The sequence below is a fragment of the Salvia hispanica genome, chromosome 2 (genome assembly GCF_023119035.1).
Source record: "Salvia hispanica cultivar TCC Black 2014 chromosome 2, UniMelb_Shisp_WGS_1.0, whole genome shotgun sequence".
In the NCBI taxonomy this organism is placed as follows: domain Eukaryota; kingdom Viridiplantae; phylum Streptophyta; class Magnoliopsida; order Lamiales; family Lamiaceae; genus Salvia; species Salvia hispanica.
This window is the reverse complement of record NC_062966.1, coordinates 34,118,534-34,258,925: the sequence shown is the minus strand read 5'-3', so window position 1 is coordinate 34,258,925 and position 140,392 is coordinate 34,118,534. Positions and strand designations below refer to the sequence as shown.

The following is a 140,392-nucleotide window of genomic DNA, read 5'->3' as shown; positions in this document are numbered from 1 at the left end:
AGAAAATTTTCATAAATACTTGTCACCCTAATTCTTGAAATTTTCGAACCCTAGCCCCTTTTTGTGGAGGATTTCTATTTTTCCGGATTTAATTTAATCGTTGGGATATTTATTTAAATTAAGTTCTAAGAGCCAATTATTTCCTTGTTTAGAACACAAAAATCGAGCCCCCTTATTTTATAGTGATTTTCGAAAATCACTCTTGTTGGGAAGGAAGGAATTTATTTTATTTTATTTGATCCCTTACTTGATTTCCTTCCATACCTAAAATATATTTATTCTACCAAATCTTTCCATACTTCAAGAGATCTTACCATACCTTGTTTTGATTCATATTCAAAAATCCATGCCTTATTTAAATAGGCTAGAAATCGCCTATTACCTTGTTCCATGGGGGATTTTCCTTATTTTTACTTTGCTCCATAATATCTTATTCTATATGGAAAAATACCAAAACAAAATCTTGGCTTTATGGAAAGCCTAATTTTCGAAAATAGGGAGATATTGTCATCTCCTATTTTTGTTAATTCTTCTTCACTACTTCACAATATTATTTTATTTTATTTTATTTATGAAGAATGAGATCTTACCAAATATTCTATTCTAATTACCTAAAGATCTCATTGGACTCTATAAATAAGAACCAACCCCAAACCCTAGCCCCCATAGTTTTCGAAAATCCCACCCTCATATGCTCTCTCAATTTTCTTCCACTTTACTCCATAAATCCTTCATCTTTTGAGAAGAAATCGAAGTTTAATCCGTGGATATTGAAGAACCAAGCCTATACTTTGATTCTACCGATTGATTTTCTCTAAAAAGGTATTTTCGTTTGAGAGTCATGTTGTTCTTCTTCTACCTCTTCTTTTCTTTTTCTTCCAACCGATTTAATCGGTGTTCTTGAACCTTCATGCATATCATTTGAGAGAAAAGGGATAAGAAGTGTGTGTGTGTGTGTGTGTGTGTGTGTGTGCCGTGTGTGTGTGTTATGCATGTGGTGTGTGTGTTGAAGTGTGTGTTGTATAGTATGTGCTTGATGACTAAATACTTTTGTATGACATATGATGATAGATCTAGGGTTGAGACGCTAAGGAATGCATGTATGATGAGCACGACTTGAAGTTGGTAATTCGTGATGAGTGTGACTCGAAATCTCTAAGTTATGAAGATTTAGGTGAATCGTTGGGAAAGAGGGAAGTATCGAGACATGCATAAGTCGGGAACTATAATTGAACCTAATTTTGTGATATGTGCCTATGTGTTCTAGAAGGTGAAATTGTGATTGCGAAGCCGGATAACGGAAAAGCGAAACTACTTGAAAACTAAGCAATCGAGGTGGGCTTTACTCTAAAAACTCTCTTTTTGTTTTATAAAATATTGTACGGTGTTATAAGGGTGGTTTAACTGTTATGCCATGCCTATGTTTGTTTAATTGCGATTGTTGGATATGTTATACGAATTCGGGTCTGAGTACGGGCCGCAAACCCTACCAGGCTGTGTACACGAGGGGATCGGGAGCCGTCCTTGCTAGTCGGCCGGTCTCGTGGGCGAAAAGTGTGGCCACACTTTCGTCGCACATGGATATGATTGTGATTGTGGAAATTGTGATGAGAAAATGGGAGATATTTGACTGGCCAGTCTATGAAAACATATTTTGTGATACTCGTGATATTTCTTTTATAACTGCTTAAAACTCGAGTTCACTCGGTAAGGGTGGCATAACTTTTTGAATAAAATGTTTTGGCAATGAGCCCACTGAGTATTTCAAAATACTCAGCCCTGCATGTGTTTTCCTTATGTGCAGGTTGAATGATGACGAGCGGTGGCGGGTGTTGAGCGGCTTACATAATAAATATGGATATGTTGAACTCTAAGTGTAGTTGTGTCGTCATACATAGCTATGCTTCTCTCTCTTGGTCGTTTTCCGCTAAGTTTTGATACTCTGATATTGTTTCGGTTGAATGGCACTCTTTTCTTTCGTTTTGAGGCCCTAGTATTTATTTTGTGATTTCATCTTGGATATTATGTCGTACATTTAAGACCTTTTGAACCATTTATGATATCTTCTTATTCTCTCTTTAAAATCCCTAGGTCAAGTCTTTACTATTATTTACTCTGATGTTTCTCTCTAAATGCAACCCTAGCCTATACTTATGTCTTTGGAGTCGGTTGGGTAGCAGTTCGCCGCATTTGTTGTACCCTAGGAGGGCGGGCTGTTACATGAAGGGTTGGTGAGATAGTGATAGTGCCCGCCCCCTGTACTTGTGCTAAATCCCCACTGGCGGTTTGGACGAATTGTTTTGTGGAACGGGAAATTTCGAGGAAATCCGATGCATCAAATGACATGGTATCGTTTGCCCCACAATCAAAAATCCAGTGGTGGTCTTTAGGTCCTATGGCTAAGGAAGATGAGTATACGAGGGCTTGAAAAGTGTTTGCACAGGTAATAGAGGGCTGGAATTCAAAATTTGGGGTTTATTTTCAAAAAATTTTAGACTTGAGGGTGTTATTTCGGTATTTTGGACAGATGAGGGTTTGTAGTGCAATTTTTCGGTCAACTGGGGTGGGTTTGCCAATTTTGGAATATTCTGGGGTGACTTTGGCAGTTTCGGAATTGGTTGAGGGGAATTTTGTGAGAAATGGTTGGGTTGGTGTCGGATTTGAGAGGGTGTAAAAGTTGGGGGAGTTTTCTGCAAAGTTGGGGAAGTTTATTCTAAAAAACCCACAATTGATTCCCCAATCCTAGTCGTTCCCCCAAATCCAAATTTGTATTCCGCCGTCGCCTCCTCTTCAAATTTGCGACTGTCGGAAGGCGGCGGTGGGTCAAAGCTTTCCATCGCCCCGCTGGTACCGTTGCCAGCGGTGGTTGTTTGGTCATCACCGCCTTCCCAAATCCCTCTTCTCCCCCGCTGCACAGCCTCCGCTGCCATTGCCGCTGCTGCTTCAGCCCGTAACGGTTGCTGCTGCCAAATGGTGTTGCTTCTTCCGCCACCGACGCCGACGCTCCTGTCTGACGCTGCTGCCGATGCTGCTTCCGACGCGGGCTGGTGCTGCTGCCGACTGGAGTTGCTAAATGCCGACCCAGACGCTGCAGATTACAGCAGCCATTCGCCCCTCCTTGTTTTCTCCGACATTGGTGATTGGTGCTGCTCCCACCATTGGTGTTAAACCACTGCAATTCCTTCTCCGCCATCAACGAGAGCACTGGCGTACGTCTTCTTCGGTTCAAGATGTCTCTTCTTGTTCTCCGGCAGCGATGCGTGGCTATTCTCCAGCCAGTTCTTTTCGTTGCATAAATTTGGTGATTGGGCAGATTCAATATGGTATGGTGTGGTCATTGGGCTGTTCGCCTGTGTCGTTGCTGCAGTGCGCTTGGACCCTACGCCGAGGTTCTTCGGCTTGTAGGAATTTTGGATTTGGTTTGTGTTGGCTTTGTACAAATCAATTAGATTTGAGATTGTGTCGAACAATAGTTCAAGAGTGTGTATTTGGCTGACCTCCATTGGAGGTTTTTTGTTGGTTTCCTGCTCTGATACCATCTTAAAGATGGTAATCGAGAGAGATATAAAAAGATTGGATAGGCATATCGAGATAGAATGTAGAGAAACTTGTATTTCTTGTTGTGAATGTTTCTTATTTTGATCTTGCTAATTTCCCTAGTATTTATAGGGAAATTAGTGTCTTGTAAATTACACCAATAAATGATAATTGGAAACATACAACACTAGGGACTCTACACTTATTCAATGATCTAGGAACTCTCCATGATTAATTTGGGCAGCCATATTCCTCTTTCCAACACTTTTGCTGTCAAATTTGGTGTAAAATTAGATAACTTGTAATGTTGTAAATTTCATTGTGAGATAACTAGGATGAACACTTGTTGTCGTGCAGCATTCAAAGTTGTTGACAATGTTGTTGTAGTAATTGACTATGCAGAAACTAAAAGCTGAGTGAGTAACATCGAAATGGAGAATAAAACAATCCTTATAACAGAGGTAAGCAGAAGATCAAATGCTCACCTAACAAAATCAGAAATTGAGACCTAACCGAACTTACTTAGGGTTTCAAAATTGCAGAGGTTCGAAGCTTCTCCGGCGAAGTTGACGATGAACGGCCTTGGCAATCGTCATCGGTTGACGACGAGAGCTTCAGATTCTCAGGTGATGCAGAGGTGGACGGATTAGGGGTGGAGGACACAAATTGGGTAAGATTTTCGATTAGGGCTCGCAGATTGGGAAAGGGGAAGAAATATACTCCCGCCATAATTCATTGTAATTTTACTTCCCGCAGTCTTTAAAATCTTTCCTTAAATATCACCTTTATTTTTCTTGATCTTGGTGATCTTATAATTAATTTGAAATAAAAGTTTAAACTTGAGTTTTGTGAATTTTTCTGGTTAAGTGTTTGAACATGCCTACCTTGAGCTATGATTATGTAATTCAATGCAGATAATCCTACATTTGATTGCATGATTGTAATGATAATAATTCTGCAAATGGATAGACGTAAAGGGGTAATAGATGGTTGGTTGATTCCATATCATCCCTGTTCAATGATCATGATTCTGATTGTATACATATGTGTAAACCCTTTTCTTGAAGTTCTCTTCAATCTCGAACAACAAATTTTAAGCATACAACACAAATGCAGTGTGTAAACGCACCACAAATTCCATTCATATAAAGATACTGTGTTACCTGAACTGCAGTTTTATCGGTTTCTTCTTTTTTTCTTCTGTAAATGAAGTTCTGTATGACAGTTCCATCTTTCCAGCATTTCAATGAACTCCATCGTTGCACTGCTGACGCCTGACTGTGTCCACCACCAGTAGGTACATCTTCTTCAAGGGACTGCTAGTTTTTGTAGCTCTACTCATCGCCTTCCAGTCTTGAGAACACAAGGCATCTCGGGTCTGCAGTTTGCTTCCCGTTGTGTGCACAGCTGGCCAAGGTGAATGCATCTTAGTACTTCATATAACATAGCTGGGAAGGAACGTCATTGCCTCCCCATAAGCTATATTCCAGACTCTACTGCCGCTTACAATCTCTAGGACTATGATTCCAAAGCTATAGACATCCGATTTTAGAGAAAATTTCCCCTGCTCGAGATATTCTAGAGGCATATTGCTTCTGCAAAGATAGATAGCATAAATTTGGTAGTAGATAAATTTGGAAAGATAGCAGATGACATAGGAGGGATAGGCAAAAAGAGAGAAGGATCGTTCCTGCTGTTTGTGGTTTCTAGCTCTTGTTGATTTTATTGCACAAATACTAAGATCATCTCCAAGGGTAACTAAAATCTAAATTGAAATAAGTAATTCCAAAACCAATCTCATTTTTAGTTTTAGGAAAAAAATACTACTAGTATTTATCTTTAAGTTTACATTGAACTCAAATCCAAAGTTTTTTTAAATTTTGTGAGTAAAAAATGCCTAATATAGAGAATATTATTTTAAGTTTAAAGTTAGTGTAAATGATTGGAATAAAATTATATTTAATGTGACATTTGCACTAAATTGTTGGGAGATGCTCTAGTGGGAAATAGAAGCACAATGCCTAACTTGAATGATTGAGCGCATGTGGGCTTCATTGTGAAGGAGTAAGCAGTTTTTATCTCACTTCAGGTTTTTGTACTGAATTTTGGATTTTTGCGGTTTATACTTAATTTACTTGGTTTTGTAACTTTTATGTGTTGGAATCTATGCTCGGTCAATGGACTTTGACCAATTATAATTTCAACGAGATATTTAATTTCGTGAAATTAAATAATATAGCGTCGATCTACGTTCGGAGTAGATGACCGTGGTATATTCATTTTCTCAAATTCGATTCCCGGTGAGTGAGAAATAATGGATTAAAGTTGTGCAAAATTGCAAAATTAATGAGCTATGAGAGAAGCTTAGAGAATAATTAAGAGAGTTAATTATCTCACATTGGAAGTTATAACCTTATAGTGGAATAATTATAGTGGAATAATTAAGAGAGTTAATTAAGAAGGATTATTACGTGGAATAATTATAGTGGATTAAGATGGGCTGTATAGCCCACACGCGCGCGCCGCCGCCGCCGTGAGCCTCGAACACGGGCTTGGCCCGAGCCCGTGCTCGTGTCCTTGTCCTTGGATCTTGACAATTGGTCTTTGGGTGGTTTTTGGGCCTGGTCGTGGGCCTAGTTGCGGGGCTTGGCCCAAGTCTAGTGGGTCTAGTTCTTTTTAGACCACCACCGTTTCCACGTCAGCGAACCAAGCGAGATACCACCTTGTCAGTATGACGCGGTAAGCCAACGTGGCTGACTCGTGATAGTCCACGTCGTGAACGAATCTAGAAGCTTCTAGACTCAGACTCTCAACTATGTAACGTTTTGTAACGCTTCGTAACCGACGGCCGTTACGGTCTAGCATTGATGATAGCCATTATGGCCGTTGACCCCCTGCAATGGACCGAGCCTATAAATAGGCTAGCCATTCCATTCATTCTACACACATCAAACACTAGAAAGCATTCTGCATCATAAGCTCTCTCTCTGCATTGTTCTTACTGTCGAAGCTCTGCCCTCTCCTCCATCCAGTTCGCCGGAGCTCTGTTGATTGCGGTACTACTTCATCAGAGACGCTAGCCGTTTTATCTTTGGGGACGAAACGCCAATCCGAAGAGCACTACCGGAGGCGTATCTCGTCTTGCGGAAAGAGGCCTCCTCGACTCGGCTATTTCCTGTTCTACAGTTTGTAGTTTCGATTTCCATTTATATTTTTCGTTTCAGTTCTTTTCTGTATTCCTTCTTGGGTTGTATTACGCCCGATTATCTCTTGTAACTCCACAAAACCAACATTATGTTGGCACCCAAATTAGAGTATTAATAAAATAAAAAACAAAGTAACATAAAACAAATAGTTTTGTCCTAACATACGAGAGCTCGTGTTAATTGATAAACTTAGCGTTTTAGGTCTCTATTTTAGTTGAAGTGATTAATTTCTTTTTATTATTGTTTTGGATGAATAATGATAAATAGTTAAAGTATAAATAAATTGAAGTAAGAAAGAGAGTAATGTATAAGAGGACTGCATCTATATTATTTTCAATCTTACTTTATTTTCTCTTTAATTTAATTATTTATTATCATTTTCTAAAACACGTGCTGAAAATCAATCAATTACTTGCGCTATGACGGAGGGGTGTATTACTCACAAAATTAAATTATTAAACTTGTAATAAAAATTTCTTATTGTCTTTAGGTTAAAAGCGGATTGTAAATTTATTATATACAAGTAATTATATTCGTGCAACATGTTCAAAATATACTTTTCAATATATCAACCATAACAATATCCCACTTATACTCAAATCATACTTTTGAGTATATCCATTGCCAAAACTCTCCGACTTATACTCTAAGCATGTTTTAGAGTTTGGACCATGTGACATCCCTAACCCAGAATTCTATCATTTGCATATTTATTTATTTCATAAAGTAAATATATGGGTTGAATTTTCATGAAACTAACCGGATTACATTATCGAATTCGAACTATAATGAGAAAGACCTTAAGTTGATGTGAAAATTACGTGGAAATTCTATGAACAAACAAACATTTCCAACAAAAAAAATTGAATTTTCCAAGTGGACAAGAGAATTATCATATTGTGTGAGATTCTCCAAGTGAGATTTAGAGATTTCAGGTATTTTACATCAACTTTGGACCTACCGCAAGCCTGGAACTGGAAGTGCAACTTAATCCATTATTACGATTTCATTGGAATTGAGGATATTTTTTTCTTCATATTTTTCAAAGTTGGATCATATTTAAAATTGTGGTTATTTATTATTTTATAATTTTAAAGTGTGTGCCTTTTCTGTACCAAAGACCCTTGGATAATTCTTTTCTATTAGAGAAGGACTCAATAAGGATGTAAATGAAAAGGTAAAGTGATAGAGCAATCGAATTTATTTATTTTTTATGAGAAATAATTCTTTTTTTAAGGGGAGATATTTGAGAAAGTATTATACATTCTTGCATTTTGAAGAAATATCTTTACCTCTCTATTAATGGAGAGTTAAAATTTTATAACTACCATATTTGTCTTCTTTTCTTGAAAAACCATTTTTCAATAGAGAAAGTATTATACACTTTATTTTTTTTTGTATTTTGTATTATTATTTTATTTTTTCAAAAATGATTCACGTTTTTATATATTTTTGTTTTGGAATTTGTTATTATTCGTTAGAAGGCTATATCTCATTTTTTAAGAAAATAAATAAATAATGTACTCTATTATTTATTTTTCTTGATAGAGATGTTTTTAGGGTCAACAAAATCTATTGATATTTGAAGAAGTGGGTCTCGGATTGGGCTTAGGCCTTAGGAAGAATGCTGTCTACGAAAAGCCCATGTACGTTGTGTCGAAGCAGTTAGTGCTGTGTTGGTTTTTTCATCTACAAATCGGCGATTTAAGTAAAGTCTCTAAATAAATGCACGGGTAGAAAGTTTAAACGAATCGTATTATGGTTTTTAAGTTTTATGTTTCTGTACTCGTTGTGTGATTACATCAATGGTGTTGTGTTGTAATATTAGATCAAAAAAACGGTGGGATATTTTTGGATAAATCTCCCAAAAAATGGGACAAAATCCACGGTTTACCTAATTTATTTATTTCATAAAAAAACGATAAAAAGTTAAAAACTACTGTACTCCGTAATAATATAATGGGCTAATCAAAGTCAATAGAATAGAAGCCCATCATATTAGAGGAATTTGGATGGACTATATATTCACGCAATCTTTCTCGTAAACATATCCGCTGCCGCCCCTCATCTTCATCTTCCCGCCGTCGGACCCTTCTAAATCCGGCAAAAATTATCGGCTTAAAAAGCATGTCGACTTCGATTAAGTCTCTAAAAAAATGCACCGGCCGCCGCTTCATCGTAAGTTTAAACGAATCGCTTCTGTCTGTGTGTTTATGTTTTTTTTTTCTTACATCCTGATACCATTCTACAGTTCAAGACGTTTTCACAAAGGGTTGAGGAAATTGACATAGATGTGTACCGAAGTCTAGACCCATTGAAAGCTGAACCCTCGGAAGGCTCCTCTTTTTTCCGGGATTGTCTTATTGAATACAGAGTACTCAGCTTTATCTCTTCATTTGTTTTTTACTTTTAGTTTAGTGATGACCCTTTCGATTGAAAACTAGCTTTTGAAACCTGAAATTTGGCATGGATCAAATTTACTTGTCCTATTTAAGGCTAATTTCTGCCCAACCTCTTACAACATTTGCAAATCTATCCTAACCTTATAAAAATTTCAACTTTATGTCTAATCTTTCAAACTTTTTATATTTCCTGTGTATGTAGTCTTTCAAAATTGTAAAAGGCTGCTATAGAAACTGGACTATAATTAACCCTGCTTGTTTTTTTAATGGATGTGAATCTGATTGCACTGTCTAGTGTCTGCCATTAGCAAAATGTGATCGTTAAGCTACAACTAATTCTTCCTTCATTTAGTGTCCAGACTGCATTCTTTTTCCTTCCACATCCTTCAAATTGTTTGCTACCATATAACCACTTTGTTGTTCGCATGAAATATATCATCTCCACTTCTATGCATGATCTCTTTCTTGCCTGTTTTTGTTTTCCATTTAGTGCTAAACTCTAAACCCTAAACCGTATTAGATATAAGCACTTCTCTCTTCTTTTAGAGTCCAGACTGCAGTCCTTCTGGAAATTTTTTTCCTGCCACATCCTTCAAATTCAAATTGTACCAGTTGATATTAGTTTTTTCTTTATAAGCATGCAGTATGGACTTAGTGTTTGATGTCCTTATTCAGTAACCTTTTTTATGACACACAGGAGCTTAACACTGCTAGGGATTTTATATCATTTTATGAGGAGTTTTTTCCTCTGGTACAGACACTTCCCCAAATTATCTTGCACAAAAAACGGATTATGAAAAGCCTTCTGTCTCGATTAAATATGAAAGGGAGACTTTCACTTGAGCCAATACTAAGGTACACTTATTTATCGGAGCTATTGCATGAACTAAACATAGTACTCGAGGAGGGGAAATAAGGTTTCATTCTTTCTTATAGTCAACTGAGCATGATTTGCCTCTCAGTCCATACTGCTATTTTTTAATGCTTATGTTAATTGTAGTAATTAGTCCGAGTTCTTGTGCTTGAACCTTGAAGTATGTAACTTGATCATATTCACGCCTTCATAGTATGGTGTAGCTTTACTTTTGATGGTTTCGGTCCTCCTTACATTTTAGTTATTTACAACAACCTTACATTTTTTTGGTGGCACTTGTTTTGTGTGTGCTAGGCTGATTTCTGCTTTATCTAGAGATCTCTTGGACGATTTTACAGAGTAAGTTCTCTTTCACTTTTATTTTCTGCTTCTCAATCTTTTAAAATCAATTCATCTCATTGTAATGTGCTCTAGATGAGATTACTTTTAAATAGTTTAGTCATGCTTAAACATGCTTTTGTACTGTCAACAAAACATGCTTTGCACCATGATTAGTACCCCAAGATATAAGTTTTTGATGAGGAAAATCATATGTTGAATAATATTTATTGGAAACTCTAGAGAGCATGAGTTGGGGTGTGTGTGGTGGCTGGGAAACAACTCATGTTCCTGGTCTGCCTATGTCTACCCCAACTGCATGTTCAGTTTTTTACTTTGTTTGCCTCCATTTACACTGTTTTTCAATATGTTCACATTAATTATATCTTATCTTCTCTGCAGATTTCTTTCAAAAATTATTGATTCTTTGAAAGTGCTTCTTAAAAGTGGTGCTGATAAGGATCCAGAACTAATTGAGCAGGTCCAAGAGTGCTTTCATGTATCTTTGGTTCTTCATTTATTTTCCTTATTCTGGAAATATTGTATGAAATTGCTGTTGTTGATGCAGATATTCACATCATGGTCATACATAATAATGTACCTGGAGAAGTATCTTATAAAAGATGTTGGTGATATTCTAAGGTAGCATTGTTTGTATTGGTGGTTTTAAAAGTTGATAGTATTATTTAATTGCTCATTCAACTCTGAAGTCTTTGTCTAAAACATGACATAATGATGGTGTTAAATTTGATTTTATTTAATTAATCATTCAGCTCTGAATTGACTTAAGATATACTAATTTAATATATGAGAACCAAATAGGAGTCTGTTGTATCCATGGATGTCTATGTTTATGGGTTGCCTATGGATGTCATAAGGATGATATTATTTTTTGGGACTATTTTCATCAAATAGGAGTCTGTTGTATCCATAAATGGTTATTGTTGGTTTTCATATATGCTTAACATTTTCATTTCTTGTCTTATTTTTTCATCTTCCTATTGTTCTCTTCTGCAGTGTCATGATAAATTTAAGATACTACCCTAAGGATTATGTTCGTGAATTTATGGCTGAGTCAGTGTCATATTTGCTTAGGAAAGCGTCAATTGAGCAACTAAAGAGAGGTATGATTTTTTTTTTCAAAGGGTATTTTGTTATTTTAACATATCTGTGAAGAATACCTCCAACTATTGATTAGCTCCTATGTGATATCCATGCTAGTGCATTCATTTATGTCTTGATGATTATCATTCCCTTTAAAATATAAGGTTGGCCAACTTTGTGTGCTTTTTAGTAATTCTATGTATTGGCTCTTCTCATATTCTTTTGGATTTTTTTTATAAATGTTGGGCAGGTGTTCAGAAACTTATGGCTGAAGTTGTTGAGGAACCATCGGTAGTGAGGAAATCTGGTGTTAGTGCTCTACTATCTCATGCTATGAGAATCATCTCGTCGAGATTGCACTCGAGGGCCGAGATATTGTTACCACTTCTGGTTGATGAATCTATCTTCGCTATCGATGGCCAAGACTTTAAAGGTTGTTTTTACTTGTATTGTATGCTCTTGTGCTTCTTGGTTTCAACTATTTGGTTGAGTGAGCTGTCATTTTGAATGAGTTCCTTGAAGTTGTTTAGCATTTAAAATTACAGAACATTATTATTAAATACTCATTAGAGACATAAAAATTTGGTCATGCGCCATCCGTTATAAATACAGTGGCATTTATCACGATGTTATGCTGTAAGACTTGGCATTGCACAGATATAAATGAAAACAAGTACACTGTATAACTCCATAATTCTGATTGTCAAACAATATAGATACACAGTTTAAGCTTTGAAGCTATGAGGTGTAGTTTGATCTCCCATGGTCTTGCCATTACATTATCTTATAACATCCTATAAACTTACCATTCCTTTTCCCCTTACTTTTTAATCCCTTCATTTATTCCTGAATATATTGCGGATATGCAGATTCAAGACCGGTTCTTGAAGTTCTTATTCTAACCTTCGAGAGACTTTGTGCGGAGCTAGATCCAGGCGAATTTTCTTTCATATGGAAATACTTGTCAGAAAAGATAATAGAATCTTTGACAAACGAGAACTCTATGCACCTGACTCGTCTTTTGGCCCTGCTTACTTCTATTTTGCAAAAGGGTCATCTTGGGAAAATCACAGGTGGGCCTCAAGTGGCTTATGTTATTTCTTATGTCCATTTACTGATTCTATTATAATTGAAGTTTTGTTCTGTGCAGATTTTGAACCCTTGGTCAAACTTGTCGACCAGCTTGTGGAAACTTTTGTTGTTTGTCCTCCTACAATGAAGAAAATGGACCTACACTCTGAAGTTATTGAAAAAGTCCTGAAACTAATGCTTTGTGTCATTGGTTGTCTCTCTGATTCTAAGAATATGCCTGCTTTGCTGCTGGTTTCTGTACAGTGGGAATCAGTGTTCAATATAAGAAGTCGAAGGTATTGCTTTCAAACTTATCTTTAAAATTCAACAATTTTATTCTTCGTTCTCTTCTCTTTGTGAGACTCACACGGATGTTTCCCTACAGTTTACTGACTTTCCTTGGGGATCTTCTCATGAAGGATCCCAGTATTTATCATGTCTTTGGAACTAATATAATGTGGTAATTTACCAGCTACCTGTTTTTCATTACTTTGATAGATGTATTAATCTTCATTCCTTTTGCATTGTTTATATGATTTTTATTTTATTGCAGTGCGTTCACTAATTTAATAGAAATATATGACGAAGAGGTCATGTATATACTGATGAAGTTCTGTGAGAAAGTGGAAGTGAACAACTGCTGCTTTTGGGATGGGAAATCCAAGGAGAAGTTCTCAAGAATTTTTGTGTTTTTTGAAGAGACTCTTCATTACTGGATCGGAGAAATCAGTAATTCTGTGGAAGGAAAATTATTTCCTGCCCAACGGAATAAGTTGGCTGTCTTATGGGCTGTTATTGGCTGCTATTCTCATTTTGCAGATGTCCAAGAAAATTCATCTGTACTAATGGAGTTGATAAGTGCAATTGACAAACTTCTAATGGTGGAATCTAGTAAGTCATTATCTGATGCTTAATAATGTTATTCATGTTGGCATTTTATAGTCCTTAAAATGCAGGAATTTATGTTCAAAGAGTTTTGTATTGTTTTGTGGAGTGATCTCTTTAGGTCTAAAATTATTACTCTTTTTTTGTACAAGAGTTTTGTATTCTACATCACAATCCTGTAGGGGTGTCCAACTGGATATCAGGTATTACCTGACCCAATCCAAAAATCATCGGGGGTATTTGAAACCTGATACCCGCAATTTCGGGCATCGGGTATTAACTTCTTTGGATTTTGGGTTACCCGATTACCCGATTGATACCCCAAACCCAATTAAATTAACAATACTTAATTCAATTTAGTGCATTTGACAATCCCTTACAGTGTACACTCAGTAGTCCTAACCTTTTCACACATCTTCTGTCCCTTTACTGTTTTCATGATTATTTGCTTGGATGACTTTGCCTCCGCGTCAGAACTAGGATTTTGATTTCAAGACCTGCCATTGTTTTGGAATACGAGAGAGAGAGAGAGAGAGAGAGAGAGAGAGAGAGAGAAAAGAGGAAATAAGGGAGAGAATAGGAAGCTCCAAGCAACTGCATTCTCGGCTTGCCAATTTGGATGTTCAGTTTAAAAAATGAAAATAGCTATACTATCAATTATCAATATAAAGAAGAAAATATCAGTCATGTTTTTAGCTATAAAATAGCCGCCCTCTTTCAAGGAGTTTATAATTTTTTTCGTAATTTAATTGTGCTTTGAATTCAAATCATCATTTATATGAAAATTTTTGTTCCTTAAAGTTGTAGTGGTAGTTGTAAAATTTTATGGGTAATTTGGATACCCGAATTAAGTTTCGGATCGGATGTCGGGTATAAAATTTAGGGAAATTTCGGGATTGGATACCCGATTTTTTGGATCTGGTACCCTCGGATACCCAATTCGATGACCCTACCCTTGAGTACACCGTAGGCTGTTTGTCAATTCGTTTCTAGAAAGTTCTTCTATTGATCAGTTTTTTTGTATATGATTTTTTGTATTCATACATACAAATGTGATATTTTTGTAGAGGCAGGCTTTCAGCAAGATACTTGGTATTGCTTACTCGGGGCTGCCTTGCGTTCTTATAACAAGTTGGTGTCTAGGAGGGGTATTGATCCTGAAGAGTCTGCAATGTTAAAGTTCCTGGATCTTGCAAAAAGATATAAGCTGTCACCTCACGTCTTATCTGCTGTGGCAGATATATTGGATTCAGTCTTCTGGTAAGCTATTATTTACCTCATATTTTTTTTGTCTATGTTTTCCTAAATATATAACACCTTTGCCCTAGTCCTTGACAATGGCACTGTATTTTGGTCTTTCAGTGCATCACCTAGGAAATGTCAATTTCGTCTTTCGGAGTCTATAGCTGGAGAGTCCTTGGATGCTCTACGCATATTCTCTGAAAATCTGAGCCATGAGTGCAGAGAGATCCGCCTTTCAACCCTGCGCATACTGTGCCATTATGAATCCGTGCATGATAAAGATTCAGCTAAGAATCATACTGTTGAAAATAATTCAGAAATTGATGATGTTGAGACGAATCTAGAGTATTGCTGCCATAACAATGTAATATTTTTTTTACATAGTTTTATGCCTTACCTGCAGTATCATGTGTCAGATGTGATATTAATAGTTTTTTTGAAACCTAGGTTCTCAACCTACTCAGATCTGTTGAAGAGACCGCTCTTTCAGTCGCAACAAGCCGTAGAGTTATTCTCCTAATTTCTCAATTACAGACGAATCTGAGTGATCATAGAGTTGCCGATGAATATATCTTGGCCGCTTTAAATGGAATATTGGGCATACTTCATAACCGATTTAGCTGTTTCTGGGATCCAGCTTTAGAGTGCCTCACTGTCCTTGTTGGCCAATATTTTGGAATTGTGTGGGACAGATTTATTAATTATCTTGAACAGTGTCACTGTGATTTTCTAGCATCTCATTGTCAACATGACAGAGATTATAATGACTCTGTGGAGGAATCTGGTAAATGTTTTCTGGAAACATATTTTGTCCTCAATACCTGCTTTTACCTCTGTGCTTGCGTCACTATAAATCTGGACTTTGTGTTGACAATGTAGGTTTGGTTGGATGCTTCAACTCCGATATCGTTGTTGTATTTGACAGTACTCCCCGTGCAACAATCTTGTCCCTCTTAATTCAATCTTTACAGAAAGTTCCTGTAATAGCTGAATCTCACTCTCAACAAATAGTACCTTTGTTTCTTAAATATCTGGGTTACAATGGTGAAGAAGCCACCAGGTGCTTTTATGCTTAATATATTTCTGTTTCTTCTTGTTTGTGTGAAATTATCATAGTTGACCATGTGTACTTTGATGTTTTGAAAATTTGCAGTGTTGAATCATATACACTGGATCGTAAAGGGAAAGAATGGAAGGGAGTTCTTAAAGAGTGGTTAATTTTGTTCAGATTGATGCATAATCCTAGGTCTCTCTATCAAGGCCGATTTCTGAGAGATGTACTTATGCATAGGTTGGTTTGACAAGCTGCTGCAGTTGCTAAATTAGTACTATTATTTTGTTTTTCCTCACATTTCTTTTTATCTTCTGTGTTTGGCTTAAGCTTTATATTGGTACTGCAGGCTTCTTGACCAAAATGATGCTGATATACAGACAAAAGTTCTTGACTGCTTACTGAACTGGAAGGATGACTTTTTACTTGCATACAGTGAGAATCTGAAAAATCTTATCAATTTAAAAAATATGCGGGATGTGCTTGCTAGGTGGAGCTTATCCAGGATTTCGGTGGATTCTGTTGATGAGCGACATAGAGCTTATCTTGTGCCTATAGTCGTACGGATACTCATACCAAAAGTTAGAAATTTGAAGATGCTTACTACCCAGAAGGTATTGTATCTAGAACTTGGATGATGGATACTCATTTCTTGGCATACTCTCTTACTTTGTCAGATTTTAATTTTAAATTGTCTCTTATCTGATCTTATTCTAAATGAGGTGCCTTACCTTTTCAGAATGCAAAGGCATATCGAAAGGCAGTTTTGGGCTTTTTAGCTGAGCTTGATCTTGACGAGCTTCCTCTTTTCTTCTGGCTATTAGTTAAGCCCCTGCTGCCTGATGAAATGAGCAAAACTTGTTGGGCATCATTCAAAAGTCATCAATTTGAGGTTGATGAACCTGATATCCTGAATCTTTTAACATCAACTGCCATAGAAACCCTATCGTGGAAGAAGAAATTTGGTTTCCTGCATGTTGTTGAAGATATTTTGGCAGTTTTTGATGAATCTCGCATTAAGCCCTTCCTTAATATACTGATTAACTGTGTTGTCCTCATATCATTGAGCTGCTCATCAGTTCTTGGCTGTAAAACACGTGATAAATCTCCTGTAGAGGACTCGTCTAGCTTAGATTTGGGGGTGCATGACAATGACGCAGTGGAGGATAAGAACAAGGTAATACTCTGCCGTGGAAGTGGATAGATGAGCTTTTCTTGTTCATATTTCTCTTTTCTCAGATGGTAAAGATATGGACTGATCTGCCTGATGTCAGCATTTCTTTCCTATTTTCTTGTCGGCATATGCATTTTACATTAGGAATTACTTTATGTTGGTGAAAAATATAAAAGCTGTAGATAAAGTTTATCCATATTTTCTGCACAATGTATTAATGTGCCTGTATTTCTCGTATAAATTGGAAGCAACCCGGTCAACATGGTATTATAGTCATGATACACTAGATTCATTTACGACATAACAGGAATAATTTTATGCCACATTGCTGTGTGTAACTGGTAATGATGCTCGGATTCCTGTATCGTGTGTGTAGGTTAGACCTGTATGATTTCTGAAGTAACTTGGATGAAAAATTTCATTTTTTCATGGTTACGGGTTACCCCTTATTAAATACTTATAATTTTTTCTTGTGAATATCCAGTTATTTTCTGGACTATCCTTGAATCCAGCAAATAACTTTCATTGATGTCGTATACGAATATTTTATCCACCTGTTAGCTCAGTTGCTGTCAGTTGGAAACGAATTAATCTATATATTTTGCTCATTTGCAGGAGAGAATGCAAATCATGGTGTTGATGTCCTTGAGCCTTAAGGTCATATATACTGTTCTTAGTAAATATGATGATCATAATTTTGGAAGTGTGTTTTGGGACGTGTTCTTCTCATCAGTAAAACCTTTGGTTGCTAATTTTAAGAAGGAATGTCATGATAAGAAAAAGCCAAGTTCAATGTTCTATTGTTTTCTTGCAATGAGTAAAAGTTACAGACTTGTTCCACTACTATCTAAGGTGGAGAATCTGGTACCCAACATTTTCTCTATGCTTAGTGTTCCACTAGCTTCAGAACCCGTCTTGTCTTGTATCTTGAAGTTCACTAAGAACTTGTTGAAGCTTGATAAAGCCCTGGATGGTCCAGATGTCACAGTCAAAACAGTAATACTTCCTCATCTCGATAAGCTCATCAGTGGCTTGCATTGTATTTTCATCAAAGAAAATGCGACTGAGAGGTAATCCTTTCCCCATTTCTAAAACTCCATCAGTGGATAGTGGAAGCCCCTCACCCCCCCCCCCCCCCCACACACACACCGCAACAAAAATATGTGTTGGTGTTCATTGAGATTGACTTGAGATTGGCCTCTCCCCTTGATGCTATGACATGCAAATTTTTTTTATCTCATGTGCTCCATATTTTATCTCATTGTGGAATTTGTTTCTGAATACAATTGGATTCTCACAACAGAGATCTGAGAGTGTCCAAATATATAGGGGAAATTTCTATGTATGTATGAATTTTCTGTTAATATTCTATATTCCCTTTTACCTCTTTTGTTTGTAGGCGGTTGCTCAAATTCCTGGAAAAAAGAGATATCACCATCTTTCGCTTGTTGTCAGTGTATGTGAAGGAACCATCAGATGCTAAATTATTTATTGATATATTGCTCCAATTTCTTACAAAGGAACGCCTCAATTCTGGTTAGCCTCTTCACCATTTTATTCTTCAAAGGAATGATTATTTTTGAATTATTTACCAACCAAATATTTTTGCACTTGCAGATACTTGTGTCCATGTGTTGGAAATCATTGGCAGAGTGGTGACGGTCCTGGACAGTGCAATAAGTAAAAAGATTTGGACTTCACTTTCCTCGCTTCTTATTTCAGCTGATATGGATGTTCGTATGCATACATGCAATGTCCTTAATGCTGTTGCTTCCAATGATGCTTCTTTGGTACCGTTGGTAATACAAGCCTCTTCATAACTCCTGTAAATAATATCTAGTCCTTATCAGGGAAGAAAAATAAAAATAAGCCTCTCCTATGTTGTGTGCAGGCAAAAATTCTTTGTAAGCTATGCAAAGCCGCTGCAGAAGTGATGAATGGTCTTGACCATGATGGCACTGTCCTCTCTCCTTATGAGGAGGTTAATGTGGAGTTCTTTTATACCATTGAGGAAAAGCATGCATTGTCAATCCTGGCTCTTGCAGTAAATGATATGTCATCCGAAGAAACGGTATTACGGCAAAGTGCATACCAGTTATTGCTTTCCTTCGTTGAATTTTCTGGCAAGATCCTAAATGGATCTCTAGAATCTAACCAAATGTGGTCTAGAGCTAGTATCCGGAAAATGATAAACAATTTTTTGTTGAAACACATGGGAAATGCAATGAACAAGGAAGGCACTCGTAAAAAGGTACTGATGTTTATTTTATTGACGTTTCTTTTACTAATATATTCCAGCCCTCAAGTGGTTCCACCGTTCCACTTTAGGATACTCTCCTGCCAATTGCATGTCTGAGATGTCCGTGTGGCTTAATTGTGTTATCTGGATTAGTATTTTCCACCCTCTTGAATAGATATCTTGTTTCATCAGCTCATCGCACCAGTCAGGTTGTTTGCATATAATTATTGGAAACGACTTTTTTTTTATATTTAAAATGTATTTGTTGGTTTTAGATATGGATTGAATTTCTTTCTGAGATGGTGCGGAAGCTTCCCAGGGAAGCAAAACTTTATTCGTATAGGGCCTTATGTTGTGATGATGTTGAACAAGATTTCTTCTATAACATAGTACACTTGCAGGTAACACATTTTCGTAATTCGTTGAAAAAAATATTTGTATTCAACTTAGAGCAATACTTATCATGTCCTTGCCTTCTGTCATTGCCCTTAATGTAGAAACACAGGAGAGCAAGAGCACTAGCTCGTTTTAGCAACTTTGTCAGTTCAGTCTATCTTTCTAAGGTAAGCTTCTCGAGCATCTTGACGATATGCTTAGTTGTGTAATTGTTTATTGTTATATCGCTAATCTTTTGAAGTTTACAAAATTCTAGGCCATCACCTACAAAGTGTTTGTCCCACTGCTCTTTAGCATGCTTTTTAATGCCCAAGATGGGAAGGATGAGAGTATAAGAAGTGCTTGTGTTAATGCCCTGGCATCAATATCTGGTTGCATGAATTGGGACCAGTACAACGCCTTGCTAGTCAGATGTTTCCGTTATATGGCACTGAAACCAGATAGGCAAAAAGTTTTGTTGCGACTTGTATGTGCTATCCTTGATCGCTTCCATTTTCAGGAGACAACTCTGATGAGAATCACTGTTCATGACGAACTACTACCTAGCATACAGGAGACTTTGCAACAAAATATTTTTCCCGAAGTTCAGGAGTTGTTGGCCTCTGCTTCTGACAGTATTAATGTTAACATCTGCCTGGTTGTACTAAAACTTCTAAAATTGCTCCCCACTGATATCATGTACTCTCAACTTCCAACTGTTGTTCACCGTATTTCAAACTTCCTAAAAAATCGACTCGAAAGTGTACGTGATGAGGCTAGGTCTGCGCTGTCAGCTTGCTTGAAGGAACTAGGATTGGAGTATTTGCAGTTTATTGTCAACGTCTTGAAGGGCATACTGAAGAGAGGCTATGAATTACACGTGCTAGGATACACACTCAATTTCTTGCTGTCTAAGTTCCTCGTGAGTCCCATCTGCGGAAAGTTGGATTACTGCTTGGATGATCTCCTTATTGTTGTGCAGAACGATATACTTGGGGGTGTTTCTGACGAGAAAGAGGTTGAAAAGATTGCTTCCAAAATGAAAGAGACTAGAAAGCAGAAATCTTATGAAACTCTGAAATTGATTGCCCAGAATGTCACTTTCAAAACCCATGCTTTGAAACTTCTTTCCCCTGTTACAGTTAATCTGCATAAGCAGTATGACCAAAAGCTCAAGATAAAATTGGAGACCATGTTAAGACACATATCTGCTGGTATTGAAAGTAATCCATCAGTGGAGCAGAAGGAACTGTTCATATTTGTGAATTGCCTCATTAAAGATGGCCTCGGAGATGAAGGTAATGTACAGGGATATGGTTCCATTTCCTGGGCGGTTTGTAGAGATGCTGAGAGTATACAACCAATTGAAAGTAACAGATTAGTGAATGTCGATCAGCAATTTTCTCATTTGATAACTGTATTTGCTCTTGATGTTCTGCATAACTACTTGAAGAAACTGAAGCCAAGCGCAGAGGATGGACAACTTTTATCAATGCTTGATCCTTTTGTAAGTTTATTGTGTCAATGTTTGAGCTCAAAGTATGAACACATTATAACAGCAGCAGTTAGGTGCTTTACTCTGATAGTGCGGTTGCCTTTATCATCCCTTCAGTGTCAAGCTGACAAGATAAAGAATTCTTTGTTGGTTATAGCTCAAGGATCTGTTAAAGTTAACAGTCAGTTGATAGAGTCCTGTATGAAGTTGTTGACAACCCTTCTGCGAAGTGAGAGAGTCACGTTTTCTACTGATCAGTTGCATATGCTGATCCAATTTCCATTGTTTGTTGATTTTGCGAAAAGGCCCTCATTTGTCGCCCTTTCACTGTTGAAGGCTATCATACACCGAAAGCTGGTAGTTAGCGAGATATATGTTCTTGTCCAGATTGTTGCAGAGATAATGGTAAAAACACAAGATAAGACCATTCGTAAAAAGTGTAGTAAAATCTTGATTCAGTTTTTACTCGGTTACCAACTTTCTCAGAAGCGCGTGCAAGAACATCTTGATTTCTTACTTGTAAATTTGAGGTGAAACTACTCAACTCCCAATACTTTAGTCTTTTTTCCCCCTAATATTTCTATTTAATCATAATTTCAATATTTCCTACAGTTATGAACATTCGAGTGGAAGGGAAGCTGTCCTTGAGATGCTCTATACCATTATTATAAAATTTCCGCAGAATGTTGTGGATGCCCAATCACAAACACTGTTTGTATATTTGGTCAAATCGTTGGCAAATGACGACGACAGAAATGTTAGAAAGATGTCTGCTGCTGCAATAAAGTGTCTCATTGGGCATGTTAGCTCGCATTCTCTTCACTCAGTACTCGAGTATAGCCTGTTTTTGTACCTTGGAGGAAAACAGAACCTATTGGGTGCTGCAGCACAGGTAAAATCAATGTAATAAGTTTTTTAGTTCTACTTTTTGTACCATTATTTATGATGTGGACCCCACATTTCACTATCACTCCTTCCACTACCTTTTTCCTCCCTCTCTCTTACGTTTTCTTATATCTCTTACTTTACCAATTGCATATTAAAACTCATGCCATTTACAAGCTTGTCTATTTTTTAGGGATGGAGGGAGTATTTTTACTACTGCATAATATTTGCTGGATAATCAATAGTTTTCCATTTTTCATTATCTTGTTATTAGTCTGGTTTTTGTGGGTGGGGAGCTTGGGATCAAGTGCCTAAACCTACCTACCTAGCAATCTTTGTTTGCGTTGGACAACAAGTTAGGTTTACTGGAGCAAGGTTTAGGTTTAAGTTAGATTGGAGTATTTTTTTCTTAGGTGGTAGTTGAGATGAACTCTTCTCAGTTCTTAATATTGTGTTGTGAATTGTGATGTTAAAAGCTGATGCACTTATGTTTTCATAGCCAGTTCTATCATATAGCTGACTTGTTATGTATAGTTTAGCTATTCTTGAACATGTGAATTGGTGCTTATGATATTTATACTGGATTAAAACTCTGTCAAACTTAATCATGAGGTTCATGAATATGATTTTAGAGATCTTTAACAGCGTAAAACATGCCATGTGAATTTGTACCAAATCTGATTTTAGTGTGATCTTTATCTTTCAAATGTTCATGGTTCTACTCTAACAGTGAAGTTTAATTGGACTCTAGACCTTGGCCATGTTTGCTACACTTGATTATCTCTAAATATAATTGGATTTTGCTTGACAGGTTTTGGGTTTATTAGTGGAAGTTATTGGAAAGAATTTTCAAGTACACCTCAATAAAGTACTTCCAACAATGAGAAATATTCTTCAGTCTGCACACGTTGCTTTAGCATCAACTCAACAAGACTTATCAGATGTTTTAGTAATTCCGTTCTGGAAGGAGGCATATTATTCGTTGGTTATGTTGCAGAAGATCCTAACTCAATTTCATAACTTGTTCCTTGATAAGGAGCTTGAGGTACAACTCACTATCCTATCTGTCATCGTACTTCAAATACTGTTCCTGTTTTATGAAAATGCTGAGAATCAGAGTAACTATTTACTTTTTCTGGGGAATGTTTTTACGGATATATTATGTTCTTCAATTGGGCTGAATTTCTATTCACTTTCCATACAGGTCTTACACAGCTAACTCTTGTACATCTAACTTAGCTGTTTGGTCTAATCCATCCGTACCTTATCGTCTCGTCTCTCTGTCTCATCTGTTTGTAGCTTTCAATGAATTTTAACTAAGAGTTGACATCGTTCTTATAGATCTTTAGTCTTTCTTATATGCTAAGTTCAATCACACAGATCTTTTAGCTTCTGATATTTGTCTTTTACAGGATTTCTGGGAAATCGTCTGTGAATTCCTCTTGCATCCTCATTTGTGGTTGCGAAACATAGCATGCCAGATTCTGTCTTCTTATTTCACTGCAGTGGCCAATAGAGAGAAGAGCAAAGTCAGAGCAGAAGCATTCTATATCATGAAACCGAGCACACTCTTCCATATAGCTGTTTCTTTCTGCTGTCAGCTGAGGGTGCCATCAAATGATAATGAAAATGGCAATGTTATCAAGCAAAACCTCGAGTTCTCAATTTCTGCACTTCATGATTTCTTGAAGAATAATGTTTCTAATTTCTGGTCGAGTCTTGATAGTGCCGAGCAAGAATGCTTCCTTAAAGCTTTTGATATTCTCGATCCAAGAAAAGGGAAGAGGATGCTTCAATCTTTTATTTCTGAGGGTGGTGTTCAACATGATGAAAACGAGCATCCATTTATTTCCTATTTTCTCCAGAGATTGGGGAAGCTTACCTTTCAGATGGAGGCCAATCAGGTTTGTTCATATGTACAGAATTTTTGAATGAGCGCTCTTGATGGCATAATTTATTTATTTATTTATTCCTGCAGATGAAAATTGTGTTCGAGTTTTACAAAGCAATATCACCAAAGCTACTCCATTTTTGGGAGAATTCTTCACCTGCAAGCTTTGATGATGGCCGTAGTTTTGCGTATCAACTGTTATTGCCGTTGTACAGAGTCTGCGAAGGTTTCACTGGACAAGTTATTTCTGGTAACTACTCTTTAGCTCTGTCCCACCCACATACAATATAGATTACAGTCTGAACCTAAAATAAGATGATCTGCAAGTGATACAAAGTGGGAACATAACTAACAAATAAACTCTTCATCAGATTTTGGGTTAAGTAGAATCAATTACTACTATTACTGTTGCTTACCTGTTTCGAGACCACCTTTTGTGCATCAAATTCTGATTTTCTCACTCTTGTCAGATGATCTGACACAACAAGCGCAAGAGGTCCGGGATGGCATTAGAGGCATCATCGGAGAGCATAAATTTGTTCAAGTTTACAGACAAATACGCAATAATATCAAGGAGAAGCGCGACAAAAGGAAACAAGCAGAGAAGGTGATGGCTGTTGTGAATCCGATGCGCAATGCCAAGAGGAAGCGCAAGATAGCTGACAAGCATCAAGCTCACAAGAAAAGGAAAATGATAACCATGAAAATGGGTAGATGGATGCATTGAGATGGCCACTTTCGGTTATTAGCTTAATTTAGTTTTTATTTTCTTACTTCGTGTTATGCTGTTTGCCAATACTTGTGTCATCAAGAATATGAGCTTTGTCATTTGTTTTGCTCGTCTCCACTTCTCTACTTGTTAGTTGATCATTACAAGGATTTTGTTTGCGATGCCAATTAATTAAACTAAGTTGACTATACTGGTTATCTCCATAATTAAGTGAAGCCAAAGGCCATTACTAATTATAATTCATTGACCTATTCATTAGTCTTTCAAGGTCTTCAACAATTCGAAACATGCACGACTAAATATTGGCTTCATGAAAAAACTTGCATCTGTATTGGTACGTATAGCCCGTGCCTAAATGTTGATTAACATTACTAGAATTTTGGTTGAATTCTATCTACTGGTTTTATTCAAGATGACTATATTCTTAAATGACACATGATTTTAAACAAGTTATTGAGTATATTATGAAAACAGAAAATATAATTAAATATTTTAATAAAGAGAGTATAATAAAGATGTTTTATTTTAAAGAGTAAAAAGAATATGTTTATTGATATTATCAAGTATGGACAAACTTGTACTCGTAATTATGTGAACATTCCACTCAGTTTAAAGTATTTTCTAAAATAAAAACATTATTCTTTCTAACTTTTACATTCCATGAGCGCAAAATTAACATTCACATTATCACAATTAAAACTTAATCAATCATGTTCATATACTCTATATAGATAAAATATGTAATTAGTGGTGCGGTGGTGCACTAGCCCGCAGGAGTCTTCGGTGTGATTCCAATTAGTTCAGCTGAATTCGGCTTCTCCATATACTCTGGAACTGACACCGCAGCGTATGAACTTTATACATATTAAAACACTGATACAGTGATACTAATGACACTTGTATTTGTTAGAAATAAAAAAACAATCACCCTTCTAACAGTATTTGGTCATCTTCAGCATTTCTAGCAAATCTGGTGATGCAAAACTCTTCCAGTAATATGTTGCTTGGCTTCATTCATATTTTTTACAGTATTTGTTATTTGTTCTTTGGTAGACAACACTTGATGAAATTATGGTATAAAATAGACATAAATATGGAGTAACATTTTAAAAGAAATTAAATTTCGAATAACTATCATCTTATATGATAATATAGAAAAAAGGATATGCATGTTGCATTCGTAGTGTGAAAGAGTAGCTTAATTCTTCTAACTGGAAGCTACTGAGACCTCTGACAATTGCTTGGAGTAGAGGAGACATGGTATGACCAGCTTGTCACGAAATTGGAAAGGCGTTGTGCCTGTTCCATCTTCTCTTGTAGCCATAAGTCTTCTCCAAGCAACATTCTCAGCGCAGAAGCCATTGTTGGGCGCTGCTGCAGGTCATATTGGGTGCACTACAGACATACTTGTATACATCTCAGTGCTTCTTCTGCTGAAAAATATCCTCCAAGGTATGTGTCTACCATCGCTAATACATTTCTATTTCTTTCCCAAAGCTCCCAGGCATGTATATTCATCATATCATCATGCATTCACGGTCATATACACGTGCAATTTGTCTATTTGCACACTTGAGTTCTGCTCTTTTATTTCATGTATGTATAGTATGATGATATGTGAATTAAAGGCAGCAAGTAGGATTAAATTTTAAAAAGTTATTCATGTTTCATCAGTGGTTCGACTTGCTGTTCCCATTCATCTATTTGTATAACCTCAATCCTTACTGTCCATGATGAACTTGCATTGCACCCACATTATATATACATAGAATATCACGAAAGTTAGTTATGCTTACACTGCCAATGAGGTTCTCCCTTTCTCTATTACTATATCTCTTGCCACTCAATATCTCCAAGACCAATACACCAAAACTGTAGACATCTAACATTTCTGAAACTTGATCTCTGATATAAAATACTGGTGAGAAATAACCTCTGCACACACAAATCAAAGAAACAAAATATCGTTATTCGGGGCTCAGAAAGGATACATATATCATGATAGTACGTGGTCTCAATAATACGGGTGGACACTTGTGTGTGGTCATCTTCAATAATTTTGGCTAAGCCAAAGCCAAAGCCTGAAATTTTAGGATTCATCTCATTATCCAGTAATTTAATGGTTGGGTTAAGATTCCTGTAAATCATTTTCTGACTTGCCTCTTGACGAAGATAGATAACTCCTTTAGCAATTCCAATAATGACTTTGAAGCGATCTGACCATATGAAACCTACGACGTCGTTCTTCTTCTATGTGCAAATGTTCCATTACATTCAAGAAACAGAAAAAAAAATGTTAGATTCTATATTTACCCATCCATTTGAAATTGAAAAAAAATGTTAGATTCTATATTCTAAAACACCAACCAAATATATATCTATCTAAACTTCCATTCTCCATAAACTCATACAAAAGCATACATGTTTTGCCATGAATGCAATATCCTAGCAGTATAAGAGAGAATCTCATTTTTGAACCATGTCTTAACTGCGACTGTCCTTCCTCTGGGTAATACAGCCTATACGAAGACTCAAATTAGAATTAGTTTGGAGAAGAATAAACTCATTTCCCAGTGTCATATACTCCATAAAGGAATAAAAAAGGGAAATCATCAGCCTTGACTGAGTCACCTTATAGACTCGAGCTGATCCACCTGTTCCAATCTCATGGGAATAGGAAAGGAGATTGGTAGCAGCCGCAAGCTTTGCTAAACTCATACTGGGCACTCTTATGTCTGCCTCACCAAATTCTGCAAAATCATTGCACACTTCTATCTTACGCTTGGAGTATACAGATTGGTGTTTTAATTATGGGTTTGAAGAATTATAATATGATAGAAAGTGTTTGGAACAAGTTAATACCTGATTCTAAGATAATTTCTTTTCTACTGGATGATTTTAACCTGTTCCACAGTGTATCCAAGGTCCAAAAACGTCCCTTATACGATTTTGGTTCTCTCCAATCTTCTCTCCATCTAGAAAGTGATATCGATTAGTTTGTTCAATAGGAGGAGAAGTATCAACATGTACGTCTGTAGAGGCTTCTGCTGATAGCGCAGTGTTTGCAAAGAACATCATATGTTCATTTGTTGGAGTTGGACAGACATCATTATCAACAAGTGCTACGTGATTTGGTTCAGCAGTTTTTCCACTCTCCTGAAGCTCAAGCGTAGACTCAAGTTGAACCACAATTTGAGCCATTGTTGGCCTCTGCTTTGGTTCCTTGTGCAAACATCTTTCAGCAACCTCAACAAATGCCTTAAGGCTATCTGGTAGGATTTCTTCCAACAGGGTCGAAGCTACAATCTTATTAACCTCTCCCTCCTTAATCTTGTTTCGAGCCCATATGGTGAGATAGAAATCTTCATCTCCATAACCTTATTCAGTCATTTGCCATCGCAATATTGAAAGGAATAAAAAAGGGAAATCATCAGCCTTGTCAGAGTCACCTTGTAGACTTGAGCAGATCCACCTTCTCCAATCTTATTGGAATCGGAGAATAGATTGGTTGCAGCCGCAAGCTTGCTAAATTCATAATTTGGCACTCTTATGTCTGCCTCACACAATTCTGCACAATCTTTGCACACTTCTATCTTACTTTTGGTAGAAATAGCATATCAAAGAAAGTAGTTGGAATGAGTTAATACCTGATGCTAATCTGATTTCTTTTCTCTTAGATGGTTTTAACCTGTTCCATAGTGCATCTTATGCCCAAAAACGTGCCTTATACGATTTCAGTTCTCTCCAATCTTCTTCTCCATCTGGAAAATAATCTTCTTCTGCTGATAGTGCAGTGTTTGCAGAAGACACCATATGTTCATTAGCAACATGAGCTACGTCGAATACTCATGTTCCCATTGTAAACTTTACCAAATCCCCCCCTTCCGATGAGTAACCTTTCACTGAAGTTTTTGGTTGCTGGTTGAATCACAGCCAGTGAAAAACGTAGACAGAATCGTGCAGGCTTTGCTGGTGGTATGTTTTCCTCATCTTCACAGATTCCCCTCAACTTATAGACAATTACATTCATCATAGCAAGTATGGCTGTTAGCATTTCATTGAGACAGAATAGGCAGTAAGATGTTGATAATCCGAAGGGGAGAATCATTTTTCAGAGGGAAGACATTCGGACTGGAAAGACTGTTATCAGGATTGCTCAGTTTGAATATCTCAAATCCCTTGATTAGTTGATGTGCATCAATAAACATGTTAGTTTTTCTCACGGCAGCGGACTCAAAATGCATAGGACAATTGAGAAGTAGAGATTCTAGCCGTATGTGGGCGATTTGAGGAGCAGCAACAGAGCTATGCTTGATAGTTGAGCCGGTTGATGAACCATTTATCCGTAAAGGAGATGATTCTATCTCTCCAGTACACCCTCTGCCATTGAGTGCGGCAGACATAGAACCATTTATCTAGTTTGATCTTTAAGTTTCTGCGGAATCTGACCAACTGGTAGGAATGAATTATTGAATGAATCAGAAAGAAGAATTTAGAAGTAAATGATCAAAAGTTTTCAATTTATTTTTACTCATCTCCGCTTATATACTAGTTTAATCAACAAGAAAAATCAATTTGTGAGACCAATTAATCAAAAAAAGATACAATTAAACCCTTGATAATCCAGATTTAGTCATTCATAAGAGATTGTATTCTAGTTGACAAGACCAGACAAAATACAGGCACAATGCCAGATGAAATTATAGACCAGGTTCCTTGGTTCTTTCCTGCAACTACTAACTTTATACAAAATTAAAGCCCCATAGTTTGGTTTTCTTCCAGACTTCGAGTACAAAATGTTGTTCCTTCCTCAAAATGTTGTTCCTTCCTCAATAGGCTTCAAGCAACTGCAAATTACACAAAAACAAAATTACCAAGAAAGGAGATGGATATAAGTAGGATACCTTAAAGCACAATAAATGTGATCTAACCTCTTCAAGTAGTATGAATCACTAATTCCCAAACCATGTCTGCTGCAACTACATCCTTTTCATACCAAACTAGAGAAAGAAACATATTAGAAAAAGAAGCATTAGCACAGAATACTTACCCATTAGTAACTTTCATTATATACACTCAACTTACATGTCCTACAAGAAGACGTAGCCCATCTTTTTCCCAATTATTACCACCAACTAGAGATATGATGGTCTTAAAACAAGGGGTATATGGAAGACATATAAGACCCTTGGGTTCCTGTTTGTTCCAATCAAACTCCGTTTGAAGTTGCTCATTCATATAATGAAAGGTTTTTGATGAGCTATCGTAGAAGATGACAACCCCAGATCTGAATCGTAACAGCAAGGCATCCCCGTTGGTGAAAACTTGAATGGGCCAGAATTTACTAAGCGGAAAACCAGGTTGTGCATCAATTTGAAACTGTGGGACCCAAGTACTATCATCACCATGCACGTTCATTCTCCAAACAGTGATACAATTACCATAATCAACACCGGGGCTTTCAGAGAAGTACAAATAACCAAGAGAAGTAAACAAATGTGCTAAACATTTGTTATCAAATGGAGGAAACTTGAAAGTCCGAACCGTAAGAGAACTAAGTTCAAGACTAAGTATTTCCGAAGTGTCCATTTTCATCCAGTGCAAACAACCAGCAAATGGCACAACCACTGGACTTTTCTTAATACAGTCAACTTTTCCAAGATCTACACCAGCCCATGTCCGAGTTGATAGGGAATAAATCATGGTTTCACGATTAACAAGTAAAACTACGTGGCCTTCCCCTGTGGAACTCACTCCAAACCCAACCATAGACCAATTAATTCTAGACAAAGGACGAGGATTGGGAATTTCTAAAGCCTCTCTAGTCACAGGATTGCAAAGCACTATCTCATTCAGATTCTGACCAGACAAGAGAAGAACACCTCTGTCACATCCACGGACACGAGTCTTATAGCTAAAGGCAAAGTTAACGCGGCTGATTACTCCAAATCGTTCATCGCTCATCAAATCGAGAAAATAATAATTAAGAGCCCTTTCACGAGAATAATTCTCACACTCACACATCATAAGACCAGGGCATGGGGCAGTCTTTCTTACTTGAGAACCAAGAACTAATTTCTCAAAATGAGACCTTAGAAATGTGAAACTGCACATGAGCTTATTCCAATCCTTGTTTAGTGACCTACAGCGTGCTACGGATTGAACATCAAACCTGGAAACCAACTCCAACAGGTGATCAGGAGGCAGCACAGAAAAACCAGTGCCAAGCTCAGTGAAACCAGAACCAAGCTCCATGTAAGAGAGAAAACTTAGACGCCGACGCTTTCTTTCTTCAGCCACTTCAAGACCGGTGAGTTTCCGTTTTCCTTTACCCATAGCTTCAACAATTAAAATTTTCTATGAGAAAATTAACAAATAAAGTTGGCGATCAGCAAATCCAACAAAAACCAAAAAGTAAAATAGCTCAAAATAAAAAACAGATTCAAAACAAGAAAATGACAGACAAATGCAAAACGAAAATTAAATAGGCGATCAGCAAATACAGCAAAACCAACAAGTAATGGCTCAAAATCAAAAACAGATTAAAAACAAGAAAATGGCTGACAAATGTACTACGAAAATCAAGTAGGTGATCAGCAAATCCAGCAAAAAACGACATGTAAATGCTCAAAATCAAAAACAGTTTCAAAAACAAGAAAATGACGGACAAATGAACAACAAAAATAAAAAAGGCGATCGTCAAATCCAACAAAAACCGACAAGTAAAAGCTTAAAATCAAAACAGGTTCAAAACAAGAACATGACGGACAAATGCACAACAAAAATCAAAAAGGCGATCATCAAATCCAACAAAAAACCGACAAGTAAAAGCTCAAAATCAAAAACATATTCAAATCAGATAATGGCACACAAATGCACAAGGATTCAAGACTACAAAACAATAAACACGATACCTCAAGACTGGAGTCTGGAGTTAGATCAAATCAAAAGCTCAATTCAGACTTTCTTTGGACAAAATGGGAACTAGGGAAACGGCAGATTGAAAAACTGAATGGGGACAAATTAAAATGGAAAATAGGGTTTCCTTAGGACGAAATGGGGAATAAAGAAATTGTTAGTGAACAGCAATGTAATTTTAGGTTGCACCAGCATTGAAGTGAAAATAAAATTAAAAAACAGAAAATGTAGGTTCATTTTACAATTGCTTGATGAAAAAATGTAATGTAAAAAATCGTGTAGTAATTTAAGCATAAAAGCATCGACATTGCTATGTTATGAAAAATATGTTGTGTTTTCTGTAATTGTGCAACGACGGAAAAAACAAAAAATACTCCCTCATTTGATAATACAACACTAATTATGTCAAAAGGAAAATAATTATGGGGGTTTTACTAGTAATCAAAATTTGGGTTTTACAAAAACGTGATAAAACATAAAGGGAGGGCTGATTAACCCAACGAATGGCATAATCACTAGAAACTAGTAGTGCACAAAAACACTTACAAAATGAAATAAAGTTTATACAAACAATGAAATTGATCAAAGGGTATTAGACTTAATGAAACACGCCAAACTATGTTATTGGAATGCGTATTATCCTTACGAATGGAAGAAAGCTATTGAACATACTAAAGCACACAAATCCATTTTTAGCACATCACTATTAATTAGTGGTATATCAATAATTGATTAAGCCAAGAACAAAAAAACGACCACGAACTATTTCAAAAAAAATTGACTAGGCTATAACAAAAGAAACGGAAAATTAATACTGCTATGTGATAGAATGTGTTTTCGTTGTTCAAAAAGGGATTGATTAACCCTTCCAGAAAAGAGAAAAACACACCCAGAAGAATCTATGAATTGCATAAAATTTGAAAGAATAAACACAATAGTAAAACAGAAGAATCTAATGAATTGTATCAACACAATGAACTGGTAATTGATTCACCACCGTGTAGATATCAATCATCACGCCCGCCATCGACTCAAACAACCAAATCAAGGCAGATCTGAATGAACCCATTGAATTCAAACAAACAATCAAATCAAGGCAGATCTGAGTGAAGCGAAAATCCTTGTTATAACAAGGAGAGAAAGAAAAAAATAAAAGGTACAGTTTGGCAGAGGCGTTAGATTGTAAGTTGACTTTGCCCTAAATGTACATCTAATTTATACGCAAGAGGAGGCGCTGAAGAGGCGTACTTTAACCTAAAAATAGCAACGGTTTATTGGGCTATCCGCTCTATATTGGGCCTTCGTTGATTTTACATTATTACTTTAAGCCCATTAATTTCTATTTATTTTAATACATACATTAACGTGTGTGCAATAATAGTACTAGTGAAATTAAATATTTCATTCATTTTTGGAATAATTGTTAAGTGAAAATGTTTTTTTATATAGAGTAAGGGTCACTCCGGGGCTAAAAGTGGTCCTACACATATAACGATTTTATGATTTTGATCCAAAATATTACGTTTTTAATTATTCCGCCCAACACATTTAAAAACCGGGGGGCTAGAATCAGTCCATTTTGGACGACGCCGTGTAAAACTAACGGCCAATGGTCGTTTAGCCGATTTTGACTGAACTAGGCATTTAGAATATAATGTATCGGTAAAAAGTTCATTAAGTTTAATTAAATTTAGATTATTATCCATGATAAATGTATAAAAGTCCCTAAAATAAAATATTGTACAAGGACCTAATGAAAGTTATGATAAAAGTATAAGGACCTACCAAAATGAAAAATTGTACGATGACCTGATAAAAATATTGTGAAAATTACAAGGACCTATTAAAATAAAAAAAATTTGTACAAGGACCTAATGAACATTTTGACTAAAGTATAAGGACCTAAGTATGTATTTTGCCATTATATTACTAATAATCACATAAGTTAGTTGTAACTGGGCTGGTTCCGGACTAGGCTTCTGGTGGGTCCGGGCCGGTCCTGAGTTTATAAAACGGCCCAAGAGAGCCCGAATAAACTACTAGGATTAGCCTAGCCCAAGCCCGCTTCAATTCACTAGCTGGCCCGGCCCGGCTCGTTTGACATCTCTAGTCATGAGTCGCTTAAAATCAGCCGCAAACAAATCTCTAATTTTGTAGTATTAAAAGATAATATAAATTACTCCAGTTATTAAAGGAGTATCTATTTAGGGGTATTAATGGTTCAAAATTAAGGGCTGTATAGGTATTTCAACACATGGTAGTGTCACTCAAAACTCTTCTCTTCTTCACAATAATTAATTCTCCCCAAAGAATCCTAATTATAGAATTCTCGTAGGTTTTGTTTGCAGTTATTCTTCTCTTTAAATCTCATCTGTTTTTCCCAAATCTTGCCTATCTTAACGCCGCTACCGTGTTCAAAGTTATGGTCGGGTCCGATGAAACGCAGGCATCATTGGATATCAACGATTACACTGTAATCAAAGAAGGAGAGGCTGAGATTCTGATGCACGTTAAAAATGAAGTCTTTTATAACAAGGCCCAGGTTTATTGAGATGTCTGCTCGTCAATTCGCGTTAATTGTTCATGTTTAGTTAAGGTTTCTGAATTCATGATGATACAATTGGAGTTCTCTACATTGAATTTGATAGATTGCAAGATTTATGAACCTATCTTAAATGCAATCTCATTGAGATACGTTAAACTAAATGTCTGTGGAGTAATTAGCAATATGTTTGGAATGTGATGTCAGGTCAATAACAGAGACATGTCTCTTGCCGTTTTGCGGACATTTATATCGGAACGCCAGCAAGAACACGAAGCTAGGCTGCTTTCCAAGAAAATGAAAATTAGAGCCAAGGAGGCTGTTAAACCGGAAGCTATGGAGCACGATGAGAAATCTAATGGGGAATGTGATGTCTCTAAAGATATATCTCAAGATGAACCCTGCAGCATCTCGGAGAATTCAGCAGCCAGCCAAGGGGGAAAGGTCCCAGGAGAATTGAAGCCACCACGAGTTTTGGAGGTTGTTATTGCGCTATGTGTTGCTTGTGTTGTTTCCTCTTGGGAATAACTATACTACTGGTTTCATATTTTATTGTATCATCTGATGACATGCTTTACTTATTTGACAGGCATTGTCAGCCTCTGGTCTTAGGGCTTTGAGATATGCTCGTGAAGTAGAGGGAATTGGGAAAGTTGTGGCCCTGGATAATGATAAAGGTAGTTCCACATTTCTCATTGATTATGCAACACAAACCAGGGGGAGCGGTTTTTCTCCCTTTTGTTTCTTTTATAATGCACGAAATTGGTTTTGTGGCTATGAGTCCAATGAAAGAATCTTCTTGTCTTTCTTTTCTCGTGCTCTACTGTTAATTGACAGTGTCCAAGATAAAATGCTGATATTACTCTTCTTCTGCAGCATCTGTTGAATCTTGCCGGAGAAATATTAAACTTAATGGTTTAGTTGCAATTTCAAAGGTGGAGTCCCATCTTGTTGATGCTAGAGTCTACATGCTTACACACCCAAAAGAATTCGATGTGGTATGTATCTGAAGGTCAATGCATTGTATTTTGCAACCCAGCATTGTGTAACTTGCATTCTGATAATATATGAGATTATAAGCTAACCTTGTAGTATTATGTAACATGAAAAGGATTTCAAAGAAGTTTCTTGCTTCCACATTATCATTCTATAATGTAGAAGTTTAAATTTGGCTTTCACAGTTCTCAATTTCTCATATTCGGATGCCATATTAGGACTGAGGTAGTTACGCGATCCCACATTATTGCGCTCTCTTTACCTTGTGTTATAGCCTGTGCGATTTGACACATTTTACTTTTTGCACTACAACAACTTAATACTCCTTTCATTCAATCCCTTGATTTGTATTGCAGGTTGATCTTGACCCTTATGGTTCACCATCTATTTTCCTTGACTCTGCTGTTCAATCAGTTGCTGATGGAGGCATATTGATGTGTACAGCAACAGATATGGCAGTGCTTTGTGGGTCCAGTGGAGAGGTTTGCTATTCCAAGTAAGATTGGCTTTTGAAGATATCTTTGTTTGTGCTATGTTTGCTAGTTCAAAGAAGTAGTATTGACTAGATGCTTGTTGAACCAGATATGGAGCCTACCCAGTGAAAGGAAAATATATGCATGAGATGGCTTTGCGGATCCTTCTTGCATGTATTGAGGTGAGTTGATTTTACTGAGGTATTCTGTTAAATAATTGAAATTCTTGGTTCCTAATTAATTGTGCGTGTACTCAAACACAACTTCCCTTGGAGATACCTTTTTCCTCTTCTTTACTCATTGATTTTTGCTTTTGTTCTGTATCAACTGTCAGACTCCAGGAGTATTGTATGTTACTTATTTAATTCATGGTGAATAGATACACTCATTGTTATCTTCACTCTTCACAGTATATTCCAAATGAAGCAAATTCTTAATGGGAGGGTCAGGGGAAGAGGTGGGTTGGTCTAATAATAATGAGACTGATATTTATAATTTTGAATAAAGATTGATACCATTAGGTTGTATCTACTCATCGTGCATGACAGTAAGATATGTGCATTTTTTTCTTCCAAGTAATGGTATATCAAGTTATGCTTTTTTTAATCTTATTGCATTTTCACCTTATCAAGTAATGTAACCATTATGCAGAGCCATGCAAACCGCTACAAGCGTTACATTGTCCCTGTGCTATCTGTTAAAATTGATTTCTATGTGCGAGTCTTTGTCCGTGTATTCACGTGAGTATCTCTCTCCAAATTTCTCATTTATTGAGATAGTTACTTAGATTAATATAATCAACCCGATTTGGGTCATGGGTGCTAGTTTATTGATTTGTTAACCCGATTTGTAATTGATTGCAGCTCTGCAAGTGCAATGAAGAACACTCCTTTGAAGTTGTCCTATGTTTATCAATGCTCTGGTTGTGATTCTTTTCATCTTCAACCAGTTGGGAGGAATGTGTCCAAGGTAAATATAAAATATTTTGAGATGCTTAATTATGTGATACATAAACACAGTGGCATTGATAGTGACTTAAACAGTCACATCACTTAAATTCTTTAGCACAATATTGCATATCCTAAGGTCACTTCTCAGCATGTATGCAAATGCCTGAAATCGTGCTATCGTTCTTGCATAAACACCTTGGATAAGTCAATTATAATATATTTTGGACCATTTAGCTCTTAGTTATCCTCTCATGGGTGGTCGGTGTCATTCACCTTTGAAGGACGCGTGAGGCTTGATTAATATTAGGACTTAAATACATCTGCTTTTATGAGTGTACAGGCTGACAGATTTTGTCCAAAAATTATTCTTCATTCCACAACCAGAACTTGAACAGCTATGTTTTTTTGTAGTTACCTTAGTAGCTGTATGTCTTAATTTTTTTTTTTTTTTGTGATCTCTACTAAAGTACTAATGCATATGTATCTGACTGGAATTTTTCGTTGTTTTTAATACTGAATCTAGAATACCAGTGTGAGATATCTTCCTGGATTCGGCCCTGCTGTTGCCCAAGAATGCAGTGATTGTGGGAAGAAATACAACATGGGTGGGCCCATATGGTCTGCTCCAATCCATGATATGGAATGGGTTAATTCAATTCTTGCAGATGTGAAGTCTATGAAGGAACGGTATCCTGCTTTTAATAAGATCTGTGCTGTATTAACTACAGTTTCTGAGGTATGTGCCCTTGTCATTTTCAGTCAATGCTTAATATTTAAGGATTAAGAATCGCTGCTGTAAAAATATAGGTCATCACGTACTTCCTTTAATACCTGATCAAGCTATATCTAGAATCTAGATGGTCTGGCTGAGAATAGCAAGAATTTCATAAAAGTATGATGTTTTCATACCTGTGATTATTAGTGGAACTGCTTCTATGTTGTTGTGGTTTTACCATGAATCCATGATTATGTGATAGAAATGTATCATGTGCTCTCCTTATTAATTCATATAGAAAATAAGAAATGTATCAATGTCTTAAGTCTTGTCTCTACCAATATTACATATTTAATTGATTTTTTTTCTTTAGATGTAATTTGAGCTTGACAGGAATTGTCAATTCAGATGTCGTTGAAGGAGTTTAGAAATTTCTGCAATAGACAATCAATTTATCTGTGTGGCTGTCATTTCAGAAGTCAATGTTTCCTCTTTTAGCTGCAATAATCTTTCATTTCCCCAAAAACATGAAACAGCTGAAAAATTTGTATCTTGTCAGTGTTTTTCTTAATACATGTGACTCTTATTGCAGGAGTTACCAGATGTTCCCCTATATCTGAGTCTGCACAGTCTCTCTGCAACTTTGAAATGCACCTCGCCCTCTGCAGTTATGTTTCGTTCTGCTGTAATTAATGCAGGATATCGCATATCAGGAACTCATGCATGTGAGCTAGGTTTGAAAACCAATGCCCCTATGGATGTTATATGGGATATCATGCGCTGCTGGGTAAGCACAATGTTTCTTTTTCACCTGTGGTCTAAAATTATACACTCTAGTAAGCCGCTGCATCTGCTTTTTTTTAATTAATCTGGAAGAACCTCCCATCATTTCTTAAATTTCTCTGGTAAAACAATGCTTCAATATTAGAATGAACTCCTAGGGAATTGACCATTGCCTAGTGCAAAACAATTGATGATCTTTTTCTTATTACCAGGTGAAAACTCATCCTGTGAAAGCTCAGTCACCTGGTATGGCTGGAAGTGTAATCCTAGCCAAGGAACCTGTTCTGCAGGTGAAAACTTTATCTTGGTTTTCATTTCTTCGTGATTTTGTGGAACATGTGGGATCACACTAGCGCTTCGTTATTCAATATGCAATACCATTATCTACTGGAAATTGATTTAGTTGGAGATCTCTCTCACACAAAGGTTGGTTTACTTTGTCGATTGGCAGGTTAATTTTGCACGAGCTGCCGCTTCCCTTAGCAAAGCACAGGCGAAAAAGGTCGCGAGATTTCCCCGCAATCCGGAGAGGCATTGGGGGCCTAAGCTCAGGGCAGGACGTCAGATTACAATCAAACACACCTCACTTCTGGGTGCAGATGTAGTGAATGAACTGCAGAAGCTCAAGGAAGGCGAGGACGAGGCAGCAAGTAAACATAAGAAGACAGAAGAACCCACCCCGAATGAAGTTGAGGACGAGCCAGCAAGTAAACGTAAGAAGACAGAAGAATCCACCCCTAATTTATGATAATACAACTCTGGCTTGGCCCTAGCTGCTGGGAGTCCGTTTGCTGCATATCTCCTCTACGGAGAGAAATATGCAATATCCGCACAAGATTCTCAGCCCATGAAATTCAGCATTCAAACCAGCATCAGTTTTCTCCAGTTTTTATCGTTTTTATTATTCTACGCCTCCAACTGTACTTGTGTTTTAGATTTTCGTTATTTATTAACGAGTTGAAGCGCTAAAGAAGTTTTGGTTGTATTATTTGACTAGCAATTTTGCTTTGATTAATACTATATTTTCAAAAACCCTAATTTCTTCGTGTAGTTGCCATCTTGAACTTATTTTTGAAAATGTGACATGGAATATGTGGTGTTCATCAAGAAAGAAGACTATATTGATGGTGAGGATATGTGATATAGTATCTCATTTATTGTTTGATGATGATAACAAAAGTGATGATTTTGCAGACTTGAACATGTGTTGGTGATCACTTAGTAAGCTTAGCGGTTGGAACCAGCTTGGCAGGGGGGTTGAGGTCATCCCAGGCCTGAATCCACGTCTCCATTGCGTCTGACAGCTTGACGAAATAGGGGTCGATTTTGCCGAGCTTGTCCTTGACCTGTTTGGCAAGCTCAATGTAGCACTTCTGCACAGTTGTGGAGTCCTTTGAAAGTATGGCTGATTGGAAGAAAGGGATAATCTCTTCTTGCCAGAATATCCCATTGTACTCTTTTCTCAGGTTCACAAAAGGGTTGCTTGCTTTGCTGTGCCAAATGTAGGGCAGCCCCGTCTTCACTCCCAACCCCAAATGATCGCAGATGACCTTGACGCACCAGCCGGCCCACATGTCGTCGTAGCGCCCAATGGGCTGGCCGTCTCCCATGAGGCCAAAGTACATGGCTGGGCCGATGAGGTCTCGGTCGAAACCCAGGTTCATCCCGCACATTGGGAAGAGGGTGCCCTTTGGTATCGTCATCACTGCATCTACATATCTAGTAGTAATATATGCAGAGTGAGTTGGGGTGAATGGGATGATGTTGTTATGGTGGTTGTTGTTGTTGTTTACCTGGTGTTTCGCTCTCGTGGCTTGACGAGCTGCGTGGGAGCGTCGTAGTCGGGGATGTTTAGCCAGAGGCCATGGGAGACGGCTGTGGGGGCGCCCTCTCTGAGGCTGAAGGGGTAGCCCCTGACGAAGTCGGCTCCCTCTCTGTACGGGTCGTACAAAGTGTTGAAGAAGAGCGGGGTTGATGGACACAATAGATTCTTGATGTGTTGGTCTAGGGCATTGATCGGCTTGCCAGAAGGGTCGCTTGCAACCTGCACGGGGTAACTCATCTCAAAAGACTAGTCTGTCTATCATCCAAATAAGAGAATTTATTCCAAAAGACTAGTCTGTCATATCAAGAAGATGAGGGAGGGGGTTGTTACGAAGCAGTCGTCGTCGATGGTGAAGATGTACTTCTTCTTGGAGACCATGTAGCCAAAGCAGCGGCAGGCGGAGTCCTTGAAGGAGATGCAGGAGGCGCGGGGGCCGAGGATGCGGTTGATGTCGTTGCGGTTGTAGAGCTCGTAGTCGTAGCCATCAGGGACTCTGATGGTCTTGGAAGGGTCGCCGTCTTGGACTATGATGAGGTGGTAAGGTTGGAGGAAGGGCCTCCACATCTCCAGGAAATCGAGGTTTCGTATCGTCGGTATCACGATATCGAGCTCGTCTTTCAGCAGCGGCGCGGCGGTGGCCATGGTGAGAGAGTTAGAGGAGGAAGTGGTGATGAGAGATTTGTGTGTTTATTGTAAGAAAAGGGGAGAGGAGGGGCGGATGTGGCGGGAGATTTCTGGATGGACACGGTTCTCGTGTAACGGATCCCTATTTTTAGTTTTTGCATGTTTTTCTATTTTCAACTTCATGCTAATAAATTTTAGGTTTTTTGTTAATTTAAATTTAATTTAGAAGAATCCATATTCATGTAAATAAAATAGGGGTTGATCAATCCCCATGTTCATTGATTGAGAATGTACACATGGAATTGACATTTCATTCTCATTTTACTTGTACAAACATGTGGGTAACGAATTAATGTAAAAATAAAATGTAATCAAAATGAATCAAAAATAAAAAATACTGTATAACATTTCATTCTCAAATGAAGGGGCTAATTGATATAAAAGACACATTTCGGTGCAAACTAAATTTACTTATAAAATTAATGAAATTAGTAGGGACAAATTTTATTCATTCGATTTAAAATAACATTAACCATAGATTTCAAAGGGGTATTTACAATTATGGTCAATAAATGAATTTGAATATTGTCAATGTATTTATTCGAGAGTCAGAGCATTTAATCGTTTGGAGGAGCTTGCATCACAAAAACACATCCCATATGCATACCTATCAAATCAAATCCAAACAATTTTGTTTAATAAATAATCAATCATCAACAAGTATGTAATAGCTGGGCTTGATTTGGATTTGATTTGAGTAAAGGAAAAAAAAAAGACTATAGAAAGGGGACAAAAGAATGTAATATAGTCGCATATTCTCTGAAACAACTAAAAGCCACTGAATAATATATTTAAATAATAAAATTATGAAGTCCATTATTTAACAATAATAACAATATGACTTATTTGATGACAGCCTCATCAAATTCTAATTGGTGTTCTCAACATCGATCATATTAGATTCTCGTGGTTTGGTGGGAAGTTCCCCCTACACATTTTGTCTTCTAATTACTAATTATGACTACTTTCCCACACCACATCACATTCAAATTTGCATATGCATAACACAGACTTGCTCGTTACAAAACAAAATCACAATGATCAAATTAATGACCCATGGATAGGGTAGAGTTAATACTATTAAAATTCATTCCTATATGAAAACCATAACAGTTATATAATGTCCTAAATACAGCGTATGAAAGGTCCTATGTGCAGTGTATGTAATGTCAAATATGAATTTTGTACAAATAAATAATTATTCGTGGTACAATACAAAATAAAAAATAATTGTAATTGTCAACCTTCAATTTTTTTTTGTTAAGCCTTAATTTGGTTTACCCATTAATATGATGTTACATGCAAATCTATTTCAAAGTGCTTATCATATCGCTCCTTTATTTCCACATTGATTGTTTATCAAATAATTATTGTCAATTAAAATTAAACATATTAAGATTACTATTTAAGTGTAAGAGAAGGAATAAAATAAATTAAGAGAAGAATAAAAAGGGTGGTCCCGCCAAAAGATTAATCCCGCCTAAAATTTCAACCTAACAAAAAGCTGCAGAGAAACGTTAATGGCGGAATACAGATTTTTCTATCAGATGAGACGAATCCGGAGACGAACTATGGCGATTCACCGAGCTGATATACCTTCTGAACATGCATTTGGTATCTCAGCAGGATTTTCCGCGAGTAATCGGTAAATCAACCCCACCACTCATACCCTAATGTTCATTTCATTTTTGTTTGTTTGATGTTCAACATAATTTTCAGTTAGTTAAATGATGTGGATTTTCAATTACATTTCACCTGTTTACGTATGTGTTGAATTTGGTTTCTCTCCTCTAATGACTCCATAATAAAAAGTGGAAAGTTCCGTGCCCATGGATCTCTGATTGTGAAGTTTCAATGAGGCAAAAAATAATTGATGATTCCTTTTTACAGTGCAAATTATTGAACCCTAGTAAGCTGGGGAATCGATTCTCTAGTGGATGGTGTTAGCTCAATTTTTTTATACATTCACAAAAGCTAGCTATAATCATCTGCTACGCTAAAAGTTAGTTGTTCCTCTTTGTACAAATGCTCTTTAGGGAGTAGAAACCCTAATCTTGAGCCCGTTGGGTGCTTCGACTCTAGGAAATTTCATTAGCTTGTTTCCCTCTACTTCTTCCCATCTGTATCTTGTCACAAAATAATGAAGGAATGTGGAAATTTCCGCCAGACCGAGTTCCTTTCCAGGGCACTGTCTCGTTCCTCCTCCGAAAATCAAGAAATGGTGCTGATTTTCTAGGCCTTTTCCCTGAATTTAAGTAAAGTATTAAGGTTGTTAGCCATTGCTTTTTGAGAAGCAATTATAAGGGTCGTTTGTGTGCTAATTTGGGTGATATACTAACCAGCCATCTCCATGGATTGAAGGTATATGGATCGGGATAAAGGCACGGGTCGTAGTTGACCTCCCTCGTGTACACATATATCCTCCATCCTTTGGGAATTAGATAACCTGAATAAGTATATAAGCAGAACACCAGATGAGTGACTGTACAAGTAGTATGGAATTGTGTGTATTGGCAGCAGATAATATTAATCTAATTTGAACAAGAACTGATATCATTTGTTTAATTATCTCTCTTAACAACCTTGTACATACATCACCAGGCTAGCTAATCGTGGGATTAATGATTACATGAAAAAATAGATTGCATTAATTGTTTTTAGCACTTGATATTGACAGGTATAATTGTTAAGTTTCTTATTGGAAGGACAAAGCAGTGATAGTATTGAGCTCTCTCCTCTTATCCAAAACACGGACAAAATAATTCCTTAGGACAAGATGGGGTATCAATGGAATGTCTTGGGTTGTAATGGTAGGTTTTCCATGTGGATCATGATAGGGTAGGGTCCATACATAAAGGTGATCGCTTAGTCTATGATTGCTTGTATATGCAACTGTTGCTTTTTTTGTAATGCTTTAATTATTGATGAGAGAAAATGTCAAAATTGCTTAATAATTACAGACTAGTCTTTGAAGTAGTAAATTCAGAACTTTATTTTTGTTTTCTGTGGCTGCTGAATAATAAAGGAAACAGAGAGGAATATAAGGAAAATTTAAAGAGATTGCGTTGCTCACCATTAATTTCCATATCTGTAGTTGTCTTTCTCAATACTCCATTTACTATTGTTGCCAGTCTGGATGTCTCGTATATGACCTGCAGTAGTTATATCACATGGCATTTATATTTAGCTCGAAATTCTATTAAGTTTAACCGAAGTAACTATTTTTAGTTGAAAGTTGGCAACACTCACCGCACGTGTGAAGCGCATCGATCTGTAGTCTTCATAATCAATAGGATCCTCAGGATTTTTTCTTTCCCTTATTGCCATATGTTCTTTCTGGAAATTTAAAGTTGAAACACAAGTTAAGAAATTTCCACTTCAACATGTGTGCTTCGTGACTGAAATTTTCACTCACCCTTAATTCTTCTAGCACTTTTGGATGATCATGAAGATACTTGACAGCCATCATAGAAGTAGTTGACACGGTCTCGTATCCAGAATACAAGATGGTAATGATCAAGTCGATCATTTCCTCATCACTTAGCTTGTATTTATTCTCTTCCCCTACTAGAAGACCAAGCATATCCTTTTGTTTTTCACCAGAAGCTCTTCTTTCTTCAACAAGTGTCCTTAACCAGCATGTAATGTTCTGTCTTGCCTGTTGTGAATCAAAACTGTTAGCATTCCTAGATTTAGACGAGTCTGCTGCGGCAGTAAAGAAGTGTTAACTTTTTTTTACCTGAAATCCACGATGGTAATTTGTGCCGCGAAGGTTGATGGGGAGTGAAAGGGTTCCCAGGACCAGTTTGAAGAATTCAGGCATGAATGCTTCTGATATTGAGCTTGCTTCAGTGCTAGCAATTTGTCTAAATGATGATAGAAACGCCATCTGAAACAATATTGAGGATTTTCATTGGATCAGAACAGAGTGTCAAGGGTAAATTCTACTGCATGAACCAGTGATTAGATCTAAAGTGCTAATACACACCTCTTTTGTTTTCTCTTGGATATCAACAATCTTGTTATCCCAATCACTTAAGTGGGATCTCATGAAATCGTCTATTTTGGGCAAGAGTTGATCTTTAATCATCGTGGGGCTGATAAGAGAAAGCAAGGCCCCTCTCATGTACTTGTGAGCAGAGCCGTGGACAGCTGCAATGTTGCATTTCCCAAGTATGTCCAACATCGACTGAGGATAGCCGGGGACAAGGCCCTTTGCTTCATTAACTAGGATGTACCTGTTTAACTCCGGATCCATTGATACTATGGTAGGACAACCTAGTATGTGTGATTTGAAAATACTCCCAAATCTGCAAGAACAGTGAAAGAAATCATGGTTAGTAGAGCACACCATTTTGATTTTTGGTATAAGAAAAGTAGTATCGTTTATCAGTCATCATGCAATAATCATGAAATTGCAAGTTCCTATATCGATGATGTACTCTTTTTCGACTAGATTAGAAAATATGACATTCTTAACTATGCTAGAAATAATGAGAGTGACCTTGATCTTTGGTTTTTCATGAAGGCTGGGCCTTGTTTTAGAAACTCAGTGGTCTCTCCGAACAGTGGCCACCCCATTGTACCTGGTGGCAATCCTTTCTTCCTGTACCTTACCTCATTCCATTTCAGGAGAGCAACACTCAAGATGCAGAGACCCCAGAACCCCCCGAGAATCACAACAAAGCTGGCCATTGATCCTCCCTAAAAGCTCACAACTATTGGAGAGGGGGAGAGGGAGAGGGAAAGGTCGAAAGGGAGAGCTGTAAAAGGTGTGATTTGCTCTAGTTGTACTGGTTGGTTATGACTCATGAGTTCGTGCGGGTGATTATATAGACCTGATGAAATCAATATGTGTGTGTGTGTGAGAGAGAGAGAGAGAGAGGGCTGGGGTATAGCCGTATAGGGGAGGCCTAATACGCCAAAATCATGCACGCTAGAAAGGTAGGACCTATTATTAAAACCTGAAGGCACAGTAAATAAATAAGTTTTGGTTGAAGTAAAAATTTGTAGATAAAAAACTGCTTTAGCATTTTCTTGATACCTCAGATCAGAGCTTTCATTTTACTGTCCTGTCAAACTGTATGTGGTGTGCACTGTTCAACTGGAAAATTTAATTGTATGTGGAAGAAATAAATTACTCCACTTTACAATTTTCTAATACCCTCTTTTAGTTGTCATTCTTAATCATTTGGTTATCTATTAATCATTTTTTTGCTATATATGTTGCATAAAGAAAACTGCCTTGGGCTGATGCTTATATGCTATTGATGAAAGCACATGGACGCCACCCCATTAGAAGGAAAGCCATGGGACTAAGTTGTTCACATGTCTGTCAAATAGATCTATGCACCAAATTACAAAAGTCACTTGGGACATGTTCTTGGTTAGAGAGAGTGAGTGATCCATTAAATAACAAAAACACCGACGCATGTTCTTGATTATTGAACCGAATAGTGTTTTTTCTCTTGAGTTTGAACATAAAAGTCCTTGTGATTAGATTGAAACTGGGATATATAGGTTATATAGTTCCTAGTAACTTTTCACGTGAAGTTTGACTTTTGGACTGTTTCCCACTTTTTAACTTTTCCTAACCTTGTTATCCAATAATTCCCCATGTTCTAATCTTTCATCACATCTCAAATTTCAGTAACTTTTTGGAGCCTTGTGCACAGGAAGAAGACTATAAAAAATGGCAGACCAGAGACCCCTTTTTCCTGCCTAGCTAATGGCCATCATTAGCCATCCACTAAGCATGATTAAGTAAGGATTTTTTTTTGTCATAACACGGTAATAAACATAATTTTTTTGCTTATCTTACCAAACCCAATTTGAAATGACTATAGATTTGCATTTCAGCATTCACACATGTATGCTAAAGGACATTCTGGTTCCACTTCTACCCCATGTTAGGGAACTGACTGCTACTCTCCTGAAATTCTTGATAATTAGTATAAATGTCAGAATTTATTATGCTTGGAGTAGTTAATAATAATAGTTATGTTGACTGTTTTGAACAACGTTTCATTTGAACGTGGTTTTATTATTTGAATATGAATAGGTCGGCATAGAGGTAGGTGTACACATTTAATTGGAAAACCCATTTTTTAGATATGGAACAATTGAGCTACTAATTTTTGCTGTACAGAGCTCTTACTCACTCATTTGATATAATGATAATTTAATAGGAACACTTTTACATTGACACGCAATTGTTGGTGTCGGACATAGATATGGAAATGTGATGGTTGTTAAAACTTAATACTACAATAGATTGGATTGTAACTACATACAAAATGATGCCGTACAGGAGGGCGTACATGGTCGACTAGTCTCATCAGTAGGTGTGAGATTATTTGAGAGAGGGTATTTGCATATATATTCTCCTAAAACAGGGTTTGTCTTGTAATTTTCACACTTATATCATCATCTCTCATTTTGCTTATTGACTTTGGGTATGATGCTGATGCCTTGTCGTAATGTGGCGCAAAAGGTAGGTCGGAAAATGACTTGAAGAGGAGTGTGGATCCTTGAGGAGATCCTTGGAAAGGGATTTGACACGACTGACACAGTGCCACTTTTGCATTTCTCACCAAATTGCTAATCATCGCCCACTTTTATCTCAAGGTAATCTTAAACTAAGGATCTATCTCTCTTTTCCTGTATTTGATCAATTATGTTGTGTATTAAATTTATTACTAACTATGTATTCACATAGTACATATTTAGGTGACTATCCATCAAAAATGAAATAGCTAACATCATTTCAATTCATTAGATCATTTGGTTTGATAGATGATATATGGTAGATTAAATAAATAACACAATTTTAAGGTGATAAATATTCATATGATTGCAAGATTAGAGTGCGAGACGCATTGTTGAAATAATAAGTGCACACGATTGAATTGATCCTAGATTAAGAACCCGAAGCTCAAGTTTGGCAAAATTAACCATTTTGAGCTACATTCTGTGGGGATCAGGACAAGCTCAAGTTTTATTGGAATATTTCAATCCTATTTTGGATAATGTAAAGTACTAGTATTATGACTAAGTTATGTATGCAAAATAATTCTTTGTATTAAGAGCGCAATTTTAATACACCTTAGCCTTACCATCAAAGTGTACTAGAGCCATGTGTGTTTAGCAATGTTAGTAACATATGAACTACACAAAATAAATTTACCTATTATAAATCATGCAAACTAACTAATTATTATGATTGACTTATGTATGAAAATATTAAGATAACCAACTCTTAAACACCTAAGCCTTGACTAAACCTCTATGATGAGATAGCTAAACTATTTTGATGTCAATTTATTTATTGCCGTCTTAAGCTGAGATAGTTAAACTAGTTACGTTGGTAAGCATACTAGCTAGCTCTGGCGCACTTTGATGGTGAGTTTTGTGGTGTAGTTGTTAACATAGATGAATGGAATTGCGTCATAGAGAATTATTTGATGTAAAGATAGAGGCAAAAATACTGCCGACAAGACTAAAACTACTATATATGAGAGAAACCGTGTTAAATAGTAATCACAAAAAAATTAGCAAATATAGTGGGACAGAAGAAAAAGATGGGGTTGCATGAAAGAAAGAGATGTGGATGTAAGAACTGTAGAGCACAGGTGGATCAAAAAAGATGTGCACGGAACTGCAGAAAGGAAGCATACGATAGGCTGCAAAAGGTTGCATATATACTATACATACATTAATAATGTTAGAGAGAGAAGGTTTGTGTGTGTGATAGAGAGAGGAATGCCTACCCACACGCACACATGCAAAGCTGAACTGGAGACGTTTTTGCTTCATTAAATGAGTGATATACAATCAAAACTCCAGAGGTGCACGAGGGCCTCCATTTTGTTCTTTTCTGCTTTTTGCTACCCCCCTTCCACCCCACCCCTACCATTATTTTTCCTTCTAATTATTTTCTCCATTTGCATTTGCTTCCCTCAATTATATGTAGAATAATGTTTTTCTTCTATACTTCATAAAATCTGCCCTTCTAGATTTATCCTAAATTATTCCACTCTACTACTTTTATGGAGTACTCTCTCACACTTTATTTTTACATATTAAGGAATTTAGTTAGGATATATAGTACGTATCTGTACAAATATTTTTTCCTAATTTTTGTTAGTCTTATGGTTTAAGTGTATAATTTGTACTCTACATTTAATATGCATATGCATCTCTATGGTTTTGGCACTTAACTTGTGAAATTTGGTTATCTTATCAGAAATTTTGGTGCTATTTACTTGTATTTGTACCCATTTTGCCTTCTGAACCGATTTGAAATGAGTTTTTTTTTTCTTTAAAACGTTTTTTTTTTCATAAAAAGAGGTTTTTGAAAGGAGAAGAGGAAAGAGGATAGAGATAAACATGTCTTTTTGAAATATGGGATAATGCTCTTCTATTAGTTTTCTATTTGTAGGTTTTGTATGCTTCTTCACTTTTATATTTCCAAAATTGCGGACTACTAGACAATATTCATATAGTGCTTAAATTATTGATAATTCCCATAAAAGATATTGATCGTATACAATTTAGGCAAGTGCAAGGGGCAAAATGATTTATAGTTAATTAAAGTTGAGAGGACAATATAACTACCCATTGCACTATCAAGAGCAACAGATATCTTTGGAGTCAAGTGGTGTGAAGATGAACGATTTAAATTAATATAGTGGTAGTATTTTTTACTCCTATTTCAGAATGGATAGGGATTTGGTTCGATACTGGTAAACTTGATGTTACTGTGCACGGAAAATCGTAAAAACAGTTTTTTAATAGATTTTAAGTCGTCACTTTGGATTTTTGTTTCGTTATTTGAGGAAGTAATAAGGACAGGATAATTTGATATTGAAGAAATTCGATATTACATCAATATATGCATACATGGGATCAATATTATCCTTTTTTTTTAATGAATAAGGGATCAATATTATCCTTATTTGTTAATTGGTGGGTCAAGTATTAAATGAGGATGAATCATTTTGTTTGATTTGAATTTATAATCTGAAGCTTCCTTACCTAATTGGTTATAGATATTGCATATCACAATCTTGAGATGATTGCCAATCAATGTATACTATTCTCATACTGTTGTTGCAATTGAAACTTTATCTTTCACTGAAATATAAACTAGGTATGGGTGTGAATCATTCATTCAATGTTATTGTTGTTCGGTGCATCTATTTCACATACATACTTTGAATTCACAATTATATTCCCATTTTCCACACAAAAAACAAGATTTGTATGGATTGAATGCTTTGGAATCTTTGCGTGCATAGTTAGAAATACTTTTATTTCATACTTGTCACTCTTTCAATAAAAATATGAATATACAATTTAATAAGAAAAAATTTAAGAGGAGTTTTAATTGTCTTTACCTTGAAGTGAAAATGGGATATTGATTATAATGTTTATTTTATTTATAGTCAATTTGTTTTACTTGGGGAAGGGAATGGTTGTGTTTGAACTTAAATTTTATTGTTAAACAGAATGCCTTCGCCACTTGACCAAAAAATATTGTAAAAATAATGAAATAAAATTGTAGTAATATGTACGTACAGTGTTTGATTTGTCTGAGAATTTTGAGAGTGTTGACTAAAATAGAAAAAAAGAAATGATTTGTGTGGACAATGTTTGTGGTGTATGTTACTATGTGTAATTTCTGTCTTTGGATGTTACTGTGCTTGTTACAACGTGTGCACAATCTGCATAGTGCATGTCTGCATTTCTTATCATGTTGTGTAGTGTTGTGTTCTAAATGTGTGTGCATTCTCACGTTGGCAATCCGTGTATTGTATAGTGCGTTTGTCACAGGCAGTTATGTGGGTAAGGGTAATTTGTGTTAAAATAGAAAGAATAAATTGTGGTTTTAAATTTATTGTGTTTTTGGAAAATTTGAAACTAAAAAATCAACTCGTAATAATCTAGCATTTTCATTATTAGTAATTTAGTATCATATCCATTCTTACAATTAATATGCCTTTAATATATCTTGAGTTATTTTATATCCAAGGTTAGTTCAATAATTTCATAATTACTTTACTTGAGGGTGTTCTTAGATGTACATGAATAGATGTTCTTCTAGATGCCTATCAGTTGCTATTGAGTCATGCCGACATGCATTTACATATGTGAATTTAAGAATAATTTTTTCATTAATTCGGTGTACCACATAATCCGAAAAATTAATACTCACGTATACTACATAATTGGAGAAAATAAAATTAGACTAATTTGGTGGAGTTGCAGCGATAGCATCCAAGAAGTTGGAAAAGTGCAAAGTGGGTAGCTTAATTATTGTGCTTTATTAAGGTTTGGTATTCACATACACACAAATTTGGCAAGTGATTGTAACTCTTGATGTATTAATTAGAAATTATAATATTTTATTAACTAAAACCACGATTTTAAAGTATAGAATGATTCTTACAAATAGGTTGGAGAAACCCACGTAAAAATAATTTATCCCAGATGCCATGTCCATAAATAAAAACTCTTTAATTGTAGTGATCCATAAACAAAAAATGATGAATGAAAGAAGTTGGGAAAGAAGACTATTTTATTACCCAGAACTGTAGAGTGAAATTAATGCGTACGTGTGGAAGTGACAGAGACAGCAGCAAAAACATGGGCCTCTGATGATTGAGTGCACGTGTGGGAGATGCATCCACGTGCACTCGTTTTTATTCACTCAAAAAATTGATTGCATTTTGTCTCTTTGCTCAACCACTATTAATTTTTGCTGTGCCTTCTGATATTTGTTCCCATCCATGGTTTTCCTCTCTCCCACTTTTCTTAATCACATTTAATGTCATTGGGTTTCACAAATTATATAAAATTGAATTTTGTAAATACTAATTTAGATCATTACAGCATCCACAACCACTCAGACTATAAATACATAGACTAATTTTAGTAGACAACCTAAATAAAAAATACGACTACTCTTTGTGGAAAGATGTAGTATTATTATTATCAAGTACTTGAATTGTTCTTATTGATAGATAAGGTCATATAAAATCAGTCTTTATTCATGAATTTTCTTTTCATATGATGACACTAATCTTGGATGGTCTTGGATCAACTCAATTTTGAATAATCTTTGGACCACCAAACATAATGTATTGTTATTCATTGCATTTTCGCTCTATTCAAACTATACCAACTCATTTAAACCCATTCCCATTCCCATTTTAAACTACTTTTGAGTATGAATTTAGCGTTAGATTCGTTGCATGGGAATCCAACAAATTGGTTGGGTTGCGAGTACTTAATAATTTGGTTTGTTTTTATTAAAATAAAACCTTGTCAACTCGTTATAGGGATGATAATGAAATTAAAATTGTCTCGGGGCATTTTTCTATAGGTCATATTAAGTCAATATCTAAGTGTTTCGCCTTTTTGAATATGATAAGACTTGGATTTAAATTGACCTGCAAATCCAACTCATTGGTAGTTCTTAATTTTACACTAGTGAGTAGTGCCTAATAATTCCAAATTTGACATAATTGAAAATTTAAAATGGACAAAGTTGATTTGAAATACAGAGGCGTCCCAGTGCATTTAGTATTCTGTTTGGTTTATCTGATCACATCATTAAATAAAATTAAATGAAAGGATTGCTTAAAATTGGCTAAGTGTCACATTCTTGAATGGTCCCTTTCGGCTGCAGGGTTAAATTCAAATTTTACTGTGTTGGTGGATGGATAATATTAATGCAAGTATATAAATGGTAGCCCCTCCTTTTTCTTTATTTTGTACTTATTCATTTAATCATTTTTCTTCTATTTGGCTTATAAGCACATATATGTAACCTACCATTTATTTTATTTTGGAATTAGTATCACTTTTGTCATGCACGAAAAAAGTGATGATAATGAGATTCCATCTAATTGATTATGAGCTGGTGTACCTTTGTTAGTTAGGTTTAGATTGGTGAGTTGGAATGTGTTTTTGGCTTTTCTAATTCTTGCATTGATGTTTTAATACCTACTATAGTATTTTTTTTTTTAACTTTGGGGTGGGAGAATAGTGGTAGGAAAACAGAATGATATTAGAGTGTAAAATAATACTACTCCAACTCTAACAAAAAGAAAAATCTCACATAACCTAAGGTGGAGATAGTGTAATATTAGAGTGTAAAATAAGTCAATGGAGTAACTCTAATAACTACTGTCTACTTCTATAGGAAGGACTAGTTTAATGTAATTGATAATTTATTACCCTGTCACTTAAGAAAGCAAAAAAACAAAATAATAGGAGTAGCAGTAACAAAATAAATGGTAGGTGGACCAATCCGATTGTAGCATTAAGCATAAGATTTTGGTCATGGATATGCATCATGTCGTATGCAATATGAATTTGAATTACAAGGCATTTCTTCCTGTCGTTTGACTCTGAATATTTAGCTGTGAAGTGACGTTTGATTATGTACAAGTATAAAACCATTTCGTGTGACACGTGTTTCAATAGTACTCCTATTAAATTTAAGTTATTACGAGCAAGAATGATCATGTTATTATACTCTTTAATTTTATTCAAATTTCATCCAATCTCTACTGGTATTCCCATAATGTATGTATGTACTACTATATCGATTGGTGATAATTATGATCTCCATAATTTAATTATGTTTTATAATTCATTAGATGCAGTAACCAAATGTTACAAATCTAGAGAATAGTATGTATTAATTTGTCCACTTCCATATTAATTTTGCTCCAATGCACGCCAAAAATAATTAAATAAAAATGGTAAAAGGTATAGTACTATTTTTACTAAATATAATTATAAATTATTTGAAAATTACATAAAAGCATCATCAAATAACTGATATTAGAGTTTGGATGGATTCAATAAATTTAAGGAGAAGTGTCTTGTGATTGTTAGTTTCAGATTAGTTTGTGGTGGCGCGAAATCGTTTGTGTATAGACCGATGGCTTAGACGTGGCGACCAAGATTTTTGCTATCTCTTTTTTCTCTGTATTTGTTGCTCTTTCCTTGTTTTGATGGTGGATATTGTTTTGACTTTAGTTGGCTCGTGTCTTTCGTTCGTGTGTTAACTCTAGTTGTTTTGTTTTGGGGGTGTTGTGTTTTTGCTGTGTTTTAGAGGTTGTTATCCATGGATCTCCATGTTAATTTTTTTGTCTTTGAGACGGATCTTTGCTTGTCATGCCGTTGGCTTAGGCAATTTTATTTCATTGAAAAAAATGGTTTACCAAATATTAAAATTTTCTTCGAGGGAATTATGGATAATTTTATTCATTGCAATGGATAATTTTATTCATGTTCTTATATGTGGACGTAGGTAAATTGGAGACCTAAATCCCATCATCTACGCTAAGACATTGACTTGACGAACAAAAAAAAAATTGATACAAACTTGACGAAAATATTTAATCTAATGTCCCTTTACCTGTACCACAAGGCATAGAAAATAACCAGTACTAAAAAAAATTCGTGTGTATTAAAATTGACTAAACAGCAATTTTTGAAAACTATTGCTCAAACACTAAATGGAATTCAGGGCTGGCAAGAAAAATGAAATAAATAGATTAATGAAGGCAGAAAGTAAACATGTTGGACTTATTGCTGGAAAATGTTGTCACGAAAGGGGAATATTGCTAGTGGCCAATAATCGAATTTTTGCATTAATAGATGTACTCTTATCTTAGGCTGCAACTTTAGCAATAGCTTTGTGTGTGTTATAATTATTTATAGTATCTTGTCAAAGAAACAGATATATTTTTAAATCAAAGTTCATGTAATTGGATGATCGTTATCTGGAGAGAATATGTATGTCGTTTATAGTGTTTTAAATTTGAGGCATTGGATATTTTAGTTATTAGTATATGTTGCACATTTAGATCAAGAATCTTTAGATAATCTAGAGCTCAAGAATGACTTATAAATTGTAACATAATAAATTGAAATGATTTTAGTAAATGTACATATATTAATATAGCTATATGTTAAGGGCTAAACCCCTTAACGGCTGCCGGCAGCGTTGCTTGGCGGCAGAGAATGGTTCCGGCGCCCTGCGAGGGTCGACGGCTAATGAAGGTTGGCTGTGCGCGGAATAACTTTCCGTCGGGCAGCAAGATCAGAATCTGTAACGTGAGTTTCAAGCCAATTTGGGCAAAATTATATAATTCTCATTATTGAAAGTTACGAATAAATGCCCTATTTATAGACTAAGGACCTTAGGGTTGATTCGACCTAATCCTATTCATCTCGGGAAAGAATCAACCAAGAAAACCCGAAACGGAGCTTATAATATGCTCGACTCATGCGGAAAACAAATAAATAAACTATTAATGTCTAAAAAAGGAAATAAATAAAACGTAGCAAAAAGAAAGATCAAATCCTATTCTACTTAGGAGCGTAGTCGCCCAACTTGATCGGCGGCCGCACGTTCCTCTTGCCTTTGGTCGTGGCGATCGACGGTTGCACCACCGGAGCATCGCCTCCTACCTCTTGCGACCCCTCGGCTGACTCTTCGACCGCTGGTTGATATTCCGCCTCATGAGGTTGTACCGTATCACTATACATATACTCTTTTTGTTCCTTATAGTCGAGTCACTTTTTCATTTTAGAAAGTTTCGTTATAGTTGAGTCATTTCTAAGAGTGCATTATATTGCTAACTATTTAAGTTGCTAACTCTGATAACTCATCAATACATGGCATAAAAAATGTCAACACGGTGACGTCAAAATGACAACACATAATATCAACACGTTATATTAAAGTTCAACAAAATTATGTGTTGACATTTTTAATACACTGCATTTATGAGTTAACAAGTTAGCACCTTAAGAAAGTTAACAATTGAACACACCCCGTCATATCTATATATAGAAAAAGTTAACACATTTTCTTACTCTTACCTTACTCTCTCATTCTTTGTTCTCTCTACTTTATTCTCTCTTACTTTCTTATCTGTGCACTTAACACACTAAATATTCATTTCGTAAATATAATTTTGTACCAAAAAGTTTTGTCTCAACTATGAGGGAACGGAGGGAATACAAATTAATTATCCTATTTTAGTAATTTATCAATAATTCAAAATCTAAATGTTTAAATTTTATTCTACAAAATTGATACCCATTTTGTGTAGACAACAATAATGCAATTGTTAGGGTCACCGCCTAGCAAACGAATTTCTAAAATAAATCATCAAGTTCGGTGGTATGGGGATTTGTGTAACATTTTGTTTGAAAATCATGTTTCTTATTATCAATGCATCATGTATAAGTCACATGTAATTATGGCACGCCACTATATTAATTAGATCATATAGTACAAAATACACTCACATGATCTCATTAGTGATCGTAACATAATGAAATTTTGTGTCATGTTTAATTAATTGATTAATTAAGACTGAAACGCTAAATGAAATGTAAATTAGTGCCTGATTCCCTTTATAAAAATAAAATAAATTTAAGACTTTTGTTTGGATAAGTTATAAAATATGCTTAATTTTGGGCTCCCCATGATATGATAGGTCTAAACATTAGCATTGTGCGAGTTACTTTCCAAGTATTGACATATCGGTACATGCATGTGTTAATTTTATCATCCGATAGCGACAGATTTTGAATAATCATATATAGATATTTTTCATACCAATAATTCCTTATATCAATTTAGTGACTATACGTACATTCATTCGTATTTAATGTTTCGTTTTGGGATATATGTATCTAAACCAAGAATGCATAATATTGGTTGTCCTACTTTATTATGAGTGTGTTCAAGCAATGTCTTTGTACGTACATAAATGTACATCCTCTTAGATTGGTTTTCTATTTATCATATGTGGAAATTAAAAAAATATAGTCCAAATATTAAAATGAAAGGAACATGGAATTTTTTTGGGTGAATAACTATGGTATATACCATGCTCATAGCTCAACATTCGTCGTGATGCTTTGAGGTCATGTAGTTGTATTCCGATTGATAGGGGAATGGTTTCTAGGTTTGATCGCCATAACTATGAGTGAGCCGCTTGTTTTTGTGTTGTTGTAGTCTGGATAGTTCGTTAGTAGGTGTTTTGTTGTTTTTTTTTATTCGATAGAAGAAAGGGTGTTTGTAGGATCTTTTCTTTGGTTGCCACATTTTGCCTTTTGGCTAGGTTGTGTTTTTCCTTTCTAGCTAATAGTTTGTTTAGTTTTTTTCCTCTTTTCCTCTGTATCAGGCTTTGGCTCGCTTCCTCTTCAGGCCTGAGCATTTTTGAATTATCAAAAGATATATGCATCATGACTACTAAATCAATACAAGATATATTCACTCATCATCATCAACAAAGAATTGAAAGATTGAGAGTGTAAGTCCCAAATGGTGTGCTCTTCCAACCAACATATTGCAGAAGAATCTCACCTTTAGGTTGGCTCCACTTCACAAATTCAATAATCCCAATTTCCATACATAAAAAAATAAAATAAAATAAAAAAAAGAAGGGAGGAAAAGAAGAATACCCCCACCCCATGTGTGAATAAGGTCCCCCCATATAAGCATTTGAGTGTTTGTTTGATGCCCAATTTTTCCATTTGCTTTGTCTTTGTCCTTGCCATTGTTTCTACCTTTATTTCTCCCTTGTACCAATCCTTTCTTCATATATACCTATTCATTATTAGGTTTAATTATTTTCAATTTTTTCCACATGATGTCAAAATAAAAGGCGCGAGTGCCATGTGATCTGGTGACTGCTTGCCCACAATCAGCATCAAGATTTAGCCCTCTCCTACATTTTCATGCTCACTAAATCTAAATTGCATGTTACCCAATTATATTCACTTCCACCTTCCCACATTCTTCCCCAACCCTACAAGTTTTTTCTCTTCTTTATTATTATTATTATAACATTGAAATATGAGGTTGGAAGGAAAGCGTTACATACCCATTTATATCCTTATATAGGTTTTGACAAAATTAATTAAATATATATATTCGGATTTAAAGCTAGGGTTTGTGGTTTTCTTGGATAAATTAGCAAAGCATGAAAGCATCGTTACATGCACATTTATTTGTCTCATTTCTCAGACTCTATCTGACATATATACCATCTTTTATGGCGTCCGATAAAGTGGGGGACCTAAATGGAAAATGATATTCTAATTATTTTAGGTATATTATGTTATCTTTGTGAGTGCAATTGTGTGTGAGTTGCCATATACTACAATTTAGAGCTTTTGTTATGAGCCAGGTATTTATATGGTTCATAAGTTTGTAGTCTTGTAGATATATTTATCTCCAATGAAATACAACGAAAGAGTTCGTGTTGATTGTTCACACAAAGTGTTGATGATACTATTGAAAAAATCATTACCAAGTCGATGCGGAAGAAGAGGGGTTTTTATCAATAGATACAACATTTGTCTAGTAATTGTGGTTTAGAAAACATGTCTTTCTTTCAAGAATGGTAATCGATGCACAGAAGAAGAGGGGTTTTTATCAATATATACAACATTCGTCTAGTAATTGTGGTTTAGAAACACGCCTTTCTTTCAAGAAATAATATATCTTGAGAAATGTATCGATTTTAGGTACTATCATTTTACCTTGAAATTTCTTAATAGTTGTCTACTAGCGCCTTATAAGACACATTTAAATTCTAGAAAACTGTAGACTATTACCGTTTAGAGCAACATAAGAAGCATTTAAATTCTAAATAACTTTCTATTCATGTATTTTCGACATTATTTATTGTTGTATCTTGTAGTATATTTTGGTTTTTTTTATTGTTAGACAATTGAGTCTCCATATACATATAACTCTTCTAATTAACATTTTTTAAAGAGTCGCAAAAAAAAAAAATAGCATGTCAAAGACGTATAGATTTACATCTATATATAGTCGGAGAGGGAAAATAATGTTAGTATGTGATTCCCTTTCATTAATAAGTTAATATTAATAATAATATATCCAACAAAAATGAACGAAATTTAATCTAGTATAGTAGTAGTATGTAGTGGTTTAAGCTGCCAAGTACCCACTAACAGGGCCTAAGATTATCTGATCAAATTACACTAACAATAAACAAATTCACATAATAAACTAAAAATGAAATAAAATCAATTTCTGTTTCATTAATAATATAAAAATTACACAATATATATAGTGCTATTTTCAAGAATTTTTGGGTGGCTGGGCCCCACCCGGATCCCCTCCCTTCACTGGAAATAAAATCACTCAACAAGTGAAATACTCCGATATAACCATAACTATAAACATGATCAATTAACTATGGGATTGCACCTGCAATTAAAGAATTTTAACGGAAGTATCACACTTGCTGTGGTAAATAGGAATAGTTGATTTTAATTTGATCAATAGAACAGATCAGTGTTCAATTTCCATATTGGAATTTAGTTTGTACTATATTCCAACAAGAAAGCAGTGTTACAAATCTGAATAATTAAGTAAGACTGATTATTGTACTCTTGAATATATTGTATAAGCACTACATTAAAAAAGGAATTAGAGTGCCTTTAATTTGTTTTGTAGCTATTAATCATATTTCTAGTTTCGCAGGCACCAATATAACATGAGCCCCATTATAATCGGCATCGATCAAATCAATTCTTTAGACTTTTGTATATTTGACCATAAATGTTGTCACATCCATTAACTTACTGTATTACTTAGGGAAAATGTGACAACATAGCAAAAACAGTACATATATTTTTCATATATGTAAACATATTAATACAATTTAATACACGGCATAGTTCAAAATTTATATCGAATATATAGGGTGACATTCATCTATACAAATACAAATAGATAATAAAATAAATCCTATATTTAGTAATTGTACATTTAGTGTAGCACACGTCCGGATTATTAATTAATGCATCAACTACTTTGTACTAAACTAAGGAAAAAATTGGGTGGATCTCTTTAAATTCTTGTTTTTGGTAATTATTGTTTGGATTTCTTTTAATATATCTTAGGATTGGTAGCATGTGTAAGATGCCACCTAATCACATGCTCCCCACCTATAATAGTATAGACAGATTAAATAATTTTCTCAACAAAACACTTTTATTTGAATATTATTGTAAAGCACTTGATTTATTGTAAAACACAAGGATTCTTGACATAAATTAAGCAGCCGTAGTGGGCGTCTCAACCATTAAAAATACGAATTTTTATCAAATGAAATCACTTCATTTAAAGGCAAATCTAGCAAAATACTTTATATATCATTAATTTGCAAATCACATCTTAAACTATAAATTAGTCTTGCTAGTTAGATTCAGGAGGTTTCTAAGTATTTTTAACAATTTTAATGTTCTTAATTTCACATATTTCTAATATATCCCATCACACAATTGAATATTGTATCATTTTTTATTTATAGGATCAAGGGCATTATTACATCAAGATTTTGAAGCATAATGCAACCATGTTATAAAGAATATGCATAAAGTTAAAGGGAGCTGAAATAAATAGTTATATAGACCACACGATAAAATGGCCTTTAATTAAATCCAAAACGTTAATTATCATATAATCATAGTACTGTCATCATTTTGACTTCTACTATTACTGATATACTTACAACAAATTAAAACAAATAAGCACACCATCATGTCACCACATATGGGAATGGACTTCAAAACTGAGTTTGTAATCTTTCTTTGGTCAAAGTTGAGCCCTTTCTTTTACTTTTTGAGGGGAAAACAATAATAATAATATTATTCACTTTTATTCCAATTAGGTTAAGTGCATATATACTTATAAGGGTAACGAAATCCTTTTAATTTGTCCTTATCAATATTAGTATTTTTATATTTGGAACAAACTTTTTCTTTTTTTTTTTTCACAATTTTTGATGAAATGGAAATGCTCAAACCAGATCACTGGTAATTTAGGAGGCTGGCAACTGAACAAGCATAACAACGTCATAAAAAATAAAAGAGAACGATGTCTAAATCTAATCTAAACAAATCCAAAATGCAAAGATCACATAAGACAACACTACCACGCCAAGCCATGCCCACAGCCACTCAACTAAATAAGTAAAAAAGTACTAGCAAAATATACCACATTCATCAATCCTTGTTTCTTTGTGGATACAAAAACTTCTAGCCACTTCTAATCTCTTTCAGACAATTAGTTATATACGTCAATGACAATGAGAAGTTTATGCACCAATCTTTAATCCATGTATCAAGTCTCCACAGTAATAATTTCTTCTCAAAATTCTAATTTGGCTTCACATCCGGAAAAATGCTCACATTGCTAATAGCCTAAATGGATCAAAAAATAACATAAAACATGAATATCCAAACTCAATTCGTCTCTAATTAACTATTTTATCTCTCAACTTTATTACCGTCAATAATTCTACCTAAAATCCCCTGTATTATATAATCCTTAATTGGGCTTTGGTGGGATAAAATCTGAATGAAATGATGTTTCATAAATTGGGCTGTGATAACTATGGCCTACTATTCAATTTTAGAAAGTGCAACAGTGCATCAATTTTCTTTTCTTTTTTTTATATAGAAAATAGTGCATCATTTATTAGGTGTTCGGGGGTCCATATTACTGTGGCGTATACATAAAGCAAGATATTCTTATTCTTTTTTCAAAAAAAATATTTATATACAATCTATTTTAATATAAATTCAAATCCACATGTACTCCAATTTTTTGTATATTTTTAATAGAAATACATACTGGAATGAATCATCACTCATAAGCTGTATTTTGTAGCCCACTGTTCCTTACATAACAGCGGTACGTCCACATTGAAAAAATCTAATATGAATTAATTAATTTCTTGCCCATTTTTATAACATATCCTTGTTTTTAAAATATTTAATGAAGCATAATAAATCCTACCTTTGAGTGCGATTCTTATGATTACACCAATGTAAGTAAGTGAGTTCCATGACATATAATGATCAACCTTTTAGATAGTAGGAAGTCAACCTTGTAGGGTTTATTATTATGGAGTGTCAAATATATGTATGTAATGAGTAAAACATTAAATTATAATCTCTCTTCACCCCTTTCATTTTTGTGTATGGGAATTATAACTTTACAGAAAAACAAGAAAATGAAAATTTCACATATTATTGTGGTATATTTTAAAAGATTATTAGTACAGTACTATATCAGATTAGTCAATAGTCCATCTAAATGTATGAACTTGATGTTCTTATCCCAAACAGAAAGAATAAATTACTATTTACAAACTATTGTTTTGTAGGAATGATACACAATTAAAGAGATCATATTTATGGTGTTATCAAATAGTGGAGGTTGAGGAACATGTTTGTCATTAAACCACAACTTGTACCATATTCTGTAAAACATCTCGTAATTAAATTTGAACAATAAAATCTTTGATTTTATCTAGTACTATATTTTGAGTGATTTGTGAAAGTGTAGGTATTTTTCGTATTGTTTTTTATTCCGTGTTTTCGTGATGATAGAGTTTGTGTTACTTACTAATTTTTATAATTTACATTTCAATGATAGATTTTTTCATATGAGGCAACTTAATTATAGAATATTTCTAACTTCAAAATCTATAATTTGGAGCCAATGGTGTTTCGATTCGATATATATCACTTAATCTAATCACCACATGTTGATCGATTTGATTTCCGAGACCTTCTAACATGTTCCTCACGACTCACGAGCGTGTACATTCTGCACCATTCTGCACATTAATAATAAGATAAATTAATAAGATTGCATAAAAAATGAATTCACAAGCCCAATCCCAATCCAAAGCCCAAGCTAAAGTTACAAAGGAAATCTAGCCCAAGACCAAGTCCTATATCATTAGATAGGTAAAACTACAAAACATATAAATGAACACTCTATTATAATCTTAAATAAAATTTGCACGCACTTAAATTAGACAAAAAAAGGACTTTTCATCTTCCATTATAGTTTATTTTCTTTTTTTACTTAGGGAAGGGGAAACGAATTTAATCTTTAGACCTCTATTTAAGTGTAATATTAAAATCAAAATAATGTTTTTAGTTCCAAGTATATTACTCCTTGATAAAAATTTTACTAAGTACTCCATATAATAGTAGTACTCCTATAAGTTATAACCCATGTGTATTAAATTTATAAAATTACGAAAATCAAGAATATAACAAAAGAATCATATGGCTAACTTAAAACTGAACTTACAACACAAGAATGGACGTCGTTGCATCCGCACAAGAGCTCCCCATTTAACAAATCCGTCGCTTCAAATGCTCCTCCTCCCTCACTCCTCTGCACCAAAATTTAATCCTCATTTTTCATTAACAACATTTTAATCACATTTTCTTTCTTTATTTTTTCACTTTATTGAATTTGTCATTTTATTCACTATGAAGCCTATTTTTTATGGACAGAGATAGTATAAACGATACGGACCTTATAAAAGTCGACGGCCACAAAATTAGCCCAGCGGTTGCCGGCAGCGGCATGACACGTGTGGAGCATGTCGGCAAGGGCACCGGAATTCTCCACGCATGCGAGCAGCTTCATTGGCACCGATCTGAAATAGTTGACCAAAATCAGCGATTTCGAGGTGTCGCTAAGCACCGAAGACTCTCCTCTATTGAAACACTTGTCCTTCATTCCATCATCCCCATCTGCAATTATTTTAATTCGTTAGATAAGATAATACTGAGATAATATAAGATAAATAAATTATTTTTGTCCAATATACAACATAATAATATTGCACTGTGGAGACAGACCAAGATACATTGTCACATGCAGACTTACATTGATTTTCGACCATGTAATTCCACTGGTGAGCGATGCCTTCGGTGGCTTCCTTGGATTTTGCAGAAGTGAAAACGAGCAGCCTTTGATTGCCCGCCACCATGTCGGCGACGCGCGGCCAATCACCGCCGTTTTTCGGCATTTTGGACAGGGGAAACCAGTACTTCATTAGATCCGCGTCCGTGAAAACCTTTGTCAGTCCCATCGGTGTCTTCACGTAGTCTTCGAGAATTATTGTCACGATTTCCAATGGATTTTTCGACATGAACGCCTCAATTTCCCTCAATGTGTTTATCGCAGGTTCCTAGGGGTCGTTTGGCAGGAAAGATAGATAAGACAAATTATGATAAGCACATACGTACATTTTAAATTATTTTATGTCAAATATCTCCAAGATAGACAAAGGAAGGTACAAATTTAGTGTAGTCGTAGCATTGGCCTCCGAAGGAATGGCAGAGCCATATGTCTCCCTCGAAGTCGTAGGTATCGAGCATCAGAGCGCGGACGCCGTTCTGACAAGCCGGAGATATGTAATTAGTGATTAAATTTTGTGGAAGAAATGAATTGAGAGTTTGGAGATCATACATTGAGTTGTTGAGTGATGTTGTCTTCCTGGTTTGTGAAGGTAAGCCTTGGTTGTCCATCTTCGATTGCAAAAGCGTTGTGGGTTGTCAAGAAAGCGTATTTGTTGAATGGTAGTGAATTGTTCTACAACAAACATTCAAGTATCTAGTGTAAGCAATTGAATAAACATGGCTATTTAGTTGCATTATAGTATTCTACTAGTACTAATATTGATACCGTGGGAGATTACGCATGCCGTGGTAGACCGAAAAAACATGTTCAACTAATCACATGACATAGTTTAATACACCTGGTCTCAAATCTCCATCGTATCTTTAATTTTTACACATATACGCGTCACGTCAAAATTTCGGATATATACAACGTCTGATATTTTAGCTATGAGAAAATTTAGTAAAATGTCAAAATCATGCTACATATAGTCATTTTAAAAGGTTACAGGATTAATTAGAAATTGACCAAATTTATTGGTTTTTCAGCAGATTGCCCAATTTTAAAATTAGCATTTCCTAAATAACATAGCATTTCCTAAATAACAAACAAAATTTTCATTTGGTTGGATTAGCAAGAAATCTAGGACCACTCCATCAATTCAATATATAACCACAATTTTCCATAGTACTACTAATTACTTAAATAATTTTGAAGAGAGATAGAGATTGTACGAGTAGGCTGAACTGATTGGTGGCGGTTGTTCTCACACATTTGGAGCCTTCTACTTCACAAGAAAGGCAATAAAGGCCCGGCCCACAATCTGAGCCCGACGAACAATCATCTCCAACCTGCATCAATCCATTCATCAAATGAAAAAACACAAACTCAAATAAAAAAAAACTATTACTAATTATTCATATAAAGCAGACCTTGCAAGCTCCATTAGAGCAGGCCGAGCCGAGCTCTAACAGAAGCAACGCTGTGATTGCTGCAGCAAGCACTCTCCGAGTCGCCATCAAATTATATAAATCTATCCCAAAAATATGAAATTTGCCTTCGAATAATCAAGAATTTATTTAATTTGACTGAGTAACCAAAGGAGACGATTGTTTTATACTTTATACATGTATGTAACGTTGAGCAATAAAAGACGAAACTTGGTTTAGTATTATTCCATGCCAAGCTGCCTAATCAATGCTCATACGACTTTTGGAATGAAATCATGAATCTTTCATTTTTGTGAAATAATTGTTTAGTGGCTTTTACTAATATGACAAGATTTAATTTTAACATTAATTTGGACAGTTCTTGCGACTTTTTTGAGGTTATATCAAGAAGACAAAATCAAGTTTTTTTGTGCAGATTTGCAGTTAGTTCAATTTATTGTACAAAATCAAGAGTCAATACTAATATGCCTTGACTTAGCATTAACTGATATTGTGATACATATAACTGTAATTAGCATTAACTAATACATACACATGAAACACATACATACCTGTAATATAAATATCATTCATTAAGTTTTAGTAACATTTTTTACCCACTATAGCTAGATTTATTATATAAGGTATTCAAATTGAGATGATAAAATAATGGGAAATTGGTCTCTAAAATCATGAACTTTGCCTAAAATTTGGTATTTCCCATGAACTTTGAAATTGGTATATAATATCACAAACTTTGCATTTTGTTTGGTATTTCCCAAACTCACTCAAATAAGATATTTTCATCAAAATCTTATTTAATATAGGCAACCTTGATATGCTTTATAATATTTGAAACCACTTTTTAAGTTCATAACATGTAGCATAAAAAGTCACGTTGAAAACTACGTTGATTTAATTGTGCCAAGTATGATAAAAAAGCCTCGTAAGTTAGTCAAATATAGCAATAAACATGCCGTGGGAAATACCAAACAAAATGCAAAGTTCGTGATATTATATATCAATTTCAAAGTTCATGGGAAATACCAAATTTTAAGCAAAGTTCATGGTTTTAAAGACCAATTTCCCTAAAATAATTATGAATTAAGGATTATTACTATTTAAAATAATTGGGCCGGACACCTATAAATGGGCTTGAAGGTCCAAACTGATTGAAGCCCACAAAGAAAATGTAGATGGAAAGTCATTATTAAGAGCTGCAGCTTTCTTTGCTTAACTCTAACTCAAGCCCAAACACGTGGACTATACATACTTTTTTCCTTTCTTTCCTTCAACCAAAATTCTTTCCACATCCATCTAACAAAATCATTATCAACAATTCCTAAAAAATTAGTTGAAGAATAAACACCATCATTTTCTTGCCATTTTTCATCTTTTGGCTAAAAAAAGTCCCTTCAAAGGTTTGGATTTTGTATCACGTTCAAGAGTGCTAAAATATGTTGATTATCAATTGATCATATACAGGAGTATTTGATGTGAATAATCAGATAAATAACACAAGTATAAAATATTAGATCCAATCCAACCGGCATGGCATGTCTTCGATGGTAAGTAGGTTAGTTAAAAAGGCTCCCTCAACTTCAAATGCATGTTTATGGACATTATTTTATTTTTCTAGGATAAATGGTCGATTTTGTCTCATTGTTTGAGGAGTTTCTTTAAAAATGCCTCATCATTTGAGTAATTTAACATAAGATTTTTAGGTAAAAAAATGTCCCATAACAAACACAAACAATGTGGCAACATCGACCATTTATCATTTCTTTTATTCCTTGAAAATACTCCCTTTTATTTTCAAGAATATCATTTTCTTGGCCATTTATAGAAAACTGTTCTCTGTTAAGGAATGTCTTAGTACTGATTAACCAGAAATTAGATTATGACATCTGAACCAAATTGGAAAATCAATTGCTTAATTACACATTAGATTCATAAAAAAGTAAATATGTTCTCTAGAATGTTTGTTGACCAAAATAGATTATACTAAAAAACCAACAACAAATTGGCAATTTCTTATTTATTTTTGCTTCCAACATTTCAAGCTCTATTTTATATATAGTAAAGCTATGTTTCCTCTTTTATGGAGTACTATTATTTATTTATAAAGTGACATGAAGAAACATGAATTCCATAAGTTTTATATATATATGCAATGCAGCAGACTGCAAATGTCACTAGCATCCAACTACCAGAGGGTGGAGACATTTCAAATACTCTACAAAAACTTTCACTTTACTCATATCTTTCTTACATTCTAAACATCTTCCCTCCAACAAAAACATACAAATTCTGGCTCTTACACAAACATAAATTCTGACATTGTCTTTCTCAAATTCAAGAAAACATGAGATTTTTCATTGCAGCCTTCTTCCTATCAGTGCTCTTCTCTTCCACAGGTAAACATGACTTGTGCCTCTTTCTATCATTTCTGCAGTTAACAATGTTGAATCTTCTCAATTCTGTGGTTTTTTCGTCTCCAGCCGCCTACGATCCGTTGGATCCAAATGGGAACATCACAATCAAATGGGATATCATGTCTTGGACACCAGATGGCTATGTGGTTAGTTACTCACAATCAAAACAAAATCTTGTTTCAATGACATTTCATCTATAAGCATGTTGTCTTAGTCTTCTGTTTCTTTCCCATAGGCTGTGGTGACGATGAACAATTTCCAAATGTTTCGACATGTGATGAGCCCCGGTTGGACTCTGGGGTGGACGTGGGCGAAGAAAGAGGTGATATGGACCATGGTAGGAGCACAGACCACGGAACAAGGCGACTGCTCCAAGTTCAAAGGCAACATCCCGCATTGCTGCAAGAAAACGCCGACAGTGGTGGACTTGCTCCCCGGGGTTCCTTACAACCAGCAGTTCAGCAACTGCTGCAAAGGTGGAGTCTTGGCCGCCTGGGGCCAGGACCCCACGGCCTCTGTCTCCGCTTTCCAAGTCAGCGTTGGCCAAGCCGGGACCACTAACAAGACCGTTAAACTTCCTAAGAACTTCACCCTGTTGGGCCCAGGGCCAGGCTACACTTGTGGCCCAGCCAAGATCGTGCCTTCGACAAATTTCCTCACCCCTGATCGTCGTAGGAGGACTCAGGCGCTGAGTAAGTCAGCCATTTTTGTGATTTTGATGAGAATATTGTTGTTCTGAGATCTGATTGTTGTTTGCAGTGACATGGAATGTGACATGTACATACTCTCAGTTTCTGGCGCGGAAACACCCTAGCTGCTGCGTCTCCTTCTCGTCTTTCTACAACGAAACAATCACTTCTTGCCCTTCCTGTGCCTGTGGCTGTGAAAACAAACACAAGTGCATCAAGTAAATCTTGCTTTTTCCTCTTCACAGTAGATATGTTTTTTTTCCCTTACATTTTATAAAATGAACATGGTTGTTGGAACAGACCTGAGTCGAAGCTTCTGAGTGTGGTGGGAGTGAACACTCCGAGAAAAGACAACACGCCTCTGCTACAATGCACGCACCACATGTGCCCGGTCCGGATCCACTGGCATGTGAAGGTGAACTACAAGGACTACTGGAGGGCGAAGATCGCCATCACCAACTTCAACTACAGGCTGAACTACACGCAGTGGACCCTCGTCGTTCAGCACCCGAATCTCAACAATGTCACCCAAGTTTTCAGCTTTGATTACAAGCCTCTAGTTCCCTACGGCTCCATCAGTAAGTTCTCTCATCTCTATCCACGGGCCATCGCGAAATCAAGATATAATCTGATGGATTCAAAACTTGACCTGCAGATGACACAGGGATGTTTTATGGCATGAAATTCTACAATGATCTGTTAATGGAAGCAGGGCAATTTGGTAATGTACAGTCTGAAGTGCTTCTTCAGAAAGATAAGGACACTTTTACCTTCAAGGAAGGATGGGCGTTCCCCCGGAAAGTCTACTTCAACGGCGAGGAGTGTATGCTACCCCCACCGGAGTCTTACCCCTTCCTGCCAAACTCTGCGCCTCAGAGTCGAGCTTTCCTCACAACATTCATAATTTGTGTTGCGTTTTTCTTTCTCGCAATGATGTCATGATGATTGGGTTCCAAACCTTGTAATGTTAGAAATTTTGAGGATATGATCAATTCTACAGAACCAGATGAGAAGATAATATACTTGATAGTGCAATTTGCACTGCCATTTTTTCCCACACTCTTAACTTTTTGGTTAGTTAGAACTTAGAAGAGATGGTGAGCTGAAAATAGATAATTTAATTGAAGTACAACATATCAAATTGTCCTCGTCTCAAATTTATGAACATGAACAACACCACAGAAAATAATGCAGATGGGATTCACCAACAATTACAGCTAGAAATCTTATGATTTTGAGCACCTGAATCATGTGAAATACATCAGAACTTGAGTTGTGATCAATTACCCCTATATTATCTGACAAACGATATTTATATAGTGGGTTGTGATCGATTGAGATTTTTTTAGCCTAATTGATACTCCCTCCGTCCGCTATTAGGAGTCTCATTCATGGACGACACGAGTTTTAAGAAATGTTAAGAAAAGTGGGTGGAAAAAATTAGTAGAATAAGAGTCCCACTTGTATATATTAGTTTTAAATAAAATGTGAGTGGAATGAGTTAGTGGAAGGTGGGACTCTATTACCATTTATGGTAAAAGTGAACCGGGACTCTTATTCGCGAACGGAAGGAGTAATTGAGATGCATTATCGGCCACTCATTTTTATTGAATGAATGGTCCAGATTTTACCACACAGAAAATATATTTAGATTTATTAATTATGAAATGGCGGAATAGCAATTTCATGTTTTAATTATTCTTAAGCCTGCCGGGATGCACGATCCAGAAAATACAATCTACGTTGGAATGACACGAGCTTTTAAAAATAAAATCTTGACTTTCCTTATTCTATATTTCATCTAAAACTCAGACTTGAAACTCCAGCAACTTTTAAGATATCTGATCTCTCTCGCGTGCGCGCATTTGTTCAGACTTGAAAATCAAGATTTCTGATTTCACCTCCTCGCGTTTGTTTGTCGAACATAGCTTTTTGCAAAATCAATGGCTGCTCATGTCCGAAACAATATCAACACCGATGTTTGGTTCCCCCTTTCCGCGGAAGAAAGACTGCTTGCAAATCCATGGCCCCAAAAGGCATTGCCATCAAGAAAACGATTACTAGTATTTGGCGCATACAATCAGATTGGAGAATCAAGTTTAATCATAATGCACTCTAGGTGTTTAGTGATATTCTCCAATTGGGAATTAGTTGCTAGAATTAGATTCAAGATTTAGCTATCTCTTTTTTTTAATGTCAACTATGCACATATAATGTCAATTATGTTGGGAAAAGTGGTGATAATTATCAAAGAGTATCAAAGATAAATTGATACTTGCGCAGCGGAACCAGGATAATTCTTTTCCCTCTTGCTGGATTAAATAATGGGACCAAACCAAGAAAATAAATTTGGTGCAGAATAAAACGTGAGACGAGAATTTTACGTGGAAAACCCAAATCGGGAAAAACCACGAGACCGAAGTCTAAATCTTCCACTATGTATATAGTAGGCTTACAAATTCTCCCTACACTCTATAGGGGAAACACAAAACTCAAGTTGAATAACTTGGAATACACACAAGAGGAGTGAGCTACAATTTTAAGGGAGATAGGAATTTTTCCTCACTTTTTCTTCTCTCAAAATGCACTCACCGAAACTCTCTCTTGCTCTCTTTCTCACTAGTTGCTATTATCTGCAACTCTTGCACTCTTCTTCACCGATGGAAGTGAGCTCTATTTATAGAGCAATTGAGCTGCAATTTTCTTCCCCTACAACCGCCACTACAGCCGTCCCTATAGCCGCAATAGTTGAAGGAGGATACCATATGTGGACTTACGTAGTGTAAATACTGCCATTTCTATCTTGTTGCATTTATTGCAACATCTTCACCAATCTTTTATGGTCAAAGATGGTGGCTTCCACATGGGGTGGAAATACTCAACAATTCTCCCCCCCCACCTCATGTGGGGATTCAACGAGACCCGCTTGTTGCCTGCAGATCTCAAGCTTATCTCGGGGTAAGGACTTGGTAAGCATATCGGCACCGTTTTTATCGGTGTGCACCTTCTCCAGCTGCAAAAGCTTTTCGTCAAGTGCTTCTCGTATCCAATGATACTTCACATCAATATGCTTCGTTCTTGAGTGAAAATTCGAATTCTTACTCAAGTGAATTGCGCTCTGACTGTCGCAGTAAAGCACATACTTCTCTTGCTTCAAGCCCAACTCTTTTAGAAACTCCTTCAACCACAAAAGGTATAATCTATAACCAAACTCTTCATGGGCGTATCCCAAGAAGATACATGGTTTGGTTTTGTCATCAAGCTTGGATCTCTCATCTTTTGGAATGTGCACGAACGCCCTGCAGCCAAACACTCTCAAGTGTTTGTAAGACACGTCTTTTCCGGACCAAACTCGGTCTGGAACGTCACCGCCCAGAGGAGTTGACGGAGAAAGGTTGATCAAGTCAACTGCAGTCCTCATAGCTTCACCCCAAAAGGATTTGGGCAGTTTGGAATGCGACAACATGCATTTGATTCTCTCACAAATCGTTCTGTTCATCCTCTCTGCCACTCCGTTGTGTTGAGGAGTCTTTGGGACACTTTTCTCAAGCTTGATACCATGGTTCTTGCAGTGCAGCTCAAATGGGCCTTGGTACTCGCCGCCATTGTCTGCACGAACACACTTCAGTTTCTTTCCCGTCTGCCGCTCGACTTTTGCTTGAAAATGCTTAAAGACCTCCAAGGTTTGGTCTTTGGCTTTCAAGGCAAAACACCAGACTTTTCTCGAAAAATCGTCAATGAAAGTGACGAAATATAATGCGCCACCAAGAGTTCTGTCTTTCATGTAGCACAAATCTGTGTGCACCAGATCAAGAGGTTGAGCTCTTCTTGAGGGAGAGAAGCTCTTGAATGCGACTCTGTGTTGTTTTCCGGCCAAACAATCAACACAGGTTTCCAAATGCATTCCTTTTACCTCAGGGATGAGGCTTCTTCTAGCCAAGATCTCCAGACCTTTCTGGCTCAGATGTCCAAGCCTCTTATGCCATATCTCAATGGAGGAATTTTTGACGACTGCATTCACCTCTCCATTGGACAACGTTGCATGCATCAAGTAGAGTGAATTTTGCTTTCTACCTTTTGCTGTAATGATGGAGCCTTTTATCAACTTCCATTTTCCTTCGCCGAAATGGTTGATGTAACCATCGTCGTCGAGCTTGCCGGTGGAAATAATGTTGAGTCTGATATCAGGAACATGTCGAACATCTCTCAGAACGAGCTTGCATCCCGTGTCGGTGAACAGATGAATGTCTCCTATACCAGCAACTTCTGTCACGCCGTGATTGGCCATTCTGACTTTGCCAAAGCTGCCACCGGTGTAGGATGTAAACATATCATGGTATGGGGTAATGTGATATGATGCACCCGAATCAACGATCCAGTCCGTTTGTTGGCATGAAGAACTCACACAGGCGTCATCGCAAACTACGACGACATCGCCATCAGTTGCAACTGCCGCTGTGTCCTTCTCAGCATTTTCATTATTTCCCCGCGTTTGATCTCTTTTCTTCTTTCTGCAGTCTCTCTCGTAGTGGTTTGGACCACCGCAATAATGGCATTTGAAGTCCTTTTTGTGTTTAGACTTCCCCCTGGATTTGTCTCTCATGTTTTGAGAGTTTCTATTTTTACTTCTCCCTCGATCACTATTTTCAGCAACCATCGCCTTTGTCTCAGAAGAATGATCTTGCTCCCTTCTTCTGGATTCTTCGTTAAGAAGACAATCTTTGACCATCTGCAAGGTCAGTGCTCCCCCTGGAGCCGAGTTGCTGATAGACACTGCAAGAGTGTCCCAACTATCCGGCAACGAACTAAGTAGCAATAAAGCTATCACTTCATCATCAAGAGAAATCTTCATGTTGATGGATTGGTTGATGAGACCCTGATATGCATTGAGGTGCTCCGTCATGTTGGCACTCTCCACATATCGCAATCGAACGATTTTTCTGATGATGGATGCTTTGTTCAAGGCATTTTTCCTCTCGAACATAGCTTCCATTTTCTTCCAAAGAACATCAGCCTTTTCCTCATTGGCGAAATGATGGAAGATACTGTGTTCGATGAAGCGTCGGATGTAACCAACAGTTTTTCTGTGCATGATGATCCACTCATCATCACTCATATCATTTGGTTTGGCATCATCTCCATGTAAGGGCAAATAGAGATCCTTACAGTAGAGAAGATCCAACATGCTTGGCTTCCAAATTGAGTAATTCGATCCGCTCAATTTGAACATGCCACCAAGCGAACACGATTCCTCCATTTTTAATCCGCCTCAGAACCACGATGGCTCTGATACCACTTGTTGGGAAAAGTGGTGATAATTATCAAAGAGTATCAAAGATAAATTGATACTTGCGCAGCGGAACCAGGATAATTCTTTTCCCTCTTGCTGGATTAAATAATGGGACCAAACCAAGAAAATAAATTTGGTGCAGAATAAAACGTGAGACGAGAATTTTACGTGGAAAACCCAAATCGGGAAAAACCACGAGACCGAAGTCTAAATCTTCCACTATGTATATAGTAGGCTTACAAATTCTCCCTACACTCTATAGGGGAAACACAAAACTCAAGTTGAATAACTTGGAATACACACAAGAGGAGTGAGCTACAATTTTAAGGGAGATAGGAATTTTTCCTCACTTTTTCTTCTCTCAAAATGCACTCACCGAAACTCTCTCTTGCTCTCTTTCTCACTAGTTGCTATTATCTGCAACTCTTGCACTCTTCTTCACCGATGGAAGTGAGCTCTATTTATAGAGCAATTGAGCTGCAATTTTCTTCCCTTACAACCGCCACTACAGCCGTCCCTATAGCCGCAATAGTTGAAGGAGGATACCATATGTGGACTTACGTAGTGTAAATACTGCCATTTCTATCTTGTTGCATTTATTGCAACATCTTCACCAATCTTTTATGGTCAAAGATGGTGGCTTCCACATGGGGTGGAAATACTCAACAAATTATATATACAATTCATGTCAACTATACACATATAATGTCAATTATGTGTAAAATGTTGTTGACATTAATTATTTGTAAAATGTTGTTGTTGACATAATAGTTGACATAAATAATGTTTGTTGTTGACATCGTAGTTGACATAATGTCTATATAGTTGACATCGCGCGAAAATGACAATTATGCCCCCTAGTTTATATACTCCCTCCGTCCACGAATAGGAGTCCCATTTCTTATCGGTGTGGGTTTTAAGAAATGTTAAGAAAATTGAGTGGAAGAAAGTTAGTAGAATAGGGGTCCCAATTGTATATATTAGTTTTAAATGATATGTGAGTGGAATGGGTTGGTGGAATGTGGGGCCTCTTTACCATTTATGGTAATTATGAACCGGGACTCCTATTCGCGGACGGACCAAAATGGAAAAACGGGACTCCTATTCGTGGACGGAGGGAGTATCTCGTAGTTAAAATCGCACGAAAATTATGAATGAGTGACTGAAAATGCATCTTAGTTTTCAATTAGGCCCGAAAATCCCAACCTAATATGACCTTTTATATAGTTATATATCTTATGTTGACTGTGACATCTCTATGGTTTGATTCACATTTAGACTTTTTTTACTATTTTATATTTTTATTTTGATTTTAATATAATATAAGTTTTACAAAATTTATAAAAAGTTAAACTTCATTGGTCCAAAGGATGGCGCTAGGACAGATAGTGCCCTTCCCGCCGGTGGCTAAGCCACTTTGGGGCTATTGGATTTGGTCCCCCAACCAATATAACTTTATTTACTCCTCTACCATGTAAAATATCCTAAGCTCGAAATTCAATAGATGCAGATTTGATGCTTATTTTTAAGTTTTTATATTATTTTTTATGTTTAATTCCCTTTTAATATAATATTATATTATATTTATTTTCTTTTATTTTTAAATTTAATCTATACATATCTATGAATGAAAAATATTTTTTATCCAAATATGCAAATACTTCTACAACTACTACCAATTTATAGATTAGAGCATCCACAATAGCGGCTAGCTCACCGGCTAGCCGATTCGCGTTGCTAGCCGAACTATTGGAATCGGCCAGTCGCGAATCGGTGTGGGCTAGCCGATTTGAGGGCGCTGGCCGCCATTGTGGCGTGCCGATCGGCCAGTGCCAATTTTCGTTTTTTTTTTTAAAAATTTTTTTTGAAAACCTATATATACGCGATTTTAGTTTCATTTTCATTTGCACCACTTGTTTTAACGAGTTTTCTCTCTCTCTAAATTTCTGTACAAGAGCAATATCAAGCGATGGACAACAACAACGAGTCCAGTCTGGCGACGAGCGGATCTCAGACTCCCACGGTACCCGTGGGATCTGGATGGGGGCAGATGGGCCCAGGGTTTAACGTCCCTTGGCAACAGTTGATGGGGATGATGGCGGGAGCGCAGGGGGGATGCATGGGGGAAGGGGGGGATGCCGGGCGGGGGTGCAGGCCAGCGGCGGGCGGGCAACGCCGGGGTGGAGAGGTATGCCCAGATGCGGCAGCAGATGATGGGGATGATGTCGGTATGGCAGGGAGGGATGCATCCCGGGATGCAGGGGTCACCGGGGGGGGACATGGTCTATCGTCCCTCTCTTGATTTTTTGACGGCTTTGTCTCACACGTCGACCCAAGTGGAGACGCAGTTCACTGGCGATGACCTTTTGTCATTGCATGAGATGGAGATCGATTTCGGGGAGCCTGACACTCCCGTTCCAGCAGAGTCGGGCCGCGCCGAAGAAGAAGAAGGCCAAGGGGAAGGGCAAGGTGATCGGCGAGTCGTCGCAGCCCGCTGTTCACGACACCCCCACGCGGAGGAAGTGGACGGAGGATGAGTACGCCAGCGTGGCCAAGGCGTGGTTTTCGGTTTGCGACGATCCGCTGGTTGTTTGAGCAGCCTACTGGGGGAGGAACTGCCCGCACGGAAAGGACTACAGCGGGGAGGAGTGCCGGAAGGGGTGGGAACGCATCAGGGTCGCGGTCGGCCGATTTTTGGGGTTGTACGCAACGCCCTCCGCATGCTGACTAGTGGGCAGAATGAAGAGGACGCCCGGAGGATAGTGGAGAGTCAGTTCCCCTTGCCGGGGAAGTATAAGGAGTTCACCTTCTGGGAATACTATGTGTTGCTGAAGGAGGTGGGATGCGACTGACCCCACGGAGAAGAGGTTTCTCCACTCGCGTGCAAAAACGGAGAAGAGGTTTCTCGCGTGCAAAAACGGAGGAGCGGATGTACAAGGTCTTCCAAGAGTGGAAGGCCGCAACTGACCCCACGGAGAAGAGGTTTCTCCACTCGATGCTCGAGAATATGCAGGTGGATTTGGATGCCACGAGGGCACTGGTAGGGGGTTCAGACGCGGGCTCAGATACCCCGAGCGGCGACGGCGAGGACGGCGGCGGCAACGACGAGGAGTAGAGAGTGGCGGGGCTCGTGTGTGGAAGCACGTTTTTTTTAAAAAAAAATCATGTATTTTTTTTTATCTATGTACTTTTTTTTAATGAAATGAATGAATTTTCCCGTATATGTCTCGTAAATTTAATTCCGTAATTTAATCGTAAATTTAATTCCGTAAATGTAGTTGTTTTTGAATTATTTTTATTGCGGCTGGCCTAAGGCTGGCCTAAGGCTAGCCTATTTGAGTAAAATATGCTGATGTGATAGGTGGATTTTTAGTGCTGATGACATGGCAGAGAGAGAGAGTGGTTGACCTATGGCTGACCTATTCTTATTGTGGATACTCTTATGTCACAACTAATAATTTTATGTAATGAATTTCACGCACTCTAATATTTATATTAAGTCTAGTTTGTGTTTAGATTTTATTTGAAAAAAAGTGCTTAAAAAAGTTTATAGAATACTAATAGGATTTTAATGTATTTGTTAAATTTTATTAAGTCGAGTTTGTGATTTGATTTTATTTAAATAATTGCTCACAAAGCTGTAAAGTATTTTTTTTTTTGTGGATAAATTGAAAATCTGAAATCACTTAAAAATGATGAGAAAGACTGAAAGATTACAATATATCAACAAATCAACAAAACCAAGAAGACCAAAAAGAAGCAAAACCATAATCAGCAACTCTAAAGTGATTATTGCGTACACAAGTGACAACCATGAATTACTCATATGATATTATAATGCCAATGTTTTGAAAATGAGAGTAGAATTTTGGTGTGAATAATAATTTTATGAAAATAAATCTAATTCTATATTCTATAAAAAGAATATATAACAAACTTAAATTTAATTTATTTAAATTTTAGTACAAAATTAGATGATGCGGAGTTTATCCACCTATTAATTTTTAATGATTTCAACACTTTTTAATGTTTTCGGATTGAGTCTCGGACAAAATTTTGATTAAGAAATGAGGGATGGCGATTATTATTTAAGAAAAAAAGAAAGTGGAGTCACTATTAAAACATTTTAAAAATTGATAAGTGGAGTCACAATTTAATTTTAGGAAAATATGTTACATTATTTATTATCATATATAATCAGTATTTTTTATTATGTGACTCAGCATACTGCTTATAATTAAATAATTAAATTAATTCAAACTCATAATTATAAATTCTCTCCCTCTCAATTTGCTCTCCCAACCCATCTCTCTCCCTCCCTCCATCTATTTGTCTCTCATTCTCCAATTTGAAAACCGTTTTCTTGTTTCGGTCAACAAACTCCATTGATGGATCCCTTGTCCTATTGAAAGTTCTCAATACTCTACACACCTTTGGTGTTATATGGGCTTTTTAAAAGCCTTATCACACAATTTTTTTCTCTAATAAACCAATTTTATCAAAATTGTGCAAATTCATTACACAAGTAAATGCCCATTGTAAGAAATTTACTGAAAATAGACAAGTATATATTGTGCTCTAAAATTCACAGAGAAAATTGAAACAAATTATTGTGCTCTATAATATTATCACTTGTAAACATGGAAATGAAGATAATAAAAGACGTAAGAATCACAGAGTGTAAAATGTGTGACAGGTACAAAGTTTCTGTAAAATTGCAAATTATGTGACGTCCTTCCAACACCATCGGTAAAAAAAACATTTAAGAGAGAGAAGAATGAAAATGGGAGAATGATATAGTTGAGAGAATTATAAAAACAAATTTATTTTCCCATTCTTATTTCTAATCAAATATTCATAAATATGTGAAGATATACAAAATGATATGCTCTCAAATCAAACATTAATAATTTATGATAGATACTAAAGATAAGACTAAACAAATGAAATCAAGTCAAATCCAATGGAGCCAAAATTAAACCATAATAAAAATAAAAATACAGTTATGTAATACTAGTAATAATATCAAGCCTTTCCTAGTTGTATCCGTCTTTGCCGACTATATTGTATTCGTCTTGGTCTTCGTCGGCTATAACTAATAAATTTGGAGAATGCTCGACCTTACAGTTGAAAGTGCATGTCAAATACTTCATTACGCTCTGTGTCACTGTCCAATTTCCATGACATCCCTCCATCACTTTGAGACATTTCATGTTGGGAAGTATATGAGGAATTTGCTTAGAGAAACCAACTTTGCTTTGGAGAATCTATCAATCAATTTCAAACAACCATCACCATATACATACATACATATATAAGAGTAGTGATATAGGGAAACTACTACTTAAATACATAACTAGAGAAGATAAAGCATTTTTAGTTTAAAACAGAATCAAAACGCCATTATAGTGAACTAAATCATTTTGATCTAATGACTGAGATTTGTTCTGTAGTTATACACCTAATATTAGTTATAAAAGCAACATAGTTAGTGTATTAGTACCATGAGGAGATAGAGAAATGTACCTTGATAGTGTCCAAAGTTAGTGAAACTATGGTTGCGTTCCGTAATTGGTGAAGTATAGTAAGAAAGTTGATATGATTTTGATCGCGATAGTATTTACTCTTATGAATGTCTAAATCGACTTGTTCCAACATTGGGAGATTCGCGTGTGCACACTCCCAATCATGAGGAGACCTGTATGTAAAGGAGGTAAGCAATGGAGCATAAATGTGTCTGAGTCTATAGCAACCGTAGAGTTTAAAAGGTCTAAGCTTTGGAGCTTTTATATCAAGAGGGGTATTACGCGAATACTTGATGAGAGTAAGCTTCTCCATCTCGGGTAGGCCGGAAACGGGCTCAATGCTGTGGAAACCACACACTCTGAGGTCGAGCTCCTGCAGCGTTTTGCTGGCAAAAAACGTTGCGGGTAGCCTCTGTAGGCTGTAGCCGGGATACAGGATCTGGAGGTGGAGGGACCAAAGGCCGTGATTGATGGCGTAGAGCACGCAATTCTCCACGAATGAGCTGTCAACTCCGCCGTCTAGGAAAATATGTGCGTCGAATGATAGGTGGAAGTCGTGGACGGTGGGAGAGAAATTGGGAGACACGTTGGCAGTGAGAGCGCAATCGGGATTCCCTCTCTCCAAAGGCAAAGTCGTAGTGTTTGGGGAGGCTGAAGTGGAAGCGGAGGCCGGGGAGGAAACGCCACAGGTTTTTCCATCTCTTGGAGAGAGTAGCTGTTTCAACAGCTTGAAATATTCCGATTTTATCGAGGATGAGACGAAGAATGTCATCAGGGAGTTGGCTCAATCGGTCGTCCGCCATTGTTTAAACTTTAAAGTCAGACCTCTACTTCAGGGAGTTGGCTCATCAGGGCGTTCCCCTGGAAAGTCTACTTCAACGGCGACGAGGGGAGTCTTACCCGTTCCTGCCAAACTCTGCACCTCAGAGTCGAGCTTTCCTCACAATAACGTCAGAAATTTGAGGATATGTATCGATTCTACAGAACCAGATGAGATAATATACATGATAGTGCAATTTGCACTGACATTTTTCCCCACACTGTTAACTTTTTAGTCAGTTGAATTAGAATTTAGATGATGATGAAGATGATCAGACATGAATGAAGTAGCTGAATATAGATAATTTAATTGAAGTACAACGTATCAAATCGTCCTTGTCTCATTACATTTATATCAAAAATTTATGAACATGAACAACACCACAGAAAATAAGTAGATTGGATCCACCAACAATTACAGTTAGAAATCTTACGCTCGTCGCGGATTTTGTGCACCTGAATCATGTGACATATGCCAAAACGACACGGGGACGAAGAACTTGAGTTGGTCAATTTTCTTGGACTTTCACAACCAAGTTCTGCAATGGCAGCCACACTGACAGAAACCTTGAAGATTCTCAAACACATGAGAAGTGGAATGCAACAGATATGAACATAGTGATGAGCAGCATCAGCAGGGAGACGTTTTGTCGTAAACTGGAATTTGGTAGAAATGGATATGCATCCGGAGGCGGCATAACACAGTTATCACCATTGAAGTAAATTCTTCTAGGGAAACCCCATCCCTTTTCAAAAGTGAAAGTAGATTTGTCCTTCCGGAATAGAAGCTCCGACTGCACGTTCCCATTGTGGCCGGCTTGCTCAAGAAAGTCATTATAGAATTTCACACCGTATAGCATTGCAGTGTCATCTGTCACGAAAGAAAATAACGCAATGTGAAAAAAGCAGTGGAAGTTGAAATGTGCAGTGCTCTTTGAAGTGAAACTTACTTATGTTTTGGTACGGGTTTAGTGGCTTGTAGTTGAAGCTGAATATCTGTGTAAGATTGTCGAGGTTGGGGTGTTGGACAACTAAGTTCCACTGGCTATAATTCATTCTGTAATTAAAGTTCGTTATTGTGACCTTGACCCGCCAATAATCCTTGTAGTTCAACTTCACGTGCCAATGGACACGGATCGGGCACATATGACTTGTACATTGGACAAGAGGCGACAAGTTATTACTTTTTTCGCGAGCAGATACAACTGAGGCAATGTATGGTGAATCCGGGCTGCAAGGTGCAAAAGGAAAATTCCACAATTAGTGGCAAAGTTTAATTTGGGGGAAAAAGCAATGCAGAAGATAAAATATAGAAGCAAGAACTCACTCGACACAACTTCCTGGCTGAGTGAGGTTGTTTTGGCAACCACAGGTACATGTAGGACAAGGGACAATTGTATCATTGTAAAAAGACGAGAGTGAAACACAGCATGATGGAGTTTTTTGAGCCAGAAACTGTGAATACGTGCATGTCACGTTCCATGTCACTGCAATGAGAGAGAAGAAGTATGAGAAAGACTAAATAGGGCCAATTTGTAGGTCCACTTTGTTATCAGGAACCAAATGTAAAATCAAACAAGAATGGACAGCTAACGAGACCCCATTAAAAGATCATTTGATGCAGCCCCACCATGTTCCTCACTATCAAGAATCAATCAATATATTTGTTTGAAAGTACAGAGCAATGGCGTGCTACATAATTCATCATTATAATCAAATACCCGATGTATGAATAGGATATCATAAAGAGGATGGCTTACTCATTGCTTGCGTTGTTCTTCTTCCATCAGAGGTCACAAATTTAGTCGGTTTCACAACTTTTGCAGGTCCACAAGTATAACCAGGCCCTGGTGCTTTGAGTGTGAAGTTCTTAGGCACCCTAACTGTTTTATTGGTAGTTCCCGCTGCGCCAACACTTATCTGGAATGAGCTTGCAGCATTACTCGGATCTTGTCCCCACGAATTAATTACCCCTCCCTTACAACAATTTGCGATCTGTTGATTGTAAGGAGTACCAGGTAATAAATCAACAACCGTGGGGTCTTTCTTACAACAATGTGGAACATTCCCTTTATATCTTGAGCAATCTCCTTGCTCGGTGGTTTGACCTCCCATCATGCTCCAAATGACTTCTTTCTTCGCCCAAGTCCATCCCAAAGTCCACCCCGGTGCTGCAATGTGACGATATTGTTGGAAGTTGAACATTGTCACAACCGCCTGCAAATTTCAACAGATGCACAGGGATATTATATTAGTGGAGTATGTTAGACGGTCAGTATAAACACTTGCACATGATACAAAGTGTTGAAGGGTTGCATTCAAGGTGAAAATATATCAAACTGCAGATATGATAAATCAAAATAACACCTACCACATAGCCATCGGGTGTCCACGTGATAACATCCCACTTAATTGTGATATTGCCATTAGGATCAAGCGCATCGTATGCTTCTGAAGATAGACAACGAAAGTAAACAAGTTATAAATTGAAGACAAACAAACACATCAAACATCAAACCATGATGTAGCAGCACATTCTCAGCAGTACTCAAATTTCAGTACAAATAAATCAAACATAACTACAGCAATGCTACACTACATTACTGTGATCTATAAATACCATGAATCAAAATCTCACAGAAACCATCACACTTCAACACATCAACATTAACTAATCCTAAATCTCTCTAGATGAAATTAGTGAAATCACTAGCATTCTGATTGAATTTACATACACCCGAAAGCAGTAGACGAATCAATATTGGAGCAACCAAATTCACCTTAAATTCCCAATTAATAACTAAATTCCATTCCTGATTTAGCAAAAAGAAGCAATGAATACCTTAATCTCGAATTTGCCAAGTAAAGCAAGCTAAAAATGCATCCAAATCACAAAAGATCCGAGCTTTTTAATCGGATCAAACAGGGAAAAACAGCATTTATTATTCCCAGATAATTTGGAGCCCACCAAGAAAACCTTTCCCACCAACCAGATTTACAGTAACTAAAAGAAATTGAAAAGACAAGAATTACCTATGGAAGTGAAGGTGAAGCAAGAGAGCAAGAAAAACAGCAAAAATGAGGGAGATCTGAAGGAGAGCCCCATTTTCACCAGAAGCTAAATCTCTTGATAAGCCACCGCCTCTTAAGATCTGCAATTTGTAGAGAGGATGGCAACTGGAGCTCACTGGACTTTAAATAAAGTCAATTAGCTCAATATGTCATCACATTAAAAAATTATTTCTTTAATCTCAAATCTCTGTTAGCTTGTGATTTTTCATACACGCCCATTTTTTCAAGATTTTAATTAATAATGTGATGGCTGTAGACCGATTCAAATTGAATATGACAACTATACTATGGTATATAAATCAGTGAGAAAAGACAATTTTTTTATTTGACTAAGTTTAATAAACCGTGTTTTCTTTGTGACTTTTTTTCTCACTAAATGTAACTAATACTTTCTTAAATGTATGCTTACATAACGTTTTGTATAAGCAGTAATTAATTGGTAGATCCTTTGGTCTGGAAATTCAGCTGCTGACTGACTTTATAAATTATTTTAGCTTTATTTGTTTATGTAACCTTATAACCTATATCTATTTCTATGAGTAGAGTATGATTTTTCAATTTACAATTGATTGCAAATTACTACTAGTACAATTCTTAAAATATTTGAAAGAGTGTCATTCTCCAATTTGCGGAATTGACAGTGCTGCTCACTAGATTTTTCTTTTCTTTAATTCTAACATTAATTGCTTTCTTCTTCTCATTCTCCTTGATTTCAAATATTTACAAATTCAGTAATGTAAAAAATGAATATTTCCATCAAACTAGAAATCATGACAATAATTTTTATTTAACACGTGATATGGAAAAAATGGATATAAAATGGCAAAGTTATTATCTTTTGAAAATCGAGGTTGGTTATTTAAATACCTTGGGAAATTCCATTTGTGCAACGATTTATTATTTAAATGTTGTCATGTCTGTCGTGTGGAAATTTTATCAAACTGGAATATTTAAAAAAGAGTGAACTATAAAAATAGTCCATGCCCTATGCGTTTATCAAACCAATGAACCCTGAACTTTAAATATATCCACAGACAACCCTGGACTAAGCGTTTATCTCAAAATGGTCATTTTTCACTGTTTCCTGACAAAAATACCCTTTTGGGGGGTTTGGGGGGATTTGGACAATTTGGTTTTTTTACATTTTAAATCTGATATTATTTCAGCTATGTACTAAATCTGATATTATTTCAAAATTATCATTATTCTTCCCTTTTGGCATCCTTCACTTTGTTTTTTTATTTCAATATTAGATTTAATTTTATAAAATTAAATTTTAAATTTTAATTTTTAAATATCAATAATTTTTTTAATTATTAAAATTACTATTAAATAACAAATTAATAGTTTTAATCAATATTTGATAGTGTCTAATATTTAATCAATAAGGTACGACGACACCTTAGATTTAATCAATATTTAATAATTTTAATCATAAATAGATCATATAACACGATTTATTCCGAAATAAATATGCATCTAATGTATAGGAGAATTTGACTATATATATGATTAAAACTATTAAATATTGATTAAAACTAAGGCGTCATCGTACCATATTGATTAAATATTAGACACTATCAAATATTGATTAAAACTACTAATTTGTTATTTAATAGTAATTTTAATAATTAAATTTTTTTATTGATATTTAAAAATTTAATTTTATAAAATTAAATCTAATATTGAAATAAAGAAACAAAGTGAAGGATGCCAAAAGGGAAGACGAATGATAATTTTGAAATAATATCAAATTTAGTACATAACTGAAATAATATCAGATTTAAAATGTAAAAAGACCAAATTGTCCAAACCCCCCAAAAACCTCCCAAAAGGGTATTTTCGTCATGAAACAGTGAAAAATGACCATTTTCGAGATAAACGCTTAGTCCAGGGTTGTCTGGGGATATTTTTAAAGTTCAGGGTTCATTGACGAGATAAACGCATAGTCCAGGGACTATTTATGTAGTTCACTCTTTTAAAACAGAACAAATATTGATGCTTTCCGTTTTTAATCAAAAGCGATTAAAAAGATATTTATTGCACTTTATGGTGAATATAAATCTACCAAAACTTGATGGAAAGGGATGTAAAATATACACGTTTTTACTTATTTTTTTTATTTTATTTTTCCAAATATAATTTTGTTTATTCATGATTCATAAGAGATAATTGAGTCGATGATCACTTCATTAGGGAGTCTATCTCATCTTTTACTTCCCCCACTTGGCCAGACTTGGTTCGACCCATTTTTTATGCATTGATTAGATGTTGTATTATGGATTTCAGCCAACCTAATACTAATAATAATATCCAATTAAACCCACGGCTTCCATTTTAAGCAATCTAGTGATTGTCGTTATTATCAATCCCTACTACTCTCGCTATCACCACTCCCAATAATTGCTCTAGGTTGCACTATTTTGCTTACACAACACACACGACATAGATTCTCGTTTTCTCTTTATATTTTAATTATTCCGGTTATTTATATACTCTCATATTTCATTTTTCGTTAATATGGAGTAAATAATTATTACTCCGTCCGTTTTAACTAAATTGAATCAAAACTTTTAGGCACGGAAATTAAGAGAGGGGTAAAGTAGGTGATGGAATAAAGTAACGTGATTGAATGTTTTATTTTTTTGTCAAAAAAAGAAATGACTCGACCTAGTTGTCACATCCCAAAAAGGAATACGACCAATGGCGGAGGGAGGTGGTAACAAGGGGGTTCGAATGACCAAAAAAAAAAAATTAGTACTATTATGCATATATATAGAAAATTTTAATTTTATATTAAAATGTACCCCTATTCCTATTCGACTACTCCTATTCGGCTATGAAAGGAAGTTAATAAAAGCTAAAAAATCAATTATTCTAACTAAAATTCCAAAAACCTAGCCGAATATAAATATATTTCAAAATATATTTCTTTTAGTACTATTAGTTTTTATTTTTGGTATGTTATATAATGATTTATCATATGACTCGTCCCCCGAATATAAATTCCTGGATCCGCTAATGAATACGACTCAATTTAGTTGGGACGGAGGGAGTATATTTTTTTTTTTTTATTTATATTAATTTTTTATTTGTTTTATTTAGTAAAGTTCGCCTTGGTTTGATTCTTCTTCTTCTGATCTTTTCTACAACAATCCTCATCGGACTTTTTAATACTCAATTTTGATTAGTGTGAGAAATACAAAGTTAAAAGTTTCAATTTTCATTGAAAATTTAGTCTCATTTCAAGGAGTTGTATAGTTATTCCTTAAAAGTTTGGGATCATTTTAGGGAGCCGATTGACTTACTCTTTATTTAAAGTTTATGCTCGTTCTAAGGAATTTCCACTTTATTTGATTTGTACATTTAGATCATTTTTGCTCTTATTCAAAATACGCACAATTTAATTTTACCTCGTACTGAAGAAACAATAGAGATAATTTATGCTCATCTTCAAAGATTAGATTATTATTGAAATTCTATAAAGATATTGAATCTTATTGCAAATATTCTGGAGTTTGAGGCTGTTGTGGAATTACTGGCAAATTGAAAGTCCAAAACGTACTATGCGACGTAAATAAATATTGTGGCTAAGAAATGAAAACCCATCACTCTTTTTTTTTGTGAGGATGCATAACGGCCCACGTTACGTTATGGCTTTATAAAAGCCCACTGCCACAATTTATTTTCCAATCTATCGAACCGAAAATCTTGTTTGATTAATTTGAATTAAGTTGTAAAAATTCCCAACAATACATTTGAAAGTGCCCAAATTAATATTTAAAGCTGCCATGGGACCATTTTAAAACCAACCATCAACCAATTTGTTTCTTGCAAGAAATAATAACCAAAATATTTTATTTATATCATATCGATAGGGAAATTACTTGACACTTTACCTCTCCAAGTGGAGAAAGGAAAATAAAAAAATTCATGCCAAGTCAATAAAAAGAGATGATGCTCATGCACCATTTATATATAGATTATAGCCTTATAGGAGTATTACAATTTCACGGAATAAAATTACTTCCTCCGTTCCACCGTTCCACATTTGTAGTAACATTTAGTTATGACACGAATTTTAAAGAATTGGTAAAGTGTGTAATTAATGAAGTGAGATGTGAAATGTGTAATAAATGAAATGAGATAGTGGAGTGAGATGATAGGGTGTGTAATAAATGAAGTGGGATGATGAAGTGTGTAATAAATGAAATGAGTTGGTTGAAGGTGAGTCCCTCTTTGACTTTTTGGTTTTTTATTTTTGTTTTGATTTATTTTAATATAGATAATGACATTTGGGTGTAATTTTAGTGAATAATGGGGTAAAATTTTTTGTGCAAATATGGTAAATTCTAAATGTTACTCCAAATGTGGGACAGACTTTTATGACAAAATGTTACTACAAATCTGATACGGATGGAGTAATTTATTTTGGAGTTAGAAAAATAATTATTTAATACTTAATCATTAATTGGAGAAGCAGTCAAGGAGTATAAAGAAAGACCGAGGAAAGTAGTAAATAAAACACACCTATTTTAATCCACAACTAACGAAAACAAATGAATTAAATAAATTTAAATTCAATTCAGCCCAAAAAAAAATTCAGAAACCGAAACCACGCATCAATTTCTCTATGGCAGAGGTTTCCAATCTCCACCGGCGCCGGCAGTCACCGCCGGCATACCGGCGATCCATCGCGACTACCATTGTGTCCCACCTAGAAGAAGCCGTGCACGAGGAAGACGAATTCTTCAATCAGGCGCATCCATTCGTCTTCGATTCATTCTCCCCGCCGCACAATTCCTCAAATCCGTCTCTCTTCGATGACTACGCGACGTCGTTCGATCTAGGGTTCGATTTGAACTTAGAGCCCGAGAATCCGGGGGGCTGCGAGTACGAGGACCCCAATTGCTTCTTCTTCGGAGGCGAAGAAGACGACGACCAGATGAATTACGTCACAGATCTGTTCGAGCCGCGCCACCCTCATCCGGCGGAGGATCTGATTTGGGAGCTCGATTCGCGCCGGGTGGAGGATCCGGGCATGGAATTCGGATTCGGACCGGGTCTGCGGGTTGTCAGCATGGATTCGGAGTCGGATACCGAGGAATTCGAGGTAAATGTTGGCTTTACTAACGACGATGATGATGATGAGGATGATAGTTTGTTTGGGGTTAGGAATCATAGGTATTACGCTGGTGACAATGAAAGAGAGGAATTTGAATGGGAGGAGGTTAGTGAGAGGGTTCAGTTTGATGAGAGGGAGAATTTGAATATGGTGATTAATCGAATCGAAGAAATCTCGGTTTCATCCAATGTTTCCTCCTCGGATATTGATAATTCGGATTTAGGTGGTGGTGATGGTGATGGTGTAGAGGTAGGGCGGAATATAGGATGGGAAGTGCTGTTGGCAGTCAATAACCTAGAGAGAAATCTCGAATTCGAGATTCCTGGAGAAAACAGCATCATCAATGGGGGTGAAGTTGAATCTCTTCCGCATACTAATCTTCCAGATGATTATATCTTGGCAATGGAATACGATGCCCTTTTCGGGCAGTTGGTGGAGAATGACAACGCGTCGAAAGGCAGCCCCCCGGCTGCAAAATCTGCGGTCGAGAAGCTGCCTTCGTTGGTGCTGACAAAGGCGGATGTTGAGCAGAACAATAGCGTGGTCGTGTGTGCTGTTTGTAAGGATGAGTTTGCGATTGGGGAGAAGGTGACTCGGATGCCTTGTTCCCATCTCTACCATGGGGACTGCATTCTGCCGTGGCTTAGTATGAGGAACACGTGCCCTGTGTGCAGGCACGAGTTGCCAACGGATGATGCTGACTACGAGAGGAGGAAAGGCGGGAGAGGAAGGGTTCGTAGTGGAAATGCTGCTAGCTTGTTTGATGATTTTGAGGTCAGGTACAATTTTGAAATTCTGCCTTGAAAAGGCACTTTAGAATATGGTTTAGAGACTCCATCTTTGTTTTCTGGTATGTTTAAATTCATCCACATGTATTTATTTACAAGTATTGAGGTGTTGATAGTGCATTGCAAGTTATATATATCCTTGGCTGAGTATGAAACTACCTTGTAATATTCAGCATTAGGAGAAGGAGATATCAGTCATAGAGACTAGTCAGTCGGAGGCATGATCTTGTGGGGTCTTCTTGGTGCTATCGAACTTAATGAATAACTTTTCAATACGATATTAGTGATCGGAAAACAGAACAGCTTGATAACTTGTGGAATTGGTGGTTTATCAGTTTGGAAAATAGTGTAGGACTAAGTTGCAGAATTTTCAGTCGAACAGTGCTATGAACTATCGCGTTGCTGGTGGTGGCTGATGAAATAATTCGAGGTTACATTCTTTCATTCCAAACTATCAAGTTTAGCTTTTCGGCATAGCTCAATAGTTCCCTGCTTTCTGCATATATTTGGGATCATGGTTAAGGTTAGTTTTTATAGCTAGCAGTTGTGTTTCATATGGATTGTGAGTCTCTCTGTTTATACATTAGAGACATAGTTTTCAACATTGTATATGATATACTACCAAACATTCCCTTTTGAATATATCCAATATCATTTGCTTTTGCCAGATAACAGATTGAGTGCTTGAATGTTGAAGTTGAGTGCTTGGTCACTCAACTGAATCGAATCAATGATGTAACAAATTTTATCAAGTGCTTGGTCTCTGCAATCCCATTTGAAATAGCATGGTTCTTTAGGTTTGAATGCCATATTTAATGCATCTTAAACACTCTAGCTTTTTGACAATGAGAAGTAGGGGGTTGTCGAATAAGTGCTAGGTAGAGTTGAAAATATTTTTCTTATTTCTTTGATTCTCAGCTATAATTGTATGAATTCTCCTTAAAGTACCATATTATAGGTGATATGTATATGGAGTAATATAAATATAAAGACGTGTTCTTAAAAAATCACATCATATATTTTTTTTAATTGGATGGTTTTTTTAACATCCCGAGTTTTCGTGCACTAGTTTTAGAGTATAAAAAAAAATTACGAAAGGACAATTGGAATTAAAGTGCAAGAAATTTAAGTTTGTAAACTACAATTATTGGAAGAAGAAAAAGAGAATAAATTAGCACAATACTTTATGAAGAGGATTTACATATATTGAAGAGATTAATGGTAAAGGGCTACACAATGGAAAAGGGCTATACAATCTTATTGAGAGGTGTGAGATTTTGCTACATAATAGTTACATGTGGAAAATACAAAAGTGAAAGCTACAACTTAGCATTTCAAAGATGTCAAACTACAATATTCGGATACTAGCCAAATAGAGCAACTAAATCTAAGTGTTTCCCTCATTCCCATCATTCTCGATTTTCGGCCTCCACAAGCTCCAAGAATGCCTCCATGTACCTACAAAGTTTACACCAAATTGGGGTTAGAAAGTGACACACAAGTAAAGAGAGAGGGAAGCACAAGCTAAATAAAGAGATGGAACATTTAATGGGTAATATAGCTAGAAGAGCTACAAGATAGAGCATGAGGTAAGAAAATCTTGGTCACCATCTCTTCTAACATCAAAAGGGAGTCGAGACAAAGGGGCATTGGAGAGCGAGCTCCTACACAAGCCCAAAAGTAGAAGATGAGACAAACTCTCATCTCCCCGTCGATCAAAGCCGAGAAATCAGCCAAGAAGATCAGCCACCATCACCAAAACGGCAAGAATCTCACAATCATCAAGCTCGAAAATAAGAGAGCTAACAAGCCCAAAATAGGAGCCTTTGGCTCCAAGTCTCAAACCTAGCTTCCAATAGCTTAGCACTATATAGGAGCCATCTCCTCACCTCCTCCACCATCACTTTCATCATCACAATTCCACACAACACCATAAGGAGAGCAGCGAAGGAGGAGGGAGAGGGGCAGCGAGTGGTGACGGCAAGGACAGCCACCACCGAGGAGGATTCAACTTTAAGGTAATCCCAACAACCTCAATACCAACACTCTTCGCATCATGTAGAACAACGAATAGCTAGCACAAGAACTTAGAATTTTCATAGGATCCTCACAGCAAGGATGAAAACAATAGCAATCATGTAACACTAAGTTGAAGCTCAAGAGCTTAGAGCTATGCAAATTAGAGATAGCCGCATGATACCCCCCTCCATATGAATTCAGTGGCATGGTATCATAAGCAAGAACTTAGCAAGATTTCAATTTGAGCAATATATCACCATAAGCCACACAAGACTCCAATGGAGAATTTCTTTTCCAAAAATAAGCTACTGCCATAACACAAAAAAGGAGTAAGGGGTAGGGGGAGAGGACTTAGCTTAGGCGGAGGGGCGACCGGGCGACGGCGAATGTCGACGGAGCCGAAGAACTTCCGCAGAGAAGCTGCGGATCACGGCGGCAGCAGGGGCGAGGCGGACGACGGCATCCTTGCCGAGGCCGACAGCGAGCGACGTCGGCGGCGGTGCGGTGAGGCCGCCGAGCGAGAGAGGGAAGCCGACGGAGGGAGAGGCGGCGCCTTCTTCCTAACCGGGACTTCACCGAATGGAGAACCGGCAGAGTCAAGGCCGCCGAGGAGGAGCAGCTGCGAGCTTGGAGCCGACGGGCTGCCATTGGCGAATTCGCCCGGCGACGCAGGCGAGGCGCGATCCCGCCGAGAGGAAAGGAGACGAGGTGCGAACTCGAGAGAGAAGGCGGAGCTGGTGTAGCTCCGGCGCCGCGGAGAGGCGGTTTCGCCGGAGAGGAAAGGCGCCGCCTCTGAAATTGATTTAGGGATGGTGAAATTTGATGAATCTGGGATAAATTGGAAAAGAGATGGGGAATTTGAGAGAGGTGACGGGGGCGGCGACGCAGAGGGCGGCGAAGATCGCCGGTCGCCGAGATGGAAGGGTAGCCGCCGCCGTTGCCTTGTTCAAAGAGGGGTTTTGATTTTGGAAATGGAAATGTGAGAGTTGGGGAAAGGAAAGTCACGATGGGAAGGGAGTACTGCTGATTTTTAATTAAGAATTGGGCCAAGGAATTTATGTTGAATTGGGCCTTCGTAAATAAAAGGAGAAAAGGTGGGCCACTGTTGTGTAATTGTTTGGGCTGAAAATTCTTATTTGTAGGACTTGAGAAGCTATTTGTTGGATGGGATTAATTTAAGGAAATGGGGATGGAGCTCGATTAATTAATTCCCGAATGAATTACTAAGTTCCCGAAAATGGAAAATATCGAGCTGGAGCCCGAAAGTTGATAAGTTAATTTCCAAATAATTTATTTAGATTTCGGGAAAATAAAGTAGTAAAGTGGGAGACGCGAAAGCCGACCGGCGTCGCCCTGCGACGCCAAGGGCGGCCTTAAGAAAATTCAAGGAAAAGATTTAAGAAGGGATTTTCCAAGAATCCATATTAAATGCTCAAGTAATTATTTTAAAGATAATGGAACTCCTCCGAACTTAGTAAAGTGAATTAATAAATTCTACAAGGTAATGAAGCCCGAGAAAGGACTAGAGATTCTATGAGACAAGACTAAGGATATAGGTGCTATGCCATAGGGTACATGCATTCTTTCTAAGGAGAAATAGTTCGAATACTAATTAGCGCGTCGCGCTATTTATTTTCAAAGGATAAAATGCTCAAAGGGCAAGTGAGGTCAAGGCGAATAATTGAATTGAAGAATAAGCATATCAGGTGGGCTTTCTTTATCCAGCACACTAGTGTGGATATAAATCAAATACTTGCGAAATTATGAAAAATCATCTTTTCTCAAAATGGAGCTATGATTCTTTTCAAATTGTTGTCATGCCATAAATGTTTTGTTTTTGATGAATGTCATGGAATGGATTGTCATTGGATTGTCATAGATTGTCATTGGATTGTCATGGAATGATGGGTGACCGTTGGAGCAACACTTGACTGGAATGAATGATGAATGATGAATGATGAATGATGAATGATGAACGATGAACGATGAATGATGAATGATGATTGATGAATGATGAATGATGAACGATGAACGATGAACGATGAATGATGAATGATGAATGATGAATGATGAATGATGATTGATGAATGATGAATGATGAATGATGATGATGAATGATGATTGATGAATGATGAATGATGAATGATGAATGATAAGTTAGGATTTATGACAGAACCTAGTCTGCAGTCGAACTTTTAGCTCACAAAAGAACTTAGTAAGCTCGGGCCTTTTAAGAAAACCCTCGTGTGTTACTGTGATGGCTTGACAACTATATAATGTATGTTTTGTTTTCGGCACGTGTCCACTGAGTACACCAAGTACTCAGCCCTGCATGTATTTATAAATGTGCAGGTTGAACGTCAGGAGGATGGAGTGATGATCGGAGTCGATGTTATCAAGTTGATCTCTCACGATTCGTGTCTTCATACACGAAGCCGTTTAGTAAGGACTTATTCCGCTGCTCTTTTGTGAAGTGAGAATTGTAGAATCTCACTATCAACTCTGATTTATTTGAAGAGATGTCTATTCTGTTTTCAAGACCATGTAATGAAATACTTGGCTTCTATGATATCAATTGACTTGGCCTTGTGAAATTCTCAAGTTCTAGCCCTTTTCTTTCCCCGCTTCTTAAATCCCTCTTATTAGTCGCGGTTTACCCGTTTTCGCCATCCTTAGCAAAATGCGGTCGTGACAGTTTTCCATGGATTTTATTACATATGAGTATTTCTTTTAGAGAGGGGTGAAAATAGGTCAAATTATGCTGTATTTTGCTTAGAGGTACTCGACATATTCCATTGTAGCTAGACCTAACTATGTCAATTTTTTATGTCTTCTAGATTTAGGTCCAAAGTTTAGCTCTTGATTCCTTTGCCGAACCTCCCCACATTTATAATCTTCTCTTTGAATGAAAATGAGCATTAAAAAATACTTGTATTTCTTTTAATGATCTTGAAAATTGATAAAATTTCATTTTAACTAAGCCCAAAACAAAGCAATCCGAAACCTTTGTTGTTCTCAGTAATTGATTATTGTACTACTAGGTTGACACACATGAAAGGGGAAAAAAACATCTTGAGTACCTTGGTTCATTGTAAAAAAAATCAACAATCAAATTGGCTAATTTTGTACTCCTTTCCCCATAACCAAAAAAGGGGAAAGAATTGGAAAATAAAAACTGCTTATGTTCAATGGTAAAAATCTCACATGGGAAGTAATACTCCATTTGACATGTGGGGCTTCGAGTAAACCTCTTAGGCCATCCTTAACCCCATCTCGGATTTGGGCCGCAAGTCCCCTCCACGTCATCATTCCCCTAAATTTGAGAACTCAGGCCACAACTCCATTAACTCCGCATGCCACAACTCGGGCCACAACTATTCATTTGCACTATTCACAACTACAACCTATTTTACTCGTAAAATACAGTAATTGATTGTTGTACTACTAGGTTGACACACATGAAAGGGGAAAAAAACATCTTGAGTACCTTGGTTCATTGTAAAAAAAATCAACAATCAAATTGGCTAATTTTGTACTCCTTTCCCCATAACCAAAAAAGGGGAAAGAATTGGAAAATAAAAACTGCTTATGTTCAATGGTAAAAATCTCACATGGGAAGTAATACTCCATTTGACATGTGGGGCTTCGAGTAAACCTTTTAGGCCATCCTTAACCCCATCTCGGATTTGGGCCGCAAGTCCCCTCCACGTCATCATTCCCCTAAATTTGAGAACTCAGGCCACAACTCCATTAACTCCGCATGCCACAACTCGGGCCACAACTATTCATTTGCACTATTCACAACTACAACATATTTTACTCGTAAAATAGAATACATTGAACAATTAAAATCGGGAAAATTCATTGTTCAGTCAGAAAATAGAAAAAGAAAATTACAAATCCTAGAAAAAGAAAAATACAGATCCTAGAAAAAAAAATAAAATTACAAATCCTAGAAAAAAGAACTACTTTTTCTTCATTTGTGCGCGAAGGTATTCGATCATCTCACGGTGCAATTCGAGCTCGTACTCCGACATTGACGAGGTATCCCTCGATGTCAACTCCGTCAGCAGGCCCATCCGCAACGTAATACTCATATTCGACATAGAGTCTGATATCTTGTCCATGAAGGATTGGCGGCGGTGGCGGCGGCATAGCGGAGTAGCTCGCAGTTGCCTTCCTCTTTGTTTTCCTCTTTGCCGCCTTTGTGCCTATCGGACGGCTTTGAGTACCAGGAGATGAGAGGAAGAAGTCGTCGTCTGTCACGTTGAGGTCGATTGGCGGACCTCCTTCGCTCGAAGAGTAGTGTCCGGCGGTGGAAACTTTGGTTCTCTTCGTTGCCGCTTCTACCCCACCGGTGTACTTCGGGCTCTTCTCAACAGGCTTCCAAACGTCGAAGTACTTGAAGTGCTTCTTCCCGTCAGCGAAGAAATCTTCCTTGGCCTTGTCCACAAGGTCCATCTCGATATGCCCGCTCGGCCACATCCGGACTACGTTAGTCCACTTGCCATTCCACTTGTTCATCTCCGCCTGGACCCGACCCCAATGCTTGCGTAGCTTCACGTAGGTACGCTCGAACGAGTCGTTAGGTCGACCAGCGTTGTACTTCTCTACAATCCGTTGCCAGAACACTTTGCCGGTTTGCTGGTTGCCGGATCACAGCGTCCTCGGAGACGTCGACAAAGTTCTTGGCCAACCACATTGTCTCCTGCGGACTATACTTCTTCGGCCCATCCTCATCGGCAACCTTACCCTTGCCCTTGCCCCTCCCTTGAGCGGGCTCCATATCGTTGATCTCGTACTCATCAGTGCTAACTGGCGATTCCATGTCCATGTTGGTAGGCAACCCGGGACTAGGCGTTGCATTTGGATCGGGTGTCGGCGGCAATTGCCAGTTCTGGGAGTTGACGAAATCGTCCATCTGGCGTTGGTCGCTATTAAACTAATCCATAGAACTCAAAAGTGTTGAAATGCTAGAGGATTGAGAGTGAGTTTGTGGGGAAGAATATTAGAATGGAGCAAATCAAGTGTATAAATAGGCAAACAAAAAAAAAATCATGGGGACTTGCGGCCCGGCCCGAACGCAATTAATGCCGGGACGGGACGCAAGAGATGCGGCACGGGCACGAATAACGTCAGGCCGGGATGAGACTCGGGAGCGGCCCAGGGACGCAACTGCGTCCTCGGGACCGTCCCGAGCCGTGACGCTTCTAGCTCCAACGCCGATTTCGGGCCGGGACTCGCGAGTTGCGGCCCAGCCCCGTAGCGTTAAGGATGCTCTTATACCCATTTTTTATAATATCATCAAGTATCATTTGGGGAGAAAAAGGAATAAGATACTATAAAAAAAAGGCACGATATCGATTAAGAATGACGATTCATTCATATCACACATCAAATCCTCGTTTTATAATTAATCCGATTTTATAATAAAAATCGTTGTATAAATACTAAAGTATTGGAATCATGCAATATTTCGAGAAAAAACCCAATTATTGTGTTCATATATACAGAAATATTAGGCTTATTATAATCAAAATAAGATAAATTTATACCTCACCCAACACACAATAAGAATTCTATTTGGTTATAGTACAAGTTTTCGAAAACAATAAATCTATGTGACCAAATTTTGTACAAACAAATTCTTGTTTATTTGACAAAAAAATAGGTTTATTTATGAATTTAATTAAAATATTAGATACATATATAGTACATGGAAAGTGCATAATATTGTGGTTATATATTTATGATTTTTTATAATTTTTTTATTTTTTTAGAATTATAAATGTAACTAGTGCCTACTTTAATTCAAATTTTAAAAATAATAGAAAGAAAATTCAAATATAAATATAAAAAATGAGGTTAAAGGCTAATAAGTCTTTTTAACTTATCCACTTACTATATTTATAATTTTAATATATAATTAATACATCAAATTATTAATATAACTTTATTTTGGTTGTACAAAATTTGGTTGTTTATCATTGCTCTTTTGAAAAATGTAAAGAAAAGTAGGTTGAATAAGTTAGTGGAATATGAGTCTCACTTATATATAATAGTTTTATAGTACTATAATAAAATGTGAGTGAAATAAATTGATGGAATGTGAAGTTTATTTACCATTTATGATAAAAGTGAAATATAATTTTTATTATGGGACGGATCGAAATGACAAAACATGACTCTTATTGTGGGAGACGAAGTATTAATATTCATTGAGAAAAACCTATCTTTTGAATTTTCCCAACATATACTCAGGATTAATAAACCATTTTTTTCTTGCAGACCTTATTCATATTAATATTTTTAATCAAAATCACTTAATAATCTCCAAGAAAGAATAGTAGTAGTACTAAAAATACTATCATGACAATCCGGCCCAGTATTGTAGACATCTTTCGACCCATTAGCCCAAATAAAGGTTGCACTTTCCACCACCAGATTGAGAGAAACAGAGCTCCACCACCACCGCCTGTTGCACCGGCGCCGCCATTAATGGATTTCTCCGCTCTGAATGAAGCACTCGCGTTCAAGTCTTACGACAAGGTCGCAGACATATGTGACACTCTCATGTTCCAGGTAATTTACAAGCATACCCTATTCCCCGCTGCAAACCCTAGCTTTCTATCGCTAATCACTTTCATCTTTCGCCGATCGCAGGCTGCATCTGAGGGCGTCTCGTATCAGGAAGATTGGCCTTACGCCATTCATCTAATCGGTCACATCTACGTCAATGACATGTAATTTTTTAAATTGGAGAAATTTGTTGTGATTATGTTGTTTGTGTTTGATTATGTTGATCTGGTTGCCGTGGTGTGCTGGCGATGGTGCCGATTGTGACTGTGATTGTGCTATACAGTAATAGCGCAAGGTTCTTGTGGAAGAAGATACCTTTAGCAGTGAAAGAGAGCCAGCCAGAAGTATCAGCTGCGTGGAAAATTGGGCAGAGGCTGTGGATCAAGGATTATGCTAGTGTTCATGAGGCTATTCGTGAGTTTATCTGGAGTCCACAGTGTCAGGGAATCATGGCAGCTTTCTCTGGTGAGTTTGTGTATGTGAACTAAATTAGTACTCCTATTCATGTTCTCAGCTACTTTCCTTAGTGAAAAGAATTAATTGCATTGTGTATTGTGTTGGAGATTCCATTGATTTGCTGTGGTACATTGAGCTGTTTCTGTTGAGTATGTGGCCGTAATGAGGAAAACTATATGCATACTTCCTTCTTTAGCCTTAAAATCAACTATGTTTTCTTATGCCATCAATTGATCTACAGTAGAAACCTATGCTATCTTGCTCTGTTGAGATACATTTGATCTTCTGAAACTGTGCAGATTGTGGTACATACTCATGGTTCTTTCATGATTCATTTTTTATGTCTTTTCATATCACTCAGTCATTATTGTATAAGTGTAGGAGTTCCATTCCTCTTTCATATGTGATGCCAATATCAAGATAGTGACCTATGATAATGATTCTTGCACTACTGATATGGATTACCAGAAACTTTATGTGAATAAGTGACTTTATATTGCTTTCTAGTGTCCTTTTGTGTGGGATAATGTTGAAATGAGTATGACTGTCAAACTTTAAAAGGAAATGGGTTGCTAAGACCTTTATTATGAGTATTAGTAGGAGTACAACATAGTGAACAGCATAACGAACTACTATACCACATTGGATGACACTATATCGATTATCGGGAGCCTCTTGCAGGTTGATCTCCTTTGTCCTATATGTCATTGATCTATATGCATATAAAGAATACACAATGCAAGGCGATTTGGCGACTATTCCTTGTGATTAAACAGAGACTTCAATCTTGCATCAAGAGTTTAGATCTTTGTTGTACTCTCTCACTCTCTGTTGATTCTTGTACTAGTGTAGAGGAGGTTTTACAGGACGCTTAGCACATTATGTAATCATTTTGCTGCTTATCAACTATGATTACCGGAACATACATTTATCGTTAATGCTCATGTCTAAATTATTGCAGAAATGTACACCAAAAGGATGTTTGAACTTCTACAATCTGCTTATTCAACCATAAGCATTCAAGATACTGCACTTTTCCTTGGAATGAGTGAAGAGGACGCAACAAATTGTAAGCTCCATCCATTGCTTTAGACAATCACTTATCTGAAAGTTAAACAATTGTTTGAATGATGTCAAACAAATGTTGCTGTTGAGTTTCATTAATAGTCGGCTATTGCTCTCTCTTTGCAGATGTACTGCAACACGGCTGGACTGTGGATCCTGCATCCCGGATGCTCACCGTGAAGAAGCAGGCCGTCGTGACTGAACAGAAACTGGATCATAGTAAATTACAGCGGCTGACTGAGTACGTTTTTCACCTCGAGCACTGATACACCAAGTCAGGATGCATATCCGAGCTGTTCATATGTCTTCCTTTATTCGACATAGATGTTTTAGCATCTCTTCCATGGACGATCTTCTGTCGTTTTGTAATCTTATAAAATATTCACTGGTTGATGATATCAGAATATTTGTAGTTAACTAATTTGGGTATTTAGATTAGTTAATTGCCATTGGCTTATCTCATTTATTACTAATATCACAGGAGTATTATGTCATGCTACTTTTTCAAGATTTTCTTAAAATTCATATACCTGAAACTCCTTTTTTTCCAAAATTTAAATCTTTTTCATAAATAAAATTTTATATATTCCGTCCAAATTACTTGCTCCATGGAGTAGTATATTCCTTTTGTGTTGTTCCAAGCTACTTATTTTATCTTTTTTTTTGGGGTAAATTTTATCATTTCTTTTCTTCACTCTTACTTCTTCTTTCCTATGTTATTTTCTTTCTACTTAATTTTTAAATATTACTCTATCCAAAGTTCTTAAATCCTGTGTAAAAAAATGCATCAAACTATGAAGAAGGGTCAACATCAAGTTTAATTAGCGATTTTTTTTATATGTATTTTGAAACATCATTAATTACAAATGGCAGTTGTATCGAATATCAAATGAATGCAACCTGACATAATAAAATAAAGAGAGTACTTCTGAAAAGCAGAAAGTGAAAAAAGACGTTAGGTGCCAATCTGAAATGAGCGAGTACAAATAGCTTTCTATACTCTCATCATCTTCATCCCTCAATTTCTCTCTCCTCTTCGCTTTATTCTACCGGTCATCTCTATGCTATGCCATTCCTAGACTCGCAATAGAAACTCACTCACTGTAGGATTGGATCAGGAAATTTCTCGATTTTTCAGTTCCGTGAAAAGCGGTGAAAACGGTTTTGAATTTGATGTTGATGGCGTCGCCGAGGGTGATCGCGTCCAATTCGGATCTGCCGCGTGACTCCCCTCCCTCCTCCATAAATATCCACTCCGATCAACCAGCTAGGGGTTTCGGCTCCATGAATATGGACGAAATCTTCCGGAACATCTGCCCCGATTCCGCCTCCTTCGACGCCGGCGCCGGAGAGGCTGCCGCGGCGGGGGGATTTTTGCCCGGCGACGGAGGATTGAGGAGTGTGAAGACGACGGAGGAGGTTTGGAGGGATATCGTCATCGGCGGCGGGGGAGAGGCGGCTGCGATGACGCTGGAGGCTTTCCTGACGAAGGCGGGGGCTGTGAACGAGGAGGAGGTTGGGGTTCCGGCGCCGCCTCCGGTTGGGGGTTTTGGAATGGAAGGTGTGATGGTGAATCCTGCGCCGGCGGGGGCTCAGTTTGCGCCGGCGGGATGCGTGCAGAATGTGATTGGTGGTATGGAGTTTGGGAGTGGGAGCGTGGGAGGCGGCGGCGGGAGAGGGAAGAGGAGGGTGGCGGTGGACGAAGTGCCTCTGGATAAGGCGACGCAGCAAAAGCAGAGACGTATGATTAAAAATAGGGAGTCTGCTGCGAGGTCCAGAGAGCGGAAGCAGGTTATTTCTTTATTGTTTTTGCTTTTCCCCAATTTTTAAATTGAGTAATTCTTTCACTGCTTTATTTTTTTAATGCATAAAGCTTCGTTGTTGTTTGCTTGCTTCTAGGCTTATACCGTGGAGATGGAGGCTCAGGTGACTGCCCTAGAGGATGAACATGCCAGGCTCTTGAGACAAGAGGTGCCTCTCTCTCTGTGTTGGGATGCACTTGTTGTAGATAACTTTATATTGCATTCTGATTTATTTACCTAGAATCTGTATGTTTTTATTGTTCTAGGGGAGATTGCTGAACCTTTTTCACCTTTTAATTACTTTTTCTGATGAGGAAGAAGGTTCTGATAAAACTCTTATTTGCAGGCTGAAATGAACAGGGAGAGATACAAACAGGTATGTATTTATATTGATATTGTTATTGTTTACCTCATTCATCATTCTTGATTCTTGATAACTGAGAATATGTTGACATTTTAGCACCTGTTATACGTTTCAATATGTTTCTGTTGGAGTAAGCAATTGGTTAACTTTGCCATGAATTTCAGGTTAAAGTAAATGTATTCTCTAGGCCATGTGCTTATGAAGTCTCTACGGCTACACACTTGTAAATCTAGGCCAGGATTGTCTGTAATCAAGTTTTAGAATCAGCTGACCCTACTTGCTAATTGTTTTAATTTCTAACATGTATTTGTTTGTGGCTTAAGTTTCTACATTAATCTAAATCACAAGTATCACTATACTCTAGCTGTAAGGACATCTGTTTGATGAAATCAACTTTGACTGGTCTGAGATAAGAGTGGGAGAACTGACATACATGAACCTGTTTGTTCTAATCCACTTTGTTTGATCATCTGTCTGTAGTTAGTTATCAGCTCACCAATTGATGATCTAATACAAATGCATGTGATATCAAGATGCATGCTTGTTATGTGTTTAAAATTAAATTTCAATGGTATCAAATTGTATCAGGAAACTTGTAAGTACGGCTGTTATGTAGATAAGACATTTTATAGAGTACAACGCAGGAGTATATTATTTTGTGGTGAGGAAGAGTGACTCCCTAAAATAACTGAAAATGTTTAGGAAACGTCAGTATGGTATTACAAAGGGTGCCTTAACTACAGAAGCTTAACAAGCCACAACAGTTCTGTATAGAAGCTTAACAAGCACACCAGTGATTCAGTTTTCCTCGATGGAGTAAGCTTGGAAGGCTTTGTAATTGTTTTAAGATGCAGAGAAGTATATAGTTTAGTTACTAGTAGAACCTATACTTTGCTTGTATATGCTCACAAATTGGACAAACTCACTGAGCTAGATTTTAATGCCTAGCATTCTTGACAAGTTAAACCATAACGAGAGGCCTCAAGAGTATACAGATGAGAAGGTGAAGGCTCCTCTGGATAGAGACATTATATATATTTTGTCAGGAGTGTTGGTTGACAACATATCTCAAAAGAGCAGTCTATTGAATTCCACTAACAGACATCAGTTATCAGTTCTGATTTGTGATTGTCTGGGCCAACTGTTTCAACTCAATTAGTATATCTCTTCATACATATTTGAAATTGAATCTATGTCCTTGTACAGTTTGATTGTGTTAGTCTGAATCACCGATCATCCATAATGGTGTAATGCAGCTCATGGAGAATATAATTCCGGTGGTAGAGAAGCGAAGACCTCCAAGAGTTTTGAGGAGCACGCGCTCCATGTAATGGCAGGTGCGTGGTTGACGATGATAAAGATTGTAGAAAGTAGGTCTTGTTGGCCTGCCATAGATATCCAGCAATGTCGCGTGAGGACGTTCTGGCATGGGCTAGATGGGCAGTTAGCAACAGATGCAGTAGTGTTCTCTTTCAAGGGGAATTGCTGAATGAAGCAGTCTGAGACATGTAAATCAAAAGCACATCTTGATCTCTATACTGTTTATAGAGGGCATACTTTAAATCAATTTACACTCTCTATTTGAAGCTCATCTAGTGGTTAATTATTTCTTGATGTAATAACATTTCTTTAGGAAAATGGTGGAATCTACTATTGATTTTATCATTACACAATTTAGTAGCAACAAAAAAAAACATTAAGAGGCAGAAAGTGTTCTTGAAATGACAAGATTAAAGGGCAAATCTTTCCCAGACATACACATTATTTATCAAGAATAAAGAATCAATCAAGAAAAAAATTGAAGGCCAGCCTCACACAGACAGATCTGGAAACAGAATGACACAGACAGAATGACACAGTATATATCACTTTTTTTTTTTAAGTACAAAATCTACCTGGTAAAATTTTATTATGTGGCCAACAAGTCACAGCTTCTCTTTCATGGTAAAAGCTATAGCATGACATTGCAATTTCTCTAAGGCTGTGTGGCCTTGCCAAGGAACTCGAGGCCCTCGGAGCGACAAGCCATGACTTTCTTAAACGTCTCGCGTAGCTTGCACTGCAGTGGCTCGAGCCCCGTCTTAAAAGCCCCACACGCTAAAGACAGCTCGTTGACATTCTCATTAACTTCGTCCTTCAGCTCGTCCGACAGTGGGAACTGAGCGGCATCCACCGAGTCTGTCAGCTGATGCACACACTTCTCAATCTGATATATCTCCTTTAACAATCCACTGGTGTTGCGCCGCTCTCTCTTCTTGGACTCGGCCATGATTCGGCTATGGAGCAAGAACAGAGGCGTGCTCCACGAGAACTGACGAGGGATTGCAAAGTGGATCTGCACGCCCCGGTCCTGACAAGGGATTGCAGCAACGAGAACCCACAACACAAACATCAGAATAAAGCTCATTGCAAAGATGAGCATCGCCAAACCATTAGTCGCTGCTATTTCGTTCGTTTTTGGAGGAGCCAAGTTGCTCGCAATGGACTGGAGCTGCTTAGAGGCTGACCAAGAATGTGGCACGCTCCAAGAGAGTGACCGAGAGTGCCCTGATGATGAGCTCCGTTGGTGTTCCTTGCCCTTACGCCCAAAAGAGCGGTTTCTGTGTGAAAACACTGAGCCGGTATCTTTGTCATCCAACATCAGTATAGCCAAATCCATCAAGGCTTTTCGTGCACGACGAAACTGGCTCTCGCCAACCGTTCTCTGCTTCGCGTCAAGAGCACACACCACAATCTCCAAATGCTTCTGCCAGACACAAACGGTCTCAACACCATTGCGAGTTGCATTGAAGATATCCATCGCCTTGATGGCTCTCTCGAAATACTCGGTAGCAAGCCTGTCTGCTGGCGGCTTCGAGAGCAATGCTTTGTTATCGGATAGTAAGGTGCTGAAATCCTCCTGGCAAGCAGTGAACGCGTCCAACAGCTTGTGCATCCACGAAACAGAGAGGAGCTCGTCCGCGTTAACCACTGAAAGATCGTGGAAACGGGTGAAAACCTGTCGTTGGAACGACTCCAGGCACTTGATATTGGAATCATGGCTCATTTCTGATTCTGAATGAACCTGATCACTTCTTAGAGTCAATATAGAGCGGCGAAATGATGCAAAAGGGATATGGCATCCATGATTATTTGGAGCAGGCATTTCTTCAAATTGTAACACAACTCCTCAAACTCCTAAAATCAAACTTGAGTTTAAGAAATTGATGGCATTAAGTGAACCCTAATTAAGCCCCAAATCAGAAAGCAGACACTTGCAAATCTCCAAACCATGATCAACGCAAAATTTAACTATATCAAATGACATAGCATAACATAACATAACAAACCACTTCAGATTTCAATTACAAATATAAATTCCCAAACCTTGATCAGTCAAAACTGGGGAAAAAAACACAAATTTCACCAGAAAATCAACCGAGTTTAGTAATCTCAATGAACATCAACTCATGAACACAATTGAATTGAAGTGATTCTCAACAGAGTTCTACTCAAACCAACGCAGATAAAAAAAAACAGATGATTAGCAAAAATCAAAGCAGGAAAAAACAGAAAATAAAGGAAAAGTACCTTGATTGTATGGGGTGAACATGAAAAATGATAGCGGCAATTTGGAAGCAGAGGAAAATGAAACCCTGGGAAATGGCATGAATGAGAGATGATGATACGAATGAATTGGAATTTGGAAGGGAAAGGGAAGGGAAGTAGACTGCAAAATATTTGACGCAAAGAAGAATAAATTAAGGCCGAAAATTTGAAAACATGAATCTACAGGAAAGACAACTGTATAACTGCTGGTGTGTGTTTCTGTGTATTTTGATGATCATTAATTATATACTACAAACCTTATTGGAGTATATGACATATAAACTTTATTATTATATATTTTAAGTTTAATGCCAATTTTTCTTCCAAATTGTGGCTCATTATAGGATCAATGTCTATTGAATTTTTTTTTATTTAGGCGGGTTGGAAAAATTGACATTTTTAAAAGCTTATGATTTTTAGGACCATTTTTAGAGTGAACAAAAAATAGTAGTACTAAAAATCGCTTAAAATTTATGATTTTTGAGATTAATATCTCTTTCATTTTTGTATGGGATTTAAAAAATGGAATTTATTGAAATAAATAAAAATAATAATAAAGTATGCAAGTGAAAGGGAAATAAAATAAGAATTGATTTTTCCTAAATGAGAAAATGGTTTAACTTGGAATGTACCAAAAAAGTAAGAGTGAACTCAAAAATGGTCCATGGAATATAAGTTTATTTCGCCTATAGTTCATGGACTTTAAAAATATTGCTAGTAGTAAGGGTTTATCTCAAAATTGGTCCTTTTGGCTTTTTTGGTTTGAAAATGCCCTTTTAGGGGAATTTTGGGGGGTTGGACAATTTGGTCTTTTTACATTTTTAACATTTTAAATATTATATTATTTCAGTTATGTACTAAATCTGATATATTTCAAAATTATCATTCTTCTTCCCTTTTGTCATCCTTCACTTTGTTTCTTTATTTCAATATTAGATTTAATTTACAAAATTTTAAATTTCAATTTTTAAATATCAATAAATTTTTTTGATTATAAAAATTATTAAATAACAAAAATTAATAGTCATAATCAATATTTGATAGTGTATAGTACTATTTAATCAATAAGGTATGACAATGTCTTAGTTTTAATCAATATTTAATAGCTTTAATCATAAATAGATCATATAACACGATTTATTCTGAAATAAATATGCACCTAATGTAAGACTAATATAATTTTCGTTTATTAATTTGAAAACAATCAAAATTTATTAGAAAATTTCAAAAAAAATACTCCTACATAAAATTTTTAGTAGGATCAAATTTTTAGTCAACTTTATAATATTTAATCACAAGCAATTATAACAACCGAACGAAGGCTAAATAGAATAGTTCTTATTTTTCCATCATGATTAATATTATTTTTCTGTACTTCTTCAATTCAGCTGAATATTATATTAAATAACAAAAATTAATAGTTTTAATCAATATTTATAGTGTCCATTAATTAATAGATTTAATTAAAAAAATTTATTGATATTTAAAAATTAAAATTTAAAATTTAATTTTATAAAATTAAATCTAATATTGAAATAAAACAACAAAGTGAAGGATGACAAAATGGAAGAAGAATGATAATTTTGAAACAATATCAAAGTTATTAGTACATAACTGAAATAATATCAGATTTAAAATATTAAAAGTGTAAAAAAACCAAATTGCCCAAACCATGCAAAACCCCCAAAAGGGCATTTTCGTACCAAAAAAGCTAAAAGGACCAATTTCGAGATAAACCCTTAATCTAGGAACTACTGACGATATTTTTAAAGTCCAGAGACTATGGGCGAGATAAACTAATAATCTAGGAACCATTTTTTAAGTTCACTCAAAAAGTAATATGTAGATTGGAACGGAGGGAATATTTATTTTTTCTAAGCATGTGTGCTATGTAAATGTATGATGCAGTGTGTAACAATATGCTTTTTTTTATAATTATTATTATTAAAATTATTCTATATCAGCATCTACAATAAATTGAATACCATACGATTAAAAGCTAATATTAAACTATAAAGTTTATTAAATATCAGGAAAATATGGAACTCAAGTTCTTCTGTCAAACTATTTTTGATATGAAAAAAAACTACTACATATTTTATATGATTTAAATTTTAAATCATCGAAGTACTTTTCTAATAGACATAATTTAGAATTGATTATATTTCTTCCATGTAGTATCTATACATATATAAAAGGCGAGTTTTGGCCTTAATTTGAATACTTATAAAATCTGGGTATAAATTTGAACATTTATAAATTTTGAGTTAAAATTCCATAATCTTTCCACACCATGGTGGCATGGTGATTTAGTGTGCCTCATCAATAAATTTTTTACAATTGGAAATGAAAAAGGTCCACATGCCACATCACTTGGACATAAATTTTGGCAATCTTATATCTAAATTGGATATATCCATTTAATCATTTTATGAAAAGTGTAATAAATTAAATATAGAAATTATATCATGTAAACTATTAATTGACATTAATATACTAGTACAATTTATATATGCATATTGATATCATAATATAATAATAATATACACATAAAAGTAATTGTTTTAGTATTTATATACATAAGAAAAAAAATCATATTATTATGGATAAGATCTTTTTTAATTGTTTTTGTATTTATATATATATAAGAAAATATTCACATAAATAAAAATTATGAATGCAAGTTATATTTTGTAAGTTATATATTATAATTTTCGTTATATTAATTAGCATGTAAAAATGAAGAATTTTTAACAAAAATAAAAATAAAAATGAAATATAAATATAATTTAAAAATATTATTATTTTATAAAAGAGATGTCTTGTAGTATATTAGTACTATTATAATTTTCATTAGATTTATTAGCATGTCAAAAAATCAATAATTTTTAACACAAGAAAATAAAAATTAAAAAATGAAATATTAATATAATCTAAAATATTATTATTTTATAAAAGAGATGTCTTGTATATTAGTACTATTATATATGAGATGAATATACATATATAAATTGTACTAGTATATTAACGTCAACTCATTTTTCATATAAGTGTAATTTCTATATTAAATATTATTAAACTTTCCATAAATTGATTAAATGGATGTATCCAAATTTATCTTAAGTTCCTAATTTATGTTGAAGTGATGTGGCATGTGGACCCTTTTTATTCTAATTGTCAAAGAGTTAATGGTGAGACACACCAAATCATTATGCCACCATGGTGTGGAAGGACCATGAAATTTTTACTCATAAATTTTGGGTATAAATTTGAATATTTATAAATTTTAAGCATAATTTAAACATAATTAGTCAATACAGTTTCACTCTATTTAAAAAAAAGGTTATTACCGTTACTAGCTTAAATTGATATGTGAATATTTTACTAATAATTATCAAATTTGGTAGATGACCGTTTTATGTTATAATTCCAAAAGTAATCAAATATTGAATTTTAATTTAAAGCTTTTATGATTGTGCCAATGGACGGTTTTCAATTGAGTAATACTAAATGATTTACAACCGTTACAAACTTAAATTTATAGGTGAATATTTATATTTATGATAATAATTTCATAGGGTTTGTAACGTCCAAAATAGTAGGACTCTTCAATATTGTTCTATAAATATGTAGCATGGGCAAGTTTATAATTCACTTCATTCTTGCCTTTCCTCACTGTATCAAAATATTCTGCAAAAATAAGAATTTGATGCGGTACGGTGCAATACTTTGTCAGTCATTTGATGAGGTGCGTGTGTGTTTATGAATTCATTAAACGTGGAGACAACTCCAATGTAATCTCATTGGAATGTATTTTCCACGACCGTGTGGTATGTGTTTCGTTTCTTATCTTATTACATTTTTTAGCTATTTATCTAAAACCATTAATTGTTTATTTTTTTCATGTAGGGCACTAGGATTCAAGCCATGTTTAAAACAATTGATCTAATCAAGCAGATCATGAATTCGCAATTACTATGTGCTCTAGAACATAGATATCTGAAGTCAACAACTCCAAGTTTTCAAGATTAATGTATACATTTAAAACAAATGATCTAATCAAGCAGATAAAAAAACTGATGAAGAGCCACTCTTTAGTACTCCCTATGTTAGTACTACTGTTGCAATTGTATTAATATTTATTATTGTTATTATTATTTGTGTATTAACATTGTCTTAAAGGATGCACTGTTTGGCACTTTTTAAATATCTCTAAATTATAATATCATTATTTATTTTTTAACATTGTTGTGTGCTTCTATTTTTTATAGATATTATTCGAGCAATTGTTGACTCTGAAAAGATTATTACACATGACAATTCTCAACTTATATAGATTAAAATTGTTGATTCACAGTAAGTGTTGATTCATTGTTTTTTTTCCCTTTTGTTTTCCAACATTTTGTTTTTGTTGATTTATCTAAAATTGTGTTAATATAATTTATGTATATTGTTTTGCATAGTACTGACGATGCCATGCATAAGTTCTTTGTTCTTATGGGATGCATTTTTTTTGGCATAAAGAACCATTGGGGAAATCATCTTAAAACCAAAAGACCAAAATTTTATGTTGTTGCAAGGGTAGAATAATAAGATTCTTAAAGATGTATGTTGCTTATGTTGTCTTTCAAGGGTTAATATTATCTAAAGACTTCAAATGTGTTCATTATTTGAAAAATATTCTTTTATATTGTTAAGTTCACCTTTATGGGAGGTTGGATTGATAATAGATTGAACACGAGTCAGTTATTGTCTGTGTTTCAATTACATGATCAATAAAGTCTTTTAACATTGTTAATGATATTATTTATTTAATTTTTATGTTTGTCTCTATTTATTTTTTATTTTATAAATATTATTTATTTTTACAAAATTTATATAATTTTATTTGTAATTTATAAATCTTGTATAATTTTATCTTTTATCATTTTATTTATTTAATTGGCCTTTTAATTTTATGTGAATAAAATTTAATGGGTCGTGCAATGCACTAGGGTTGATACTAGTGTTACTAATTCGCTAGTCCCACCAACATCTTAATAATGCTCCTCTATAAACCCAAAATTTCTTCGTGGTATGAACTTTATTTTATTTTATCATTTTGTCCAAAATGATACTATATCTTTTAATAGTGCATGTCTTAATTGAATGCAATCGACAAGACATTAGTCTTAATTTACTCTTTTCAATTATGTATAAATATTAATTTATGGAACTTATCATTGTTAACAGTGAAGTGTATATGATTTTATTTTATCACATCCTTCTCTTGTTTGCCACTCGAAGAGTATGAAATTGATAAAATCTTATGTTTTTAGTAATCTTAACACTCTAATTTAACCATGGTTGACACATAATATCACGACATAAAATTATTCATTAAAAAATCAAAATATTAGCCAAAAGTTCCAAAATTTATGATTAAATCTTAACCGGACTTAAAAATCGAAGATATTTGAAAATTTCCCAAAAGAATCCCAAAATCAGAAATAAATATTTTAAATTACTATGCATATTAGGATAAAATATTTAAATAAACTAATAGTTGAATAGAATTTTTTTTTATTTTAATACTAACTTTTAAATATAATTAAAACAGTTTTTCAACTATAAAAATCAATGCAAATCGAATCCAAAAAATCTAATTTTAAAGGAAATCAACGAAATTAGACTTATATAAAAAAAATTGTTTTGAATTAATTGTATTATTCTAGTTATAAATATTTTCCTTGGACCTCTGGCACTTGTCTATAATAGGTAGACTGCATAAATATTGATGGGCAATCACTTTCTTATCCCATATTCATGAATGTTATATGTTCCTTCAATAATTGACACCTAATTTTTTTTTTCAGTAGAGACATTTCTGTAACATAATTTCCCCCAATGTTACTCAAATGTTTTGTGTCTTAATTGCAATTAATATTTGATGTGATGTCCTACTAGATCAATAATAACTAATATTCTACTAAAAGATGTGTTCACTAAAAACTATATAGAATAAAAATAAATATAAAAACGAATTTATATCTCTTTAAATCAAATTATATCAATCTAATTATGAAAAGACAAAATTAACGGAAAAATCATAGAAGTTTGGTCAAATTCTGGTTCGTTCAACAACATTAAAGTTCTCTAAAAAAAATCATGAATTTGGATTTGTTCATAATCATCCCATAGGAGAAAAAAAAATTGATTGTCTACACGTAATACATTGTTAATATTTTTCAACCAAACAACACATATTTTTATGAATAGTCGACATCATTTAACTCAATGATAGTGACATATGTCCATGTATGATTTCATAGTGTGAATATATTGATGGATTAAGCTGCAAACATAAAGGAGAAAGGAATCGAAAATCATCTCTTGATGATGAGCTTCAGGAGCCGTTGGATCAACCTCTGATCCGTGAGATTAAATCTCGATCGTTGATCATTAGTTACCGTTAGATTTGAAATGTGTATAAATAAGTTTGTTGATTTTCGGTTAGTAGTTAGACACTTAGACATCCTCTTGTAGATCATTTTTCTCTCTCGCAATTCAATAAGAAATCCCCTTTCTCAAACCCTTGAATCATTACTCTCTCTTCTCCGATCACAACATGCAATCGATCTCCATTTCTAACAATTGGCGTCGTCCGGTGGGAAATCGATCGTTTTGAAAGATAAAAGGAATTCTTGAGGAGACAAATCTGCGACGACGACGACATCAAGATTTGAGGCGGAGAAATATACGGGGAAGAACGATTTCGCACTGTGGAAGATGAAGATCCGTGCGATGCTTACTCAATAAGGTCTGGCTTCCGCTTTGACGACTAAGGGAAAGGAAACCGAGACAACAGATGCTAGTGAAAAGAGTATTCAACTACGCGCAAAGAATGAGGCAAAGGCGTTCAGCACGAGTGTTCTCAGCCTTGGGGATAAAGTCATGCGAGAAGTGGCGAAAGAGACGACCGATGCAGGTATAATGGCTAAACTGGAAGATCTCTATCTTACTAAATCGCTAGCAAATAGATTGATTATGAAGCAGCGATTGTATTCATATAAGTTCTTGGAAGGAAAGGAGATGTTAGAACAGTTGGAGGATTTTAGTAAAACCGCCGATGATCTTGACAATATTGATGTGTCGATTGGTGATGAGGATAAGGCAATTCTGTTATTGAATGCCCCCTCCCATCAAGTTATGACCAACTTCGCGATGCGATCTTGTATGGCCGAGAGAAAACCGTGACATTCCTTGAGGTGCAGGCTGCCTTAAGATCTAAGGAGCTGCAGAATATGGAGGCTAGGTCAGGTAGTTCAATGTCTGAGAGCTTGAATATTGTAAAGAAGTTCAAGGGAAAGAAGTCGTTCAAGAAGTTCAATGAGCCTTCCAAGAATGTTTCAAATGATCAAAAGGAAACTCGTTCTTGCCACTGGTGCAAGAAACCAGGGCACTTGAAGAAAGATTGTTATGCTTGGAAGAGAAAACAACAAGAAAGTGGTGGAAAAACAATGAATTCAACCGAGGAGGTTGAGGAAGATGAGGCTCCAATGGCCTTGAATGTTATGGATAAGAATGAGGATGGATCTTAGATCATAGACTCTGGCTGCAATTTCCATATGCGCTACAATCTCTCTTGGTTTGAAGACTTGAAAGAGGTTACTGGATCAGTCATGTTAGGGAATAATCAAATATGTTCAGTAAACGGTGTTGGCTCCATCAGGTTAAGAGTTGAGGATGGATGCAGCATCTTGCTCAAGTCTGTGAGATATATCCCAGAAGTTAAAAGAAATTTAATATCACTTGATTCTCTTGAGGGAAAGGGGTGCAAGTTTGTGTCTGAGGATGGGGTGATGACAGTTAGCAATAGAGGTGCCCACGGTTCAGGAACCGGCGGTTACAGTTCGAAACCGCCGGTTCCGGTTTTAGAAATTGTTGAACCGGAACCGAACCGTGAGGGTGTTTCACGGTTCCGAACCACCGGTTTTTTGTGGTTCCGGCTTGATTTCACGGTTTTTCGCGGTTCCCGCACGGTTTCGGTTCGAAAATTTTTGAACCTGAACCGAACCATGGTTCAAAAATCAACGGTTTCGGTTCGAGAAAATTCTCACGGTTTCTGTTCAAAACCGTAACCGGCGGTTACGGTTTCGGTTTTAACCGCCGGTTCGGTAAATCTTGGGCAGGTCTAGTTAGCAAGTCAGGAAAGTTGTTAATGAAAGCAAGAAGGAAAGGTAGCTTGTACTACATGACTGCAACTGTGTTGAAAGCTAACTCAGTGGTGGATTGTGCTCTTGTTACAAAAAGTTTGAGGGTGTGGTATTCTAGGCTTGGACATCCAGCCATTGGAACTGTGAAAGAACTGATTAAGAAAGGTCTTGTGCTCTGTGATGAAGCTGATGATGATTCAGTGAAATGTGAAGAATGTGTGTTAGGGAAGGCCAAGAAATTGAGTTACCCGAAGGCCATACACACATCATCAAAGCGACTTGATTATGCACATAGTGACTTATGGGGCCCTGCTCAAGAAAAGTCCATTGGAGGTGGAAGATACTACATGAGCATCATTGATGATTTCTCCAGGAGTATATGGCTCTACATACTCAAGGAGAAGTCAGAGGCCTTCAATAAATTCGGAGAATGGTGCATTGAGGTGGAGGCAGAAAAAGGCACAAGTTTGGATTGTTTGAGAACAGACAATAGACTCTAGAGCATCTGTCAAAAGAGTTTTGATGTTTTTTGCAAGTCTAGAGGGATCAAGAGGCACCGCACTGTCCCCTTAAATCCACAACAGAATGGTGTGGCAGAGAGAGCAAACCGCACTATCCTAGAGAGAACAAGGTGTATGCTGTTGGCTGTAGGATTGGGTAAAAAGATTCTGGGCAGAAGCAGCATCTACTGCCGTGACATTGATGAATAAGTGTCCATCATCTAGTTTAAATGGGGATATACCAGACAATAGATGGTTTGGAAGGAATGGCAGTTATGAGAACTTAAGAGCGTTTGGCTGCAAGGCCTTTGCACACATCAAGCAAGGGAAACTAGAAGCAAGGGCAGTTAAGTGTATCATGATGGGGTATCAACCAGGTGTAAAAGGATATAGACTCTGGTGCATTGAGCCTGGAAAAGAGAAAATTATTGTCAGCAGAGATGTTATCTTCTGGGAGCATGAGATGCCTTTCATGAAGAGGGCAGATACTGAAACAAGGATTGACATTGAGAAGGTGATTATCTCTAAGCTTGAGGTGGAGCATCACGGATCTCAGACAGAACAAGAAACTGAGGATACTGATGCTCCACATTCTCCACAACAACCACCACCACAACAATCAAGCCCAACAGCTCAAGGTAGCTGGAAATTAGCCAGGGAGAGGGCTAAGAGAAATGTGAGGCCTTCTTCCAGATATTCTGATGCTGAGTATCTATTCTATTGTTTCATGGTGGCTGAGGAAATTGAGTATTTAGAACCTAGCAGCTATGAGGAGGCAGTTGAAATCAAAGATTGGGAGAAGTGGATGCAAGCCATGATAGATAAGATAGACTCACTGCTTAAAAATGATGTACTTGGGTTCTGGTGGAGAGGCCAAATGGTAGAAGAGTTGTAAGTTGTAAGTGGATCTTCAAGAAGAAGATAGAGGCTGCTGATGGGGATAAGGTTAGATATAAAGCCAGGCTAGTGGCAAGGGGTTTCACACAGGGGCATGGCATTGACTATGAAGAGATTTTTTTCTCCTGTAGTGAAGTACACTTCCATCTGAATTTTATTGGCAATTGTGGCTAGAAAAGATTGGGAGCTAGAGCAATTAGATGTTAAGACAACATTCTTGCATGGTGACCTAAAGGAAACCATTTATATGGCTCAACCAAAGGGCTTCATAAGACCTGGGGATGAAGGCAAAGTTTGCTTGCTAAAGAAGAGTATCTATGGCTTGAAGCAGGCTAGCCGTCAGTGGCATATGAAGTTCAATACTCACATGATCAAGAGTGGTTTTCTGAGATCTTGTTATGATGAATGTGTCTACATAAAGAGTGTAGGTGGAGCTGCTGTGGCTTATCTACTCTTGTATGTAGATGATATGTTGCTAGCAGGGGCTGATTTGAAGGAGATTCAAAAGGTGAAAGATGATCTCAGAGCTGCTTTTGAAATGAAAGATTTGGGTCCAGCTAGAAGAATTCTTGGCATGTCCATAGTGAGGAACAAGGAAAGGAGGCAGATATGACTGGAGCAATCTGATTATGTAGCCAAGTTGCTCAAGAAATTCAAGATGAAAAATGTGAAAGAAGTTTTTGTCCCTATGGGCCAACACTACAAGCTTACTGCAGAGCAGAGACCAAAGAATGAAGCTGAGAAGATAGAAATGCTATACATGCCTTATGCAAACATAATTGGGAGCATAATGTATGCAATGATAAGCACTCGGCCTAACATTGCACATGCCATATCAGTAACTAGCAGGTACATGACTAGCTATGGAAAGGAGCATTGGTCTGCACTTAAATGGCTTGTGAGATACATGCGGGGAGCTACAAATGTGGGCATTCTGTTTGATGGAAATGGAGAGCATGAGGGTGATCCATTGAAGGGTTGGAGTGATTCTGACTTTGCTGGAAATCTAGATACCAGAAGGTCACAATCAGGATACTTGTTTACTCTCTATGGCTCGTTGATTTGTTGGAAGAGTAGTCTTCAAGGAGTGGTTGCTCTATCCACTACTGAGGCTGAGTTCATGTCACTGACATCGGCAGTAAAAGAAAGCTCTTGGCTCAAGGGCATATTGAAGGATTTTGGGATAGTTTAAGAATCTGTGAGCATTGGCTGTGACAATAACAGTGCCTTATGTCTAGCCAAGCATCAAGTTTACCATGAGCGGAGTAAGCACTTAGATGTGCGTCTACACTTCATCCGAGAGAAGGCTGAAGCAGGGGAAGTAAAAGTCTTCAAAGTCGACACTGCTGAGAATCCAGCAGACATGTTGACAAAGCCTATACCAAGGGGCAAGCTTGAGTTTTGTATGAGGTTGATAAAGCTTCATAGCATTGACTCACATGGCAGCTAAACCATCAAGGTGGAGTTTGTGAATATATTGATGGCTTAAGCTGCAAACATAAAGGAGAAAGGAATCGGAAATCATCTCTTGATGATGAGCTTCAGGAGCCGTTGGATCAACCTCTGATCCGTGAGATTAAATCTCGACCGTTGATCATTAGTTACCGTTAGATTTGAAATGTGTATAAATAAGTTTGTTGATTTTCGGTTAGTAGTTAGACATCCTCTTGTAGCTCATTTTTCTCTCTCGCAATTCAATAAGAAATCTCCTTTCTCAAACCCTTGAATCATCACTCTCTCTTCTCCGATCACAACACGCAATCGATCTCCATTTCTAACACATAGTGATCACATCTAACATATTTTCAGCAAAAGAGTTTCATCATAACATAATTGTTAATAAATCCAAAGTTTGTTCTTTTTCTAATTGATTTTTGAAGTTGCAGACAAACTAAAATTTAATCAAACTTCTTGATTTTTGTGTTGGAACCGTAGTTGTAGGAACGAGAAATCACAAATGAAATCTTCTTGGGATCAAATTATGATACCAAATAAAAGAGATCAGAGCTATCTTACAGTTGTAGGAAGTTGGCTTCAGTTAGGGCAAAAATCTCATCTATTCAGAAGCCAATTTAGTGTCAAAGCTGCTGAGGCAGATTGCAAATGCCTGAAATGCAGAAAATGGATATCTATAATCAAGTCCTTCCCAACCTTCCCAAACTGCAGAATGATTTTTGAGACAATTTGAGACCAACTGTGTAAAATTTGAGACAATTCATTCATATGAAGACCAACAGAAAGTGACAAATTTGCAAATGAAATTGGGTTTGTTTGGGACTTTCTGAATTTTGATTAATGATGTAAGTTCAATTTATACTCTCATCACATATTTTATTTGTTGGTCTAAGTTTTGGTTATGGTAAAAAAATAGTGATTTGTCAGTTAGTTAACTAAATAACATAAGATGGGCTATATATGTCATAGCTATTGGGCCATATATAAGTATGCTAAGTAGTACTATTTATTAATAAAAAGGTCTACTCAAGCCCAATTCTTGAAGGCCTTCAAATTAATTGCAACAAACAAGTTTATATAGATACTACAATAATTATTTTCTTTAAAACAAGTTAAATATATCCATTTCTTATAACAATTAAACCTATCCATAAATATAATATGGTTCTTACTATCTTATAGAAATATAAGGCGTATCTAGTTATGATTTATATTTCAATTAAAGCCAAATACTGTTAAGCTCGAGCTTGGTTCGTTTAGTTGCGAACTTCTCCAAACAAACTCGAATAAGCTTTAATCAATCCCAAAACGAAACAGTTTTGGAGTAGCTTAGTTCTAATTTTTTACACTTCTTTCCCCTTCCCCTAAAAAATGGAAAGAAAATTAGAAAATGAAAACTAGAATAGATATGTTAAATGAGAAAAAAAGATGTAACACGTGAAGACAAATAAATAATAGGAATAGGAGTATAAACTAAATTCTGTCTGAAGAAAGTAAATTGTAAGTAATTGAAATGGTTAGTGTAGAAGTGCCCCAATCACATAAAGCAATATGATAATCCCTCTAGAAAACCATGATTATTAGAATGTGTTCAGCTTTTTTCAACCAGCTTTTTTATTAGCACTAATATAATTTTAAGAGGTGGGGGCTCAAGATATATTGCCTCAAATATGTGATTATGTTTTGACTTAATCTCGCTCGTTTTCAAATTAAGCTAGTAAAGTAAACCACTTAAAGTAAAACTGTTTTTTTTAAATTAAAGAAATAATCCAATTACATCAATATGTTGTGTAAAGTGATTTTATAGGATAGGAAGCACGAGTGTTTTAATTTTTTTTGTTGATGGAGATGGCTCCAATATTTGGCTTCACATTAGTAGTGGAGTTCGATATTTTTTTAATTTTAGTTTTATCATTATTTTTGTACCTCAATAAAGTGATTTGTATAATTGACGATTGACGATTGATTAGTAATCAAGGTTTTATTTTAGTTTGTGTGATTTTTAATGAGTTTGGTGGGTTCTACAAAATCCATCATAAATTCACTTCCTTTGATATCTTAATAAAATAATCCTTAAGAAGGGTCCCAAAAATTGATTAAACTATATGTAATACATGTAAGACAATAAAATAGCTAATAAGTTTTTTTTTTTTTTCAGTACGTAGTCTGTAGATGTTTCTTTTTTAAAAAAAAAAAATTTGCCTTCAATATTACCTTCGATTTTGTGTTAAGAGTGACGGTAATTGTGGGCATCATACCTGGTTTCACGTGATTGTTCATTTTAGGAGTTTAAAAAAAAAAATTACACAGAATAATAGGCCGATGAAAAATGGGTAGTTTAATGATAATGGAACATGATTTAACTTACCATATTTTCTCTATCAATCTAAATCATTTCATCCCAAAATGTCTAATGAATTGCGGTGCAGATTATAATAAAAGTGATTGATATATTATTAATTAGAAAAATTATTTCATTTTATTAATAATAATGGTAATAGTTAATAAATACTCCTATATTATTCGATGAATAAAAATGGGGATGTCAGTACAACTTTCAATACGTGGGTTGGTCCGAATAGCCTGATAAATCTAGAGGGTTGAGACTGAAAATTTCGAGCTGACAATAAAATTAGTCCGCACCACGAGTAGGGTTGACCCATGATTGGACCAAGATGCAACTATTGTTTATTATTCCATCTGTTTGATAGCTAATTCAATACTTTATTAATGATTTTTATATTATAAATAACTATAAAAAAATTATATTAATTTTAGTATTACATATATATGTTAAATTTTTATTAATATAATAAAAGAAGAATAAATTAAAATTTTCAAATTCACTATTTAATTATGTTTGACTTTAAGCATATGTTTCAAAATTATACTATAATTAAATGTTTTACATCTTATAAATATTTTTTTTATATCACGTGTTAATTTTATCGGTCACAACTCGAAACTCGAACCATTAGGATTAAGGTTGAATATTACAATCGCACCTGATTCACTCGCAATTCATGTAGTGGTAGCCTGAAACTCAGTGAACTGACCCGATTGACATCCCTGAATAGAATGATGAAATGGAATGAATTTAAATTTTAGGTACGGAAGGAATAGATTAAGAAATTGAAAACGAAAAGCATTCATCAACCAATCGACTATGTCTATTCCCAAAGATAATTTTAATGATCTTGTTTAGCATAAAATGATTTTATTCTTATCATGTCAAGAAAATTATAGGATTGAAATAATGTACGACAAAGCGTGAAAATATACATAGACTAGATAGGCATCATAATATAAATTTTGTCTACATCAAAGGGTGCATATCACCTTGGTTTCACAACCCTATACAAATTTTAACATCCTACAACCTGAGATTTAATTTCACAACCTCATCTTATTAATTACCATTCCAACTTGTATCATCGACTTTATTAACCCGTTATAACCTTAGGTAACCTTTAAAATTCTGTTCCTTTATCAATCAAATAAAAAAAAAAGAAACGAGGAAACAAGAAAAATAAAGGTACCAATTTGTATCAAGTAGGAGTAATATTTTACTGTATTCTCTTTTCATTCTATTAAAGGTGTTCATAATCCTTTCAATCAATTCCAACAAAGATCTAATGTTATCATTTTTGAAAATAAGTAAATCATCATCAATATATCCTACTATATTGCACCCCTCTTTATTATTATTTCAATTACTTTTTATCTTTCCATTAATATATTTTAAATATTTTTTTCTCTCTCTTAATATACTAATAATATCTTTTAAAAATTCGTCCTATCCTACCCCTCATAAGTGTGTAATCTTTTATGATAAAGAGGAACTACTTTTTTTACACTCTCGAGCAAACTCATCGAGTATATGTGTATGTATTCTTTAATGTTATTTCATGAGTTAATGAATAGAGAGTAAAGTAAGAGATATGAAAAAGTAGATATAAAATTATTTCCATTTTAGGAAACGTTTCATTTTAGTGGAATAATCCAAAAAAGAAAACGTTTTATTTTTAATGGGACAGAGTGAGTATATAACTAGACTACTTGTTAACATTCCAAATCTAAGGCAAGACAATCACCCAAAGTCCTGTCTTCACTTTTTAAGGGGCCAAATTTAAAGCCATGATATATATTTTTATTTATTTTTAATTAGAAGAAGTAATACAACCATTTGAGAAGTGAGATCAAGAATCATTTCAGACTAAAAAAGAAAATAATGCCTACAACAGTTCCAGATTCCATGTTAAGATGCACTGATACTCGACAAACATACATGCTCATGGCGACACGTGTTAGGTGAAACAGTGCCATTTTATTTATACTGTAACAACACCTCTTAGTAATAAAAAGTGGGAAAGGAGAAAAAAAAACATCATCGGCAAAATGTTTTGTTAACACCAAGATTAGTGAAGAATAGCAGTTGCCATATGCTATTTATAACTAAACACCTTTTTCTATCCACATCGTTAGTGGAGTAAGAAACCTATAGCAATTTGTATCAATGGGTCCAAAATGATACTCATAATGCAAAATGCAATAACCCCACCTATATATACATATATATGATACCTCATTATTGCACCAATTTGGCAAAAAAGTTCTTGTATTATAATATTTGTATAAAAAACATATTTTATTTTATACTGACTTTACTAGGGTTCAAAAGTGGGAGCTAATCCTCTTAATTGCTTTTAATATGAGGAGAAATAGGGTGGGCTATGTGAAGATGTGCTAAAAGTATTCAATTGAGAACGTATCATCGTTACAGATGTCGACACATGCAGGTGTCGACAGTCGTGTGCTTTCACTTATAGATCTATTTGTATCACGTCTTTAATGAAATTGTTGTTTTGCTTGTATCAGTATTCGCTTTAGTTTTATTTTATTGTCGAAAAACTTTATTTCTTGCATATCATTGTTGTTTTGTTTTAGCATTTAACAGATTAATTGGTTTGTTGCCTAATCTAACAACTCTTTTTGGTATAAAATTTGCTCTTCGATTTGGATCTGCTGATCTCAATATAAATTGAAATTAAATCTTAACATTTTATTACCACTTTGTAGTTTAGTTTTTTATTTAATGATACGAGTAGTATATATGTGTAGTGTATTATTATCCATATGGTGATGCCACTAATAGAAGATAAAGACAGCATGGAAAAGAAAATAGATTCCATGCGTCAATTTCAGTGTATATATAATCGTCGAAGGGTGAATGCTAATCGATTCTTGATTAGTATTTATACAGAAATTCGAGTGCACACATTTTATTTTCCTATTCTAATAAACATCACGACGTCAGTACTATAAGAAATGGAACAAATATGAATCTCGTCTTGATATGAGAGATCTATAAATCTCATCTTAACATAAATCTGCAACACAAACCGGCAATTATTTGTGTCTAATGCAATTGTGACTGAACCGACATAATAGTAGTAGTACACCTCAAACAAAAGAATGATGCATCTAGAGTTTCTTATTAATTGACGTTGAATATGATACACACGTATTTCTTTTTATTTGAACCACACCAAAGATATTATTAAATTATGTTTATGTAAACCCAACCAACAAACTTATAAAAAAAAAACAAATTAAAGTGATTACATATATACACAAGGGAAATAGTAAAACATAAGAACTCTCCGTAGCATAAAAAGAGTATTGTGGTGCATCAACTTAGTTACTTATAAGCTAGGTCTCGAAACCAAACTAACAAACTTGATTTGGCATGTAGATAAAATATCACATGGCCAAGCGAATTCTCGCATGAAACATGAATAATGAATTATAGGAAACTCATGCATGCCTTTCTTACTTTTTTTTCTAACATATAATTAGAAAAAGAAACTAAGAAATGACAAGATATGATTTAAATATTAATATGTTTGTAAGACTCTGATCAGCAACAATATATGACACGTCTTCGTTGGCAAAGTTGACTCATATTTTAAGAAATATTTTAGAAGTTTTATACCATCACATATTTGTACAAGAAATCAGCCATAGGCCTGCGTTATATGAAAATGGGATTTTGTTGGTGCCGCTGCCGCCCCAACATAGCTATAGCTTCCAAGGCTTTCGACTTTCAAGTCAAATTCGAAACATGTCCACTGATATTTCTTATCAAATTTAACATTTCATATTCAACCGTGTGGCCTGTTACGATAATTTTCATTCTGTCATTTGGATTAACAATTTTTATTTTCCATTTAGTTTACAACACCAAAAGGTTAATAAAAGAAACGTGCGCACAGTTTAGCCATAGTTTGACAAGTTCACAATTCAAATAGGCACAAGGCATTTAAATCAATCAAGAAATTTTAATTTTTCTGAATTGTCTCATTCAAGTGCGTATCTTTATTGATGTAAAAAATACGTATATTAATGAACAGCACCACTTTGAACATCACCAAAAAATGACCTTTCTACACGAATAAGACAATTGAGAAAAAATAGAAACTTTATGATTTAACAATAATATTTTGTTCAAATTTTATAAGAATGACTTGAATTTAACCAAACTCCATGATTTAAATAGCTATTATCTCATTCAAACTCTGATAAGTTACTAATAAAATAAAAGCTTATGAAGAATTAGAGATAAGTTGATCAACATAATACAGGATTGGTATTTCCTACTAGTACTATGACACACACTATGAGATGGAAGCAAATAGAACGAATATCTAACTATTAATTTACCTAAATAATAGTAGTATTAACTACTATTAATCTATAGTAATGTTAGAATACTCTAGACACAGGAAAATACCATATACTAATATACACGAGTCATATATATGGTGAATGACTGACACCATAGGCCATAGCATGATATGTTAGTATTATTTGTTCAAAACTTTCATTCTCCGCAAAATTAGGAGAGAGAGAGAGAGAGAGGGTAAAAATAAAATAAGGCAAAGGGCAGCTACGAGTTGAGACAAAAACTGATTGGGATGAAGGCATGATTGTTGTAAAGAAATGAAATGGTTTGAATACCTGAAAGAAAAACTTTAGCTTAGGTCACTTGAGTGGGGTGCACAAATGGCTTGCATTGCATATGATATCATGGACTAGAGCACCTGAACAAACGCCTCTGGCCCTATCAAATAATCACAAAGATCTCCTCATTTCTCTCCTAAATTTCCATGTCCAATCACCATCATATACTACAATTCTCCACCATTTTAATATGTATATTTCATTATTTTATGCATCCAGTCTCTAATCCCTACTTCGATTTTTATGTAACAAAAAGCAGCGACGTGTGGTCGACACATGTGGTTAAAGTGGGTGGAGCCATGCACTTGTGGGGTGGGAGTTGGTGTGCCCAACACCCCCACGCGGGCTTGTAACCTAGGGCCCAGACGGGGAAGATCATCGTGCACCTGCACTTTCCTAAACTCTATTCACATTTAGAAATAAAAATATGTGTATTTGACTCTAAAAAGGGACAAAGTCAGGTGTTACATCCAGCACCCCTCCGTGGAATACCCCGACCGTTGGTTTAGGGCACTGTCCCTAATTTAACTCTTACAGCTAATGTTTTTCTGTTTTTTTCGCAAAGTGAGATGAAATTGAGGTTACACTGGTAAAAATGATGGGATACAAGCATATTTTTTGAAAGATAGATAAGATATGCTGACGGGGTATTGTGCCTCAAGTGGGTAATCGGTATTTAATCATTTCTTTCACATCAGCCAACCCCATCTTTTTCTTTTCCCTCCCTTTATTATTAGTAACCTCTCCCTCTCTCTAGAGTGTGTGTGAGAAAGATAGGAACAAGAAAAGGATATCTTACGTCTCCAAATCTTTAATATTTTATTGGCAAATGTGTTTGACTAAGTTACCAGAAATTCTCTGTGGAAATCCTGATATATAACTAGAAATGGAATTACTTATAGTGGCGTCCTCACTATTAAATTCACCTCACTTTTATCATACTAATATTTGGTCTGGTGTATTTACCTGCATCAAAAGGAACTTGTTCAGTGTTGGACCATTTTCCAACTACTGTTTGCTCATATAAGTGATAAGCTGCTTGACATTCCTCAACCTACAAAATAAAACCGATACATAATCAAGTGGCGTAAACCATGTACTCTGTTAGATTATTTACTGGGTATGCAGTTTAATTCCACTCAAATTCTCAACGGTTCGAATAAAACCATTGTTAGGACACCTAAAGCTGGACTAAGGCGATGAACATAAAACAAATGAAATGACAGGCATCCTATTGGAGTCTATACATTAGTCCACCAAGAAACCACACTTTGTCACTTGGTCAAAAAAAATAAAAACCTTGGCAAAGATTGACGAAATTGTGGAGGAGATTCCTTTAATGTTTAGAGGCATCCCAAAAGCAGCATTATCTCTTCGTCCAATATAAATCTATAGACTTACGCAGACCAAATCTATGAAAACACGCCCTGTTCTAAAAAGAGATGTAAATAATTTAGTGTATATACTTATGTACAATAAAACATGCAGCAAACTGAAAAAAAAGGTGATCAAGAAGAAATTAACTAGGATCAAATATACAAGGTAGCAAAATGGACATCATGGTTATGGTAATTCTGGTGGACTGTCTATCGAGGAAAATGGCATTTTGAAAAGATATCAAACACAAGTACAGTATAGTACAGTACACAAAAAAAATGGTGGGGCTGATGTACGTATTCAACCACATTAATCATCTTAGGCCTCTGTATGGCCAATATGGGGAAATGACTCTCATTGAAAATGAAATGAAATATGGGAAGAGGAAACAAATAAAACAGGGGAGCAATAGAGACAAGAAATGAAAGAGGAGTCAAATTTCATCTAATGGGATTGTTGACTACTGAGGCCACTCAACCCAATATCAAGAAAGCAATTAACTCTATAAGAATTCTTCTACTTGAGGCATTACACATTTCCTTTTTCTAGTGGAAGAATACATTTTAAAGTACATCCATACATAAATCACCCACCCATTGTCCCATCCCACCACACACCGTATATGATTTTCCAAACTGCATAAAAAGTATTGGTTGTGTGGTTAAAATTGAACCTCATATCCTGTAAAAGTTATCTCGGTCAGGGAGATTCACAAATCAGCACTAAATGGAACTTACTCCATGAACACTGAACACTTGCAACATTAGATTAGACTCAGTGAGAAGTTCATCATGGCTACAAAAACATTAATTAATGGACTTCCCATGTTATCGTGGTACAGCATAAATCTTCTAGACTAATCATCAACTTGCAAACATCGGCCTAATGTTTAAACAATAAATGGAAACACTTAAGCTGGCAGAATAGTGAAAATACTAAAACTTTTAAATGAGGATTCCACAAGTTCGACTTGAGAATACATGAAGACACCTCAAGTTCTTTATCGCCTGGTCTTATTTAGTGAAACAGATAATGTCAACACTCATATTTCTATACATACATCAGGTGTTCGGGAGTAATACAACATAGTGTAAAAGTTTGCACCATAGCTGTTCAAGCCATATTGGTAAATGGACTGCCCTGTTCACTAATTCAACTAGAATAGCGAAAGAAGTTCTACGTTAAACTTAAATGGATTAAAGATTCAGTACAATCTAGCCAATAGATATTCACATTATTTGTGCTTATACAGCTTTATAGTTAGCCAATATCATAGTTCTTTTTCAAAAATATACTCCGTACATACTTATCCAGTTTTAAACCTCACCAGTTTTCCAGATGGCACTCAAAATAAGAAGCATGATATCATGTAGTCAATTTTTTGCGTCTAAAACATTCATTTCCACCAGAGTAGCATATGCTTCCTGCCTCAGGAAAGGTTTTTCATCTGATATTGAAATTTGATCAATGTAAAGAGTATATCGTATCTTCATTTATTAAATATGGTTCCAGAAAAGTGGTTGCTGAGTCACTAATTTCTTTTATGCAAGTTTTCCACTTTTGGAAAAGGGATTGCTGCCCCAGTCTCCTCCTATTCATTCGTGTTCTTGAACATTGCTGGCTACAGACCAATGTTTAGTAGAAATTTCTAACTTTGGCTGACAAGTACAACTTTTCTAAGTTGACTTCACTAACCATTTCTTATGGGCTATTCCTTCCTTAACATTCCCCAAATCAATTATTATAACCCCAATTATAAAGTACCCCACATGTGAGCATTTTTTTTTTCATGAGATTATCCAATTCTGATCTAAATTTTAATTCAACTTGTATAGATTGCTGATTCCCTATGTATGACTTCATGCATCATGCAACATACAGCCATGTACAGATTGTACATGGACAGTGCATAGACTAATACATCCTGTTACATAGATTAATATATGAGAGCACATAAGGCCAAACATAGTTTGGTGTCAATCCTGCATTTTCATTTTTTGAGGAATTCTACTGTACTCTATTTTCTTACAATGGGGCCAAATCACCTTTTTGGCTTTCTATAAATCCACCCCTTCCCACTAGTTTCCTTCGCCTTCAACTACCAGCAATACTTCTTTCTAAGATCTCCCATAAACTAATTCCACAAACTCATTTCAGAAAATCTGCCCAGTTCGATTAGAGCAATGCAGCCCAATGAGATTGCTGAGCTCCATTTGTTATTTCCTTCCAACTCAACACAATATCCTCCCAATTTTGCCTTAACTAGTAACTACCCACCAGCTTATCAGTTTAGCAGGTTCCCCAACCCTTTATACCAGCTCAATACCGCACCCCAAGTTCAAGAACTGAATCCACAGTCAACTTGTTTCAGCAGTAACTCGACATCTGATGAAGCAGATGAGCAACAACTAAGCATAATAAACGAGAGGAAGCAAAGAAGAATGATTTCAAACAGAGAATCTGCAAGGCGATCACGCATGCGCAAGCAGAAACACTTGGATGAGCTTTGGTCACAAGTAGTCTGGCTCCGTAACGAGAATCACCAGCTCGTAGACAAGCTGAACCATGTATCAGAACGTCATGACCAAGTACTCCAAGAAAATGTTCAACTCAAGGAAGAAGCTTCAGAGCTTCGTCAAATGCTTACCGACATGCAGCTGAGCAGTCCTTATCCTTACTTAAGAGAGCTTGACGATGATCCTAGCAGTGACTTGGCCTAAGCATGAATTATGTACTCATATTTCTTCCTCAGTTTCCTGATTTGTTACTGAGATAGATGCTATGATTTTTGTCTTATCTTGATGCCTTTAGCCAATTGGTGTTGTCTCGATCTATATGAATCACAATCCTGTTATTATCCATATGAGTTAACAGTATGCTGCAATAAACTCTAAATAAATCCAATGATAGTGTCAAAAGGCTAAGTTTATTTAAGTCCTGGGAATAGATTCATCCATGACACGGGCCCCAAAAATTTCTGAACTGCGACCATTTAGTAATCGTCTAGTCTATTGACACATGCAGGCACTAACAAGCAAGATTTGCATACAAGAATCTGAACATACAGCTGCTCCATCATAATTTGAAATACTTAAACACACAATTCCTAAATACAGCAAAATTAAATACAATAAAAAAAGCAAAACGAAGATGAATGCCCCTAGAGTGTCATGCAGCATTTCAAGTTGGAAAACAGTAGTTTCCTCAGACAAACTATGCTACCAATTACCAAAATGATTGCCATTAATTGACATCAACCAAACAGAAACCTTTGCTGTTTTTCAAATTTAGTTTTGGCTAAAAACATGTTTGGTGTGGCGTTTAGGGACCACTTCAGTTCCTCTAAGTCATATTCAGTTCGGCATCTAGGGGACACACTGTTTGTAATTGTAACAATCTCACCATCAATTTTCAATGGCACAAGGAAATCATGCTTAATTATATCAGCTTTGCTACGATTGCTTCTCTTCAAACAGTACTAACGATGAAAATGTACTCTAATTCGAAGATAAATCAATGTTTCCATATGGCATTCACGGAATAGAAATTCACCGCGCATTAGGGATTTAATCTGGATAACGAAATCGAATTCCGAAAACTCACCTTCAAATATTTTCTGTAGTTCAGAGCTAAATCTGCTTCGCGAAAATGACAGCTACGAAAATTGGAGGGTTTGATCGTTTCTGAATAAATTATTTCTTTTCCTTCAAAAATATATTGCGCGCGGTATTGCAGTTAACTGTGAATTTGGACTCCAAACTTTTATTTCTTCTTTTGTTTTAGTTTCTATTAATATTATACTACTATTAAATAATCTGATTTATAATTAATTAATGTATAGTACTATGTTTTTTTAATAACTAGTAGTAGTTTTTAATTATATTGAGGATGCATTCTGCACAGGGTGTCATTTAGTGTGTAAAACATTGTATTGACGGATATTGAGTAGTGTAAATTAGATATGTGTTGATTATTTAAGATTCTTACATGTATTGTTTGGCTTTTCCAAATAATTAAAATTCTTTATTTAATTCATAAATGCCAAACTAAATACTACTAGTACAGAAGCTAGTTTGATTTTGATATAACTAGGTAAGCAAGCAGATTAAAAGAGAAACATTTAATTAGATGAAAGTTATAAACTTATAGCTAAGTTAGGAGTATAAATTTATTATTGATGCAAAAATAAAAAATTGGTCAGCCATCGCCGACCTAGTTTTCAAAAGCCTCCTTAGGTTCAATCAAGTTTTCGATACCAAGTTTTTAATAAGATAAGTAGCTAACCCACCATTCACGAGAATAGGGATCCTCTGCTGTGCATACCAAGTTTTTAATAAGCTAAGTAGTTAACTCACCATTCATGAGAATAGAGACGGGTTGGGATCATCTGCTGTGCACAAGTGCACAGCAGCCCATGTTGTTCCTCATAATGTAATAAAATAATACTCTCTTTGTCCTATTAGAAATGAAACGTTTTCTTTTTTGGTCTGTTCCACTAAAAATGAAACGTTTCTAAAAATGGAAACAATACTCTCTACTTTTTCTTCTCTTACTTTACTCACTCTTCATTAACTCACAAAACAACACTACATAAAATTATGTGCCGAAAAGCAAACATTGCATATTTAATGGGACGGATGGAGTATTTATTTATTTATTTTATTTTGTTTAGTTTATTTGATTATTTTATTTGTTTGTATGTAGCAGCACGGACTATTGTGCACTTCTGCACAGCAGAGGATCCCCATCCGAACAGAGGCCGAGTATTCTTAATATGATCCATGACCCTTATTAAGAAATTGTGTTCTAAATTCTAATATTATTTTTATATAATTAATAAATGAAATAGGTCACATAATTTTAGTATGCCCATCAATGTGAATTTAATGGTATTAGATGTAGGGCTGTCAATTTTTGGCACGATACGATAACACGACACGAATCCGCATGAAATTAATGGGTATGTATCAAAGCTTATTGGGTTCGTGTTCTTATCGTGTCGACACGATAAGGACACGAAAACTTCGTGTCGTGGTCGTGTCGTGTTCGTATTCATGTTACACGTTTAGAAATAATATTAATATATCATAATATTATTATAATTTTATTTATTTTAAAATTTTAAAATTTTAAAATTAAAATTTAAAATTTAATATTAAAAATAATATTTATATATTATAATATTATTATTATAGTGCCATGTCGTGTCATATATATGTTATTATCGTTTCGTGTCATATATGTGTTGTTATCGTGTCGTGTTGACCCGAAGTGGTTCGTGTCGTGTTCGTGTCTGAGGGTAGCAGGTCGTGTTCGTGTTTGGAGTTTTCTTAACGGGTGGTCGTGTTCGTGTTTGTCGTTATCGTGTCGACACGATAACGACACAACACGCACGATTTGCCACCCCTAAATTTAGATGGACCATATGAATACATAGCAACCGAAGTTTTAATATGACCATGTGCATTAATTTCAATAGAAGAATTTGAAGTTTTAATATGACCATGTGCATTAATTTCAATAGAAGAATTTTTCAATAAAATAGATGAATTTAAGATAAGAATAAAAATAAAAATTATGGAAGAGGAAATGAAAAAAGGGTAGTTGTCCAAAAAATAAAATGGAGAACGTGAGTTCTTATTATTAAAAATAACTAACTAAATAAATAAATAAAGCAACGGTATATGGCTGCTTGTGGTCCGTTCATGAATAATGTGATCAAGCATGTATGGACCTTGAGTCGTCGCATGCTCAAGATACTACAACAATGTGTGAGCATAACAATGCATGCTCATATGGCTGCTTCTGGTCAGTTCATGAATAATGTGATCAAGCATGTATGGACCTTGAGTCGTCGCATGCTCAAGATAATACAACAATGTGTGAGCATAACAATGCATGCTCATAGGGGTGTAAATTCGAGTACCTGTGGGTATCCAAATCCGAAATCTCAAAAATATCATACCCAATATCCGATCCGTATGTGAATTCGGGTACCCTAATACCCGATGCGGGTACCCAAACCCAACTAATCGGGTACCCATAAATCCGGAATTATTATATTTGGAATTTATTCTTTTATATAAATTAAATTGTGAGAATAGAAATTATTAAAATAACACAATACTTATACTATTTATTGACTATAATTCTACTCCTATATTACATAAAATAGACATTAGACAAATAGACACTACTTAATTTTAAAATAATTTTTTTTTTTATAAATTGAAACATAAAAGAGATTAATTTTTTAAGACATTAACTGAACATGTAAATAAAATGGAGAAAGCATAACTAATTAACTATATATTTTCAAAAGATAACAAGTAAGAACATAAATAATGCAACATGAACCGAACACGAATGTAAAAAAGTATTAAAGTCGAGATAATAGAACAATGAAATGTCAAAGCAACCAAACATATAATATAAATAATGTCAAAGCAACCAAACATAATCCAAATAGTAAACTAAGAACTTTATAACCCAAAATATTTATCACAAATACATAATTAATCGGGTTTAATCGGGTATTAGTCGGGTACTCTAATACGGATTTCGGGTACCCTAATCCCGAAGAATCCTAACATTAACTACCTAATAAGGCTAATTTCATGCATTGGTTATGGGGTTAAGTTCTGTAATTTCTTGGGTCTAACAAGGTTTTATAAGTTAGGTGTGTAGAGAAAATGCCGGATCCAGGAAGAATGGAGAAGATTGCCTGGAGAGGGAGTCCGGCAGGGAAAGTGAGCGGAAAGAAGGAAATTTACCAGATAGAGGAGCATCCTAGATAAAGGGCAAAATGGGGAATACAAGGAAAAATCTAGAAGCTCAACTCCTTATAAATAAGAGCACGCAGCATATATGATCATACACTTTAGCTCTTAGCTCAATTTCTCACACTCTACATTAGACCTGCCCAAGGTTTATCGAACCGGCGGTTAAAACCGAAACCGTAATCATCGGTTACGGTTCCGAACCGAAACCGTGAGAATTTACCCGAACCGAAACCGTTGATTTTTGAACCGTGGTTCGGTTCAGGTTCAAAAATTTTCGAACCGAAACCGTATCGGAACCGCCGGTTCCGTGCGGTTTTGAACCGGAACCGCGAAAAATCATCGGAAAACCGTGAAATCAAGCCGGAACCGCAAAAAACCGACGGTTTGGAACCGTGAAAAACCGTAAAAAAAAAAACCGCCGGTTCGGAACCGAAACCGAAACCGGCGGTTTTGGAACCGTAACCGTAACCGCGAAACACCCTCGCGGTTCGGTTCCGGTTCAACAATTTCCAAAACCGGAACCGGCGGTTCCGAACCGTAACCGTCGGTTCCTGAACCGTGGGCACCTCTACTCTACACACACACTTGGGGGATCAGTTGGGGGTTTTTAGGGTTCATGGTTTGAGAATCAGTTGGTGTAACACCATCTCTATGAGAGGCGAAGATACAATTTGCAATTTCTGTTTTAAGTTTCCGTTTCTGAATTCCCCGAGACTTTGTTGTTTGAAGCTCGGCCCTATTTTGTTAACATTTTGAATCTGCACTTGTTTAGCTATGGAAGTTCTTGTTATGGTTTCGTTTCATGTTATTGCTGTTTTTCTGTTTACCTTGGATGCGTTTAGCCATTGATCTGAGTTGTTGCGTTGAATTGTGTGGAGATCGTAGTTGATCGGTTGAATCTGGTTGAATCTGTGTGATCGGAGATGTGAATTGTTGTGGTTTGTTGTGGATGGCTTGGATCCGGAGCGGGTGAAGCGTCCAGTGTTTGGATCTGTTCGTTTCTGCATGGTTTTGATGTTTAGTTTCTGTTATCTCATTTACCTCGTCTAGCGATAGTAGATCTGCTTAATTTTAGTAGTTAATCGTAGTTAAATGGTTTAATTCAGCTTGCTCTGTTAGTTTAATATGTTTACCCTGTTTTTCTCTGCATTTTGTGATCAATGATCGTTAGAAAAGATGAAGCTAGTTGTTAGGTGAACTTTTAGTTAGTTATTTTGCAGCTTTTTCATTCGTACTCTGCTAATTCGGAAAATGGTCCGGGTCCCCACTACCTGTCTTTCCTCTGTCTAGGTAATTTTAGGAAAAGTTGTTCATCAGGTCTAGTAATATGTTATCGCTGGAGTGTTATCTCGTTTACATCTTGTTTTCTTCATGCATGTTTCAGTTATATTTGCCTAGGTCTAGTTGTTAGGATAGATTATTTACATTTCCCGAGTCCAGTAGTTAAGTCTCAACCCCACAAAATGCGTGGCAGCAGCCAAAACCAGTGTCCAAATCTCTTGCATGTTTACTTATGCTTCCATCTCTATGGGATTCGATCCCTACTTCCTTATGCTAGTTTTTAGTACTGTGGGTTGAGGGTTTTGAAAAGCAGGAACCGATTGTGTGCCCAACGACCGATGGTTTCAAAGGTTCCCTGAGTTCCTAGACCCCGTGATCTAGCGGATTCTCTGGATCTGAGAAGTCTGATTTATTACACATACACACACAAAAGGATCTCCGATCTAGCTCTTTCACTACCCAAACCCGTACCCGAACCCATAACTTCGGGTTTCGGTACCTAAAACCTGTTGGGTATTGGGACTGGGTCGGGAATACGCGAAACTCGCGCATTAAATTTTCAGGCGTACATGCTCAATGCATTTTTGAGCACGACGTTCTCGATGCTTTAAACTAATAAATGAAAATATTATAGGCTAATTTCTTGTTTTTTAAATTGGTTATAACTTTTAAATTGAAATTTACATATAAAAATAAAATACTGAATTATCAATTTTATTAATTATAGAAAAAAATAATCATTTATCGAACATGAATATAAAACTTCAATTATTAAGAAATTAGAGTAATCAAACAAGTCTAGTAAGGCGTTTTCATGCCTGGGTACCGCGTGTTGAATGGCTAAGATATTAACTCTAAAAAAATCAAGGAGTACTGTACTAGACTCATAGTATAATAATGTAATAGTAATAGAGCAATATTCATGCTTTTTTTACTACTGTATTACAAAAGAATTAGTATTAAATCAAAATATACTGTATTAGTATATTTAATTATTCATCATTCTTCGCTTTGCTCTACTTTTTTTCCGTCAATCTAATCCTATTGTCCGTAGTTTAGACTTGGTCATGACACAACTATTGTCTAAGTTGGACCATCACATGCCTTTGGGCTAACATCATTCAGTCCGAATTAGTTTATTTTTGGTCCAAATTCACCTACTTCTTTCAAGTTATTAACCTACAAAATCTAAAAGTTAGTTTATTTTTAGTCCAAATTGTTACGAATTTTAGTAACCTTACAAATACTTGATTTCAGTAAAAAAAAAAATTGCTGATAGCGTGGTTTGGTTTATTAAATACAGTAACATACAAATACTCGAATTCAGTATTTTGTTTTTATAATACTGATTAAGTTTCACAATCAAGAACATTCTAGATAACAGACATTTTAATTTCCCAAAAATACCCCCAACCAGAAAATGATCACATGAAAAAAAGAATATACCACCACGAAATAGGATCCTATAAAATTTTGTTCAAAAATAAACCAAATACTGTAAAAATCGAATCTTTGCAGTAAATCAAGTGTCTGAATTTAAATTAAATTCTGCCGCTGGTAATAAAAGATGAGTTCATATCCATATTAATATATGATATTATCCATTTTAAATATAGGGAAATAAATAGTACTACTCCGTAATTATAATTAATTAATTAATTAAATGAGAAGAAGATCTGTATTTTCTGCCACCAACCGCAGTCCGCAGCCCGCCCAACAACCATCAAGTGTGGGGAAAAGTAGTTGGCCGAATTTGACCTTCGAAGGCGTTCAACATTTTTGCACTACCTAATACTTTTCTCTTCCTATTTCATAGAAATACCAAACGAAGACAATTTTAATTTAATTAATAAAATTAAAAAATAATAATTAAAATAGTATAATAATTAGTAAAGTCCATAAATAATAAATTTAAAATAGAAGAAGAAAAAAATTCCATATATAAATATACAATATTTATATTCTCTTACGAGAAATATGAATATCTGGAATTACACGAGAGCGAGAATTAATGTATAATTGATAACGTAAGAAAAATTAAAAAATAAATTAATTATAATATTATTTGTTAATGGAGAATAAGACTTATTTTTACTAATAAAAAGAAATTAACAAAATTAGAATGAGATCCAAAAATAAAAAATGTCTTTATTTTTATTTTTATGGAGAGGAGAAAAAAGGAAATTTTATTAGTATTTCAAATATGAGGACCAATCACCTATATGTATTTATTTCCTTTCCTCTTCCTTTAATTACTCCAATTACCTCTCTGCAAAATTCACAGATCTTTGCTGCTCACTGGTTTCGCTCTTGCCTAGTCAAATTCAGTTGTAGCTCAAAACCAAGGTATTGCCTTCTTTTTCTGATCTGTTATTACTTGTTAGCAAAAACTGGATGAGTTTATGGACTTGAATTTGTGTTTCCTTTTTTTTCTGTGGTTGCTCATCGTCATTTATGTCAATTTCGGAATTCATGCCTTGTTGATCGGTTTAGGTTGATGCAATTTAGTGGGAAAGGAGGAATTTTTGTGGAATCAACATTAGAATTGGAATCGAAGTGATTTGGTTGGATTGTATCGAAATAAGCTATCAAAGTTTTTGATGTTTTATTGGATTGATTTTATAGAATACAGTCATGTCAAGTTTGAGCTTTGTTTAAATTCCATCATGATTTTGAATCGGAAGATTGTTGATCAGGATAGTAGTTGTGTAGCAAGTTTGAGATCTAATCGAAGTTAATCCAAATTTTGTTCCTAATTGAATGATTTTTCCGATCTAAACGAGGGAGTGCTTACCATACTTGAGTGGACTACATTTGTTTTAGTGATTCATAGCTATTTAATTATTGAATGAAGAATACACTTTGCTCTATTAGAAGCATAAAAAAAGCTCTGTTTTGTATGAACATAACAATGAACAAGGGTTTCTCCTTCGTAATGAATCAATAATCATGCGAAATCGATGTCATTGGCTTTTCTTTTGTCCGAGGCTTCCAATGGATAGATGTTGAGAAAAATTCTTTAGTCTGTTTCAAAAAAAATTGTTCCTTTTTGATGCAAATGAACATTTTGCATTTAGAGTTGGTTAGTTTCTCAGTTATATTTTAATCTTTATTATTATTATTTCATTGTTTAGATTCTATGAATACTGAATGTTATTGTTTTGGTCAGGAGAAAGGATGGCTGAGCAATCTCCAAAACTGAACAGAATAGGCCTTGCTGGCCTTGCTGTTATGGGACAAAACTTGGCCCTCAACATTGCTGAGAAAGGCTTTCCGATTTCTGTCTACAATCGGACTACATCTAAAGTAGATGAGACTACGGAGAGGGCGAAAGTGGAAGGAAATCTCCCTGTGTTTGGCTTCCATGATCCGGAATCATTTGTCAAATCGATCCAAAAACCTCGTGTGATCATCATGCTTGTCAAGGCCGGGGCTCCAGTTGATCAAACCATCAAGACGCTCTCCGCCTATATGGAGAAAGGGGATTGCATCATTGATGGTGGAAACGAGTGGTATGAGAATACTGAGAGGAGGGAGAAAGCTATGGCCGAATTAGGCCTTCTCTACCTTGGCATGGGAGTTTCTGGTGGCGAAGAGGGTGCTCGGAACGGACCTTCAATGATGCCTGGAGGGTCGATCGAAGCCTACAAATACATAGAGGACATCGTTCTAAAGGTAGCAGCCCAAGTTCCCGACAGTGGTCCCTGTGTGACCTACATCGGTAAAGGAGGATCGGGAAACTTTGTCAAGATGGTTCACAACGGAATTGAATATGGTGACATGCAGCTGATTTCTGAGGCTTACGACGTGCTGAAATCCGTTGGAAAGCTTTCAAACGAGGAGCTCAAAAACGTCTTCACGGAGTGGAACAAGGGCGAGCTTCAGAGCTTCTTGATTGAGATCACTGCCGACATCTTTGGCATCAAGGACGATAAGGCAGATGGTTACTTGGTCGACAAGGTGTTGGACAAGACAGGAATGAAAGGCACTGGCAAATGGACTGTTCAGCAAGCTGCAGAACTGTCGATTGCAGCCCCCACGATCGAAGCCTCTCTAGATTCAAGATTCATGAGTGGTTTGAAGGAGGAGAGAACCGAAGCTGCCAAAGTTTTTAACTTCGGAGAGATCATATCTCCCGAGAAGGTTGACAAGGAGAAGTTGATCCACGATGTTAGGCAAGCTCTATACGCATCCAAGATATGCAGCTACGCTCAGGGAATGAATCTCATTCGTGCAAAGAGCATCGAGATGGGATGGGGCTTGAAGCTGGGCGAGCTCGCTAGGATCTGGAAGGGTGGATGCATCATTCGCGCTATCTTCTTGGATCGCATCAAACAGGCATACGACAGGAATGCTGATCTCGCCAACCTACTCGTGGACCCTGAGTTCGCCAAGGAGATCATGGAGAGGCAGTCGGCCTGGAGAAGAGTCGTGACCCTTTCAATCAACCACGGCATCAGCACCCCCGGTATGTCTGCTAGTCTTGCCTACTTCGACACTTACAGAAGGGCCAGACTTCCGGCTAATCTGGTGCAGGCTCAACGTGACTATTTTGGCGCACATACGTACGAGAGGACGGATATCCCTGGAGCCTTCCATACTGAATGGTTCAAGCTTGCTAAGAAGATCGATAACTGAGGTTCGCCATTTTACATTTTCGATGGAATAAAGTCTCGGCGTAGCTCATAAATGACATTTGGCATTGGATTCAAGAACATTTGAAGCTTCTTTTTATTTGATAAACTCAAAATTTATGGTGCACATTTGTGTTTTATTATTATTTGTGTTTGGTTTTAGTATTTTTGTGTTTCAGTTTGATTTCTCTTATATACTTAAACAGCCTAAATTGTTGAACAATAAATGATTGAAATGTTTGGCATGATACAGAATATGGATTATAGTTGTTGAACATGCATAGTAGATGAGTGTGTTTTATTTAGCCAATCACACATTCACATTTACCGCATTGCTCCTCTGTCTTAGAAGTCGAGAACCTGTGACTAAATGTCATGTCTAATCTTATCTTATGTTCGATTGTCATTTTTTCAAAAATTCGGCTCATGTCAACCTATCTTTGTCTAGTCTTCATAATGCCAAAATTACATTGTATTACATGATTGATCAACAAACCTCCGCCCTTGACTGCTTCAATACTAGACAAACTCGATTTTAGTCTACCTCATACTATTATCTTGTCTAACGAAAAATCCGATCTTAGTAAACAAATAAATAAACTGATTTTGTGGTCGAGGCCCACGGATTAAGATTTCTCTGTTGACACGTATGCAAAATAACAAATGCAAAATTCAAGCCAACTTGGACCGGCCCAAAAATGTATTGGGCCCAACCTATATATGCTCATATTCAGTTCACCATTAATTTTCTATTAAAAAATTCAATTGACTTATAAATTAAAGCTTTAAGATCGTTACAGTTCTCCAATTCTTGCTAGCAAAGTACCGTAGCTAGTTTTAAAGAATGGATTTAAATAATCGGTGACGAATCTCGATCCATTATGATCCTTAATTATAGTGGAGAGTACTAACATAATCTTTTTTTTTTGGGTGTACTAACATAATCGAGATGGAAAAGGTTGTACAATCAATATGAATGAAGTAGAAGTAGTACATAAAAAAGGAATATGCGAGGGGATATGTGGGGAAAAAGAAATGTTTGTGTGGGTGCACTGTTTAATTGGAGTATGAGAACATAGTGGCCTTCATTTGTGAGTCAATTGATTCTCCCAAAAATTCATAAATTTGTTACACTTACATCTGCTGTCCACTCATATTATTAATACTAACTCCTCCAATAATCATTAGATTCTTTTACTTTATACAAACCTAGTTACCAAAATCGACACTACCAACGCATATTTTCCGCATCTAAAAGGATGCCTTTTTTTCTCGGCGTCTTTTTTTTTTGAAAACAATTTTAGAGATTTTAGATAAGTTATGATGATTTTTGGATTCAATTAGAGAAAAAGAAAGCAAGAAAAGAACTGATGGTAGAGGTTTCTTGGGATGGAAAAAAGTGTAGGAGTGGAGTTGGTATATATAATTTGACACTTCAAACTCAGCATAGAACAATACATACATAGATTTATACGCCACACATAGATAGACACTTTCAATACTTTCAATATGGATAATTTTATGAACTTTCTCAAGGAAGCACTCAAGGTCAACTTGGTACCATGAAATTAATATTGAAATGCTATAAAAAAAATTTGAATTTGTAATATTCTAATTGATTCAAAAAATTTTGTTTGGTAAAATATATGGTCGATATGAAATTTTATTTAATTTCGAATTCTTTACTTGATACTGTATGTCAAAATAAAATTAAAATTTGACATTAGCTTTAAATTGAATATTAAAAAAAATAATTAAATAAGTAGATGATATATCTCTACATTATTTTCTTATATTTTGAGCTGTTTGTACGAGTGTATGTGAGTGTGATGAAGGCATGGCGTACGTGTGTATATTGTGTTGTTGTTGTGTGCAAAGCGTGTGTGCAGTGTATATAGTGTGTGTGTGATGAACATCCTTCTATTTGAATTTCTTCCAAATATCATGTTAACTTCTTTCGTGGTGTCCTACCCTCTTAATTAATCTTCTAAAATTTGAATTCCTTTCTTTCAAAACCTCATAAATAGCAGTAATAGCAAAAGAATATGACAATCATGATTTTGGGTGTAAATGTGAGGCAAATTGAGTAATACAAGGCAGAATTCTAATCTCCACCCTCCAAACTTTGATTTAACGTTGATCCCAAACCATAAGTCCATATTTTAACTCACAAATAATCATTTTCAATCCCCAAATTTCTCTATACTAATCCAAATCAAAGTAAAAGGCCTAACAATAAAAAAATTGAAGACTACTTGACACAAAATATATAAGGTTCTACAAATTACTACTACTAATGATGAAGACTTATATTTCTCGAGTATGAAATGTCTACAAATCCAAATTCAAATGAAGGATCCTAGTTGAACACGAGGAAAACTATCATTCTAAACTCCTTGATAAGAGACTAAATTACCTATGAAGATCTCAAGTACGTAGTAACATGACTATATATAGACTGACTGTCCAATATCCATAAACTCAAATAATGACACGAGTTTAAAATTGAGGGATACTCAAGTGAGCAGAATATAAATTGTCCAAAATTCAAACTTAAATTCAGATTGAAGATCTATATACAAGCCAAATATCTAAAATTCGGATACTTACTTTAGGGGCAGTATTGGAAGAAATCGAAAATAATCAAGAAGAATATCTAACTTAATTTCTACTGAAAAAAGAAAAATGCGAATAGAGCTATAATAATTAATATACGAAACCAAATTCAAAAAATTAGACTTTGATTTAGTGCATTCCCTAAATATCGATTCCATACTGTTACAGTATGTACATAAAAGTAACTGGCTTAAATTAAAAAAGTGATTAATCCATTTAATTTCGTGAAGTCAAGTCACTATTTGCTAAAATAAATAAATCAAAATACCAAATTTGATCTCAAAAAAAATTCAATAGAAGAAAAAATGGCACTACTTTTGTAGTAGTACTTCTTTAATTTTTTGTGATCTGATGAATATTGAAGACATGCATGAACCTAATTTTGACATGAATCACATAATTCTCATTAATCATATGTTCAAAAAAATCGATAAATAACAACCAAAGGCAGCAACGAGGAAGAAGGCTGACAATCCTATCAAGATTTTGTGTCTTTGTGACTGTGTGCATCCACTGGATTTGTTCATATTTGAAGTGCCATTAATACAAATGAAATGTGTGTGTGTTTGTGTGTGTGTGTGTGTGAGAGAGAGAGAGAGAGAGCGAGAACAGGCAGACATTAATAGAGCACAAGTGTCTCCCATTATTCACAGTGTCTGAAACGGAAAATGCATAGAAATGTTAATTGGTTAAGTTAAAGGCAAAGCAGCCACTTCCCACCCTCTTTTTATTTAATAAAAGAAAAACAAAACAAAACAAATTCTCTCAACTCATCATCATTAATTCCTTGCGTGCTCGATCCGCCGCATCCCATGGTCCACAGATTTTGCCCTAATTTTACAAATAAAAAAAAAAGCAAATTGTTTTTATGACCATTTCACTATTGTTACAAGTAATTAATAATAACAACAAATTCTTAGTTGGCAAACGCAATTTATTAACTGGACTCTATCTCTAAATTAAAAGGCACTTTGTAAAATAAGAGTAATTAATATTTCGATTCATCACAATTGAATGCGACTTTACACAATATCAAAATATTTATTCTTTGATGATTCTACCTGAAAAAAAAGCAGAAATAATTTGTGAGGTGAAGTTTCAGTTTCATTGAAGAAAAAGGCCTAAATAGAAGATAGTAATAAATAGCTCTTCGATCCCTTTCCACTTTTATTAGTAATATTGTGTTGGAATCATATTCTAGTCGCCGCGCGCAGATCATAATTACACCTATAATTATTTATAATGATTTATTCCAAGCTTTTTTTAAGACTCGATTAAATATTCGACTCGTACCAATTGGATAATGAAATTCCTCATTTGATTTGTATTCATTACAAGAACCAATTCTGTGTCGTGTCAAGAACTGAAGTGTTATGCAAACTCATGATTAGACATGCTTGGTTTATCTTCAGAAAATGAGAGGTCA

General features: G+C 35.9%; 16 protein-coding genes and 2 long non-coding RNA genes across 32 annotated transcripts; 9 read left to right on the top strand and 9 right to left on the bottom strand.

Moving 5' to 3' along the window:
* The first annotated feature begins 8,767 nt into the window (after window positions 1–8,767).
* On the top strand, window positions 8,768–24,579 carry LOC125207106 (small subunit processome component 20 homolog). The gene is made up of 31 exons (XM_048106322.1): window positions 8,768–8,921; window positions 8,995–9,117; window positions 9,843–10,000; window positions 10,314–10,358; window positions 10,740–10,818; window positions 10,906–10,979; window positions 11,355–11,461; window positions 11,692–11,874; window positions 12,311–12,514; window positions 12,592–12,808; window positions 12,898–12,972; window positions 13,066–13,403; window positions 14,465–14,657; window positions 14,760–15,003; window positions 15,087–15,423; window positions 15,519–15,699; window positions 15,793–15,930; window positions 16,040–16,304; window positions 16,430–16,867; window positions 17,480–17,934; window positions 18,264–18,400; window positions 18,482–18,663; window positions 18,756–19,115; window positions 19,379–19,504; window positions 19,601–19,666; window positions 19,756–21,503; window positions 21,586–21,865; window positions 22,670–22,903; window positions 23,271–23,762; window positions 23,837–23,999; window positions 24,220–24,579. Exons 1-31 carry the CDS (start codon window positions 8,871–8,873, stop codon window positions 24,474–24,476), a joined length of 7,950 nt encoding a protein of 2,649 aa, XP_047962279.1. The 5' UTR covers window positions 8,768–8,870; the 3' UTR covers window positions 24,477–24,579.
* Window positions 24,580–29,066: 4,487 nt separating this feature from the next.
* Window positions 29,067–32,583, bottom strand: LOC125207597. Of its 3 annotated transcripts, none has more exons than XM_048107001.1 (4): window positions 31,394–32,583; window positions 29,565–30,817; window positions 29,411–29,479; window positions 29,067–29,326 (listed from the first exon to the last, which is right to left on the bottom strand). In XM_048107001.1, exons 2-3 carry the CDS (start codon window positions 30,813–30,815, stop codon window positions 29,459–29,461), a joined length of 1,272 nt encoding a protein of 423 aa, XP_047962958.1. In that variant the 5' UTR covers window positions 30,816–30,817; window positions 31,394–32,583; the 3' UTR covers window positions 29,067–29,326; window positions 29,411–29,458. The 3 variants fall into 3 exon arrangements, with proteins under 3 accessions (XP_047962958.1, XP_047962960.1, XP_047962959.1); XM_048107003.1 differs by having other exon boundaries at window positions 32,392–32,583; XM_048107002.1 differs by having other exon boundaries at window positions 32,395–32,583.
* Window positions 32,584–33,676: 1,093 nt separating this feature from the next.
* Window positions 33,677–38,894, top strand: LOC125205772 (probable tRNA (guanine(26)-N(2))-dimethyltransferase 1). 2 transcript variants are annotated; one of them, XM_048104879.1, is made up of 12 exons: window positions 33,677–33,939; window positions 34,147–34,419; window positions 34,529–34,616; window positions 34,816–34,937; window positions 35,292–35,431; window positions 35,518–35,590; window positions 36,060–36,148; window positions 36,272–36,377; window positions 36,882–37,094; window positions 37,666–37,860; window positions 38,069–38,146; window positions 38,308–38,894. In XM_048104879.1, exons 1-12 carry the CDS (start codon window positions 33,820–33,822, stop codon window positions 38,602–38,604), a joined length of 1,794 nt encoding a protein of 597 aa, XP_047960836.1. In that variant the 5' UTR covers window positions 33,677–33,819; the 3' UTR covers window positions 38,605–38,894. The 2 variants fall into 2 exon arrangements, with proteins under 2 accessions (XP_047960836.1, XP_047960837.1); XM_048104880.1 differs by having other exon boundaries at window positions 33,913–33,993.
* Window positions 38,895–38,959: 65 nt separating this feature from the next.
* LOC125205773 (probable UDP-arabinopyranose mutase 1) lies at window positions 38,960–40,332 on the bottom strand. The gene is made up of 3 exons (XM_048104881.1): window positions 40,012–40,332; window positions 39,650–39,900; window positions 38,960–39,575 (listed from the first exon to the last, which is right to left on the bottom strand). Exons 1-3 carry the CDS (start codon window positions 40,321–40,323, stop codon window positions 39,071–39,073), a joined length of 1,068 nt encoding a protein of 355 aa, XP_047960838.1. The 5' UTR covers window positions 40,324–40,332; the 3' UTR covers window positions 38,960–39,070.
* A 1,562-nt stretch (window positions 40,333–41,894) lies between these two features.
* LOC125208621 lies at window positions 41,895–47,242 on the top strand. 2 transcript variants are annotated; one of them, XR_007174146.1, is made up of 3 exons: window positions 41,895–42,010; window positions 46,041–46,128; window positions 46,859–47,242. It is a non-coding gene; the product is annotated as an uncharacterized LOC125208621 (long non-coding RNA). The 2 variants fall into 2 exon arrangements; XR_007174145.1 differs by having other exon boundaries at window positions 46,016–46,128.
* Window positions 42,204–45,171, bottom strand: LOC125208620 (cytochrome P450 85A1-like). Its single transcript, XM_048108273.1, has 8 exons — window positions 44,870–45,171; window positions 44,354–44,675; window positions 44,105–44,254; window positions 43,781–44,023; window positions 43,615–43,701; window positions 43,439–43,517; window positions 42,705–42,811; window positions 42,204–42,610 (listed from the first exon to the last, which is right to left on the bottom strand). The coding sequence occupies exons 1-8, from the start codon at window positions 45,058–45,060 to the stop codon at window positions 42,398–42,400; spliced, it is 1,392 nt and encodes a 463-aa protein (XP_047964230.1). The 5' UTR covers window positions 45,061–45,171; the 3' UTR covers window positions 42,204–42,397.
* Window positions 47,243–61,930: 14,688 nt separating the features above from the next.
* On the bottom strand, window positions 61,931–64,711 carry LOC125207972 (PI-PLC X domain-containing protein At5g67130). 2 transcript variants are annotated; one of them, XM_048107499.1, is made up of 8 exons: window positions 64,594–64,711; window positions 64,396–64,512; window positions 63,731–63,853; window positions 63,559–63,657; window positions 63,146–63,449; window positions 62,789–63,009; window positions 62,558–62,644; window positions 61,931–62,072 (listed from the first exon to the last, which is right to left on the bottom strand). In XM_048107499.1, exons 1-8 carry the CDS (start codon window positions 64,678–64,680, stop codon window positions 62,046–62,048), a joined length of 1,065 nt encoding a protein of 354 aa, XP_047963456.1. In that variant the 5' UTR covers window positions 64,681–64,711; the 3' UTR covers window positions 61,931–62,045. The 2 variants fall into 2 exon arrangements, with proteins under 2 accessions (XP_047963456.1, XP_047963457.1); XM_048107500.1 differs by lacking the exon at window positions 64,594–64,711 and having other exon boundaries at window positions 64,396–64,518.
* A 2,102-nt stretch (window positions 64,712–66,813) lies between these two features.
* On the top strand, window positions 66,814–68,771 carry LOC125207971 (COBRA-like protein 4). Its single transcript, XM_048107498.1, has 6 exons — window positions 66,814–67,007; window positions 67,092–67,171; window positions 67,261–67,717; window positions 67,785–67,932; window positions 68,015–68,292; window positions 68,370–68,771. Exons 1-6 carry the CDS (start codon window positions 66,956–66,958, stop codon window positions 68,654–68,656), a joined length of 1,302 nt encoding a protein of 433 aa, XP_047963455.1. The 5' UTR covers window positions 66,814–66,955; the 3' UTR covers window positions 68,657–68,771.
* Window positions 68,772–77,960: 9,189 nt separating this feature from the next.
* On the bottom strand, window positions 77,961–79,560 carry LOC125205685. 3 transcript variants are annotated; one of them, XR_007173812.1, is made up of 3 exons: window positions 78,812–79,560; window positions 78,531–78,702; window positions 77,961–78,271 (listed from the first exon to the last, which is right to left on the bottom strand). XR_007173812.1 is itself a non-coding variant. In XM_048104754.1 (3 exons), the coding sequence occupies exons 1-3, from the start codon at window positions 79,299–79,301 to the stop codon at window positions 78,041–78,043; spliced, it is 885 nt and encodes a 294-aa protein (XP_047960711.1). In that variant the 5' UTR covers window positions 79,302–79,560; the 3' UTR covers window positions 77,961–78,040. The 3 variants fall into 3 exon arrangements, 2 of the variants coding, with proteins under 2 accessions (XP_047960711.1, XP_047960710.1); XM_048104754.1 differs by having other exon boundaries at window positions 78,820–79,560; XM_048104753.1 differs by having other exon boundaries at window positions 78,531–79,560.
* Window positions 79,561–79,627: 67 nt separating this feature from the next.
* Window positions 79,628–82,537, bottom strand: LOC125205684 (protein COBRA-like). Its single transcript, XM_048104752.1, has 6 exons — window positions 82,382–82,537; window positions 81,720–81,799; window positions 81,109–81,565; window positions 80,676–80,835; window positions 80,299–80,579; window positions 79,628–80,219 (listed from the first exon to the last, which is right to left on the bottom strand). Exons 1-6 carry the CDS (start codon window positions 82,452–82,454, stop codon window positions 79,927–79,929), a joined length of 1,344 nt encoding a protein of 447 aa, XP_047960709.1. The 5' UTR covers window positions 82,455–82,537; the 3' UTR covers window positions 79,628–79,926.
* Window positions 82,538–86,987: 4,450 nt separating this feature from the next.
* LOC125205683 (E3 ubiquitin-protein ligase CIP8-like) lies at window positions 86,988–92,946 on the top strand. 4 transcript variants are annotated; one of them, XM_048104749.1, is made up of 2 exons: window positions 86,988–88,319; window positions 92,705–92,946. In XM_048104749.1, exons 1-2 carry the CDS (start codon window positions 87,054–87,056, stop codon window positions 92,822–92,824), a joined length of 1,386 nt encoding a protein of 461 aa, XP_047960706.1. In that variant the 5' UTR covers window positions 86,988–87,053; the 3' UTR covers window positions 92,825–92,946. The 4 variants fall into 4 exon arrangements, 3 of the variants coding, with proteins under 3 accessions (XP_047960706.1, XP_047960708.1, XP_047960707.1); XM_048104751.1 differs by lacking the exon at window positions 92,705–92,946 and adding an exon at window positions 88,507–89,007 and having other exon boundaries at window positions 86,989–88,319; XM_048104750.1 differs by lacking the exon at window positions 92,705–92,946 and adding an exon at window positions 88,507–89,007 and having other exon boundaries at window positions 86,989–88,324.
* On the bottom strand, window positions 89,571–91,435 carry LOC125205686. The gene is made up of 2 exons (XR_007173813.1): window positions 89,942–91,435; window positions 89,571–89,791 (listed from the first exon to the last, which is right to left on the bottom strand). It is a non-coding gene; the product is annotated as an uncharacterized LOC125205686 (long non-coding RNA).
* A 1,411-nt stretch (window positions 92,947–94,357) lies between the features above and the next one.
* On the bottom strand, window positions 94,358–95,273 carry LOC125206851. Its single transcript, XM_048106071.1, has 2 exons — window positions 94,959–95,273; window positions 94,358–94,909 (listed from the first exon to the last, which is right to left on the bottom strand). The coding sequence occupies exons 1-2, from the start codon at window positions 95,271–95,273 to the stop codon at window positions 94,358–94,360; spliced, it is 867 nt and encodes a 288-aa protein (XP_047962028.1).
* Window positions 95,274–96,751: 1,478 nt separating this feature from the next.
* LOC125204518 (COP9 signalosome complex subunit 8-like) lies at window positions 96,752–98,901 on the top strand. The gene is made up of 5 exons (XM_048103196.1): window positions 96,752–96,934; window positions 97,016–97,095; window positions 97,215–97,396; window positions 98,349–98,456; window positions 98,579–98,901. Exons 1-5 carry the CDS (start codon window positions 96,851–96,853, stop codon window positions 98,716–98,718), a joined length of 594 nt encoding a protein of 197 aa, XP_047959153.1. The 5' UTR covers window positions 96,752–96,850; the 3' UTR covers window positions 98,719–98,901.
* A 443-nt stretch (window positions 98,902–99,344) lies between these two features.
* On the top strand, window positions 99,345–102,286 carry LOC125205775 (ABSCISIC ACID-INSENSITIVE 5-like protein 4). Of its 3 annotated transcripts, none has more exons than XM_048104888.1 (4): window positions 99,345–100,243; window positions 100,352–100,423; window positions 100,601–100,630; window positions 101,825–101,952. In XM_048104888.1, exons 1-4 carry the CDS (start codon window positions 99,626–99,628, stop codon window positions 101,867–101,869), a joined length of 765 nt encoding a protein of 254 aa, XP_047960845.1. In that variant the 5' UTR covers window positions 99,345–99,625; the 3' UTR covers window positions 101,870–101,952. The 3 variants fall into 3 exon arrangements, with proteins under 3 accessions (XP_047960845.1, XP_047960844.1, XP_047960842.1); XM_048104887.1 differs by lacking the exon at window positions 101,825–101,952 and adding an exon at window positions 100,783–101,087; XM_048104885.1 differs by having other exon boundaries at window positions 99,350–100,243; window positions 101,875–102,286.
* A 10-nt stretch (window positions 102,287–102,296) lies between these two features.
* LOC125205774 (protein ROH1-like) lies at window positions 102,297–104,396 on the bottom strand. Of its 3 annotated transcripts, none has more exons than XM_048104883.1 (2): window positions 104,189–104,396; window positions 102,297–103,588 (listed from the first exon to the last, which is right to left on the bottom strand). In XM_048104883.1, exons 1-2 carry the CDS (start codon window positions 104,265–104,267, stop codon window positions 102,594–102,596), a joined length of 1,074 nt encoding a protein of 357 aa, XP_047960840.1. In that variant the 5' UTR covers window positions 104,268–104,396; the 3' UTR covers window positions 102,297–102,593. The 3 variants fall into 3 exon arrangements, with proteins under 3 accessions (XP_047960840.1, XP_047960839.1, XP_047960841.1); XM_048104882.1 differs by having other exon boundaries at window positions 102,297–103,795; window positions 104,189–104,318; XM_048104884.1 differs by having other exon boundaries at window positions 102,297–103,682; window positions 104,189–104,311.
* A 21,361-nt stretch (window positions 104,397–125,757) lies between these two features.
* LOC125207968 (basic leucine zipper 43-like) lies at window positions 125,758–126,511 on the top strand. Its single transcript, XM_048107494.1, has one exon. The coding sequence runs from the start codon at window positions 125,837–125,839 to the stop codon at window positions 126,371–126,373; it is 537 nt and encodes a 178-aa protein (XP_047963451.1). The 5' UTR covers window positions 125,758–125,836; the 3' UTR covers window positions 126,374–126,511.
* Window positions 126,512–133,938: 7,427 nt separating this feature from the next.
* LOC125206019 (6-phosphogluconate dehydrogenase, decarboxylating 2-like) lies at window positions 133,939–136,598 on the top strand. Its single transcript, XM_048105279.1, has 2 exons — window positions 133,939–134,062; window positions 134,886–136,598. The coding sequence occupies exon 2, from the start codon at window positions 134,894–134,896 to the stop codon at window positions 136,352–136,354; it is 1,461 nt and encodes a 486-aa protein (XP_047961236.1). The 5' UTR covers window positions 133,939–134,062; window positions 134,886–134,893; the 3' UTR covers window positions 136,355–136,598.
* Window positions 136,599–140,392: the final 3,794 nt, after the last annotated feature.

Excerpts from the sequence above, each read along its gene's own strand:
- LOC125207106 (XM_048106322.1), top strand. The coding sequence starts at position 8,871 with ATGTCGACTTCGATTAAGTCTCTAAAAAAATGCACCGGCCGCCGCTTC. Across the intron at positions 14,658-14,759 it reads ATATTGGATTCAGTCTTCTG|TGCATCACCTAGGAAATGTC; the intron begins GTAAGCTATTAT and ends TTGGTCTTTCAG. Across the intron at positions 21,504-21,585 it reads TTCTTACTTGTAAATTTGAG|TTATGAACATTCGAGTGGAA; the intron begins GTGAAACTACTC and ends TATTTCCTACAG.
- LOC125207597 (XM_048107001.1), bottom strand. The coding sequence starts at position 30,815 with ATGGGTAAAGGAAAACGGAAACTCACCGGTCTTGAAGTGGCTGAAGAA. Across the intron at positions 29,480-29,564 it reads TACGTCTTCTTGTAGGACAT|TTTGGTATGAAAAGGATGTA; the intron begins GTAAGTTGAGTG and ends TTCTTTCTCTAG.
- LOC125205772 (XM_048104879.1), top strand. The coding sequence starts at position 33,820 with ATGGTCGGGTCCGATGAAACGCAGGCATCATTGGATATCAACGATTAC. Across the intron at positions 33,940-34,146 it reads TCTTTTATAACAAGGCCCAG|GTCAATAACAGAGACATGTC; the intron begins GTTTATTGAGAT and ends ATGTGATGTCAG. Across the intron at positions 35,432-35,517 it reads GGAGAGGTTTGCTATTCCAA|ATATGGAGCCTACCCAGTGA; the intron begins GTAAGATTGGCT and ends TTGTTGAACCAG.
- LOC125205773 (XM_048104881.1), bottom strand. The coding sequence starts at position 40,323 with ATGGCCACCGCCGCGCCGCTGCTGAAAGACGAGCTCGATATCGTGATA. Across the intron at positions 39,901-40,011 it reads CCATCGACGACGACTGCTTC|GTTGCAAGCGACCCTTCTGG; the intron begins GTAACAACCCCC and ends TACCCCGTGCAG. Across the intron at positions 39,576-39,649 it reads CCACGAGAGCGAAACACCAG|ATATGTAGATGCAGTGATGA; the intron begins GTAAACAACAAC and ends TATTACTACTAG.
- LOC125208620 (XM_048108273.1), bottom strand. The coding sequence starts at position 45,060 with ATGGCCAGCTTTGTTGTGATTCTCGGGGGGTTCTGGGGTCTCTGCATC. Across the intron at positions 43,702-43,780 it reads AAGTGCTAGAAGAATTAAGG|AAAGAACATATGGCAATAAG; the intron begins GTGAGTGAAAAT and ends TTAAATTTCCAG. Across the intron at positions 43,518-43,614 it reads CGATGCGCTTCACACGTGCG|GTCATATACGAGACATCCAG; the intron begins GTGAGTGTTGCC and ends TAACTACTGCAG.
- LOC125207972 (XM_048107499.1), bottom strand. The coding sequence starts at position 64,680 with ATGGCGACTCGGAGAGTGCTTGCTGCAGCAATCACAGCGTTGCTTCTG. Across the intron at positions 63,854-64,395 it reads CCAATCAGTTCAGCCTACTC|AACAATTCACTACCATTCAA; the intron begins GTACAATCTCTA and ends TGTTTGTTGTAG. Across the intron at positions 63,658-63,730 it reads ACATCACTCAACAACTCAAT|AACGGCGTCCGCGCTCTGAT; the intron begins GTATGATCTCCA and ends CCGGCTTGTCAG.
- LOC125207971 (XM_048107498.1), top strand. The coding sequence starts at position 66,956 with ATGAGATTTTTCATTGCAGCCTTCTTCCTATCAGTGCTCTTCTCTTCC. Across the intron at positions 67,172-67,260 it reads GGACACCAGATGGCTATGTG|GCTGTGGTGACGATGAACAA; the intron begins GTTAGTTACTCA and ends TCTTTCCCATAG. Across the intron at positions 67,718-67,784 it reads TAGGAGGACTCAGGCGCTGA|TGACATGGAATGTGACATGT; the intron begins GTAAGTCAGCCA and ends TGTTGTTTGCAG.
- LOC125205685 (XM_048104753.1), bottom strand. The coding sequence starts at position 79,301 with ATGACATTCTTCGTCTCATCCTCGATAAAATCGGAATATTTCAAGCTG. Across the intron at positions 78,272-78,530 it reads TAACTTTGGACACTATCAAG|ATTCTCCAAAGCAAAGTTGG; the intron begins GTACATTTCTCT and ends ATTGATTGATAG.
- LOC125205684 (XM_048104752.1), bottom strand. The coding sequence starts at position 82,454 with ATGGGGCTCTCCTTCAGATCTCCCTCATTTTTGCTGTTTTTCTTGCTC. Across the intron at positions 81,800-82,381 it reads CTTCACCTTCACTTCCATAG|AAGCATACGATGCGCTTGAT; the intron begins GTAATTCTTGTC and ends GTCTATCTTCAG. Across the intron at positions 81,566-81,719 it reads GGACACCCGATGGCTATGTG|GCGGTTGTGACAATGTTCAA; the intron begins GTAGGTGTTATT and ends TGAAATTTGCAG.
- LOC125205683 (XM_048104749.1), top strand. The coding sequence starts at position 87,054 with ATGGCAGAGGTTTCCAATCTCCACCGGCGCCGGCAGTCACCGCCGGCA. Across the intron at positions 88,320-92,704 it reads GCTTGTTTGATGATTTTGAG|GTTGAACGTCAGGAGGATGG; the intron begins GTCAGGTACAAT and ends ATAAATGTGCAG.
- LOC125206851 (XM_048106071.1), bottom strand. The coding sequence starts at position 95,273 with ATGGACGATTTCGTCAACTCCCAGAACTGGCAATTGCCGCCGACACCC. Across the intron at positions 94,910-94,958 it reads TGGCAACGGATTGTAGAGAA|CTACGCAAGCATTGGGGTCG; the intron begins GTACAACGCTGG and ends ACCTACGTGAAG.
- LOC125204518 (XM_048103196.1), top strand. The coding sequence starts at position 96,851 with ATGGATTTCTCCGCTCTGAATGAAGCACTCGCGTTCAAGTCTTACGAC. Across the intron at positions 97,397-98,348 it reads AATCATGGCAGCTTTCTCTG|AAATGTACACCAAAAGGATG; the intron begins GTGAGTTTGTGT and ends AAATTATTGCAG. Across the intron at positions 98,457-98,578 it reads TGAAGAGGACGCAACAAATT|ATGTACTGCAACACGGCTGG; the intron begins GTAAGCTCCATC and ends CTCTCTTTGCAG.
- LOC125205775 (XM_048104885.1), top strand. The coding sequence starts at position 99,626 with ATGTTGATGGCGTCGCCGAGGGTGATCGCGTCCAATTCGGATCTGCCG. Across the intron at positions 100,244-100,351 it reads GGTCCAGAGAGCGGAAGCAG|GCTTATACCGTGGAGATGGA; the intron begins GTTATTTCTTTA and ends GCTTGCTTCTAG. Across the intron at positions 100,631-101,874 it reads ACAGGGAGAGATACAAACAG|CTCATGGAGAATATAATTCC; the intron begins GTATGTATTTAT and ends GGTGTAATGCAG.
- LOC125205774 (XM_048104882.1), bottom strand. The coding sequence starts at position 103,763 with ATGCCTGCTCCAAATAATCATGGATGCCATATCCCTTTTGCATCATTT.
- LOC125207968 (XM_048107494.1), top strand. The coding sequence starts at position 125,837 with ATGCAGCCCAATGAGATTGCTGAGCTCCATTTGTTATTTCCTTCCAAC.
- LOC125206019 (XM_048105279.1), top strand. The coding sequence starts at position 134,894 with ATGGCTGAGCAATCTCCAAAACTGAACAGAATAGGCCTTGCTGGCCTT.